We start from the raw sequence: 123,688 nt of genomic DNA on the forward strand, positions 1-123,688 counted from the left end.
CGTTCGGATCCACAGGCTTTTAACTCGGTCATCCGGCCCAATAGTCAGTAGTATAAACTTAGCAGATTGATGTATCACACTGAGTCTGCAGCCGGAGACGCTGCGCAGCTAGGATGAAAAACGGAAGTTAGAAAGCCAAGTCGTCAGGTCATCAGTTAGAGACGTGTGGGCGGGTCAACTTGTGTGCTTCCTCGACGTTTGCTCCGTTCATCCAGTGACGTCGCTGGTGTGTAAGACCCGCTCATCGCTAAATGTTAACCTTCGTCCCACAATTCGAAGCGGTGAAAAATAATGGATGGAAGGGACTGGAATTGCCGGCTCTTCGCAGTTGCGTTACGATCTGATACAAATCCTGCAAATCACTGTTGCGCTACTACGGCAGGACCTATGCTACGCTCAAAGAGTACTCTCCCATTGAGCAGATGATATCGAGTAATATCCTCGTAAATTAAATAAGTATGCGGGAGGAGGTTGTGTGGAAACACTGACTACCTAGATGTGTTTTTCGCTTAATGCTGTTCACTACAAGGCCTAGCTATTGGAGTAATAACGTAGTAGTAGTAGTAGTGGCTATGTTTTGGCGGGCGTCTGCATACGATTGCCGAGTTGTCGATCAGCATCGGAAAGGGGAATTTAGGGTTCGGCTGGGGTAGGGGAAGTTTGCGTTAGCATTCCAGTAACCATAACCATACCGGTCTGCGACGGTCGTCGCGGAATAAACAGCATACTTGAGACGCCGACTAACGAATCGGCCGAGTGGACACATACGGAATACATCTCGCTGCCGCTATAGACAGCGGCAGCAGCAGCAGATGTGGCCGGACAAGGATCTCTGACCTGACGCTGATGGGGCCAAGTAAGATGACTTTTTACTGGCGGCGAACAAGAAACATTGCCTGTAGCTCCTCGACAGGCCCTACGATGCGACACGGCCAGCTAGAGGCTACTAGTGTTAGGCTTGGCATGCCTGTGGTAGTACGATAATCCTTGATGTCGGGTAGGAAGTAAGACAAAGCGCAGCAATGCTGGTAGAGAGTGTAAAGAAATAGACAGGCTGTCATGTCGAGGGTGGTCGATTGCGGTAAGGTCAAGGCGCCAAGGCAAGGTAATGACACTACTGGGGGGTGGTAATACCGCTGTTGGTAGTACTGATGTTGGTTTTTGTGGCAGGAAGTCTCGAGCCAAAAAAACAGAGAGGCGAAGCTAAAAAAAACAAGGCGGAAAGTTCCAGACGACTCAGTGTCTGCGAACTCACCATTGCAGCTAGATCGGACTACAAAATTGGGCGGAATTTATGGAAGAAGACGACTCAGAGGTCGATGTTCTGGGAGGCACTCAGACGGATCGTCCACAACTAGCCTTACTATTATTCCTATAAAGTCGAGGCACTGATTACTAACGAAGCTACTCCGCGTCTACTTAGCGCACGCATCGATAAATAAGACGGTTACTTCTTGTCGTTGTAGTTCTGCTCGACCTGATCTTATAACGGAGGAAAGTTAAGAGCGCTTCACCTAAAGCTCACTGGGTTATTGGTCTTCCTGCGTATAAGTACATCTTGGACTCCTGAAGGCGGATATGTTCAATGATTCTACCATTTAGTTCCATACCGCTGAGATCGTGAGATTCGGCCATAGAGCGAAAACCCAGTTTGGGGCTGAGTAGATCGTGAGTCGGTTGCCTGCTTAAATTGGGTCGGCAGAGACTACGAATTCGTCCGCTAAAGGATATTTTGAAGCATAACATTCAAATTTATCACAGAGATCCGAACCCATCGCAGAGGAAGCTTTCTATTTCTACACTGAAGGATCACGATCATATTACATCAAACTTCACGGAGGAAACTTAACACTTCTACAAGATGGCAACGTCAAGCTAGCAACAGCTGTCTAAAGAATATTGGAATGATGCCTATCGGTTGTTATTTAGGAGATGAATGAGATCACTACCTACGTTTGTCTTGTAATGTTTATGTTTATAATGCAACAATCGGTAGGTGTCGTTCATCTTCTCTATGGCCTATTTATGTGACAGACAGTATATTTATCAAACTGATATTTGGCCACAGTAAAACGATCGAGTTTTGTTGGTGTACGATCTTCATCTTGAATACCATATTGCGCGGCACGTAACTTTGGACCAGAGCGAATTTGGTCGATCAAGAGGTGCGTGTTAAATGAATCACACACTGGATGTTCACCGAATAGTTCCAAGCTATATTTTTCTTATGTTTTGGTGCTGTCTTTGTCCTGTCAAATGTTATTTTGTCATTTCAGGCGGAGTGATGTTCCAGTGGCCTTATAATCGATGTGGCCTTCGCCAATCACACATGTAAACGGCCTAACAGCACTGAGGGAAAACTTACGATTAGAACTTCTTCGAATGTAAGTGAAGCTGGTAAACGAGAGACCTTACACAACCATTAGAAGCACAGTATACGCCTTTATCACCAAACACTCATTTTATATCAACGCTTATTGCAAATGCTTCACATAATAGTTACACAACTATTACGTATACCGAAAATTCATAATTTCCTTGTAACTGTTACGTAAGTGCTAAATAAGTTTGAAACAAATTGTATACCACTATTGCATATAATCTGTAACCATAGAAACGCTCGCATTGCAAATGTTATTAGCATTTGTTCCTAGGAAAATATTTACAGATCCTTTTCGCTGGTTGTTCTTGTAATCACCTCGATCGCTATCACCCTTTGAACTATACGATGGAACGCGTGTAGCCGATCAGTTTTATTTGCCGCTTCTGCAGTTTTTCCGACGGCGTCCACATACAGTACAGGTTGCATTGGTTGTGACTCAGTTTCCATCTACGTGGAGGTATATGAATACACTATTTTCTAATGGGCAGTCCAGTAACAAATAAGAAAGGCAGCGGGAAAGGAGGTGCTGGGGGTCAGGTGCTAACTCAGAGAAGAACACGACGCAAAAACGTCGCAAAAGACCACTCACCATGTTAGACAGACGGATAGGTACGGACAGAAGAAGCAGAGCGAGTAATGATGGTATTCATGCATTTGCATCGTTTTAGGATTGAGTGTGATAGAACAGAATGCCGAATTGGAACTGAACCCCACGTTTTAGAGCGGATGCTCGTTGCTGGGCTGGGATTTAAGGGAACCGAACAGGATGCACTTGGCAGTCGGTTTGTTCGGCCGAAGATATGTTTATCTGCCATGTTTTCGAGTATAGCCCTAGAATAAGATTAAGCTGGGCAACGGAGTGCGCGCATTATTATTGATGGCACAGCCCACCGTAAATGACAGGCGACCCCTGTAAAGAAGAGCAAAAATAACAGAATTCAAACAAGCTCAAGGTCATCGAGGGTCGACTCTACTACCAGCCCGCTGCTACTGTCTCAGCTTTGGCTAGGGCTTGTTCCGCTTATGCTGTGGCCGCTGCTCAAAATATTATAACTGTTTGTGGTATTGATGCTACCAGTGCGACGGGATTCCTATAGGGAGACTCTACTCAGCCACTGTAATTGTAGTGAGGATGTCGTGGCTGTCAGCTCCCGGCCGCAGAGTATCCACGGAGTATCTCCACCGGCGATCGGAGGCGCACACTCCAGGCCAAGTTCGCCGTGTCCGTCTCCTCTTTTCAGTCAATCAATTTCCACTGAAAAGCAGTCGCCGATTTCGCTGGCGGATGAATGTTGTCTGCCTGTGCAGTTGCCTGTGTGGCTGAGTGACGACGACGGTGATGATGATGACGATGACTATTTTTCTATTTTCTATTTCTCGAGTCTGTCTGTGGGTTGTGTCGAGGGTAATGGCAGCTGCCCGTGGTGCGCTGATGTTGCCGCTATGGTATTCGGATCCCCTGGGAACGGAAGTGCTGCGGATGCCAGTACACTCGTTTCACTTCCTCCGCGCGCGTTAAGGGTTAAAAAGAAAGTTGAATGTTTAAAGAGTGGCGGAATGGCAACTGTTGTTGATAGTGCGCCGAAGCTGTTGTCAGGGACAAACTATGCCTGGTGATTAGAGGTAGGCAGAGAACACAGGCAGAAGACCCCAATCATTCGTAGGAGACAACAAAGAAATACACATCGGGAGAGACGAAACGCCGATGTTGGCGTGAATTGCATCATTTACAAAAGGTTGAGGAGAAGCACTGCAGCCACCAAAAGCACGACAAAACCGGTAGCAGCAGCAGCGGTACAAGGATAGCATCGTCATGAACGGACGCCGTAGCGGCAGCCGCGATTACAGCAGCGTCGAGGGAGAAATGGTCTCTACAAGGCTGCAATTCAGATTCGCTGTCCATTCATCCGGCCGGCCGCTAAAAAATTCGCCGGGTCTTCCTGTTTAGAGAAACAAAGAGTTCTGTAAAGCATACCTCTCGGTGGACGCCATTCTCTTGCCATTGTGAAGTGATACACGATTGTGTGGTTAGGTATGACTGAAGACAGGTTAGAGATAGACTTCTTAAGAGCATTACTATCTACATCTCGCAATTCATATGCAGATATTTTAGTGCAACAACGTACCTACTTCCGTATATATATATAACGTAATACGGACATTTCCTGCAAAGTTCTTCAATAGTTATGGATATCTCTTCATTTGTCAAAGAAATACAATAATTTTTCGAAAACTTGTATGTAATGCGCTGATTTTAGATGGTAATACAATTTACCTATACCTATTTTAGTATCACTGAGCGAAATATATCATTGTGATGCGTGGGCCAATATAATCGAAGAAAAACAAGCTCCGTTGCAAACACACTAGCGGTAACGTCGTTGATGCCCAAAGGACCATCTGAAGCGAAGCCTTTCACCGAATTTCAATGTGCTTTGTGTTTCAACCGTATCTGTTACCTAATAATCGTAACCAGCATTGGCCACACGTGGCCTGGTCTGTGAGCCCTTGAACTAGGCCCGTGTGTCTTATCCAAGCTATGAGAACCTTAATCATCACTCATTCAAGAACAGATTTAGTTAGTCTTTTCGTACCTTGCCTTAACTTTGCTGCTAATTAAGAAAACGGAACAATTTCTCTCATTACGACTTGTCCTGCTAGAAAGAACAATACGATTTTCTAGAGAATAATTTTCTAGCAAATCGTATTGTTCTTTTTGCAGACACATTTGCCTCACGCATATAACACTTTGTGGTTATGTTTCACGGGGTAGCTGTATCCTGTGTTATTGTGTTTTTGTGTACAATTGTTCCTTACTTGTAGGAGGTGTTCGCTCTTCCACTTATTTGTCTGGTAAATGGAAATAAGAGACATGTATTATTTTACATTACTGTTTATGTATCTCTACTTTTTATTTATTTGGCAAATACCTATAAATACCCTTAGTTGTAGTGTGCTGCTCTGCATTTTGGTCGACCGAATTAATCTAGCATATTGCAAAAAATTAGAGTTTCCCAGGACAGACCTCTCAAATCGAAATAATTATATCACGAAAAATGGGCTCGATCGATGCCAAAGGGGATTTTCTATCTGTATAGCTATTAACAAAACGGATATAAATTTAAAAAAAAAAAATACGTGTCTACAACGCCTTTTGGCATATGTGTAAGATAATGACAGTTCTCTCTCGATACGGGCTGAACCTAGTGTCGGTGTTCGAAGTGGTCCCACCACGAGTACAGAACCCTTATTTCCGACAAGTGTATGCTTCCTTCCTGTGGCATAAGACATCCCTTTAATGGCTGGGCTGGGTTCCTTTTCAAACTTCCATAGTCATTGCTAAGAGACCCTATACTACGTAAGAGTAACATCGCACGAATGAGCAAGTGGGTCTACGCCCTGAAAGGTAGTCTCGGATTCGAATCCTTGCCTTCCGGTGGTCGCTTGCAACGACAAAAAGGGCGATGATGATTATTATGAACACTCTTGTTTAGCTTCGCTGCTTCTGCTATGACAGCTCTACGTATCTCGGGTGCGAAGAAGATCTTGATAGCGGCAGGGAGACCAGCAGCATCACCGAGTCACATGGTGAGACCCTATTCTTCTCTACTTTTTTTTTTTGGTTGTACCTCGTACTCCTTCAAAAACGTCCTATCCTTTTCTTCATCCTTTAAATTTTGCGCTTGTGTGCACTGGATTTCATATCACACGAGCTAGAGAACATGTGGTAGCAATAGTAATTGCAATAATCGTTAGTATCTGATTGGTGCAGGCGGCAGTTTGTGTGGTAGCTTCTTGCTAAAAATTCACCGGTATACCGACAAGCACCAGCTACGTGTAAGGGTAAGCCTACGGATGTAGACGGATCCCCAAACTTTGAGACAAACAGAAAAGCAGAGAGGTTAGAATTGAAAGAAAGAAACACAGATCAGTGGAAGCAAAGCGAAAATAAAAACAATATAAAAACGTACCTTTGTCTGCAATAGGGTCGTTGTTGGAATAATTTTTAACGTGGTATATATAGCACATTGTCTTTTATTCGAGCAGTCCGCCCCGCACTATGTCTCACCCACCGTGAATTCAACGAAATAAGAAGCAAAGCAACTTGATTAAGTTCCGCTTAAAGCTCCAATCATGCGCCTGGCTTTTGAATCTCCTTCCTGCTACAGCTCGTGTAGTGCAGTGACACAGCAGGAAAAGAGAAAAAGTTCAAGCTCACTTTCTGCTTTTTACATAGAGCCAACTTCAGCACTCTTTCTCGACCTTTACATTTCCCAAGGACCACAAAGGTCTTAGGAGAGCCTTTTAAAGCTAGGGCTTATAGCAAGATATCCAAGAGAGTCTACCACACAAACACAGCATTTCCATCTCCGTCTTTGACTAGCTCTGTCCTTCGCTTCATAAATCGGGAAATCTATAAGCGGAATTATGCATACACGAACGAAAACTAGGTAGGTCGCTTACCCGTTTTCTTCTTCCCCCCCCCCTTTCCCCCTCTCTCTCTCTCTCCCGCTAATTTTTCTTTTGCTTTTGATATTTTTCATGTTTGGACGGTGTCTCGCCCAGTTCTATGGACAAAAGCCGTGAGGCTTGGCAAGCCCATCGCTCGTTCGCCGGTATCTGACTTCTGCACATGTGCAGGAGTTACGGAAGAAGCAGTTACTGTCTGTTTTTTTTGTTCCCAGGAAACATTTTCTGGCGTCTTTGCTTCTTTAGTCAGGCTTCGAGTGTGTTCGCTCGCCGTAGAATATGTACGACGGTTGTTTTGCTTCTCTTAGTATGAATGAAAGCCTTTGAGAGATAACCCCATAGAAGGGGGGCGAGGGGAGAAGACAGTATCAGAAACTAACAGGAATGAGCGACCATGACAGTTTCGCGTTGGAGCACTGATTGTGTAAAACCTACTATTACCGGTAGCATTAGTAGGAAAGGTTTGCTCTGTCTCGTCTCTTCCATTTTACGGCAATCGGAACCCTAAACCCATGCTGGAAGACGATCGTCAATGGTCGAGTGAGCACTACTTTGCTAGGCCTAAGGTTTTTGCCTTACAGCATGCCACATATGAAGAGGATCTTCCTGCTCTTTTTAAAGAAAAGCAAAAAAAAAAAGAAAATCTTTTCAACAGATACGAACAAAGGAGGAAAGGGATAGAGCACAAAGCATTTATGAAGCTAGCCTCTCTCACTGCCACTCTACCTAGCGAGCAGACGGCCGACGGCTGGCAGGCAACTGTCTTGTGGGTAGTAGCTCCTACCGCTGCTGCAAATCTGTTTCGTTCACTAGTAAGGAAGTACAAATCAGTGTCTTCCGGAGCTACCGACGCCGTTTCAGCATAGACTCGGATTGGCACCGTAGTGCCATTAATGTATCGACAGCTCATATCTGTACATATCTCTGCCGGGAAGACAGGCGGCAGTCGCTTTAGCGACAGCAGCGGCAACTGTGAATTCGGAGGAGTAAAACATATTCAAGAATAAGACGAAGATAAAAAAATTCGAACGACGGGTGGTGTCGAAGATAGCCGCTAAGATAACGACGACTACGGCAAATTTATCTGTCGATGACTGGAGACTTTTAAGCGCCGCCGCCGAGAATCCGAGTGCGATCGGTATGAATCGCAGCGGCACTCGTTGTCTCAGGCGGACGTTTGTGGCAAACGGACGGAACCGAACATAGACTGTTCGAGAGCAAAAACAAGAACGTTTGTATATATACATGTAGATGTATATATATATATATGTATATATACATGTGTCTTTCGACAAGATTTGTTCTCGTTCGATTACAATGTGTCCCGTTTCATTTCAGTGGCGTCTACTGGGACGCCGGCGTCGGCGGTGGCCACGGCTACTTCTGCGACATCTTGTGCTGCTGCGGTGTGAACGGAAAAAAGCATGTAACAAGAGTGACAGCATCAACAACAATATAAAGTATTGCTTGAAAGAAAAATATGGCTTTAACTTAATGCGCTTAGCTTTCTCGTAGTACACCTTTTACCTATAAACCAGCAGACGTCCGTAAATGTGAATGATCTATGTATAAAAAACGACCTAAATCGAAGAGAACCGCGTGGTGAGACAAAAGTCGAACATCGAAGAAACGTTACGGGGTATGACGCATGACGAACCATACGAATCATATACATCGTATCTATAGCGGAGGGAGTGGATAGTTAATAGAAAGATCCAGCTACGGCTGGAGGTTGGTTTAAGGTAGAATTCGAGTTGTCCGCAATGGCGGTAGCAAGCAAGCAAGCGTGTGAAAATGGACCAAAACGCGTACTCTGTCTTGCCATTCCTAACAATACTTATTCTTATATAGAGTAGAATGCCTATTATAAGTTAGCCCTTAAGGATCTGATGCTGCTTACACTAGCTTCTTTGAAGACGACGAGACGACACCGACAATGAACGACAATGTGAAACTGTCATGCGTTGTTTGTATCTGCCCCTTTGTCTTTTTCGTTCAACCTGACTTCTCGTTGTAGGTGGAGGAGACGTCTATGGCCGAATAGCGTAAGAAACCACTAAGGACAATGTGCAGTTCACATGCTGTTAAATCCCGCCTGGCCAGCGCTGCTGCCGCTGTCTCTTCTGCCGATCTACAGAATGACAAGACAGACTGGTTCAGTGGACAGCGTCGTAGTGGAGAGGCAAGCGGAAACGACGTCAGACGGCAGACAGCAACAACTTAAGGCGTAGCTCGCCGGCTAGCATCATCGGGTGAGGTAACCTGTCTGTTTACTCATTCCTTGGCCAAGCAAAAAAATCGTCCGAGATGTATCTATCGTTCACGTTCGTGCTTGAACCGTTGTTGTTGATGTCGTTGCTATCGTTAGCCATGTTTCGGAGAAGTTTTCTCACTGGCTAAACTGGATGGCTGCTTGAAGTGTGCGCGATTCAGGAAGGCATGCTCGTACTCTGCAAAGGAGCTCTCGCTCTTCTAGCTGCCGGAGACGAACCACGTCTCGTTCTTTCTTCCATTCAGGATAAGAACACGAAGTGCGTGCGTGCGTGTTTGTGTGTGTGTACGTGCATCTGTATATTTGTATGTGCCAGCCTTATAGTCGCTATAGTCGTAGCGACTATGTTCCTTCATTGTCGACTTCGCTTGTTAATGTTACTCTTGCTGTTGTTGCTGATGATGAAGCCACTGCTGCCGCTGACGTCGCAGCCGCCGCCATGTCAGCCCCCACCGCCTCCGTCCGCCCGTTCGTCATGGGAGGCTGGCCGGGATCATTGCGTTGAGAACCACGTCTCGCCTCGCCAGAACTACTACGTTCTGTGCCTCGGGTACTAAGGTAGAAAGGCTAATGGAAACACGGAGGTGGACCTACCACCCTCCTTCTATTCTTCTATAGATAAATGCTTCTACGACTGTATATATGAAGCCAACCAACTAGTGCCTTGGCACTTCGCCTGCTGCCTACACCAAAACAGTAAAGTCTTCTGCATATCAAGACTGTTTCGTCACAGAGCTGCTGACAATTACCTTTCTCTACTATGTCCTCTCTTCTACGACGAACACCAGCAGCAACAACAACAAGAACGACGACGATGACAACAGTCCCAGCGGTAGCGGCAGTGGCGATATTGTGATTACGCGTTTACGCCAGAACGGCGTGAGAACTGCGTAAGTCTCTCGCGGTTGCTTTCTCTCACTCTCCGCCAAGGCGCCGTTGCTACGGCTATAGTCGCCGTTAAAGTCTACTTCTGTAGTGACTCAAACGCCATAACAGTAAAGGCCACCGAAGGCTATCGCTGATGAGCTACTGGCACTGCTGCCGCCTACCGTCAGCGCGAGAACTAGTGGTTTGACGCTAGCGTATCTTGGACCTGAGGCAGGCGGGTAGGGGAGGGGGGAGTCAAGTACCTGAAGCAACAGTGGATGGCGGCTAGCGGCAAAAAGATTGGGAAACGCAGGAGAGGACGTAGAAATACAAAAGCAGTGCGACAACTAAGAACTAACCGAAAGGAGCAGATAGGTCCGGTACGGTTGTTGCTGCTTTTGCTGCTCTACGGCATTCACTCCTACAAAGGAATCAGACGAGATAAAAGTGAGAAATTGAGAGAAATTCGTGCTACCAGCCCCAGATAGCAGGTAGCGTATAAAAGTAGCAATATCACAGGGGAAGGATATCAAGAACAGTGGTGATTCAGGCTGGCTACTATTTCTGCTTCTAGTTGAAGTTAAGGGCTGGGAAACATCTAAGATCGAGGCAGACAAAGCGACAGCGAGACGAAACAGCCAAGACACGGAATGACCGACCGACATGTCATTCAAACTAGCTACATTATACAAAATGGCCAACCAAGTCGAATCGTGCCCGTAGCCTCCAGCAGTGAAGCCACCGTTGCTGTCACTGCTGCTACTGGCGTCACGGCGTTGACACGTCAGGTAGTAGGGCAGTGTACGTTCAAAGGTATGCTACCTGCTCGCTTCCGCGATGGGAATACCTGATTCTAGTTAATGTCAATGGTTTACTTGGTTGTTGCGTTCGTTTGTTCTGCTAGGACTTCAAACGGGTTCTATTAGCAACGCAAAGCTATCGGCAAGCCGACGAGGAGTAGGCTCGAGCACCCCTGCCTTTTGCTGATCTTGTAGAACCGCCAGATCGCGGAAGTACAGTGAGAGAAATGGGCGTCACTGCTACTACATCAGCAGCCACGCAACACATTGTACGTAGGTACGTAATAGAAACACCGCTCATTCGCGCATGTAGAAGACCTCGACTCCTACACTTAACGCACAGAGCCTACGAGGCTTACATACATAATCACGACAACAGATGCATAGAGGCTAAGTAAACCACGAATACATATCTAGGACAGAAAACTTCTTTTGAAACTGAATTTCGCTATACGGAGCGCTAGATAGATAGCGAGAATAAAGGAGAAAAACCGCGGCCCGTGAGAACCTCGAAGTTCCGTAACGAAGTCCTACTAGTAATGATGCTGTTGACGATAGTACTTCTGCTGTTGTTTTTGTTGTTGATCTGCCTGCGCTGACTAATGCCATCGACATCGTGGGCGCAGCTAGCGCTTAGGCGCAATGCGCGACCAACTGCACCGTTGAACTGATAATGTGACTTGGTGAAGCCGGGGCCTCTCTACCTATTTAAAGCTTCCCTATATAAAGCTTTACGTAGTATTATGGGTGGGTCTGAAGCATTCACCAACGCTGTCGAGAGAACGAAGCAGAAAAACGAGAAATGTTTTTCTTTTTCCACTTTATGTCCGGTTAAACTGTCGATTACACGGAGTATAAGCGTATAAGATGGCCGACAATGTGAAGTCTAGAGAATATCTTTTTATTAGGTAACTTGCATATAGCTAGTATTCAGGCATATAGAAATATCAAAGTTTATCTTTGGTATTTTCGGAGGGTTTATACTTAATTTTACTTCTTGCCAAAAAAAAAAAGTAGGTGTATACAACAAGTTGGTGTTCGAAACATGTTGTCATTTATGCTCACCAGCTAATTTCACAGCTAAGAGCATGCTTATGTACATGGATCGGAGAAATTATGTCAGGAACGAAACACAGAACACACATGCGTTGTTTGTTAAATATAGTCCAGTTCCACTCAGCCCTTTATAACTGTGTGCTAGCGTGCATGGTAGCAACAATTTCTATAATAGATCATGATTTGAAACCTTCTCACTTTCGCGCTTTCACTGATCTATTAGAAACCTATTCGTTTCGAGCCGCATAGCGTCCGTCAAAGGTCACCCAAGTTTTTTCAAATCCAATATCGAATCAAACTCGTACCCTATATGCTGCCAATCAATCCGGTTTTTAAGTCGCTAAACTTCATTTTAGAATATTTTAACACTGGAGAATAAAGCATGACGGCTAGGCTATTTCTCATGATGTTTGCGTGGTCCTATGGTCTCGCTTATCTGTTACAAAGCTCATGGTAGAGAATGTGGTCATGACCATCAATTGAATGAACCCTACGTGGGTCTGTACCTTCTATGCGATCATATAGTATAAAACTTAGGCGAATATTGGCCACTGCTACTATACTTATCAGCCCCGTTTTTCAACAACGTCACGCCTGTTTGGTTATTATTGTTGTTGTGGCTTTTGTCGTCTGCTGTGGTTGTTATATTGTAGCTTTTGAAAAAATCCTGGACAGTTCACTAAGACACAGTGCTCTCACTTATTGCTTTTTTTTTTTTTGCGCTGGTCTAACACTGCCGACTGACCAACTAATCAAGGAAACCTCTAAACAGTGCCGCTGTTCCATAGCAGCGCGATCAAGAGGCGCCGGGAAAATAGGAGCGAAGCAAAGTTCTTCAAAAGCTTCTGGAGCCTTACTGGTGTTCTTACCTTCTCTATTTTTATTATCATTATTACTATTGTCCATCTAGTATGTTCGCCTGATGTTGCCTAGGCTAACTACGCCCCACCAAGCAGCTCACAAAGAAGACAACCGACAGCAACTGGCCGATGCACAAGACTATCTCGGAGGATCATGGGTATATCAACTGGTGTACTACATGCAGAGGTAGTCAAAGTAACAATAGCTATAAGATGATAATAATAAGGATAAGAAAAAAAGGACCGCGATCAGGAGGACAAAGTCGAGGAGGAGAAACAGGACGAGAAATGTTGTGGATCGTGAAGCAAACACGGCTTCGTCCGTTGCCAGTATCGGCTACGCTTCGTTGCCACGCGAAGTATATGGGCTACTCTAGTTTAAACTGACGGCACTCGACAGATGTTGCTAAGGAACAAAAAACACTACGCCCGCTAGCCATCCAAGCCCTAAACAGGTTGTATTTACTGTTGTGTAAAGCCACGTATTTCTATGCCATTGTTATATGTAGGCCAATGTAGCCCTTTGGGCTCGTCGTCTTCGCTTCGGCTTGCGGTACGCGTGGCCGGCCGAATGCAGCATCGTATGGCGTGGCTCCGTCTAAAGGCTTTAGTTGGAGGGACGAGTGAGTCCAGCATATATAATAACATCCTTAGGCGTGACAGGACGAAATAGACGTAGGTGCTCTGATCAGACGAACGATGACAGATATTTAGTAAGAGTGTTTATGCTTTAATTCCTTTTTCGTTCTACCACCTATCAACATATAGCATTATGTACAAACGTATAGAAAGTAGGAGTCGCGTTTTTCTACAGTAAGCTGACAGCAGTTACCGTCAAATACTTGTAATGCCAGCGAAACTCGCGAGGTGGGTAAACATTTTTATGAATGCTGGAAAACTAACGGGAAAATTTTTTGTCCTCAACGGCAATACATGCTCTTGACATGATTAGCACCTTAGCACTGATCAGTGTTGCTATTTCGTCCAATATTTGTCGATAGTTGCTAGCTTGACCTTTCTTTCTCTTCTCATTTAATATAGAATACAAACCGTTTTAACAGGTGTAGCTAATTTTGTTTTGGTGCTTGCTCTCAACATACGCGCCACGACGTTCTCATTCTTTTAGATGCCTCAGCATAGGTTCCGTAAGCTGTCTGTCTGTAAGGCATTAGCCGACCGAGGCAACCTCAATGACACGCTGAAGGCGACGTGCACCGGGTGGCACACATGTACATATCGACCTATTAACGCTGCTATACATCACTAACGCGTAAGGCAGGCGAAGACAATCGTAAATGTTACATTTGCTGTATCTGGCAAATAGCTACGACCTTAGGTTCTTCTGCTCTAGCGTACGTTGCGCCTGCCCCTGTCTCGTCTGTCACCTTCCTGTTTATGTTACTGAAACGGTAACTGGCGGGACCTGTTACCGTCCGTGCTACGTCCACGACGTTATTATCACGTTCTAACCAAGGCAAACGAGGCATATTCGTCAGTCAAACAGCTGTTGAGTCTTGACATCAATCAATGCATGAATGTTATGTCTAGTGACGTAACTCGATTTAACTTCATTCTATCCAACTTCGTGTTGGTTCCTCCGAATTCAACATACATCGGCCCGGGCGCTACGATCCGTGAAAGGCAGATTCCACTGACGATGACGTATTTGCCCCGCGTGAAAATCAATAACAAATAACACAGGTACAAACACGAACAGGAGTACGCGGCGTCATTATTATTGCTATCGTTGCTGTCGTGCTTCTGCGTTTACGAATTGAAAATTTGACCGGTTTGTTGCGGTACGCAAAGGACGGGAGCGATTTCTTTGGTTTTTTTTTTGTTTTCATCTTTGCTACTTTCTTGTACTTCTGCTTCTTTTTGCGGGAGCTAAACAAAAAGAGCTGTTTTTCTATGCTACCGTGATGACGAAGATGCCATCTTGACACCGTTGTTCTTGTTGCTGGTTCTGCCGTCCCTTTTGCCTTTCGATGCTGATGATGCTGCTGAGGATCACATGGAAAGCAAGCGCAGCATAACGTAAAAACGAGAATTTTTGAAGTCGATCTATTTAAACTCACCTCTCCAAGCTTGTTTTCCCTGTGGTTTCTCCCGCTAGCTGCTCTAACCGTTTTCCTTCGTCTTATTTGTCTATGTGTTTCGCATTCAGCCGCTTAGCAGACGCGCAGGAAACATATCAACCGAGTTAGTAGAGAAAGGAATTTCTAAAGCATTATTCCCGATGAAGTACGAGCGCAGTGGTACGCACCACAGCCACTGGCTGCTAGCTATTCTATTGACACTCGTAATAATAAACAGACGGACTTCGTGAAAACGACTGATTCTCAGTGTGGCATGCGTGAAATGGCAGCCGATTGCTTAGCTGGCCTTCTCGTTCTTCGACTCTTACACGTGTCTGACCAAGCAATAGATAGGCCAACCACTATGCCGTACCTCAATGAGCCAACAAACAGCGACCGTAATAAATCATTTTCACTTGAAATCTTTTCAGTAGAAGCAAAGTATGCTTGGGAAATATCCTGTTTTAAAATATCGCTAATGACGAGTACACCAATCAGCTATAGAAACAGAAGAGTGTTCGAGGGGGTTGGGCAGTAGTTATAACTGCAGTAGTAATTCTATAATCGTTCTCTATCGATTCTTCCGTACGCGCTTTCTGCTAGCAGTTTGCCCTGTTCTACAGCATCAGCCATCTGTTTCTCCGTTAGTCAAACGTTTCCGTTCACCCATTTAGGCCGGGTTTCATTGTTCGAGGAATGTGTCAAAGGCAGATGCCAGCGCTGGTGCGCAGCTGACGTTCGCTACCTCATTCTATTTGTCCAATCATCTCAGTTCTGGTTGATTGTTTCTTTGTAGAACTCGAGCGCAAATCAAAGTTGAACGTTCTTATCTACATACGTATTTGACATGACATAAGTGCCGTTTGTCACGTTTAGACATACGCGTACAGACACGTAGTTACACGCGGTAGGGCGCAATCAGAATGGCCAGTAACTACAACAACAGCGGTAGTTCCAAATGAAGCCATGAAAATAGACACGTACAGACTCTTCGTACGTTAATACGAGTCACCAGTTTTTTCGTCGAATCCCCCTAAGTTAGCGCAGTTTCGTCTCCGTCCCGCACTATCTATCCTAGCAGGATGCATCTGACGCCGCTGTGCTAGATCCACATAACTTTTTCGGCCTCCTTCACTTTTTTTTACTAGTTCAGGCGGGCACGACTGGCATGTTCTATAAAGAAATACTACTGCCCATTTATCAGTCCTCATGCAGAACGCGAGCCTAGTAAACGACGACAGTAACAACGGAGCAGTATGAGTAGGACAAGGGGCGACGTCGTGGACGTTGTCGCGATTGCTGCTGTTGTGGAGACATCCCTCTTGGTTTGTGCAACATTCTTGGTCTCACTTGCGTACGCGAAGCGATGCTATAATAGCGACCGCCAATGATAAAACTTACGGCGGGGAAGATGTATGACATATATTGGCGCGAACAGCTACCTTCTGCCCCGAATGTCAAGCCAGCCGCTTTACCGTTACGCTCGATCCACTAAATCTCCAAGTCCAGAGGGTCGTAGTCATATCGGTACCAGTAACGGCGCTTGTTGTAGTTTGTAATAGAATAGGAAAAGCTCAATATGTCTCGCAGTTGCTCTCGGTTCGTCTCTCTCAATACTATTTTCTGCTGTTTGTATTGCTGCTGTTGATGATCTTTGCTGTTTTCTGTATCTCGTCCGTTCAGTTGCTTCTATTCCCGATACCCTATTGCCTGAAGCGCGCGCGATCCCTATCGGTTCTCCGCTTCCTCTGTCAGCCGGCAGCGAGGCCAAACCTCTTTAGGACTGTTGACTACAGACGGCGTATAATCGCTCTAGGACGGAATAAGGCGAATCGCTAATGGAATCGTAGGAGAGACAAACAGACAACTCATTGCTCACCATTCATTACCACGCCACCAACGTAAATACGAGAACGAATGCGGGTTTGTCGCAGCCTTCTGGCATTACCTATCGGCGGTGGACCAAGCAACGTGCCACCCGCCTATGTATTACTCGCCCTTGCCATAGATTAAACCAATAACTTAGTTCTCGCGATGGATTCACTTTCTCGAAGGCCCATCCCTATTCCATAGGTTATAAGTACCGCTGTAGCGTTTGCTGTTCGTGCTAGGGCGTCAGAAATGTCTGCCGCCGTTAGCTTTTTTGCTCTGTGAGTATTTCAGCTGTATGACGCGCGTTTCCTGCGTCTTCAGCTGCCACAGCCACGGGAATCGACGGGGTTTACGGTGGTTTACAATAAGAGACCACTGGTCTGTATACTTATGTTTCCTATCCTGTAGTCAGAGCTGAGTAAGTATAATGCTAGCGGACTGGACGGGAGTGCTGCATGAGCCTTCTCTATATCTGTCCAAGCGTCTAGGCGTTCCAGCCAAAAACAGCCTGCTGCTGACAGCAACTGACCTAACTAAAGAGAGACTGGTGGATGCTACGTAGAAATTGCCTGTAGTCTTCGTTGCCTACCGTTTACTCTCTATTGTTTGGCCCTCTGGTCTCTATTTGCCGATTTATCCAGTAGAAGCAAAAGCGGTCAAGGCAGCGTCAAATATTGAATCTTGCTGGCTCCGCTCTCTTAGCAATCGGCCAAAGGCTTACGAGAAGCACGACCTGCTTCTCTCAAGTCTCGAGCCCGATCACGCGTTTTCTGGGATCGTCTGTTCGCGTTCTGGGTGACCTGATCTTTGCTGGGTCTCTCCCGGTTGAATATTTGTAAACTACTCAAAATTTAAAACTACTGCCACTGGCTCATCGTCGCCATTTTCTTATCCGTCTTATTGTTTCATTATGTTCGCCACTTTCGTAGCAGAAACAACATTAGTGAGAGCATTAGTGAGACTGCTCACGGCCGCCATCCACCATGATCTATCTCTGCTCGAAACGCGGCGTTGCTAAACAATTGAAACTATGCTTTCGTTTAAAAACGCGCCTTGAGTCGGCTAAAATCTCGACGGATCGGTGAGTTCACAAAGGTCGGATTGGTGTTCGGAAAGCCGGACCGTCTACTAAAAGTACCAAATTGACCAATTCGTCTATTAGTGAATATTAGCCTATGACCGAGTTTGGAGTTTCTGCCATTCCCTGCGGCTCAGCAGTAATCATACTTCACTAGCAGTCTGCTGTACTGCAGCCCCGTCCGAAGCTGTTCCTTCGTCGGATCGTAGAATTAGTTGTCGCGTGTTAAGCGTTCAGCTTCCGCAGGAAATTTTCGAAAAGGCTGGCTCTGCATGCACTGGTTATTCGAAGCATAAACAACAGCAGCAATAGCAGTATGCGATAACCAAGTGGGCGACAACAAACAGAACCATAAGACTTCTCGTAATTTTGGCGTAGACCCAAATGATGAAGTGGCGGCGGGTCGGTGTCCTTGACAGCCGACCCACGTGTGTACAGAGATATTTAACAAGCCACAATAGGCTATACAACGTCACCCATTTTTCTCCTTGGATCCTTATGCTCTCATAGACTAAACAATTCATTAGAAAAATAGATGAGTGAATGTTTAGTTAAGATGCACAGCACGAACGAAAACGTGTGCATGGTAAAGTTACCAACTCTTAGAAGAAATGATTAGAGGACAAATTTTATTTAGTAAAAGCGGCCGTGTAATATATGGCTGTGATGTAGCAAACAAGTACTGGGTACAAACAGTTTTTATTAAGTGAAACATAAGGAACTCGTTAAATTTTTATATCGCCAAATATATGAACGGTGTTTATGTGCCATGTGTTTACTATTACAACTATTCTGTGCTTTAATAACATGATGGTTCCCAAATAATTGAAGAGGTTTTTGTAAGTTTCAGTATATACGCCGTGATTCCAGCCACCGATATAATGCGATGTTTGTGTGACCGAAAGTTTATCAACGCGATAGCTCTAAGCTATATTAATCTTAACTTTGTTGTATTGTTGCGGAGAGGGAGTTCTCCAGAACGTAAGTCCTCGAAAATCTTGCCTACTCAGCCAGATGTAGTAAATCTGCATTATCGTCATGCTGCGATAGGTTCGTTTCAGACCTATTCAACCGAGAAACGACATTTAGGCCGACTTGCCACTTGCGCCTAAGGCGATCAATTGCTTTTCGGATCGAGAACAAATCGTCTCTAACACCGCATCTTACTCTGCTTCGACGCGGTGGTCCTCAAGTTGTCTAAAGTTCAACTTATAGTTCGACCACCCCCGCGTCCTTCACCAGTCTTCGATTCGGCAATAGCAGGGACACGTTATGTAAAGAGGCGCCCGATCCGGCCACGCGTTGTTCATTGGAAGAGTACAATCGATCCTCTCATCTCCAACATTCCTTTAAACCATTGGGCAGTCGAGTGACCAGCAGATGAATCGGCTGTTCCCAACGTCTACGCACAAACGGAGCTGAAAGCTTCGATAGTTCATAGGTGTGAACGAATCTAGAAGATGTATCTTTGATAACGGCGTACATTGTACGTTTTTACGATTGCGATCAAGGCTATCGATAGATCGAACCAGCACGCTAGAGAGTCATCCGTCGTCATTTATTGCGATTAGGAATCGTTTGTTATTTCGCAAAATGGATTCCTTTAATTGACAACCAATAAGGATCTAGATTTCGGCACATATACAACAGATTGTTAGACCTTTCAATGTGGTTTTTACCCAGCGTATATTCTGTACTGTAGCAATATTTACCGAACGTCAAACTGGAGGCACTTATTTAATGTATGGTGCTACTGTTAAATTTTATTTATTTCATAGCCGTGCCCTTCTTCTAAGTTCAACTACGTTTCCGTACTCGTTCCCCGTCTCTGTCCTCATAATACCGTGTGAACTTTCTTATAAAGTTCGAGTCTTTCGGGAAATCAATACTATTGTCATCCACGATCCAGTACGATTAGTTGAAATTATTTCCGACTACTTCGTATGCACGGAAGGCCGACAACAGGACCCCTCTCGTGGTGCAGATACTTCTTAGAAGGCCACGCATACATAATAGGCCTACAGACGTCAATAGTGTTTGGCCGATCGATGGAAACGGAATGTGTCCTCGTGTGACAGCTTTTTCGTCCTCCACCTTGTGTATACTAGTACTTTGGTAGCGTGGTCATGGTACCAGCTATTCCTGGCTGTTGGTTTAATAAAATCGGAAGTTGCGCTCTCTGTCTATCCGGATCGCGCCAGTCTCCAAGTACATCTTCGTCTCATTCTGCTGTTGCCGCCGCTTCTTATGTATGTATGTATGTGTGTGTGTCTATGTGGTGAGTACATGCAAGTAAATTCGCACCCAATCAGGAGACGACTACGACGATATGAGCGATTCTTGTTAGCTTAGTGTTCTTCTTTTGCTTCTCTGCCTCGTTTCGTTCTTCCGCGGTCCTTTTACTTCATCGTCAACGGGATCAGCACCATCGTATAACATCACCTTCTACCGCTGCGTTGGGCACTCTTTACAGCGGTAGCTTCGTTTGACTTTTCATCTTGGCAGACGACGCCGCCGCCGCCGCCGCCGCTGCCATCGCGGCTCATCGGAAGTAAACCGACGCTTCTCAGTGATGTCCTCGCTCCAGTTTCTTGAACAATTTCAAGCTCAAGCGATGGAGCTCTCGTGCCGTCGTACAGCAACGCTAACAGTAGCAATAGCAGCAGTAAAATGAAGGCTTTCGCTCTTATCCGCCACCGCTAGCACTAGAATTACTACAACTATCATTGATGGCCCGTCTCACATGCGCGCACTCACCCAAACGCGCATATACGCAGACATAGTTCAAGGTTATTCCTAGAGCTATTCGGCACGGAGCAACTTGTATTTACCACAGGATCGCGTTAGGTACATGGCTAAGCAGTAGAACTTATCTAGCAGCCCTCGGCTCTTCTATAGACAGCGGCAGCCAATGATCCAGTAGAAAAGTAAAGCACGTCATGGAGAAGCTTCTGGGACGTGGCGATAGGACCGCAAATCCAGGTTATGTCTAAGCGCTCGTCTGTAAGCTCGCAACATCGAAAATATTACTTCTACGACGTCGCTCGTATACATCTTCGTTGCCGAACCTTCACTCTCGCTCTGGGGGGTAGATGATGACTTCGTGTAGTTGCTTTCCGTAGTGTGACCTTAACACTTTTTGCAGCTATCTAGACTACCACTAGCAAAGCACGAGTAAAAGAGGAAGAAACTTAGGGAACTCTCAGGCCGAACTCGCACTCTTGTGCAACCGTCAAACCCCTTCCCTTGTCAGGAAGGTAGTCCCACCCGGAACCACCTCACTTACTAAACAGGCCGGTTCAAGAAGAAACTTTCTCTGCTGCTCGATTCGCTCGGAGGATACACACACATATATGCATATATGTACATGGTTAGATGTATAACAGTTGTGCCGACGTTCAAACAAATTCGTGCAATGTATGGCTCGACGAATCGCTACGCAACATGACGAAATTGGCATGTCATCTACGTAAGGGTTTGTCAGCTAGACTTGATTGTGTACGTAGAGGAGGCATCACTCGCTGCTAGGATCACAAAAACTCTGTTAAATCTTGATATATATATATATATAATTACAAAAAAATAGGTGAACTTGAATAGAAGGCTCTATAATCGTATGCTCAAAGCTAATTCATGGCGACCTATAATGCTTCCGAGGACTAATGAAGTGTCAGTGATTGAAGATAACGTCCTGCTGGTGATTGTAGACGATTTTATGTACTGCTTTAAAGTATTACTTACAAGCCTAATTGTTAGCATAATTGTTGTCAAAAGTGACGAATAAGCCAGTTATGCAGTTTCTACAAATGCACACTTATTGACTCCCTGAAGATGACATATTGAAAAAAGTCAGAATAGCTTTGTGAAGGAACCTCTGATACTTCCTAATGATTGTCCGTTCTCGGCACGAAATTCGTATATCAATTAATTGGCCAAGTTCCTGGTTGAGGGCAAAACCAGAAGGGGTCGTTACTCTGCGTCTCAGTTACGACGAAACGCAAATACTGCACAATTTACGTGAGTACATAAAATGATCTCTTTTGCCATTCGATCTTTGTAAGCGATGACAATCCTCTTTTGAAGCTTTGTTACACTAGTACGGTATAACACGAATGCTTCCGTTATGAAATATGCGTACCACTTTAGCAGACAACAGAGATTTGCTTAGTATTCAACTACCCTGTTTCGTCTATACGACATCTAGCAAAATTTGAACCTAAAAAAGTCAAATCTACCACGGTAAGAAATTTTTACTTTATATATTTATGAAGAAGGCTATCCAATAGCATTAGGTCCCGTCATATGGCAAGTAGGAGTAAAGCCAGATAACCAGTTTGGCCAGTACGACTACAGCCTGTGTAAGTCGTGGAACCTATCGAAGAGCGTCTGGGCCTATCGCTGTATCTGTTTGTCGGTCTGTCCGTCCGCCTACGGCTGCTCTCTGTTTTGCTGATTCCTTCGTTTCAAATAGTGGCGGTTTATATCTTGGCGGACGCCCTCACTTAGCCTCTTGGGGTGGCCATATGACTGCTTTGCTGCGTTTCATTGGACGGCCTAGCCAAGGCTTCTTGCTTAGCCCTTAATTCGAGGGAATGGCCTATAGAGTAACGCCAAGAAGGTCAAACATAGTATGCGCTAGCACTGAGTTCGTTCTTTACAACAGCGATTATGTACTGTTAGCGGTACTAGATCCAACACCAGCGTTAGCAGCAATGGCAATAGACGCTGTCTTTTCATCTTCGTCGTCGTCGACATCGTCACCATCACGATCACCGCCGTGTGGAAGCGCAGCGCATCAGACGGCCGCTCTGGCACGAGCCACCATCAGCACTCCCAAAACCATCGAGTAGTTCTATGCCGTTGCCTCTTATCCTAGCCAGCTGCCTATAGCTCGTGCCTCTGGCCGTGTCGGGAAGTACGAGGGAAGATGGGGGGTAAACTGGGGCTGCTTTTTTCTGCGGCGGCAACCAACAAAATGTACGATATCAGCTGAAGCAGTAACGACAGCAGAATCACTAAGAACTTCTGTTGCCGCATGACCTTTCTCTGTCTCATTGCTGGTGTTGTTCTGTCTGCCCGCTGTTTGGTCCTACCGCCTCCACCAGGCCGGTGGCCAAACGAGACACATGGCACATGGATGACTTACGTTCATTCAGGAAGCGAGTGTCTACTACAGTGGATGCTCTGCGCCAGGTTGAACTGAATGGCTAACGCTGTCGCTGTCGGCATCGGCCGATGGCCGATGCCTACGACGAAGAACTCTGGGGATCAGCGGCCGAAGCTGTTATTGCTGTCGAGGGGTTGAAGGGGGATGGTTGTGGGGCCAGGATTTGGGTGTTCGCTGTTCCCCATCGGTCGCAGCGTCAATATTCGTCGTTGTTGTCGCTTTAATCGCTACCCTTCCTCCTTTTTTCTTCGTCTTCGTCTTGCTCGATGCGGGTCTCGTTCTTTTCTCTAAAGAAAGAGCCTGGTGACTCGTGCCTGCCGCGTGGGCCAAGACAGAGCGCCGACAGCAGCGGGACTGGCTCTTTTGGTGACAGCACCAGGACCAGTTCTATGCTGAAGCGACTGCAACATATATAACAGCCGGAATCAGTCTACCACGCAGAGTACATAAGTGCGCGCATACACGCATGCACACACACACACACACACACACACACACACACACACACACACACACACACACACGCATTCACAGAGATCACCGGATGGGCCATCTTGCAGGAGCAGAACGAGCGATAACGGAGTCAATAACAGTGGCAGCAGCAGTCGGGCGTCAGAAGAAAGAACAGAAGTGTGCCTAACCGAAGCAGATGTCTTGTGCCTGAAGCGTGCCTGCCATACGCCGCGTTCGCTACTGACTGAGTCAACTATAACACAGCCAAGCATCAGCAGCAGCAGGCGCTAGTCACCAACGGTCGTCACAGCGCTAGCAACAGCAGCTGAATGAGCCCCTGCGCAGCACGCTCATATACATATGTATAGACCCTTACATGCATTCGTCTCGTATGAAGACGCAGTGAAATCTGCGGTGAGTTTCTGCCATGATCACCGCCGCCTGCCACCAGAAGTAGCGGCGGCTCCTGATAAGTATAAAGCCTGGCTATGTAGAGCGCGTATGTGGTCTGTTAGTACGGGGTCGGCTTCTATATGTGTCGTCCGTCTGTCTGTCTGCTTGGCTTTCTTGCCTCTGGGCACCGCGCGGTCGGCCGGTCCGTCAATCGACACAAGTAGTGTTAATGCTGATTTCATTTTACTGATAATGTTGCTAGACGTCGTTGATACACTACAGTAATTTGGCATTGAAGAAAGTATACGTACATTTGGCCCGGGGCAGAGCTCTCTGCATTGGAAGTAAAGTGATGACCGCGTTTCCGTTGTCACCGTCACCATCGGTGTTGTCAATGTTATACTGTGTTGAAGCGGCCTCAGAGATACGCACACGCGCAAGTACGTAGGTACTGTGAGAGAGCTCGATGAGCGAGAACTGCGCACGAGCGGTGAGACGCGTATCTCATCTACTCGAAGATGCCTTGAAGAGGTGGAGAATTGATGTACGGTGACTGAAGAAACTGCCGGAAATGGGGACGAAGGCAGGCGATGTTTTGTCGACAGTAGCCCTGCCAGTAAGATCGACGTCAATAAAGAAAACGCGGAAAAAGACGCGTCACAAGTAACAGCAGGAGTCACCATATCATCATCATTACGATCAGTAATAATCGTAGTCGTTGCCTGAAAATTTGTGGGGGCCGACAGCATTAAATAGCAGTGAAAGGGGAGGATGGACGTCGGGATGAGTCAATGCGTTTGCTGTGGCGTATCAGTCGTAATCAATAGAAACGATATCAAATCCAAGATAGTGCCAGCATGAGGACGGAGTTGTAGCCATCTTAGTCGTAATCACGGTAGTAATAGCTATAGTACGAGCGGCTGGTTCAATTTCTAGCGGCCGAAAGCTTTTCGTTCTGTTTTTTGCAGCCGCTGCCCCACTGTCGTCGAGTGAACCGCCACGCGACAGCATTGAGGCGACACGGAGTTACATACAAACCGTGTACAGATGGTACCTTTCAGATGCGCGCGGGCTTGATCTTCGCTTGATCCATTCGCGAGGGCCGGAGCTCATCTGATGCTTCCTTTACAGCCTCCGACTGTCGTTCGTTTTTTCTTTTTAACACTTTTTATCTTTGTTATGTTGTTTGGTTGGCGGCAACGCTGCTGCTGCTGATGGATGCTGTGGAAAAAGCCTTGCGCATGATAGGGCAGATGGGAGCCAGCTGTCCCCTCTGTTAGTTAAGATCTACGGCGAACTCATTCGTTAGACAACTTCTTCGCGCAAGACATTCGTAGAAAGCCAAGTAGCAATGATCGCGTTTGCGGCACCGGGAACGAAGAACGTATAATGACAGTTCAAAGAGTAAAATTCGGTACGGGAGAAGGACGTACTGTCGAAGGCAATCAGCGCGGGTGTCGCACGCGGATGTTTCCTGGGCTGAAAAGTTAAGAAAAAAAAAGCTGATGTTGATGAGAACCGCGACGACAGTCGGGTGTTGCCTGTAGGTTATTAATATCGTTGCCAATCTGGCAGGTGAACGGAATCGAACCGACGCCAGCTGATGCTTCATAGGCTTGTGCTACGGCTGGCGATTGTTTTATAAGCGTTTGCAACCAACAGAGATCTTGTGGGATCTGATTGTCTTCATGGTCTTCAGTTTGAGGTTTCTGCGCTGCAAATGCATCATCGTTCGAGAGAGAAGATGGAATATGGATATTTGACTGCTGCGATTTATGTTTGATTTTATTACACAGTTTGTATAGTGGACATCTAAATAAAAAAAAAAGAGCTAATTTCCTAAGCTTATGGCATTGTAAGGGGCGATGCATGATCTATTGAATCATTGGATTTGCCAAATTTAAATGTGTTAATAGTTACTGTAATATGAAAAAAATATTCCCTTTTACTCACAATGTATCTAAGTAAAATAAGAAAGCTTATTTGGTGGACTAAGTGACTCATTTGACCTCAAATTGTATCACAACGCTTGTACGTTCATTGGATTATCTGTCTGACGAATAAGGTCTACTGACATAGGGTACGTTGTTTCTTTCGCCAATGAAGTACTGATAATCTACCTACTTGTGCCCACAGTGGCATTTGGGCGTTCGAAAAATCAATAAAAAAAAAAAAACAAAAAAGGATCATATAAGAAACACCGTATAGACCGCGCCTTCGCATATAACGAACCATGTTCACAAGTACGTGCATATAACTTTGCTTTCTCATATAAATAATACCACAGGAGAAGGAAAGAAACAACGTTTCTCTTGCACATTTATAGGTTTGACTAAGCCTTTCTAGGTGTTATTTTCCTAACGTGAATTCGAACCCTTTACTAAGATTCGATTCCGCGACTTATTGCAGCTCAGGGAAAAAGCAGTAACTATTGATCCGAGTAGTCTCAATTAAAAAAGCGGACGACTGTGGACAAAGCCTTAAAGAAATGATTAACTCCAAGCCACACGATGTCCGTGCTACTCATAAATGCATTGTAGATGTTTCCTTTTGAAGGATCTGCATACAATAGAAAAAAGCACCCGTGGGATCAATCCTAGTAGTCCTGGTGGCGCTAGTTGCGTCGGCGCTAAGGCTCGCATCGAACAGTAGCGGCATAAGCAATGTGAAGTCACTTTGGGGGGGGCTCGACTTTAGAGCTCCTACCGGCGCTACTAGAACAACCGCGGCGGCAACAACAACAATCGAAGAGCCTTTAACACCGAAACATCAGTAACGATACAAGGAGCAAGATGGCAGTAAAGACAGATGCCAGCTGGCGGCTAACGACAAAATTACGTCCGAATTCATCTTCGTGGCGTGCGAGAGAAAAGGACAAGCGGAAACTACGGCTGAAACTGCTATCCACCCGGTATAACTGTGGGAAGGGGGGCTGGATACTTTGAGGTAAACCCGAGCATGGCAGAAGATATGAAGAAGTAGAAGTAATCGTTTTTGGAGTCATAGCAGCAGCAGCAGCGCGATCAGTGATCGTACGATAGCTGAGCACTGTAGAACAAAGCCATCGGACGGACGGACGGACAAACGTAGATACCAAATCGAGCCGATCGCGAGTGAAACAGCGGTTGTGGCGACAGAACACGCAAAATAGTATATTGTTGTCGTTATGCACCGAACCCGGTAAGCAGTGCGCGGGTTATGACGCTGCTGAATCTTATCGTCAATTAGATAATGGCAGAATGTATGGGGCGACATAAGCCGCTCTTATCATTGGCTGCTGCTGTGATCAGTCTGAAAAATCATCAGCAACCAGTTAGCCACGCTTCATCGCACCTCCCTTCGTCCGTTCGTTCTCTTTTACTTCCATGTTGTCCCTCCCCCAGTCAATCAGTTCTGTGCGATCGTGGACGCCGCTAGAGAAACCCGGTGGGAAAACAAAAAGGAATCCCAATAAGCGAAGGAAACAGGCCAAGCAACGAGCACGGATTTCGCCTCGGATGGATGGTGTATATGCATGCAGTAGAAAATCATGCCTTGCTAGCGATAACGGTGACGTCCAACGCGGCCGGCGAGTAACGATGTCTATAATGACAATATAAATGCCGGGAAGATATAGCGGCTGATGGCTGAGGCTACTGCGGTGGAGCGTAGTTAGGACTGATAGATAATTGGGCTATAATTAGAAAAATAAAAGCAATAGGAATGACGATTGAGGCGACGCGAAAAGTATGTTTGTTTAAACAAGTCAACTAATATTTAAATGATGGTATGTTTGACCAATAATTTGTGTATTCTTCTAATGAAGAACTAGTACAAAACAGCCGAACTAGCAAAACGGTAGCCCAAACTTGGCAGAGATTTCAGGCCTACGATAGCCAATAGGTGGTTTGTTATCGATCCTGATTTCAGCTTAATACCAAAAACTTAACCTGGAAAAATACTCTAATCAGATCCTGGAGACAATATCCAAATAATTAGAATAACTATCGGTGTATTATTTATTTTTATGTAAATTTATTTTTGAACTACAGACAATCATGACGTATACCAGCCGCTATTACGCATCAACTGCGGCCAATGAAGTTCCGCACCGGTCGGGTGTATTTTTCAGATTCAGACAGATTCCGAGAACGTAATAGCATCAACTAAGGCATGCAAAAAAAGAGTTCGGACGACAATCGTCTGTGAAGTAATGCAGCTGAAATGGATAGGTATGCGAAGACCGGGGGATTTAATAAATGGCTTCCGTTGCGATACCCAGACCTTGTCCGGACCACAGGGTTACACCTCCTACCGCCTGCGCCTTACGTCAACTCGCGGGCCGCCGCAAGCACAGGCGTCCGTCGCTTACGGACATTTCATTTTATACGGACGCGATGATCACCAGCAGCATCCTCATGAATTGTCTTCGAGATAAAACAGCAGCAGAGGTAGTTGTCATAGGCAAGACATAAGCGACAACGTCGACGACGCTGTGCACGTCTTGTTCTCTCTTCTGAATTTTTACGGCGCCACAGCGACTACCGCTGCTGCTTTTGTCTGCAGTTGGAACGGAGCATCGGAAGGAAAGCAATGGAGTGGAGTAGAGCGTCCGATATTCTACGACACTGGAACCGAACTGTGAGGAGCAGCAGTAGCAGCTGAAAATGCTCGTTCCTCTTGCTCTGGCTCTTTGTGTGTTTCTCCAGCTGCGCGTCGTAAGCAACCTCACCTGCCGATCGATACCTCACCGCTTGCGGCTGGCGTCGACTTGGCTGTAGGAGGTATTCGGATCGGCTTGCTACTATTGAGCCCTATCAAACGAGCGGCAAGCTGTGAACGGCCAACACTAACAAACGGCGATTGACTTCAGCATCGCCAGATACTGTCGTTCGAATCATTTACTACTGCCACTACGGCGGGCAAGCGTTGCCGTTAGTTGGTTACCGACTGCAGTGCCACTGCACTTATTTAGGCGTTCGTGCCATAGCGGCTTAGGAGATCTCAACTTAAGGTCGCTTTAAGCGTCCAAAGCAGGCCACGTTTGAATGTCTGGTACCACCGTTTATTAGCAGCGGGCCAGCCACCCCTCATTGAGAACTGGCGAATTATCTCTTTTTTTTTTTGTGTATGTGTGTGAATGTGCCACCTGAAGGCGTTAAGCCAGCCGGTAGGACGCAGACTACTAGTATGAACCAATTATGGTCATAGTCGACGGAGGGGTCAACTATTGGCAGATGATTCCAGCCTAATCGCGGCGCTAGCGTGTTGATTGTTGGTGGAAGGCAGGGCTCAAAAATATACACGGATGCACAAAACATTCATCCTTAATATGCTTTTAATAAGCTTGAGGCGATCAAGCTATCATCGTTAGGGAAAACGGCTGAAACGAGTGAAGACAAAAGCTCGACTTCACCACGTTGAAACCTACCACCGGACGTCTAGATGTATTTCCGATGCTACGCTAAGTCAAAGGTTCGTTAATTCTGGAAATGCTGACGCTTTCGGGTGGGTTTAACGGGCGTGCTTCATCAAGTGGTGCAAATGTGGTACGTCTGCCTATTGGCAGCGTCTGGACTAATCTGTCCCTGTAATAACTCGTTCGAGTTCTGTCTCATATCTGTAATTCGTCCGTTGGCATGCTGTCAACGATATCATTTTCATACTATTGGTGGTGTCATTACGTTCATATGCGTACTGTTCCATCGGCGTCTGTTTGGCTCCGTGTCACTGGCTTTAGAGATGTCTGTCTGTCTAAAGATCTATTATAGAGTGTCACGTCACTCATTCTGTTTAGAAGCTTAGGTAGTTTCCATTCTCGCCACTTTCTTTGGTTCCCCCTTCCGTTTTTCGGCACCTTTGAAATGCTTTTCGTTTCTGTCCTAGGCAGCCAGCATTCTCGTTGAAACAAAAGCTACAAAGTATACGTTAGCCAGATACAGCGACGAAACGACCAAAGAAATGATGGCCGACACATACTAGTCAAAAAACCAGTCAAAGACATCCAGATAATCTCGATGCCTTTGACTGGTTTGAGGGGCACACCACTGCCGAGGAGACACAAGCGCTGCCTGCGCCTAATGGGGGTAGGGCTCAGCATAAACGCGCCTACGAAAGGATGCAATGGGGAGCGATGGAAATCAAGTCGTTGATGAAGAAATCCTATCTGAAACAAATGACGCCATTGCTGGCTTTCCATTCATTCAGTGCCATTTAGTATTTCCTTTCCTTAATTCTGTGATTCTACCAATGATGATGTTGCTCATAGTAGCGAAGCGATGGGATAACAGCCAGAGCACCTCCATCGTTTAAGGCTTTGATCGATAAAGTATGCTTGGCCAAACAACAAGCGTATAGTCTGTATCAGCACGGGTACGGCACCGAAACCTTTGTCGGGCATCAAAGGCCATCTAGTGAGACAAGGATAGAACAATGCCGTGTGGGCTGACTATTTCGTCCTAATATTCGAGCACATACAAGAGATCAACTTTGTTTTTGTGCAATTGTCTCGAACGACACGGCCAGCGTTTTGTGTTTCGCCGGAGGCGTACTTGGTCCTGCTATGCGTTTTGCTAATGCTATTCATGGCGCGATCCGCGCGTCACGCTGCCAAGTAATCGCGCACCGCAACAAAACAACAAGAATCGCCTAAAAACAACGACGAGAACGTCACTATCGATATGCAAAAAGCTGATGACAGACGGTGCGCCACTTAAGACATAATCCAGGCTAATAAGTAACTTGCTTGGTCATCATCGCGTTTAGACCACGCGTCAGACAGTGTCATGCGACAAAGAACTTTTAGCAGTTCGCACGTCGGCCCACCCGTCGGCTTCTCAAACGCGTTCGTCGACACGAGGCAACTTCCATCCTGCCTCTGTGCAAATCTATAGAAAACAAGTGTCACTCTACTGAACCAGCCAGCGGAAAAATGGCACATGTCCTAAAGACCTAAAGATGGAGCATTTTAGGGAGCCGTTGAGCAACATTCCCTATAATCGTTACTAGCTCTACATCTTTTTTCGGCTTCCCCTCTAGTGTGTATATGTGCGTAGCCCTTGGTCGAAGTATAAATCGTGCACATGAACATGGTGTACGCTCACATGTGCCCCATTAAGACTAAGCATCGAAGTTCGCCTCACAGAAGTGCGTACGCCAATTAGTGAATCTGCTTGTCTGAAAATGCTGACGGTGATGGCAAAGAGGTTAATGTAGATTTTCGATCCTTTTCCCAGCAACGTTCTCTTTGGGGATTTTCCAATATTGAGTGTGTATCCATTGCACGAGCAATTGTACGAGACCATTAGTATGCATCCGTGTGCCTAGAACTGACGAGGTTGGAGGCTACAGTAACAGCTATTGCGGTATGCTGCCGTTGACCTTTGTAACCTGCGTGGCCCTCTTCCACTTCCGTTGGTTTCGGCCTCTTGCTATCAAGCCAGATGCGAGATTGGTGCTCTGTGGTTATTACACTGCTTATATTTGGACTGGAACAGTGCGCTAGAACGGACCACAGGGTTTGACGCTTGTTAAAACAAAAACAGAAAGACCGTTTGGCCACGCGTTACCATACAATGTGTAGAGCTGTGCGTGATATACACTTTATTGGTTAAATCACGGTTTAGGCGCCAACAAAGGCAACAGGGAAACCGAATGAACCTTAGAACGGGCCACAATTGGTTTCTGTCCTTTACTCAGTATCGTGTTTCGTACAAGAGCCCACGATGGTGGGTATGGCCGCAGCAGTAGCTACGTTCTTAATAGTGTATAATGTAAAAGTTGTTCTCTATGAGAACATGGCGCGCGTTGTTTTTCCCCTATCTGCTAGCATTTTTTAAATGCTAAACGGAAAGCTCACAGGGCTTACTGCTCGAGCTCCTTTTCTTCATGTATTTCACCATAGTAACTAGCTGGATCAGTCCAACGATATATAAACTAATGTGAGTACCTCTATAGCTTTATAAGCATGTGGTTCTTCGAAACGGACGAAGCACACGAAGTTACAGCAACGACAACGAATACGAAACTGAAATAAAGGAATGCTGGCCGAAGGTTGACTGGCCTGCTGATCGCTTGCTCGCTCGTAGAAAGCTGTAGTCGTCCAATTGACGTAGAAGCGACAGCAGCAGCAGCAAGAAAAACAACATCAGTAACAGCAGGTTTTTAAGAGTTAAGACGTTCCGCCAACGTAGCATCATCTTGCGAACGGCAGTGCTGGGAGCAGCAATAGCATCAGGCATCGGGCACGCGTGAGGAAGACCCGAACACCGCCTGGAGTTGGGCAGGACCGCTGGTGGAACACATCTGGTGGCTCTACGGCTGATTGCAACGACGATGAACATGACGTCGTCGCCGTCCAGGAACCTAGAACAAGATGAAGAAGGGAAGTATCACAGGAAGTTCGAAAAAAAACAGAAACAGGGTTCGATAACTGCGCTGAATGGTTGAACTGCAGTGGCAGCAGATTACGCCGAAGGTGCTGCCGCTCGCTTGATGACGACGAAACGTCGACGTGGCATATACCCAAGCGCATTCGGACGTAGAAAAGGAATGGGCCCGACCAAGCAAACAAACAAAGGATGGCTTATGCTAACCGCCCGCCTGCTGCCACTCATGTAATTTCCATGCATAAGGCATACGTACGCATAAACGTGAGTATATGGCAGTTGGATACGGTTCCGTAATGCCGTAGAGCTTCGGACGCCGGCGGTAATCCGCAGATATTAGTATTACTTTAGAAATAAGTCGCGGACGGGCTAAGAACGAAGACAACGTCTACTTAGTTTATCGGTGGTCATCTACGAGAAGATCGCCCGTTTGAGGTAGATCGCTTTGGGGTTGCCTGCTAATCTTAGAGGCACGTTGTGGTCTAGGTTTGAGCCCGGACATAGACAGACAGACTTAGTTTCGTGATTGCTGGGACCTAGCCGTTCCTCTGATGGAATGCCCAACGGCGATACCGGATGTAGAAACTCAGCACATAGATACAATTTTCCAAGTAGAACTGGGTCGCCTCCTTTGCACTACACTGAGATGAAGATAGCAGCTTCCCTCTGCTACCGGTTCCAGAAACGTATTCAGGCTTTAGCTATGGATCAATCGATCAACAGATGCAGTTTTTTCTACCGTGGGCCAAATATACACACTTAGACAATTCCTTTATAAAGAAAACAAGATTTTATACATTCGCTAATTCAAACTCGACAAGACGCGAACAAGAATTCGATTGGCATGAAATACGTATTAATGAGCGTACTTAGTTGCACCTGTAGTTGTGCAACCTTTTGTTGCCTCTGGGGCTAACACCAGAAGTCATGCTAACAGAAGCGCCCAAAAGGCTTAGTCCTATGCTTAGAGCTGGCCTACTTCTCTGTCTCTTTTGATTCAGTTCCGTCCAAGCTGACCTTGGCATAATTCTCCTGCACGCATTCAGGGGTCGGCTAGACTTTTGTGTCTTTCGGACAACCAAAAGTAAATCTCAAATATTGAAATTGAATAAACAAATTAGACGAGAACAAACGAAGGTACACGAGGGTGAGTCTTCGAAGTTTGCTTAGGACAAGCTTAGCGAGGCATAGCCGTTGAATGGTGTCCTAACATCCATGCCGCCTACCTTCTGTTTACGCTGTACGTCACAGCTATCTATTTGACGGGTTCAGTGATCGCGTCACAAATCAGTACAATCGTATGCGGTTCGATAAACAACTCGATAGCCCGTCGACTCATATTAACCATTCAGTTCACTGTGAATCGGTCGCACGCCAGTAGTTGTACGCTGATTGACACATCCACTCAGGACTACAGATATCCAACAGCAATCGTATGTTGGTAACGGGACACAGGGCCATCAGGACATAGCGTTAACCAAACCAAAACTCCAACAGTCATTCATAGAAATCGGTTGGCGTTCTAGTGACTGACTCGTGGCCGTGTCCATGCTAGTCCATGTAGAAGCGCGCCAAATCCAGTACGGATTTCGTCGTCTAAATGACATTGGCCTTCTGCACAGACTGACTGATACTATGATATGAATTGGCCCGAGCTATTGGCTTGTGGCCTGCTGTTGCTACCGCCCACTAAAAACACGGTCAGCTTTTTGCTAGGAGAAAAGTGGGCATCCATTAGGTGGAAACAACACAGGCTAAAGCCGCCATTGTCGCTGAACACGACTGCCGTGGCACATTGTATCAGTGTGGATACCACCGATGCTTTAAGACTCCGACGATGAGCAGTGGGAGCTCGGCAAATCGACGGGAATTGTTGGGCTATTGAGGCGCGTTCCTCGTAGAAATACTCTGTATCCGTATACTTGTACTAGCGGAACGAAGCGGATTGAAGTGGTACGTTTCGCTCCGGCAGAGTCTACGCAGCTGTAAATCATTGTCCTAAGGTGCTACCGATCAATATATTTGGTACTGCAGAAGTCATGGCAATGAATAATCATATCATTCCATAGGTAGTAGCAATGATCTCAGTCACTAGAAAGGTGAACCCCACTGAGGATCAACCAGACGCTAGTTTTAAGTCTGGATTTGATTGTTATGTAGAAACACGCGGAGGCGAGATATCCGTCTCTGACCACATTTTCAGTGGCCGTGGTTGTGCTATCACAAGATAAATACAGTTATTTGACGGCTACCTGGCGCCTTAATGTATTGATACTATATCGGAGCGCTTTATCTCGACATGAGTTACAGCACGTCAAAGCTGTTCAGAGAGACCTATACTCAATAGTGTCCTAATACTAGGCGCATGGAGCACGGTACTCACATGAATGGGTAACCGACGTCTTTATACCCAGTATAGGAGTATAAATGCGCTTGATAAGTATTTCTGCAGTAGATTTCACAAATGACAACGTATTCGAAGATTTTAAGTGTAGTACAAATCTGATTGAACAACGTACTCCAGTGGTGTTTCAATTTATTTTCCTAGTGAACACCAAATGGTCCTAGACTAGGCGCTAAAATGCGCTGGGCATGCAGATCATCTCGGTGTATGTCACTCGGTAAGTAAGGTCCACGACCTCACAGCGAGTTCAACTAACCGAATTTAACTTATGATGCCTGGGAACTCCAGTAAGCTCCAGCGAGACATTGCTGCTGCCATCTTCAGATATGGTTCAAGCGACAGCTAAAGGGCGTCGCTCGCTGGAATCGAGCTCTAGTCCTTATAAACTGAATACATAAGAAAGGTAAGGAGGCTCCGTTATGCTAGTAGGTTAAAGTCCGGAACTGGGGTCAACGGCTTCTAAAAAGCTTGAGTAGAGCAGAAGCAGACGCTTGGTCTATTAGTCCTACCGTCCGCTCACCCACAACCATCAGTGTCTCTACCGGGATCAGGTAACTAAGGAAGTGCGGAGTCGATGAAAACCCGCAGTGCCGCTGTTGCTCCGATCCATCTGGTGTCCGAGCTGTGATGTGCGGTGGCGGCAGCAGTAACTACAGCCATGACCGTATTCGCTAAAGCAACATGTGGGAAGTCCACTTTGCGATGACCTCTCACTAAAATCCCGGACGAATACAGCAGGTTGATGGCAGGATGGCCAACCAGTTGTTATGAGAAATTTACGGATTGCGGCATATGCCATCCTGGTTCTAGATCTCACTCGAAACGCGTCATGCCCATATGCAGGAGAAGCAAATACTGCCGGAATTAGCCACGAACGGGCGAATGAACAATCAACAACAGGTTAGACACAAACAACCGATCAAGCTGCATTGAGTCGATATGTCGCTTCTGAAACCTCCTTACTTCAACAGAACGGGCTCGAAGTCTTTGAATGGCGGTAGCTGACACTCCTGGCTGGTACCCATTTCCCCGCTGGCCATCAGGACCCCGTGGTCTGAACGTTTTTATGCTTTAACGTAAACAGGCAGGCAGATCGATACGCCATCGGGCATTGGTCCGACGTCCCTCCGGGGGTTATTGTTGCATCGTAACTGCAGTATCTTGTGCGATGGATCCGGTAACGTGTCCGCTTTGGCTAGACTATAGCAGTGAGCCGATTCACTATATCGACATCTGCTTCTTTGTGCATTTATTGTTTATGATTCCAACACCATTTGGTCTTCTTCTATACGAAGCGGTGAACAAACCGCTGAAGGAAAACGACGATCAATATAATCATCTAGCGACGTTCCGAGCGTTAACATCCAATACTTATTCGTGAGTCATAAGTATTTTACTAAGAGGAAACATTTCGGAGGGATCAGCCGTGTTTGATTCTAACTAATCCTATTGCCTGTGTATACAATTCGCTGGCAACATATGACGACGCCGGATGTTGATCAGCAACAGCTACTGCTGCAGAAATGTATTACAGTAGCATAAACCATATGAGGCGTTATCCAAACTTTCGAATAATGAATGACGTGCTCTCGTCTTTTGACGCGACGCTGCTATCTATAAGAATTCACAGTATCTGGTGAATAGTGTTCTGTAATTTATGAACGATCCCGTTGTTTGTAAACAACAAACTCGGAAAACGCTCGCGAATCTATCGAGACCCACTGCTCCGGTCACAGAGTAATTCGGCCAATCGGATATCTGTGATCTCCATGAATTTAGTTCATGAATGACTATCGATTGATTGCTTTATACCAATACAGTTTTTGGTGGCGCCGCTCAGGGCGTATGGATCCTCCTGCTAACACTTCCGCGTGTGACCCCGCTCCCATGAAACAACAACTTGCCGACCCAATCGGCGCATCCAAGTCAACGCGAGTCCTACACCGAATAGTACAAATGTTGTTTTCTGTAGACAGTTGCAGCAACACTACTGAGGTAGATGGTATGTATAGTAGTCTTACGGACGACGCGTAGGAGAACGGGGTCCTTGTCTATGTACAGTTCATCAACCTTCTTCGGCCATCTTGCGCGGTCGATGTTGTTTCTGCTACTGTTGCTACAACGAGCTCCGTTAGATCACCCGGTCATTGACAGCGCTCCCATGAAGCTGCTTCCGCGATATGGCCGGCCGTCGACTCTAACCACTCCCACCGTACTGAGGTATAGATTAACAAACGAAGTTAGCTCCTAGCACTATTGAATGAACTTGGACGACCTTTGGCTGCTGGTTGCTGCACTGTGAAGTGTTCGACGATTGGCGTTGTCTCTTGTCCTAACGCGCTGGCCGACGGGCAGGCGGGCGGCCGGGCAGGCCGGCCAACTCCAGCGCAGTACCTTCCTATAGGAAAGCGCCATCTTGAATCTCTTGAGCAGTCTTCTGGTTCGTCTGCTATTACTGCTGCTGATACAACGGATATCTGTCATGCGGCAATCGCGCAGTCATCAAGTGACGATCGCAGAAGCAGAAGGATACGGCCATTGCTGCTACGGTAAGGCTGTTGAACCTTGACATCTGCTCTGAGACCGGTGATGTAACAGACGGAACGGTCAATATCTAAGATGGACAATGAGGAAGACTAGGTAGGTAGGTAGGTAGGTAGGTGACCGGAGGAGGCGCCGCCATCCGAGTGCACTCTGAACCATAAACGACGAAGGGACGATAGTACTACCGGGTTCTAAGCGTCTTCTTTCTTATGCTCCGGTTGTTGAGTTTTCGTTGTGCTGCGGTGTTTGGCACACGACAATCGTTGGGGGTCGCTGCCCTCGTCCAACTAGTTCCTGTTTAGAGTTTAGTCGTCGTTATGAAGACAACAATCTCTGCCGATCAATGTCTTTCCGACAGGCTTCCAGGTTAGATTTGTTCTTGGACATTGCTACGCGCACATAAGTAAACTTGGAAGTAAGGAGAAAACTAACTTTCGTATTGTTGTTTTTTCTCACGAGCTGATTCACCTAGACTAGCATTGCGCCTTTCATGTGTTGTAGCAGCAAGGACGCACTCTCATAATGGGCAATCAACAGTTACGTAACTCAGTTCTAAACGAAACTCATGCGCACACCTCCTAACTAACGGCTTGAATTGAACAAAACGAATTATTTCGTGAGCTCCTGTTTCCGATGCTTCAAGACCTATTTCAATTTACGGACCCGGAAATCAACTTCAATGCTGTGACGCGAATCCAGTGCCTTCGGTCTCTACGAGGAGTCGATGTGCGCCAACCTGCGGACTACTATGTCCCTACAAAATGTGACTGAGAGTCCGCTTGATTCGGTAAGCGGAAGCTGCGTCTGTCCGGGGTCATGCACCGGGCCTTCATGGGACGCTATCTGTAGCCTGCACAACTAGGCTAAAGGGTTCGTTCACGATTGAGCTCTTCGTAGATAAAGTCGCGAGAAACTTTTTAGACGACTAAACTCTTATTTTGTATGACGACGTCCTGGCGAGCGCAACCGCGCACCGATGATCGCTGTAGTTTGTGACCAGGATGATAGCTCAGCCGATCCGCGTCGATGAGGAAATCCGTTGCGATTTGCTGACCTTGGTTACCCCATCGAGCTACGGTAGATATTTATACACGCAGAATCTTTGTTTAATACCCAGAGGCTGCTGCCATGGCCGAACTAATATTACGATCAGGAAGAAGCAAAATGAAGGGTTGCCGCAATGGCTGTCTGGCCGAGAGCCGACGAGGAAACGATGGACTCGATGCTGGATGGTGGCACGCGCGTCTCGCTGCTTTACTGAAGGCCATCACATCTCCTGAATCCAGTCGATCCTATCTCAAGCCGTAGCATATGCCGCTGAGCTCGTCCCCAGAGCGAACTAGCGCGTTGGTACCAGCCAACGGCGTGTGCCATCACTTTTTTCCTCTCTAATATCTGCTGCTCCATGGATGCAGTATTGGGATCCTGTGCCATGCCACCATAACCTTGCTACGCAGCTTGCTTGCGCCGTATGTCGTCATTCATTCATTGTTTTATCGCTGTCCTGTTGTGTGACTTACCGATTAAGGATGTAGTGAAGGTTGACTCTGATTGTACTGATCGCCGATATAGCTCGCTCGCCGTAAGGTGCCCTTCTCAAATTGAGGACAGCGACTAAGCGAAAAGCGGAAGATTATCAAAGATATAGAGCGATTGTTGTGTTCTAAACCCGACAGCCAACCTGAGGCCTCACATAGCTAAGCGTAGAGCAACTACCCATTCAGGTGACATCCCTCGTAGACTGTTGTTGAACTGTATATGATACGATGCCGTTATAAACCGCCAGAGTATTTATAACACTGCGGCACAAACTATCAATAACTATTGGTCTTCTCCTACGCATCATCTATACAATATGGTACCATAGTGATAATGGTACGAGTAATGATGCAGGGCTTCGACCGATACCTTTACCTTTTCTGTCTGCTAGTTATTATATATTGCCCATTTTCACTTTACAGTTAGAAAACATGGTCACTCGATGCCGTTCATCTGCCCAGACAAAGCCCAGACACGCCTGACGGAAGGATTAAAGGGCTGAATTTACTCGATGCCCAAGGTGGGTAGGGTATGAGTTTAATCTCGTAAAACTTTCGCGATATACTGATTGCTAAATTACATATAGATCCTCCACTGTTTTGACCACGGTCAGAAGGGGTGCGCGCTTGTTCCAGGGGGTGGACATCTAATTCAGTGCCAAATAACTACGGGATTGGGCCAATTGCTCCTTCGCCAATACGCAGTCGGCAGAATATATTTACATTTAGTTATGTAAAAGACATAGATCGTGCAATTTGAGTATAAGATATGTTGACAAGCAAAGCCCAGATCATCTGTCGAATCTTATGCTGATTTGGGTCTAAAAAAATAAGCAGGGTGAATCTGCAGACAGATTCGTTTGTCCAATGCTGATAAAAGAAGCCTTTCAGGAAACTCATATATTTCACAGCCCGAATAGCCTAGCATCTGACGTACATACAAAGGATAAGTTTCACCCCATAATCTCTCTCCCTCTCTCCCCCCTTAATATTTATCTATACGTATATTGTTTTTCATAGGAGGGTTTGCATATAAGTAGGCTATAGAAAAAATTAGGCGTAAGTTGAATAATTTACTCCATCGTATCCATCAAGTACTTTTATCTGTGACACTCAACAGGAGTCCCAACTATTTGTAGAGGGACTGACCAAAAGCGAACCACATATGTTAAACATGTGCAAATTAAAAAATGTGCCACCAATGGCTATACCTATACTGATGTTAGAAATGCGATTCTCTGCGTCTGGTGAGTTTGGAAAGGAATCGCTGCTGCCGCCTGACAAGACGATCAATTCGGATCTCTATTGGCAACAACTAACAAGACTGCAACAAAACTACTGAAAAAAAATCGGCTGAAATTTTTTAATAGAGAAGGCACATGCTTAGCTGCCTAACAAAAATGCAGGGACCATACAGGCTTAACCTTGCACTATTATACTATCATCTGTTGGCCCTGCGCACAGCAGCTTTAATGGTGTCCACATAGTTCCAATAGATCGATAAGCCTGTGACTATTTTTCCTTCAGCAACCACAGAGGTTTCAGAGTTCCAGGATTTAGGTATTGCCCGAAAAATAACGGGAAGCCATCAATCAAAATAGCGCAGACTTAACGTAACAATCTAGCCGTGAACGTAAATGTACCTGCCTCAATTTTGGCTTAGGAAGCGTTAAGAAAATATCAATAAGATCTAACAGTTTGTTTTTCTATAGCAAGATCGAGTTTGACGAAAAAATTACATAACACACAAACAAATGTCTTCTAAAATGGACAAAGTCATAATATATAAGAAGCTGTTGGGGTACGCATGTTTCGCGGTTCTACAAGTGTTAGCCCAAAATTGAACCCTCGAACGGATGGAATGTCATTTAATAAATAATTTATTGAAAGGCTAATAAATAGAGTAGCAGTAGCTATTTGGGACCGCTGCTGAACTAAGATAACTGTGTGTGCTGAATTATAAGAAAATTCTCGATTTTCTCCCATTGTAAGTTTTGCGTCGTTTGACGCGACAGTGCCTTACATATTCGCTAGTTAATCCCTACGTTACAGCTGGCTGTTGCCTGCCTACTCTAATAATAAACGAACCAAAATGGCAAACCTATTTGTCTTCGAAAAGTCGTTGGCTGGCGGCCAATTACAGAGGAGGCATCTGGTACACGCGACTGACGGATGAATTGTAAATGCTCGTAATGATGAAGCGCCTGCTCTGATCACTGTTTCATCGGCTTAAAGAGTACCAACCCAATGAAAAGAATCACGACAGCCGTACGGCGACCGAGCCAAATGAGGTCGTGTTTTTGCTAAGAAACAGCTGATCGAAAACAATCTCTGATTCGGCAATTGACATGCAATGGAGACAGAAAATCATTGGTGTTTAAACGTCTACGGTCGAAAAGTTGGCTGGGAAAAACTGTGCTCTTTCATGAGAGAAATTGTCAAACGCGGAAAGATGGCACTTGAAAAATCAGCTAAGTTCTTTCTATGAAGGAATATTTACTTATTTAGCGAACTTGTTCACTTGAGTACGCGAGAAGGCATATGCGGAGGAGTTTGACGTTTTCAGGTAGTTCGATGCGAAACTTGCGGGATTTCTAATTGAGGGTAAATAACTACGTAGACACAGAGAGTAGGTTCGGGCACTTCAAACGGCCACCAGTCCGCAGCCTAGGTATACGTAATTCTAGTTATAGACAATATACACCCATGCAGAAGATATTTTCACTCGGCAGATTGTCTTAGAAACAAAATTGGCCGTTGTCTTCTCATGATCAATACGTTGATCAAAGGGTCAATATTTGGTGCATACAGGGACAATATCTATGAAACTTAGCTGTGCCAATCGACCCCCTGAAATGCAACGGGCAACGTGATAAATGGCGAGACGTCATTTATAATCTTGTTTTTATTTTGGCCTTCTCAGGCTCGTTATTGGCGTTGATTCAAATTAGATCGTTTGATGTAAATGTATACTGGCGTATGGAGGTGATGGCTTCGACGTTTCTAGTTGTCGCTGGTTAATTAAACGGTTCATTCCCATGCGACCGGATCGTACGGTGTCACTACTGGATTGAAGCAGGTAGGAAGTGAAGCAGTCCTGCTGCCTTGTAATTATGCTGAACTTGTATAGAGCTTCGAATAGTATTACGGTTCTCAGGCTCGCCGACCTGGCACTTCGCTATCGGTAGTAAGTGACTGTGCGAGCCGACTTCACTCAGGCAGCCAAAGTTATCGAATTGCATCCAAGGAAGCAAGTAAGGGGATGGTGAACTATCGTTCGAAAATGGGGAAATGCTCACACAAACCATTCGGATTGGGCTTATATTGTGGCTCGAGCGGTTCACTAAAAAGCGCTGCATTTGTTCGCGGGCGACCGTTGTTGAACGTACATCACAAGGATTCAACTGGACTCCTGTCTGCTGGCGCTAATGCTCCTGTTAGAGTAACTAGGGCGGGGGAATTGTGGAGTTTACTCACAGGAAGTCTCCTTGTTGAGTTGCACCTTTTAAAGTAATTAAAGTTACAACGTTTTGATATGTTTTTTATGTAGGACAAACTTTTTCACCAATAACCATCCTACCATGATAAATTAGGCAATACGCCCTTCTAGCTACGATGCCGTCGCAACGTCAACGCTACACAACTGCCGTAACGACAGCTCTGTTGACCGGGCTTTTGCTTACTTTATGCCGTCGCTTTTAAACGCTAGAGAATAAAATTCAATTTGAGTATAATATTAGTTGGCCGCGTCACATATTCGTTCGAGATTTGTTTAAGTTAATTTAATTTTTGACGCTACAAACAAGCTTGTTTTGTATTTGTACAAGTTGTTATTTAGCGTCAGGTTCGATCACACGTTTCAGTTACGTTGCATGAGCCTCGCGAGATGGGAATGATGATTATGTGAAATTACTGGCATTTCTCGAAACGGCCAGTGTGATTCTAATGCATTTTGTTTGTAAAAATAATATGTTACTCGTTTTCGAAGAGATGACTCTAGCGTCGAGGGTAAAACACGTCCCTCCCCACGTTTCCCACGAGGGAAAAATGACCTTCAGACTAAGGGGACGCTGAACGTGTTACTGTAGCCGACCAGGGCTCGCAGATGAGCTTTCGCCAATATATCCAAATCCAAAACATCAAGCAATTATGTCAATCGGATAGACATTTGAGTTGGTCGATCACTCGCTGATACTCGCTTACCTTCTGTAAGTGGACGAGTGCAGTACTCTTTTGGCTGTAGAAAATGAATAATGAAACTTGGAGCCGATCCTGGTCAAAGCGTAGTAATGCCCTCCAAATGAGAGTTAAACTGGGTTCTCTCCAGAGAAGGTAATCATCGTCGTGGTGTGCATCCAGTGAAACTATAAGCAAGTACTTTTCTATGAGCTTCTCCCAAACAACTGAAATGTACAAGATGAAGCATTCAGAAATGCGTCCGGTATGGCACATACGAAGTAAATGGCTTCTTCATGATAACGCCCAGCTTCATAAGTCTTAGCTGTATCATCTTATAGTCCCGACGTTGCCCCTTTCGATTGTCCGCTACCAATCCTTGCAGAACTGGAAAACTTCTGCATCTTTAGGTGTGCAAAATTACGGGTAACTAGTCTATCAAAAATAAAAATACTAATCTCCGAATAGATAGAACTGAAACGTAGCGAACAAGGGTCACCTCTAATAACAATTAATATATCATCGCGTTAAGTTCTATGGGTGAAAAAGTTCCTATCCAAAATTAGGCATGATTCCGAAGCGAACGTATGGGACGATCCGATAGAATTAAGTCAGATCTGAAGGTATGAACATCACATCACCATCACCATCACGGGTGTTTGAACGAACGTAAATTTCGCAATTTGAGGGAGTTTATTATTATTGTTATCAATAGCCGGTCACTAACGCTAGCTAGCCTTTTTCATAATCTCGACCTACACCTACAGGTGCGTCAATCCATATCTGTTCCAACATGACAATATCCGCTTGCCCTTCATCGATAGTATATGTTCACTATGTCACTGTCAGGAGTAAGCTTCCTTCTAGTACGAGCATGTCATAAGGCCAGCATTCGGTCGTTTACGAGCGACGACCAATATTTTCAACACTGAAACAGCGACGACGCCGCTGCTAACGTCTTTCGCGATATGAGACGCGATGCCGGTGACGCCAGATGGTCGTTATTCCGTTCTTCGGTATTAATTCTCGATGCTAATACGCTCCCTTCATTTATACATATATCTATCTAGATAGATAAGAAGCAATAAAGTGCTCAAGAACACGAACGAAAAACAGGCACAGAGGAGCGCGAAAAGAAAAACATGAAAAGAACGCGCACCAAAGAGCGCCAGCTATGCTGTATTATATAATAGCAACATCTGTCGCTGAATTGCGGTTCGGCACGCGTCAGCCAAAGGCGATTGACAGCTTGTCCCGTTTGCGTCGGTAAAATTAAAATGAAGAACTTATATTTTCGGCATTTACAACAGCTTCGTATTCAGTATTTCTATGAGAATCGGTATTCGATCTAATACGAATTAATTCGATAGCCGCTCGTCTCAGTTTGTTGAAGTGTATCACTATTGCTTGATCAGAGAACTGAGGATTCTCTCATTGAGTGTGGCACTTTGGTGCCTGAATTTTTCTTTTTTTGTTATCAGGTTTTTTTCAATCAGTTTACAGCAACAAACATTTTCTAGAAATCTGCCCTTGTTCGCACAGTTGACTGTTGTCGATAAAGGGGAGTGAGTACCTGACCGTGCGAGCCTGCACTTGCGCACAGCGGCTACATATATGCAATGTTGAATGTGTTTTTTACTTACTACACCTCTATTACTTATACTTTTAATTAGCATAGAGCAGCTCTAACTGAGTGTTGATCGCAAGCCTGGTTCTCTAAAAATCTTTTTCTTATACCTATAATATTTTCAAATCGTCTTAGTTAGCGAAAAGGAGTTCATCAGCAAACATTGTCATTGCTTATAAAAACATGGCTATTACCAGTAATTACTCCAATGACTCTTGCGCCATCATGGTCAAGCGTCGACTTAGGCTTTGTCAATTAGTTGTGCAATTAACCGATATTAGTCATTGTATTTCTTATTATTCAAAACTTTTTCAGATACCACTATGAAGGAGTGAACGCCCAACTTCTGGGCAATTTGGCCTGATGCTGTCTTGTCAGATTTTCAACTATAAGAAGTAAATAAGTAAGTACAACTGGTGCATAGGGCTAGGCTTGTCGTAGAGGCTTTTGCTCTTGGTCCTCAGCCGTTGCTCCGGCCCGTGGTTTCCTGTCTCCCACGAACCCTCAACACCTGGACATCTTCTCTACAGCTCCGCTATTCTATCGTGCAGCTCTCTTCGGCAGCACAAGGAGCGTCGCAGAAAAACCTTGAGATTCGTGCCACGATGCGCATGACTGTAGGTAAACTCCAAATAAAAACTCAACGCTAAACTAAGCGCCATAAGACTAATTCTAGAATATAATTAGTCGATGAAAATATAGCGGCCAACAGGGAGCCCTCGAACATATGTACGGTGCTATTTAACTACGATTTTATGAATCATGACGATGGACATGACCATTCTCGACGTCCTCACAGAACTTCGTTTTGTGGCAGAGTCGATCTCAGGGCAGGAAGCTCCCAGCGGCCAAACGGAACTGCTTCGGTACTCTCTTACCGGGACCTGACGAACCACACCGCAACCTCGAACGACCGGCGAGCAAACGAAAGCCACCATGAACGACCTGGCTGTTGGTGTCGCTACCGACGGCCAATGGTCGTTGTCTGTGGGAACCGCCGGCCAATACTGAGCGTATAGAGCTCGATGAATTTGAGAGCAAAATCCTGCTCGCAGTGAGTCTGCACCTTTGTCTAGTTGCGGATGTATGGGAGTACACCTATGCATAGGTTCTTCGGAAACAGGCATAATAACTGACCTTCGTAGAATGCGCAAAATCGGGCTTGGCTTTTAAGTTTGTCTAGTCTCGCTGTGGCCGCAACGGCGGTGGCTTTGACGGCCGCGTTGTTGGCCCTAAGGCCAAATAGAGCGCGCGAGTGTCGGTCGGTGTCCGCTTGGACTCCTTGCTCACTTCTGGAAGAAAGGTGGCTAAGCCGTGGGAAAGACCTTGCTATTGGTGATGGTGCCGCTGCTATTTTTTTTTTGTCGCAGGTAGCGGCAGCAGCAGCCCCTTGTGATCAGCTGTGGCGGCTGCCGTCTGCAGGTCGGCGTTGTCCTGGCAAAAGTACAACTGATTTTGAACGCCGAAAAAAGAAAGCTCGTCGTAGCAGTGAAAGGGGACTTGTCCTTGTTCTTTTTTTGTATATCTACATGTAGGTCTTAAGCAGATACTGTGATAGCTATTGTGACTTGCAAAAGAGCCCACAAAGAGCAGTCATAGACAAAATCTACCCTACTTACGGATAAAGGAATGTCTGTTTTCGCTGCCAAATATAGGAAGTCCAGTAGGACTTGATAATAAAGTGATGGCTCACGAACAAAACAAAAATATCATATTTAATAAGTTAATTCTTGCATTTTGCAAACGAAACATGAGGACATGTATGGACGGATGTATTGTTGAGAAATAAAACAAGCGCCCTACGTTTATTAAATAAGGTGCATGATTACTCAACCACAATGAATCAGATAGCCCAGAGAACGGCACAGAGGACCATTGAAGAACACAGCGCCCTTAAAACACTGCATATATTTATCTGCTATAAGTAGATTCTGTTTAAGGTACTTCATTGCATTTTGCACGTCACCAGCTAAGTAGGCACATTCTTCGCATATGAACTTAGTTCATTAGAGGGCTATAGTTGTGGTTTCATTTTTATCCTTGGGTGATCATTTTACTTAAGTTCCGTATTGTTTATTAAGAGCGTCCAAAAGCAAAAGAACATATCCGAAAGTACAGAAGCTTATAGTCGACCTTTCGAATTAAATTGCCATTAGACTCGCCTGGGTGAAGGATCAGTAAAGCACCTTTGCGGCCCAAGCGGAGAAGAGAACTCTGGTGAGTACTACAACTGTGAATGTTGCCGGCGAATAGGACCGAATGTCTGAAATGTCCTACAGTTCCCGCGGTGCATTGGAATATTAAGGAGTATAATGCTAAATAGACCGCCGTATATGTCGTCCAGTTGGCTTAGAACGAACCAGTCTAAGGGGCCGTATTCAATTTATTACATCGTTTGTGTGTTCGCCTGTACATAACATGGCGCGAAAAAATTTGGTTTAAACCCAACCGATTCCATAGGCCCTTATGACTAGACAGAGTTAGGTAGGGAAGCCTAAAAATATTTTAATTGACTAGAACACCAGGCCAAATGTTTAACGTCGATCTTTAGTTGCTTCCTCTTTCTAGGACATTCATATGAAGAAGCAGGAAATGAACGGCGTGAGTTCTAAAAAGCCTTAGCAGTCTTTCCACCAGAAGCCTTGCCGCTTTAGCGGAAAAGGAAAAGTCAGGCACATATGAGCCTCGATTAATGACTGTCGGCAGGCCGATAGTCGAAACAAAAGAAAGTATTTTCATCGAAGTAAAAAAGCGAAAAATATTAATGAAGAGTCGCGAAAGTTCAAACACCATCCGTGACTCTCCTCCAAAGCATCAGCTGGATTCTCGATACATGTTTTAATAGAAACGCATCCAAGTGCTATAATTCAGCTGTTTCGGTACCTAACGTGTCCTTATGCTTTCGCTGCCATTAACGCACCAAGAATCAAAATTAATATAGATAAAATGGCCCGTTGTTTTCTTCTTTACTTGATGTTTATTACCGTTATAGCATATCTGCTATTTTTGCCATTGCATAGCATAGTTAATGCGCGTTCTCCAATATCAATTCCATTATTACATACTGTAGAGTGCGTGTAATCATTGCTAAACGTAAATTCCAACGATGATTTTTTGATGACTAGTTGTAGATTGAAGATTGTTGATATGATGAGATATTCTATTTTGTGTTATATGCCCCATATCATGGAACGTTTCCGTGTAAAAGTGCTGATCAATCAATTTTCTATATATATGTCATCCTGGTAATCTGGAAAATATTTTCTAAGGGTATTCGTATAGACTCAGATCCACCTAAAAGAAGATCATGTGGTTTAACTAACTTTTGTTATATTTAGGTTGCAAATGTCATCAAGATTACTTCGCGGATTCTCAAAGCTATAGAAAAATTTCAACAATTACTAATAGCTCAAAGATTGGATCAAGCCCGTTTCCATGGAAACACGACCGTATTGCCAAAGGCTAAAGTATGAAAACAGTTTTTTGTTCTTATATATGCAACGAATAAGAGAAGCAATATCAATGGATCTCCGAGCGTAAAGTTCGGGGTGTGTACTTTGAAAACGGACTTGAGCCTTTTCTGTGCAACGACGCCTAGATATCTTTCAAAACACACTGATCCACAGGTTCGCGGAATCCCGCAAAGGAAACACGACTAAACCTGGCGAATAGTTCTAGTTGATAGAAGACTGTTTAGCCCTTACGCTTGTTTTTCATTAAAAAAAGACTATGTTTTCCACAAAAACCCTTCTCATATAAAAGTGTTATTCAGCAATTCATTACAAAACTATGGCCAGTTTTATACATGGAAACACTTTTGCTATTCAAATTCTTAAATGTTGAAGATCAACATTTCAACTTGTAACTTTGTCAAAGCTTGCATTGGTTGTTCACATTTAGAACATCAGTATACACTGTTTCCAGGATCGAACAAAAGGACTGCACTGACTCCAATCTGTCCCCTCACGTTTGAACTTTTGTAAGCCTTCACATAAGCCTTTTCTTGTTAAAGACCTGCTGCCGCTTCCCTGATCCTGCGTATGCGGCCACCGACGCTTCATTTTCATCGGTATACTGCTTGCACATGAAGTAGCTTGCACACCTCCCTCATCCACCCCAACTATCCGAAAAACCAGCCAGCGTCGTCCCATACCTAGACTAGAGCAGGCAGTTCTTGCCCATAGGAAAGTTCACACTGTCAACGGCAGTTCCCACAAGTGCAGCCCCTTGAAATGTGAGTAAGATAGGTAGCCTACGGCCACTATCCTACTTAAACGCACCAAACAACCCCCGTGTTCCCCCGAACCAGTGCGTTCCCTTAGAAGCGCCCCACTCTTTCTCGCCTCTTAGAACTATCCTATTTTTCTGTCCTACCCTTCCCAAGAGCTTTAACTCATCCAGCGCAATCAGCTGATCGAAAACGAACCAAACTTGGAGAGCCAGACGACGTAGAACTAAAGACGACAGGCCGATTTAATACTTCTGCCGAAAGCTCAAGAGTAGCCAGCAAGCAAGCAAGCATCGCACGGTGCAGAAGTCGGAGGACAACAAAAAAGAAAGGAAGGTTTATTAGATTTCTGCCTGCTTAGATCTTGCCTGTACACAATTGGACTTACGCATGTACTTACGCAGGTTGACTGTGGCGTTGAACGCGGTCGCCTCCAGTCACCAGACGATCGAAGAACCACTAGAGAGCGAAAAGCAGCCTAATGTTATGCTAAACGCTGTTATGGGAGAGAAATGATCTTCTTTGTCCTGGGTCTTCGCTTGGGCTTCACTTCGTAGATAGATCAGAGCGCAGAGCCACAGTGCAAAACTAGTAAACGTTCTAGATCCGTGCTTCTGCTACGCTCTCGTGAACCTTGTCATGACCGGCACGACTGTAGCGCACTCAGTGTGCAACGGCAATACACAGAGTTTCTAGCCTGGACGGATCCTATAATTTGCCGATAGTATTATCGTAGAACAGACCCAAAAGAGCGCGGAGTTGTTGACGACGACAATGGACCGACTACAAAATCGACAAGTACTAGTAGAACTTATGGAGAGTGATGGCGCAGCAGGAAAGTTAGCGCAGTTCGAGATGTGCCGGTAGTAGTAATATAGCCAGCCAGGAAGCGGTCGACAACGAACTGAACGATGAGGACAGATTGCGCCTTAATAACCAGAACAGGCTGTGAAGGCCAAACCGTCCAGCGGCATGGATGTCGGCAGACCGGGAGTATGTATTGTTTACGGTGGCAGGCAACAGCTCATTTGCAATGGCTTACTATGCATACGTATGAACACGACCACGATACTGAACACCGGTGCCATAAGACAACAGCAGTAGGTCTAAGAACCCCCAAGTCGCATGCAATAGCCAAACCCATCCGGCTTTTTCTGGGAATGATTTTCAGAAAGCAAACGACAATAGCCGGTGGAAACACCATCTGTGACAGCGGACGAAGTAGCTCACGTATGTTGCGCCAGAAACAGCAGCCGTTGCGTAGCAAAAATCCTCGATAGACGACTTCAAAACACCGGACGTCTTCTGGCGCCAGAGAACAGCAGGCTGTCGTAGTAAGCACGCACCGATAAAGGTTGATTGCCTCCTGGAGTCTGTACAGCTTTATAGCAGGTTTCATCTGCCGAAGATGTCTCTATATCGAAGAAAAATTGGCAGCAGAAGCGATCTGCCGAGGAAGGGTCGGTGACAAGGAGGACAGACGAGGGAAGTAGATACAGGAAAATGAAGAGATTCGCGTGCAGTACGCCAAGGTTTATTAATAGCAACTAAAGCCGCAATAGTTCTCAAGAGGACTTCATTTAAAAAGAACGAAAAAAGTTAACAAATATAGAACTTGAAATATATAGCATCATATTAAGGAGGTTGGAAATTTACAACGGCAGAATTTAAGACGCCGCAGGTTGCAAGACAGCTGTTAGGTAGAAAGGTGTTCACTTACGCCGAGCCTTTTGCCGTTAATGAATGAACAGCTACATAAATAAAGACAGAGAATAAAAGGGGCACGTTCTTTCACTAATACTATCGGTAGCGGATTGTCTATCGGCGGAAACGATTGATATAGCTGCTTCTGGGTTGCCATACTTGATTGGTCTGATCAACGCCATTAGACCTTTGAATAGGACACGTCTTCTAAAAGATGTGTGACACACCTGTCTTTTCGAGAGAAAAGAGGAAAGAAGTGCTTCTTTAATGTCTGTTTGTAGCACAAGAGACCCTCTAAAGATAAATCTCTTATGTGATAGCCAACTTTCCAGCTGGTAAAATAAGTTTTCTGTTTTCAGTGTGATTCATTACACAGAATAGCCTTTTTGTAATCCTGTATCAACAGATTTTCATTTTGTCCATTTTAACCGTTCTCACGTATTAAACGCAGAACCTCAAAGTATTTAAGAACCAGGTATTCACAGCCAGAGTATCCAGTACACTAAAACCATATGAAATAGATGCTGTTTTATTTTTTTTTGAAATTCAGTAAGAAACAGTTTTTTTCAGTTAATCAATAACGAAAACAATGGAAGACAACGACACGCGCTCCATACTATGCTCAGCACCGTATTGTGGTTCCACAGTGGTACAATAGCTACGTTCCCGAACGTGGATCGCTCTCTGCTCCACCGTTCGAGGCGCTTCGCGCGCTCAGCTCGGAGCGTCAAGCGGCACCAGCGAGCAGGAAGGTTAGCCAGCTATCCGCCCGTTGACGACCATATGGCCGTGGGACGGGCCCGTAGCCCGTTGAGTCAGAACCTCCTTTAAAATCTGTATGAGTCTGTGCGTGTGTATGTGTACTCACATATGTTGCTATAGCTGTAATAATAATACTGGTGGACTGTCGATGGATCCCTCAACTGTGAAGGTCCGGCATAGTGAGTCGCCTGGTAAAGCCATATGGCCGATAGTCGTAGCGACCGTAGTGCCTTTCGTCGTCTTCGTTTTTGAATGGGCGTCTAGTCTTCGTCGTGGCCACTGCTATTCGTGGCTGAGCAATTGCAAAGGGAAGATGCAAAACAACCTTGAGACGTTGCTGCCGCTGAAATGGATATGGGTCAACCTCGCTGCAAAACGCGGATTGGAGCTGTGATCGCTCGTAAGAAAGCATATGAGTGAACGGTGCACGCGAGAGGCGACACCATCACGCGCGAACTCACCGAATGAAGATGACAAGTCCCGTATAACTACAATACTATCGCTACGTAGACACATATGTAGAGAAACACACAGATCTCTTATACATACAGATCTTCGAAAAAGAAACTTCCGAGATACAAACGGCAAGCTATGAATGAAGCGATTCATTCTAAAACGTGTAAAGACACCTAAGTGAAAATAGACGATTTCTCTAATCGCACTGCTAGGAGGCGAAGATTTACCTAGATTAACAGCAATTAGACGTACAACTTTAACATACATGCACATAGTCTATACTATATATATTATCACTAACTGTTTACGGGACAGTTCATTCAGTGTCAAAGTAGCGTATTACCCATGTTCATTTTTTGTCAAATTACTTCGATTAATCACCAAAAGACGAACCTCGTTGATCCTTAGCTCTTCGATTAATAGACTATAATCTAAGAACAACTGATCTCAACGGTGCGTCAGTGCGGAGACATAGTTATACTGCAGGACACGCGACTTGTCCTTTTGTGTTTGGTAGCCTTCACGGGTCTATCGTAGATGAGTCCCTGACACAGCATCCCGCTGTTTGCTTCTCATTCGCCGACTTCGTTGAGTGATGTAACAGAAGGGACCGGGACGCATGTGCCCATATGCGAATGACAGCAACAGCTAGCGACGACCTTGAATTTAAGGAAGTACCTAAATGTCTCGTAAACCGGTTAGTTCTCAGACGGCGAGAGAACCAGTCCGCATTGCAGGCGCCTGAATAGTGTCACAAAACGATCAAGCTTTACGGTGTCAGTCTGCAGGAAGGTGCTTTGATGACTAGGTACATATCAACGCTGGCTGCAGAAAAGAGCGTATGTAGTCCATATATAGTCGATCGAAAGGTAAGCAGCGATACAAGCCAACTTCCGGCGAACAAGCCCTAAATATCGTCGCATAAAATCTCACGGAACCGTTCAGATCCAATTAGTCGCTACTAATAACGCGGTCCATGGCACTTTGAAGAACAGAAAACGTTCCCAAAAAACATACGTATACGTATCATCGGTGACTGCATGAAACGACACTAAGCCAAAACGAGTCAAAGTCATGTTTCTAGCGTTATTCAATTACTTGGGAATTAAGTGGGGCGAGTGAGCTTTACTTAATGTATCGATTTGTTTGTCGAAGCAATCTAACTGCTTTAAGTTAAAGGTCGAAGCTAAGTTGTCTTTTTTTTAGCGCGGGGTGTTCAAGAAAACTATTAGAAAATGATTTTACACAAAAAAAAATTTAGCATCGTGATCGAACTGGCTTGATCAGCTAAGGGAAGGGCAAACTTTTACGTTTACGAGATTGATAATGGATTATTCATGGTCTACGGTAAAATGATAACTAGCTCTCTATCTCGTCTGAATGAAGAAGCAACGATGACTTCCCTTTTTCCGACTAATCGAATACGTTTACTCTAATGGGTCCCTGGGCGACGTTTAGTAACTTATCGCGTGCAGATCATACAGTGTTTCACAGTGTTAGGCTATTTAAGATACAGCCTATTGTGACTGGTGCAAATTAGCTCGAGGATTTACTGATCGTCTTCGGTCTTGCTCTACAATTGCTAAATACCGGCATTTCAGTCTTCTAGTCAACGTTTTGACTTCCAGCCCAGTACGTTGACATTATACATTAATCATTAACTTTCAGCTAAAACACCACCTAAACTTACATTAGGATCTTTCAGTCGGATCGTGTATAGTTGTTGCGGTAGATCTGTCTATGGTAGATTCACAAATTGTCGAAGCTGTTATTAAGAATCACCTACATCCAACGCACAGCCGTGTGCTCTGTAGCACAATAGTAACATTAAATATTTTAGCTAACATCGATAAAATCTGATGCAATACAGGATTTTGGTCTGACCGAAATACCTTTTGAAAAGAATTCCAGGAAACCACAATATCATTGCCGACAATACAGGAAGAAACCAAAGTTCGCTAGACGTGAGAGTCGCGCGACATTGATCCTCACGTATGATGCGTATGGTGATCTTTTGGCTGAACGAATCTGACGACGGCTTTACTAATTACTAAAACAAACAATAGTAGCTCGCTAGACAAGGCAAAAGCGATACACGATATTCCCCTTGACTAACGTTTTTCTTGTGATGTCTTTGTTAGTAAAGCTTAATCCTTTCACTGCCTTCTATTTCGTATATATTCCTTGCAGTCACTTGTTCCCAAGCTCATCCGCTAAAAAAATAACCATCGACGCCAAAACCCAAATAAACCATTGGTAGTATTTAAATATATCTACATTCTCTAGGGACAGTTCTGTGAGTCGAAATGAAAACATAACCGTACTTCTGCTGTGTAGATTGATATTTACGTAATGTAATTACCATTGGTGTTATCAATCGGTTTAGATTCTAATGATGTAAATTTCCCGTTTCATTTCTATTGTCTTATCGCATCTTCTACGCGTCATCGCATCCTGCCTAGCTGGTTTCATGCTGTTTCGTAAAGATCAGGAAACCATTTGGCGTATGTCGCGGCGCCGCAAATAAGATGGGAATACATCAACTATAAAGATAGGCTAGCACAGATATCCTTTAGAACAGTCCGACGCTTCCGGTCCACTGTTGATGCCGGGTTTCTGTTATCAAATGTGAGCTTACGGCAGTCTGGATCGGCCCTAAAAACTTCAGGAGATATACTTCATGATGCCGCTGTCCTTCTTTTCCCTTGTCCTTGGAGTTCTTCTAGCAGAATTTCAGTCGGATCTACACCAAAACGTAACGTTAACCTCGAAAGCATGATACACTTCTCAAAGGGACTGCATCTCACATAGAGCAAACAAGAGACAACAATAGCGGACGCTACTGACAACAGTAGCTAGTTAAAAGCATCAAACATACGCATAAACCTCTATACACAAACGTTCTATGAACCTATTGCGACTAGATGATCGACAACAGCGAGCAAAAACTGAAAGCCACCTTTAGAAACCTATAATATCAACCGCTAGCAGAATTCAATCGATAATCTATACACTTAAATTTCTCCCATCTACCGTCATTATTAGTTAAGCGGATGCAGATGCTGGAACATTCTGTAAGCGTAACTCGAACTTAGGCAGCAAGCTGGAAAAGTCAACGCTTCAAAGCATGCATATAGTTACCTACAACTAATCAAGCAGGCCGAATCAAAGCTAAAGCTAACGATCCTAGATCAATGCACGTACAATCTGCACAATTTCCACACCGGATGACAGCTCATTCCGAACCTTTAGCGGGACCCAACGCAGGTTGCCATAAGTAGCTTGAGGAGATATAACCGTGTGGTCATTTACACAAGCGATGTGCGCCGGTCGGTACGTGATTAGAATCAATACGAGTGTTCTGTGCGGTTCCGCTACACAACTGATCACCTTTTTATTGAGGACCTATCCGAACTAGTTCGGACTCATGGCTGTTTACTATTCTACTGAGGCTAGCACAAACCAAGCGAGATAGACGATGCTGATACGTCCACACAAAATTCCTCCCATGGATCATAGCACACTCTTCTAGCACCTGTCTACACCTCCTACGATACTTACGATGGACGAGGGCGCTGGCAGCCCGAAATAAATAGTTCTTCTCGCTTTCACAATCACTATAAAAGATAGGACGAATGAACAAGTCGAGGAGAACGGTAGACAGGCCGCACAACGACTTCATCAGACGATCTTCACTCCTCTGCACTGTTTCATTGAACGGTGCGTGCAAACAATAGCATTGAGCGGTTAAGTGACAACTTCATCGGTATTTTTTTGTAGAAAGATGTCCACCTTTATTGACGACGACTTTGTTCGCAACGTAAATGTTGATCCTCGCTTATATTTTGCTTTTCTTTCCCGTTCTCCAGTCCGTTATTATTAACAGAATTGCTATCCTCCTCCTCCTCCTCCTCCTCCTCCTCCTCTTCCCCCCTCACGTCATCAGCATTAGCAGCAGCATCGTCGTCATGATGATCATCATCGGGCGCAAACATTTGATGAATCAGTATCGCTCAGCTGAGTGTGCATTCGGAAGAGGTTCGTCATGTCCCTTGCCATCTAAGCATGTATCCGTCGTCTAATCTCTCGATTTACTGTATACGTGTTTCGACATTTTGATACAATAGGTAATCGAAAATTGTTCATCTCTTATTTCACGGTGGCTGGATTGCTCTGTGTATGAAAGCGAACCTCCATTGCCTGACTTGGCTGAACATTTCGTATTCACTATTCGAAGCTGAGCCGCTCGCTGCCCAGATCAATTCTACACACGTTCTATATTTTTTTCGATGTTATGATTCGTTCATAGTCGTGTAACACCTCTAGGCGCTTTTAATTCTTCGAAATGTTCTCTGTTGGCTAATTGTATCCTCGTTGATGTTTAAAATGACCTTCAACGCCTACACCGTGCCGTTTGTTTATTGCATCATGGATTTTTATAAGTATTACTGGTTTACAAGAGACGAAATCATTGAATCATAATTATATAATGACCACATAATAGTAATAATCGAATAATAAGAAACCTATTACCGTTGATTTAAACGAACATATGTAGTTGTGGTGGTGTATAAATTGGTCTGATTGGTTATAAATATATAATTAGATTGACGAGGTCTGCAAAGCTGTGGTCACCACCATGAACTAACTGAGCCTTTCCTTTGCGCGCCTACTTCAATGTTTACAGCACAGATGGTGATCGTTCGCTTGGAACGTTTGGAACGACTTTCTCCCGACTCCATCTCGTTTGTAGTTTTTTTGCATTGTTCTCCCACTGGCTCCAGTTCCATCTTGAAAATAAATCTATGTTTGATTTCTGGATCGGGCACCGTCATGATCGTCTTCCGGTGTGATATATATATATATATATATATATATATATATATATGAGAGAGAGAGAGAGAGAGAGAGAGAGAGATTTGTATATAGCATTTTTATGATTTCTGTATGAAGTTTTCGTACTTATACACTTGTATATATATATATATATATAATTATGTATGTTAAATTGGTATGTGTTTTGTATTCGGAATTGTTTCCGCTAGTTGCTTTTTGTTATAGATAAGCATATATTTATGTATGCTTATGTTGTATTTGTCTGTCAAAGCTGTTCCACAGACACATGATTTGCCCTTCAGGCAATAAAAGCAAGTCGAGAATGAAACAGTGCAGCGCCTTCTAGTATTTTTTTTTTCGATTATGTAAGAATAATTGTATTTCTTGTTTGTATGTATTTTTACCGATATAATATTATGGTCTTCGAAATAATCATTATTATTAACTCAGTTCAGTCATAATTGTGTCGTTCTTTTTCTATGTACAAAAATACTTTTTTCCTCATCTGCCGTTGCGTCTGTCGTTTACCTGGTCGATTATAGTGTTGCCTTAATCTAATTCTCTTCACTCGTAATTGAACGCATTGCTGCTGACATTTTTAGTATCGCATAATCCAGACAATATCCGTTCCCTTGGCTCGTGAAACGCCCAGCACGCTAAAACGAGCCATCGCAGATCCGTGTCCTGATCAGTGAGCAGATCGGAACTGACGGAACTATTCGAATGCGAAGGTCAATCAGTTACGAATTAGTAAGAGGAAATTAACTTTTCACGGACTCCATTCCATGAATTAAGCCAGCATCATTAACTGCGGCAGCCGGCTTTTCAATAACCCCACGCGTATTTAGGGGGTTGATTTTATCAAGCACCGTTTTCGTTTGTTCTTGCTATCGTTGTGTTAGCGGTTCTCGCATATTCTATTTACCTAAACAATATGTTATACAAGTACTAATTGATAGTGTATAGTTAAAATTGTTTGCAACATCTTTGATGAATAACATAACCATTGCACCAAGAACGCAAACATAACCCGACTACGATTTCACCTACAATAATGCTTCCTCTTGTCCTGCTAAGTAAGGCCAAACGCTATAATTAGCGCACACCATTTTTGTCATCGTTGTCGTAGTTACTATCAATCACCCATCATTACCATCGTAATCACGAAAAAAAGCTTGCGCTCGTCTTTGAGCTTCAGTCCGAAACGAATATTTCTACCTTACCTTCACCCTACTCGGAGCTGTTCCGAAGTGTCTTATACCTCAGGCATAATAGTAATGACCATGTCTAATAGAGATTTTCCTATAGCTTTGCTTGACTGTTGTTACACAAAACCAGCACCACAGATTTGTCATTGAAGAAGCACAGGACAGTGGTTAGTAGGGCACAGGGAAACGCTAGCACACACGTCAGTAGCGTTCTACATTACAGACTTTAGGTCAATGTTGGCTATAGCGCTCATCTGGAAGCGATTGCTTTCACATTTAATCACCTACATAATAATGATTAGTAATCGGACATCAGCGGTAATTACACTTGGTTAATGCTTTGCGTTGCTACGGATTTTTTCGGCACCTACAAATATCAGGACAAAATTGACGCGTCATTACAAGCAACAGACAATTTAGCCGACGTATGGTGTTGAGCCGACATTTCTCATATAGATCGATCGTCCCTTAACGCCAAGAGGATCTCGGTACCGATTTGATTCTAAAGAAGCGAGGAAATGCGACCAACGACTCAGCAGGATGTGCAGCGTTCCGAAGCTCTACACACGACCTTTGGTCACCTCAAGTCGCATTAACGCATACTAGTAGAGCTCAAATGGCAGTAGGAACGGTTCTGTTCGGATTAGGCAATAATTTTCGCGGAAACGTTTTTCATGGGCATGTATCGAAGGTTTGTGAAGATTAAAAACATCGGATCTATTATGCTTGCCTGTAGGTGCTTCAACTCGGTGTTTTTTTTTCGTTTTCTATCTACTTTTGGTGCGAATAAAAAACAATAATATTATTAACTTCATCGAACTGGGGAAGCTCCGTTCCGAACAGACTCCCACTTAAGGTCAGTCCTACAACAGCACGAAGTGCCAGATCTGATCTGACGCAGATGGCCCACGCTGTTGTTTCTCTGTTGTTCAGACAGCATGTACAATGTATGTTCTTTTCACTCTGATTACTCACGGTCAAACTATAAAACAGAAGAGAAATCGAACGAACATTAATGGTATGTATGTGCGTAGCATTTAAGCAACCATACTGTTAATTGTTCAACTCGTCCAACGAACGTAATTTTCCCTGGCTTGATTGTAAAATTATTTTACAATATAGATATTTAAAATTGATCAATATTTATTATAAAACTTTCTGTTCACATTTCGTTTTATTTATCTGTAAATTGCTAAATCTTTCTTTGCTTGGTGTTTTTCCAACCAGCTATTGCAGTCGATCTATTAACGGCCCCTTTGGTAACCATTTATGCAAAACAGGCGTTTCTCAAAAGGACTCACCGAATACGTGCTCAGAATTTACAAACAGATCCAATATAACGTGAAGACTGTCACACGGTCGGGATCCGACTTCAGTTAATCACAATAATGGTGTTAATACGGAGGCAATATTTTTCGTAAAACGCGTTGAAAAACCGAATTACATTAACACTCTATGTTAGAAAAAAGTCTACACGATCCCGTATGCGGGCTGCTTCTGTTGTGACGGTAAGCAGAACGCAAGAATATTCAGGTTGACTTTGTCGGCCGACCTCTGTGTCGTATGTCGTATGTCTTGGCATCTGCCGAGGCATAAGACATAGTAGTTCAAAAGGAAATGGCCTGATTTCTATTGCACGTTTTAAAGGTATCCACGTGAATCAACTTATATGTTAGGTGTTATCTGTAGATGGTGGTGGTGGGGTCGACAGTAGCCAGCTGGAACCGTTTTACCAAACGTCGCAAATCTCAACACATCTAAGAATTTTAAGATATACCCACGATTAATTATGAGTGAGGGTGAAGGGTCGAAGGCAGAAAGGCTTTTTAGATTAACCGTCTTATCATTGAAGATCACCGTCATTGCCGTAATAAACATGGTTAACATAATCCTACCATTAGCATAATTATCATCATATTGTTGTTTGTTGCCTAGGATGAGAGGTCCACTTGTGCGTCTGCCTGGAACAGCAGCGGTTAACGCAGCTGCAGTCATTATGTTTTTCCCGCTTTTCCATTCGTTTACTGTATAGCTATTCTTTGTCCAGTATTTCCGTTGTTACTTACTCTCGATTCCGACCTCTTCCAGCTATAGAGTTCTAACCATTGGTTTTTTCGCATTAATTTTTGTCCAATTTTTGATGGGAATGAACTCATCGCCATTATTTTCTGTTGTTAAACGTTTTCGCCTATGCCTGCTGGTGTGCATTTGTATTTTCATTGTCCGTTAATAGCTCCATGAAGCCTCTTTTGTTACATTTTTTTTTTCTTTGTGTTCTATTCCTGTGCGATTAATCGCGTTTATCTTATCGAATCTTCTCACGTTGCTTGGCTTATTGGCCTTTCTGCTTGTGATAGTCTCGTCTCTATTGGCCTTATCTCACCTTCTTGGCCCTCTTCTTTTTGGCCTTCTTCTTGGTCTTATCCGCATCTCCGGCATCAATCTCACCCTCCTGCGTCAGCCACCGCCGTCGTCGTTGTCGTTGTCGCCACGAACGAACGACGAACGGGCGAGCGGGCGGGCGGGCGGGTGGGTGGGTGGGTGGGCGGGCGGTCGATGAGCGCGTCGAGAGACAAAAGAACAACAAACAGCAGGAGAAACAAAGAAAAACAATACGAAAACAGCAGCGATACGTCAAGCGTTAGTTGAGCATTAATTAGAGGCCAACGAGCAAGAACAAATGGACAAACACAGACACCAGCGATGTAGGTAGACTGAAATTGGTTAGGGGACAAGGGATGAGACGGGATATACACGATTAAGATCGGTGGCTGGCTGTATGTCACGGAAACACGGCCCCCAACGAACGCGTTAGCGACACTCAACGGCGCTCAACAATGGAGCTCACACAGTAGTGCAGCTACTCGACAGTGATATCAGGAGTGGAACTACGTTTACGTACGACTGTGTTAAGCAGACACTACACGCAAATTACGAATCCAATAGCATTTGATGAGGAGCAAACTAGGTGACCACCGACTGGGGACATTTTCAGTGTAGGTTCTAAATAATTGACCAACAATGTAATAGACGTTTTTACAGGAAAAGGTAAAATTCTAGGCTAGGATCAGTAAGAGGCCTAACTATAACCTGGTTAGGACAATGTCATAACCGAGTTACAGTTATGACTCTTTTAGGCAGAGACAGGAGCTTACACGTAGCAGGTTGACCGGAAGTCATTTCAGTTGGGTTAGACTAGGCTAAGTGTTGAAAGAGACAACATTTCGATTGATTGTACACCTTCGAGAGCAATACGTGTTACTGTCTCAGATCTACAAAAATGGTATCAAGCAAAGTCCTACGTTGAGTAATGCAAAAATAAGCAGTTACGTGCCACCCTAGTTCGGCTCACCATTGCTATAGGTGAAAAGGAAAGCTAGCAGATGTGTTATGTTCCTGTTTTGTTGAAAAAAGGGCTGCAATTGTTTTCGACACTTTTCTCACACACACAACGCTCAGGCTACATGTATTTCTACATGCGTTCCTTGTGACGTTCACCCAATCTAGTCACTGACTATAATACAAGCTCCTTTTGCATTCACATTGCTCGTAATTCTTTTTTTGTTCGGCGTTTATCTACAGCCATGCCGTATTATCATTGGTTGGTTAGAACTGATATGCGACGCTCATGCACGATGCAGTAATATATACGACACAGAATCAAAAGGTCATTGACAGGTTGATTGATGAATAGGTAATTACAGATTAAACAAGTCCTTTTTTCATCTTTCTTTAATTAACCGACAAGTTCATCGTACCGATCGCACAAGGGTCAAAATGTTGCGCTCATCAGCCTCTGTTGCTCATCATTACCTCACCATCAACCAGTCGATCAATTAGCTAGAGCACGAATAATGAGCACATCGATTGTCTACTTGTATTTCGCGAACGAGCCGCAATTACATTCTCTTATAATTTCTAGGATCGCTAGCAGTACTAGTGCGGTTGTTCTCGGTATCAAGGACCACCCAATCGCTGCTGGCCAGTGATTGTTCACTACCCCCTAGCTCGGGGGAGCTCGGGGTCGAAGGCGACCCAGCAGCAGATGATGGAGCCGAATATGCATACGTTGGTGAAACGTTACCCTTACCATAGCGGCCTGGTTTGGGAAACATTTCAAGGTCATCACTCACCCCATCGTGGCCTGCGCCTCCGCCATTGGCCTGGCCGGAACCACAACTATGCGTCGGTGACGGAGACGAATCCTCTGAGCCGTTTTGTTGTGCTGGTTGCACCGCGGGCTGCTCTCGTTGCGGTGGCGATTGGCCATTCGGTTGTTGGGCTACAGCCTCGTCTGGCTGAGCCGCAAATGATGTCGCTGTTTGGATAGAAGTTGCCGCGGCTGGCGCTGGGTGTCCAGCGAACGTCGAGGTTACCTGACCGATGGAGGAGTTATCAGACTCAGGTGACGCCGATTCAGGTTGAACTGCCGCAATACTAGGAGACTGTGCAGACTTAGCTGTCGTATCTTGGGCCGCTCGGTCAGCAACGGCCGCCAGTTGTTTGTTAGCCTTATCCTGCAGCCGCCGTTCGGGGGTTGAGGTAGGTTAAAGCACGCGCAGAGGATCGAGGTGTGAGTTGCGATAGAGAGGAGTAGAAATAAGGACGCGGTGATAAAACAGCAACAAACGAAAACACAATAAAGAAGATAAACAAGGAGCACAGCGCGAAGTAGATGCGAATAGATAGAAAGATACTAACATTATGTAAAAATGTTTGACAGAAGTGGTTGCTGCTTAGCGTGTTAGATTTAGTTCATAGATACGCAGATGATCGTTGATAATTAATATCAGTAATAATAAATGAAGTAGTGAACACGTGTGTATGTGTGCATGTCGCAGTCCTGACAATGATATGGCAAAACCGCAGTGATCAGGTCACTAGTTAGTGATTCCCTGATGCCAAGCCGCCTTGGCTGCAAGGCACTTTGTCACTATTACTATCATTACTAGAATCATCAGTAGGACAATATATGGCGAATATATTGAATACAACGACAAATGAAGTTTGCTTTCTAAAATGCGCCCGTGCCTTTGCTCATTTGTTGTTGGTACCGAAAAGCATAGAAGAGCGGGAGCTGAAGTGTAGGAAAATTTATTCAAGTAGTCAATGACCGGGGAAATCATTGGCTTTGGGCGTTACCTGCACCAGAGTTGGATAATCGAATAACCCATCCTAGCAGCATGCAAAGAGTCAAGCATTTAAGATGCAATTTCTATAATAAGCTTCCCATATATATGAAGATACGCAAACCAAACATTTTGCCCCACTCTACTGTTTGCCTTTCTGTGGTCGCTGGTCAGGTCTGTTGACACGATAACAGAAAGCGTATATTCATCCTATCTCATAGCCCCAACACGATGCCTGTATGAGTCTATACGTAGTAGGTATCCCGCAATTCGTTTCCCTTCCATCGATATATTGCATGTTCGTTTCGTCATCTGCAGTGGTTGTATAGTTTGCGTGCGTTTATATATTCTAATCACAAAAATGCTGATCTGCTTCAAATCGTAGTGACTGCGTGGAATCAAAGGTCTTCGTTTATGACTGTTTTGCTGATGTCTTCTTTCTGGTTGCGTTACCACCGTATCTAGAAGCACTGTTAGCTGGTGTTCCACTCACAAGGTCTGCACGGCAACTGTTCAGCTGTATTTGAGCATTGCTTTTCTCGACTTCAGCGTACTCTAGTTGCTCCTGGAGTTCCTTTAGTTTCAGTTCGAGCTCACGTACAACGGCACTCATCTCCGATCGTTCTGTTTCAAAGCGGGCACGGTCCTATTTGACAGGAAAAGAAATCTGTAGGCTAAACCGCTTTGATGCGTTGCGTTTAAATATATATATATATATATATATATATATATATATATATAATAATTTAAAAATTTATATATATATATATATAGTATAAAGGTAAACAAAAAATCTGGCCAAAATTTTGTGTGTTTCATGTTTACCTCGGCCCAACGCTTTTCTTCGCCTTCGACCGAGTCTTGAAGATTCTGAAGAATCTTTTCGGTTTTCGATAAAACGCTGGAATAATGTGCGTTTTCGGCGCGCAGTCTGACGCTTTCCTCTCGTAGCGAATCAAGCTGCAACAAGCGAAAATACAGTTCTTATTACTATAACAGGGTTTTCTTTCGATTGCATAATTATGATTTTTTTTTTACCATGATGCCCATTTTGACCTAATTAGCGTACCATCACATACTGTATATATGCACTGCATGCAATCAAATCTCGAAAGCGTAAAGCGTTGCTAAACGTGATAGGCCAAGTTCGCCCGGTGGCTTCTAACACGGCGTGAATCTCATTCATGCTACGTGCGCGGCTTTCGTTAACGACAGCAATCAACATACCTCCTCCGAGTTCTCTTTCGATAGTAGCGCAACGTGCGCTTGTACTTCCTGTCGTGCGGCAGCCACAGCGGCGTCCTTGGCGGCAGTAACTTCTTGCAATTCAGCTTCAACAGTGGCATGGCTTCGGCGTAGCGACTCGATTTCAGCCTTGACCTTATCTGTCTCATCGGCGAGAATAGTAAGTTGAGCTACGAATAGAGAAACAAAATTTTCACCATCTATATCTTTTATGGAAGTCTGGGCCGATTTCGGCAGTCCTTCCAAAAGCGATTTCCTCTCTTTGCTTTGTTCGGCGTGTAAATCACGGTACTTCTGTTCGACCTCGTTCATCGCTTCAACAGTGGCCCAGTTTTTTTCATTCAATTGGTTGTTGCGAGTTCTGAGCTGTTCAAGTTCGTCCTTAAGCTTGGTCGTCTGCTGGACCAAACGATCCATAGCGCCCGAGCTCGCCTCCTGAGCGCCCCGAGCGGCAGCAATCTCTTTTTTCGATTGGTCCAACTGCGTCTGCGTGTCCCGTAGGGTCTGCTGAAGTTTAGCTACTTCCGCCTCTGTCTGTTTCAGTCGGCCCTCAAACTGTCTTTTTTCGACGTCAAGCTGATCGGAGCTCGATTTACGAATCTGCAATAAGTGGTAAGTTTAAATGCAGATTCACTTCAGAGTTTGAATTTAGTTGAAGTTGGAAAAACTGCAGTTATTTTACGGCGAAAACTTACTTACCTGAAATTTAGGCTTAGGTGAAAAAAAAGGTACACTTACATAAATATGTGTACCTTTAGTAGTATCTATGATATGATACCTATGATACTATCTATGTATATGTCATCAAGTTCCGTGAGTACCTTCTCAAGTTCTGCGCGCGTTTGATCCAGTTCTAACCTGGTTTTCTCCAACTCCTTACGAGTCTGCTCCATCTCTGCGGTGGCATTCTGCGACAAAGCTTCTTTCTCCGATGTGGCGATTTCCTTTTCTCTGTAATCGAACAACCCGTATAGTGTAGCACCCGACAGAAAAGGGTAAAAACAAGTCGTTCGTGAGTCTCTCCCCAGCCTCATACAATCATAGCATAGTAAACAAACACTTGCGTGGGAAGAAACACCACTAAATCAACAAGATGCTTCGGTTTGCAGTAAGAATTGCAGTAGCAGACTATTAGAGGACATCGAAACCAAACGTTTGGAACGGCAGCATGGACAGAAGTTATACATTTTCAAGAAAAAAATAGCTTACCCAATGCCGTACACAACAGATCATACTGAAAAAGTCGATCTGATATCTGTTTGTTTACTAGCCCAAGGTTTACTGCTGCAGATAGTAAGGATTTCAGTATAACGATCGAGTGGGTCCTAATCACCTTCGGAATAGACATTCATATACGCCTTCGAGAATGGTTCTGTCACTGTCAAAATGGTTCTAAATATAATAAGACAGGAGCTTTGAAACCTTCCTGACTTTCTATGAATAATTTGATTCAATCCTATATAAAGTGGCTTGGAAGAAAATGTGACTCGATCCACCTGAGCGTGAAGATCAAATAGCGCTTAATCTTTTCAACGTACAGGCAATCAATCACTGCTGAGTTTGACGGGTAGAATCACTACCCGTCAAACTCAGCGGTAATTAAATTAATAGGCCTTAAAACTTTTCACTAACATTCCCTTCTTGGCTCTCATAGTTACCGCGTGAAGAATGGACCAGCCAATCGACGCTAATGAAACCATTTCGCGAAGGCTGTAAGCAGGGCTTGGTAGTTAGATAGTTCGAAAAGCTTGCCGCTAGCTTAAACAGTAGGAGACCTCTTAACGAAATAGCTCACCAAAGGTAATGTTATTTTCACCAAGAACTAAGCTATCTAATTTTCGATACGTCAAGAAAACAACCGACATCTTCGATGAACACAAATCTTCGTAACCATCGATTACTCTTTTATGGATATAACCTTTCGAGTCAAAATATACACAACTTACCAATCATACGGAGATAATACAATATATTTACTTTAAATTATAGACACTAAATAACGTGTTGGACCTAAATTACGGTGCATTTAGACATGGAGCGTCCCACTCGAGAAACATAGTAATAAAAACGTGATAAGCTTGGAACTATTGGCCGATGTGTTAAACGTGATCGAAATAAACATATAGAGCGCAGCATGCGTAACTTCCGACATACCTTTTAATAGTAGCTTGGAGCTCATTATTTCTTGCTTCAAGGCTGTGTATCCTGGATCTTAGCTGATCAACGGCTCCCTGTGTTTCTCGTAATTGATCCTCAACACGCATGGCCCTCTGGGTTTCAGCGTTAAAACGGGCCGCTTCTTCCCTGACTTTGTTCTCAGCGGCTAATAGAGCACCTTGCGTTTGGCTACATCTACGCGAGGCAAAAGTACGAAGTTACTGTTAGAAACGGGACTTAAACAGTTGGATCATAAAAATCCATTGAAAATTTTTTAATCCCAAGACACATAGATTATGTCATTGCTTCAATGTTATTTGCAATATAAAATATAGGGTAAACGTAACCTGGTTTTCCAGTGAGCCATTTCGGCATGAATTTCTTTTCCTCGGGCCAACGAATTGTTAAGCTGCTCGCTTAAATGTACAACCTGGTCTTCCTTTTCTTGGAGATTTCGTTTAAGTTGTTGCATTGGATCCTGGCGAGTGCTTCGCCATTCCTTCGAGTCGTTCTGGTGATTCAACAAGGCGTCCACGAGGTGCTGCAATTCGAAGACAACAGTGTATTACGACTAAATTTGTTTTTAATTATCCGACCATGACCGGAGATATTGCCAAATAAGGTAGTTACAGGTTCGCGGTTGCGTTTTCTAGGAAACTCGTTCATACTCAGATATTATACATACATGTATTTTCGGGCACAATCTCTGGACTCCAGACCTTGCAGACACAGTTCACAAGTGCTGATGTTACCTGAATCGTATCCTCGCCCATATCCGGCGGCAGCTCGTTTTGCTCGATTTGGTTGATGAGCTCGCGCAGTTCTTTCTTCGAGAATACTTTACGCTCTTTCCGTCCGCCAGAAGCCTCGTGCTGTGGAGAGCATTTTTTAACAGTAGCGGGCGAGACTACAGTTGTTCCACCGGATAACCCGCACACACTTTCTACGTTTTCCTTTTTAGTGGCACCCTGGCTCAATTGCTGCTCTTTTGATGTCTGTTGTTGCTGCTCCTTCTTTTTGGGACTAGCCACTGTCTGAGGAACTTTATCTTCTTTAATGAGTTTCTCGTCCTTCTGTTCCTTCGCCTCCTTGCTCGAGGCTTTTGAAGACAAACTTTTTGCAGGTGACTGCTGCTTCTTGTGATGCAACTCAACCTATTAAAATGATTGTCATTAGCGAAGACCTTCTCAATGATACAATAAAAAAAAACATCATTATTTTACTTTTTTGGTGCACAGCTCGTTCGATTCTTGTTTGTAGAGTTTCTCGTTTGTTGCAGAAATTAATCAAATGACAAAGTGGCAAGTTAAATATCACTTTCATCGGAAGGAGGTGTATGCAGCATATCACTAGTCAGGCAAAGACATTAACTTCACGTGTTCAGCGATGCGCCTTCATTCGGAAAACGCATGAATAATGGGCACATAATCCCTTCACCAAAAGCAGATTAATAATGCATTAATATTCATTATTCAAAGCGATCGTTTCCGAAGTCATCAATGAAGAGCCTATACAATTAAGAAGTAGAGCGCCGGACAATATTGCCGTGATTTATGTTCTATCCGAGCCATCATCCAGTCGCATTTGAGATACAAAGAGGACAACTCCTTACACAAATACACTGCGGCCCATATGGAAAACTAACTGAAAGGCTCACAGCAAACAAGCAGATCGATAGTTCCTTTCTACAGTCGGCGGAAATTTCAAAACACATCACAAAGGTTCGTATAAAAACACATGATCATCGATGTCATGCCGAGTTCATCAATCTAGCGCAGTATGTGAGTCTATTTAGGGCCAAAATAGAATACGGACGAAACGAATTAAATTGATGAAACCGTTAGAAATGGTGGCCCTCCCTGAACAAGAACTCATTCCGCTTGAGCGGCTGATTTTTAGCTGGATTTTCAGCCTATCGATGCGCTATCAAGACATCAATTTAGAGAGTGTACTTTATCGCAATGGTTTTTGTAGTCAATTGGCTACAAGTGTTTGTGGCTGGTACGGAGTTACGCGACGCCGCGCGGAACCACAATACCGAGAGGCACAGAGTCACCCACCTCGTCCATGGGCCTGAGATCCTTGAACGAATTAGACCTGACGAACGGCACTCTGCTGGTGACTGTGACATCGTTCGACGTCGTCGTCTCTCCTGCGGCCGAAATCGACACTTCCGAATGCACGAGGATGGGTCTACCGGGCTGTCGATTGCTCGCTAAAACTTTACCAGGTTCCACCTAGTCCAGTGACATGGTGTTACGGATGATGACGGGCAAAATTATTCCGGGATAGATCAAGACAGGAGGAAAGCATTATGGGAAATGGAAAGAAGTCAGTGGCAGAAAGACAGACAGGTCAGTGAGATGATACACGATCGAGCAGTCACATAGCACGGCCTGCTATGCAACCAGCAACAGTCACCGATAAGGACGGCGGTAGGCACACAGAAGGACAATAGCATCGTCTTGAAAATCAACAAGCACACTCAAAATTTGTTACATAGGCAATAAATGCTGCGCGATCAGTTCGTCACGTGGGATAGCGAAATAACACATCATGAACCTCTAGCAAATAGAAGATCTGCCCTAAAGCTGAAGTTCTAACTGGCAAAATACACACCTACGCAAAGACCTACATTCAAGCAGCAGTGAACACTGCCTCATGGCAGTTATGACAAACCTTTCTTCCCTTTCAGTTGGTACGAAAACAATTTTTCTAAACAGGTGAATATATACAATTATAGTTTCTAGAAACAGCGAAGTAAAACTGCCAAAAATCTTTTTGCACAAAATCCACTACGAAGTGACCTATTGACTTACTGACGTTCCGCATAGGTTACGTAGTCAACTAGAATATATGCTTTCGCTTCAAGCTAAAAGTGTAATTTGCACTTCAGCCCTATGATTCATGCACTTCGCGCTGTCCTCATGCGTGACTCAGGTCGCCTCATCGTTTATGTATTAAATATCAATTTGCGACTGTTGCATGTTTTGCCATGCACAACTTCTGTTGCGTTCCATTACTGGTCGCTAAGCCTAGTTATTCACTAGGGTAACCAGTGGGTAAAAACTTACGACCCAATAATCGTACGACTGTACGTCACGACATGTTGTTTTGGCGCGTACCTTTGGTGGCTGATCAAGCTCGACGAGTTTCACGTCCTCTTTCTCAGCAAAATCCACGTGTTCATGATGGTGATGAGAATGGTGCTGTTTCAAGCCAGCTACACCGCTGGGTGTAGCTGCGCCCAGCGCAGAGTCCTTGGCTGTTTGAGTGCGAACATTTATCGCAGGATTTGGGACGGAGCTGTCGATCTTATCTTCGATTGCGGTCTCCGAACCCGTCGAAGTGGCCGTCGGAGAGGCCGTGGCACTTGCCTGAGTCGGCGTTGCCGATCGGTCCTTTTTCTCCTTGGCTTTATCCTTGTTTCGCTTAGTTGGTTTGTCTTTCCTTTTTTGTTTCGGCTCATCCATGGCCTGTAATTGTTTTTTGACACAGTAAACAAAAATGTTAGCGCCTAATAGGATTTCGTCCACGTATCAAACAAGGCTGTTTTAACGAACATAATAACAGAACTAAAACCGAATCCTCTTCACCATAGACGGATTCTACGTTCATATAGTATTTGCCTTGGTATAGTATGCAATCACTTAGTTCTCTCAGACTCCCACTAGACCTCATTTTTTTTAACATCCCTTGAATTTGTTTTAGCCTGCCATGGAATTACGTGTGAGCACCATGAACACTGCCACCATGAAAGCGAGTCCCTTCCTTAACATCAAGGACAGCGGATCCATTTAGAGGAAATGAATTATCTAGAACAAAGAAAATCCCTCCGTTCAACATACCAAAGACGAAAAGAAAGACCCAGTACCCTTACATATAGAACAGTTTCAAATACTCTACGTCCACAAAACCAGGCGACAGCACAGTCATTCACTGATTTGGTCTCCAGTTCCCTCCTTAGGACACCTCTCGTATTTCTGCTTTATACCCACCATTAGTTGTTCACGCTGTTTTCGAAACACTTCCTCGTAGTTGGTTCCAGGACTCATGCGGAAGACCAAGAACATAACTCCGGCGAGGACGGATGCAACCGCTACGGCCAGAACCCCTACAGCCCCCGGCCCGTGGCCGAGTCCCACAAGCGACTCCATCCTGAATAAAAGTCTGATCTTCTCGATCTGACAGGTCACAGACACAAACACACACACACCTGTTTTCAAATGTGTACGACGCAGCCTTGTTCCACCTCCAGTCTGCCTCAGTCGCGGTTAAGGATTTCTAATGCACAACAATAATACAGTACTCCTGTTTTCGTAGCAGTTGGTTAGATCGACTCCGGAAAAGTTACGATAATCGTTTGAATTTTAGAGCTGTGTTGTGACTTGCAGGCGTGCGGCTTTCGTTAATAGACGGGGCCCATGAAGCAGTTTTGCCCAGCGAACTCGCCCAGGAACAGGCCGATGGGACTGGTTACAGATAGTTCCTGTTTTATCTAGCTGAACGTTTGTTGACCTGGTCGCTGATGGCGGCCACAGTGTCCAGGACGATCGTACCAGCCAGAACAGCAGTGAAAATAGAACGAAAAACTAATAAAAGCTAGAAAAACGTTTAAAAGCTATAATGCAGCCAGTACTGCCACATACGCTGAGATTAGGTCTGCTCTGCTTCTATTTCTGAAATACGATGAAGGGAAAGCAATAACAAAAAAAAGTAACGTATTACAAAATGGAACGCACCATAATAACATATCAATATACCTGTAATTCGAGGCTTGTAAAGAGCACAATCGATGCCTACACACATTTAAACAGCTTTTACGGAGCGAACAGACAAATAATAACATTCTTTGTAAACAGAGCCGACTGATGTTACTCGCGGCTGCGAGTCATTTTTCTTATTTGCGTATTTTCGTTCCGTATGTAGACGATGTCACCTCTCACGCCGCGGAAGCCATTCTGGTCGTTGGCGTTTACCACAACTGTATTGCCATATCGAGTAGTACTGATGGAGACTGTTTTCATTTTGCGAACAATAATAACACCAGCAACGAAACAATGCTACGAAGTAACATACAAATCTATACCGTAGGGTCGAATTATAGTAACGCTGCTAAATGCTAACAGATGACGTAATAAAGCTGCGAAAAAAAATGTGTGTTTAGCCGCTATGCTCAGCGGCGACTGGCTATCACCCGTATCTGTTCTACATGCTACAGTTCAGGTCATTCCAACACCTCAAGGATAGACATGTTCATGATTTCGTACGACTGACGAGGGTGGCGTACTTCACCAGAACCAGTGACTGTTTCACCCGATATAGCCCGCCCAGTTATATACTATAGCCAGTTGGCTTCGGTAAGCGCTACGGAACCCGATCCGTCGATGCAGAGTCATGTATCTCTTACTATTAAATGCTAGCGAATTACGCGCATGAGTCCAAGGCGTTCACCCTTTTCTGTCGATTACATTAGACGCACATAAGCGTTTGGCTAAAGAAGCCCGATCATGTTCCTCATTTCGCGGTACATTCACGCGATTTTTGTTCAGATCGCAGTACGCGGTTCCATTGCTATTGCATCAGAGTATTCTAGTGACTCGTTGTTTTCCGAACGTATCGAGTGCACTGCGGCTGGGTGTATTTCGTAGCTCAGATCCCGCGGGGTGAACTTCTCCAAGAACAAGATAAGCACTCTTTTCGTTATTTCACCTCTAATATCTTTTATACATGACCATAGGAGGAATTGTTACTACTGTTGAGTTTATTACTAGGTCGAAGATTGCAAATCCCTCAGGACCCGTTCGTAAGGCGCCTCCTGGACAAATAATACAAATACACATTTAACTAATCTACTAACCAAAAAGGAAAAGTTCCCGCCTCAGTCTGCTGAATCTGTACCTTTATTCTCGAGTTGACCTTTGCTATGGCACTAATATACAACATTACAACAATGACGGCAGTAGCAAATCTTCGAGTTAATTTGCCGTCAGTTCTTCGAACATGTGCGCGGATATCGATTTTCGAAGTTCATTTCGGTCAACGATTCAAGGGCGACCGCTGTGTCGAGGCCACTGTCCGGCGCTCAGCACGACAGCAACAGCTGTGGGGGTCGCACATGTGGAGTCAGACCACTTCCGGATTTACCGATTCCCGTCACTAGTTTCGGCCGTTCAGTATTAGTTGCGAACACTACTACGAGTAGTCGCTCATGGGGCACTGCTCGAATGGAGCAGCTACGTGACCTAAGACGGAGATGAAAACAGCTACGATGAGAAGAGCCTGACGATCGCGGCCTGTCGCAGACAGCAGCTTAACTTGGCCCGGTCCAGCTTAGCTTAGTCGCCTGGCCATGGACGCAGCCGCCGGCCCACGTCCTAGTGCGGATGCAAGTGTATCATATTGCTAGTACTTTATGCGCTTTTCATTAATGAAATTCGTAGATTTCGGGGCTACTGTTCAAGAAATTCATACTTTGTCCACGGGTCTTCTTCGTCGACTGAGCGTTACAACTATGCAACTAATTATATCGAAAGTTACTTTAATATCGAAATAAAGTTAATACATGGGTTGTAAACATCCAGAAATCTACTGATTTTTATGATTCTATTAATGAATCAATAACGTTAACTGAAAAGATGGCTACGTCGAAGCTAGTTGTAAACTGATGTTGTTCCTTCACGAAGCGGCGCCGATATCATGCTTTCTATTTGTCAGACTATATTAAATATTTTTTTCATCTAACGTGTGACTAGGCAGCGGTAACTGAGTGTTTGTGCCAACTACAGAAAATCAAGCTACAGAAACAAAAGGAGTTTTACCTTTCATTCTCTCTTATAGCAGCAAATAATTGGACTGGCAGTGGCTCGGTCATCGAGCGGTTCAGGCACCGTGCGCTTGCCACACCTAAGACTCCGCAACCTGAATAGAAGGCCAACTCGGGATGACCTATCGACGATGCCGTAGGCCTCATATAGTGAATAAACACTGGAGGAGCGATAGAAATAGCCGGTTGAGAAAGGCCGACCGTGCTCGCTAAACAGGAAACAAAGCTTAAACGAAGCCTCACTGCTCCGGCGGCACGATATGGAAGGGGGCATCTATTCGATTGATAGCAGAGGTGCGAGCACCAACTACCGTAGTGCTGTTTTGTTATCCTTGCGAAGATTTGCTGCCCTGGCATCACCTCTCCCTCCGATGCTTTTCATCGATTCCTTACCACCATCAATCACTTCAGTGTTCGTATATTAATGGTGATAAAGATGATGATCCTGACACCGCCCGCTGCTTCGAAGTTAGAAGAAGAGGTAGAACTGCCCCGATTAGTCATAGCGAGAAGTAGCAGCAGTAACATTATTAGGTAAGGCTATCAGGGTCTTCGCGATATTCTCTATTGTTCAGTTATACTGGTATCCTATTCACTAGTTGAGGTGTACTAGCCTAGTTGTTACTAGTATTATTAGAAATGTAACATTAACAGTAATACTAGTAACGTTACTACTTTCACACAAACAAAGGCGGTGTCTATACAACCGAACCGTGCGATATGGCTTGGTCGTGTAAACCTAAACGGAACCTTAACCTGCTAACCCTCCGATACGGTTTAATCGTCAAGCGCGGCAGGGTGATTCCAGCAGATCTGTTGTAGCGTCGGTTATTCTCTCCAGCTCTGCTACTACACTTCATGCGCTATGTGTCAAAAGAACGATTTCCTTAATATAATTGTAACTATTAACCTGTTTGTGTGTGCCCAATAGAATAAAATTTGTTTATATTTACAATATTTGTTTAACCTTATTCGATCGTATATTAACGGAATACAAAAGTTCCAAAGCTTCTATAGTTCGCTGCCTTAATTGTGGCAGAAGCTTCACAGGCCAATATGAATGGTCCAGAAGCGCAGAGAGACACATGAGTGATTGTTCCTACAATTTGCTTTTAAAAAACCAAAATATAAACGATAATATAGTGTGTCACACAAAATTAAGCGTACTTATCGTTTTCAACCTCTACTCGTTAACTGGCAGAGGCCGAGTTGGGGGTCATCTGAACTAGAGTTATCAAACAAAAAGACTGCAGCAGGGATACACGCTCGTTGGCCATCGGCAGCGAGCTTATCAATCAGCCCACGAAGTGTATATCAATTGCCTGCCACCGTGTCCTATACACACATGTCCGACCGGTCTGAATGTTTTGTCGCTGACGTAACAGATTGGTGTTGTTGTAGACGTAGGAAGAAGCGTTTTTCGCAACGAAACAGCGCAATGCAATGCCACCAGCAACCAGCGGAAAGGATGATCCCGTTTCTTTTAGCAAGAACAGCCCCTCTTATAACATAAATATCACTTACATTTTGCCGAGTTCACTTCAATGCGTGCTACGAAATCATTACAACACGCTAAGGTCTGTTCCAGTCCGATTATTGAAGCTTCTCTACTAAGTCAGTGCCGTTGTGAGACAAGCTGCGGTCATAAAGAGAGAAATCTGTGCTTTATTGGGCCGAGTCGACAACAGTGTTCAACTTCCGCAGATACCACATGAATCCTCTAAGCTACGGCTTTTTTGTAAGTGAGTGGCATGATCTGTAAATAGGCTCAATGAAACAGTGACGTCTGTTTCACGCGCTTTTCCATCAATGATTCTGTGGAAATCATCGCTTCCATCAGCTAACCAAAGTCCAACACACTTTAGAACACGTTTATAATTGCGCCGGCAGCCGTAAGTCGCCAACTCGACATATGTATCGACCCGTATGATAATATACATTCTTTTTGTTACCCTGTCTAATGTCGTATGTGTTACGTTCCAAGGTAAACGCTGGCTACCGTTAGGAATTACTTGTCGTCGATGATCGGTTGTCGGACATCTACACCTGCCCACTACGATCTATAGTAATCATATTTCAACCTGCTGTTTCAATACGAGCCTCGATATTCGAAAGTAATTTCGGGTGTCCAGTATTACTGACTACGACATTTATAATAGCAATAACAGCAGTGGTAAAAGTAACAAAAACAACCGTCAATAATTACCATTATTAATATTATCACTATTATCGTTGTCAATTTATCCTATTACTACTACGCGTACTAGTTTTATCTTTTTCATGTAACCAATCACCTCCAATGACCATTCTAGGTTCGTACTATCATCACCATGGGCATCTCCCACGACACGAGACGTGCCCGTCTAAACAACGACAGGTACCACATACGTCTGTTTTCGTTGCTGCCGTTCTGCGTTTCCTGCTGATTCCAAGCGAGTCCCCAATCGAATGGCCTCCATTCCGTTTGGACCCGCCGGTTCCAAGAGTATCGCCTCCGTCACTGGCAGCGCGACACGACCACGACGACAAAGGTCACATTCACTGACTACAGGTGCTGGCGGGCCCTGTCGGCCAATACTTAGAGGCACTTAACCAGTACACATCGCTACTTTACGAAACAAACACATTGCCACGTCAACTGATGAGACACGGTGGCCGCCACTAAACTCGCCGTTGAATGGAAGCAGCGCTACCAATACCGATGGCCAGTGTGGCGGCGGTATAGACCGTCCTGTCGCAGCGGCTAGACTAGAAAAATAGAGGCAGGATCAGCGGTACTGCTACTGCTTTTGGCAATCCCTTGAAAGTGTGGCGACATACAGACGCGAAGACGAAGAATAACGGCACTCCATTCCATTGAACTCGTATTTAGTGGTTTGCTACCCGACCGTGTACCGTTCGCGCGTCTCGGTCTGTTCGCACAATTCACGAGATCATGAACTCCCACTCCCGCCGTCACAGCGGCCGGGGCAATGTGGTACGACGGGAAATTCCAGCAGCGGCAACAATGACAAGGGTGACAGGTTAGCAAATTTATAGGGTAAATGGAAATAGAGGCGCCGCTGACGCTATGACATGCTAGTGTGATTACTGCTCTGAGCAAAAGCTAAGCTCACGGAAGTGACAACGAACTGTTTTCCACTGCAGGAGCTGCCAGTCAAAGCTAATCAGCTTCCTATAGGTAATGGCAAAAAAAAAGCGCATAGCGCAGTCAGCGCCCATCGGCGGCGGCGGCGGTGTGCCTATCCTGTGTACTGTCCACGTGCACGCAGAGCAAAGGTTGTGTTACGTCATATATTACGTTGACCACCCTGTGGAGATACAGAATTAGAAATATGGCTAACTCGGCTATTCCTGAGTGATGGTTCGAAGTGCTGCGATAATAATCTTGTAGCAATAGAACAGGGTTGGAGACCGGATCCTATGTTTATGATAGTGTTCGTAATTGTCGCTATCTCTAACGCGCACCGCAACGTGGCCACTAATATCAATACCGGCAGCGGACTTATCTCACAGATATTTCCAGTGTGCGCCAAAATGATTCCGAGCAATATAATAAAAAATTAGAATCACCCCAATTTCCTAGTAGCACAATTGATCAGTGCTTCTATTGTTACTACAAATACGAAATGAAAATAAAATGCTTACTTCAGTCTCTGCTTAATATATATTTAAGTAGAAACTGATGTATATATATATATATATATATATATATATATATATGTAAGCAGGTATATATCCGCAAGCATGGCCTTTTTTTAAGAGTTAAAAACATTAAAAGCAGAGGCGAAACTATGTAATTTCGCATCTCGTTATGAGAGCACTGACTACTTAGGCACATGTGGGGGGAAAGCAACAATAAGGCTACTCCACTGACCGCGTCGTCTACACTAGGCCGATACGTTTGGAAGAAGGCTAGCTAGTTTCGTGCCGTTTGGATAGAAGAGTTAGTCTACCGATACGATAGAGTAACTATTATCTGCATTTAACAAAAATGTCTAACAAAAGCAAGGCGAATCAGTAATTTATTTGGCAGCTACTGTTGACACGTTTCTGGTAAATCGAAACGCTCGTCTATTCTTTAGAAGGAAGCTTGACTAACGCCATAAAAATCTCGAACACGCCGCAGGCGATTTACCGCAGCTGCAACTGGAAGTTTTCTATTTGACTATGTAATACCAATAAGTTTTTTTTCAATTATCAATAACGCTCAAACTCGCAAACTCTGGATTCTATAATCCCACTGCGTAACTTTCTGCTCACTACGTACAGAGCTGACCATCAGCGTTGTCTATAGTTTCTCTGAACCAATAGTTAATGGTAAGTGTTGGGCGTAAAACAAACATTTTAGTATTGTCCATAATCAAGTAGTATTCAAGCTAAGCAAAGTTACCATTTCCGCAAAGAAAACAAAAATTACTGCCCAGGTCAAGTTCTATTGGCCGATAAAAGGGTGCACGTTAACTTCCGTATACGCCATTAGTTCAATTTTCACATCAACCAACACACATACTCGATATTTTCGATATAAAGACAAATAAATTGAGTCGAACCCCTCACAGCGGACCATACGCGGCTTAAAACGTTAAAAATTTATGAACGGGACACGACCACTAAACTATATGGAAAATAAAGTAGCCTGCTGGAATCATATTCACCATAACAACCAACTAATACTACTATAACAAAAACCGTCAGTAAACAGAGGCCAGTTAAAGGCTTGAGTATCGGTGATCAGTGCGCTTTGCCCTCGCGTCGGACCGTGTTGTTCAACGATAAATTCAACAGGTGGCATTTATAATTGTACTGAAATGTCACTCTATATAGTTGCCAATCAATCATCGCATAGCGCCAGCTGTGCCGGTTAGGGGCATAGCTGACGCTAATTCTATGACATTAACAGGAATTTGGCGATACTCAGGGATTTCAGTAACAACACCCCGTCTTACCAGAGCAATCCCATCTGATAGAACCTACCGAAATGGCAAAACATGTGTTGATGCTCTAGCGATATAAATATCACTAGAGCATCAACACATGTTTCTTCTTGTTAGTTTTAAATAATCGTCAACCATTCGCATGTATTTCACTATCAAAAGTCAATATCACTGTCTACTTCCTGTCTTAGAACAGAACTGACACAAAGGAACTGAAACAGTAATAATGTGCGGTACACGGGAAACAATTCTAGAGACTAAGACTAAAAGCCATCAACGAGAGATCAACTCGAGATAGAGCCCCTAAATTAAGTAAATTGACAACAACATTGATCATACCACCTCAAAAATCAAATAACCCACTCAACAGCTAAGGTATGCTAATCATAAATGTTAAATTAATTGATGTTAATTAAGTTCAGTTAAAACGTTGGTTTTAAAGTCATATCTGCGCAGATAAACGAAGACTTTTTGTTACAATGCCAGCTTCGCATTAAGATTCACCGACTTTCTACTGTTCTGCTGCTCATCAACACGATGAGAAACGATCACTGCTGTACAGCAACTTCACTAGTACAGAACAAGCTTCAATAATCCACCTTCTTGCGGAGTAGCAGAGGTCATCAGATGCATCCCGATGTGGCTGAATATCGCATCGCTCGAAAAAGCAACGCTTCGAATACCGACATCTACCTGGCGGTACTTCATCGCTGTTTTTGTTAAAAAAAAAAAAAGCACACCCTCGACAATATAAGGTCACAACTAGCTAGTAAGGAGCAATAATACTCGTGCTAGTAGCTATAGTCGAAGCTTGCTTGTTGCTATAGTACAACATGAAGGGGCACAGACGCATGAATCGACCAATCAAAATCCCCACAGCTCTTCGCTACAGGGAAAAGAGTCGCCTACAATGTGGCTCAGGCGAACATGCAGACGTCAGCCACTCGTTTTGGTTTTTAGCCCGGTTTGGTCGCCGGGGACATCGGCGGTAGCGGCGGCGTTTCCTCCGCCGGCATAGCGGCCTGCTTGTTCAGCATCGAAAACGCTCGAAAGGTCGCGACTGATTGACTGATTGTCAAGCCGCGGTAACCCGACGCGATGTTTTGCATAACCCCTTGACCGACTCTCAGTCTATTACCCATTACATTTTCAAGTGGCGGAAATAACAGCAACAGTACAATGCAAAGCGCAGTACTAGCATTTACTTGTAAACACATAACTCATACATAATTCGTCGCGTCTTTCGCAGAACTCAGTTACAGCATGTATATAGATATATATATATACGGCTTAAGTTCAACGTGAGCACGTACTTTGATAGTGATTCTGAGTTCAGTATGCATGTTGTTTGTATTTTTGAACTACATCAACAAAACCGCTGGCTTCATGGCAGATTAACCTATTGAAATATACGCATGTAACCCCGTAAGTAATAAAAGTTGGTTCTGCAAACAACTAATACTTGCTATCGGCTTGAGTTCGACCGTTGTTTTGAACGTGTTGCACGCTCCCCTCCTATACAAAATGGTGTGTACAGGTTCCACAGGTACCTGAAAGATTCCTTCAGCATCAACGGCATCATTGTCGCTGTTATTGCCGTTGCCGTCGTTTTTACAGGGTCACCACGCCACCACCGGCACGAAGCACCGAATTACCACCGGCGAGCCGCCGCGAGCCAGCATCGAGCTGACCTGCCGCTGGCTGGCTAACCGATGACGGTGACGAGTCATTCCAGTGCGCGTGTACACATCCGCCAAGAAGCGAGCCAGCCAAACAGAGTTGTTCGAGACCCTGTCGCTGTCGTCGTCAAACAGACCGGTCCGGTTATTCGCTGGTTGTCTCGAACTATGGCTGCTGCTGAACAGAGTGGGACGACAGCGCCGGCCACGAACGGTATCTACTCCGGCAGGCTTCACACAAACAGGCACGGCGCTCCATGCCGAATCGACGCTGGGGCTCTTCGCTGCTGTTTGCTTGTTTATGCTGCTGGCATTGCCGTATGCTGCCGCTAGCTCTCTCGTCTGCACAGTCCAAACCACTGCGCTCCGACCTGAGAGTCGGAGGCCCTGGCCAACACAACCAAGCATCGCCATAGAAATGTCTTTCTGCGTGTCAGGGCATGTGTGTGTGTGTTACAGTAGATCGACAGAGGAGCGGCCAGGCAGACTGACCGGGCCGGCGGTCGCAGTACACGCCAAAAAACACTAACGTGTTTGCTTGTGCTGCGATTCAAGCGCCAAACGTTATAAACACCACTATGCCATTACTAGCACTCTTACTGTCGACAATAGCGATGAGTATCGGTGGCCGCACCAACAGAAGCGCTGCACGAACCGACGCCACTCGATGGCACCGGGTAACGGCGCCTTCGACATCAACGGTATCGACAAGACTAATGGCAGCAGCAGAACACGCCATCGAGCACCCGAATACATGCGGATGCTGACAACAGCCACAAAAGCAGCAATCGAGGCTTACGCAGGCAACGTAGTAATGGCGGCGAATCAGGTTCATCATTCAGTCTCAGTAGTGCGTCATCAGCATCGTCAGCAGCAGCGCCATTATGACGACCACGATTACAAAGCCTGCAACAATCAAAAGTCGTGCGTATTCCCGTGCCATAGAATCTTGTCCACGTTGGGGACAAGATCGAGTGCAAGTTATTGCTGCGTAGGCAACGGCAACCGGGACTTTCTGTGGCGGTCGTGGTGCTTCGGTCGACAAGCGTCAGCAGCGATAACAAAGAATTCATACAATAAATTTGTCGTACAGCGACACCTGCTTTGATCCTACCGGACAGAGACAAAAAGGCCTGTAAGATGCTAATAATGGTGTGGCGTAGAACGTAAAAGGCATAGTAATGCGATCAGAACTACATGTTCCCTGTAACATTGCTCTAAGCGGAACAGTATTAGCCAACCGAACACCGAAGAGACCACGTGTACTGCAGAATAATAATAAAATATTAAAACATCTTTAATATGCGATATAAGCTACCGTGCCACTGGATATAGGAATAGGACGCAGTCGACGAAGAAACTAACACCGACAGCGCTCAAGACAAAAAGCGTTTTTCTCAACGTAGACTAATAATGGTCCACGTTTTTACTTCTTTGCAACAGCTTAAAACCGTATTTAAGACCCTGTACTGATCTCAAACTGCCTTTGCTGTAGCTATGCAACACTGTTTGGCAGATATATCAGCTGAGTCAGGAGAAATCGGGAAGATACAAGTGTAAAACCCTTCGATTTTCTTATCGAAAAATCATTATTGCAAATATTTCCACGTACCTACAAACAGAAAGTTTCCGGTTAGGATTGGTGACAGCAGCGTGGCCACAAGATCGTCACCAATCGACCGACCACAACAGCCCATAAAACGCAATGGGACGAGGCGAAGGAACGAATCACTAGACCTCCAAACAAAGATAAGTTTTTCAAGGTTTTCATTTCGTTCACTCGTTATATCGGTGCGTATCTCTACATACCAGCAATTTGGCCTTTAATATTAAGCAGACGCCTGCACTAGTGGCAAAAACTGCATATAACTAAGCACCTAATAGGCCGACCGGCCTCCAATGTGACAGCAACATTGAAAAGAACTATTACGAACAACCATGAGGCCAAGAGTTTATTACCGTTCAATTGGCCGGTGTTCCGTCGTGCCGTGATAACACGATTGCATGCAGTAACCTAACGCCATTGCAAACGTACACTCACACAGAGACCCAGTTACTAAGAGGTAAGACAACGGTGAAAAGAACAGCTCAGCACAAACTCGAAAGCGTTCCGATGGACTCAAATGTCACATGTCTATCACAAGACACATTATCATCAATGTCCTTCTCGTGCCGTTATAATAGTATTATTAATAAATAAGTTTAACATTACCAGTATTATTATCAAACATTTTTGTACAATTACTACTCGTTTGCCAGCTCTGAAGTGGCGACTCTGCTGTAGGACGCAAAACTGAGCAGCTAGGCGCGTCGCGATGCAGTACACGACACCATGCGGTTCCGTATCTTGAGAACAGTCGGCTAAACGAGAACGCAACGAGATTTCAGATGCAGACGTCCAGGCTGCTTTTAGGCCAACAGCACACAGGCCATGACCGGGGTTGGCTGCCGACATTACTATCGTTGCCATACCAATACGAGCGTAATGGCATTACCGCTATTTCCAGTATATCGCGGCAAAAATCACAGAAATGGCTATTGCTTAGAGCAGCAAGAGCACGCATGGACTGTCCGTCGCTCGGCGGGCTTAATCGGCATAGCGAAATCGTCCAGCCGCTGTTCAACTGTCTGCTCTCTAGACGTCTATGCTTTCCCAGCGAGTATCTATTGCGCTTGTATGCAAAAACAAATGCGCACAGATTCAAACGTATGAAAATTTACACAAACACGTACCGTTGAAATTAACCATAAATATTACTATTACATTAGTTACATAGAACACAAATAGTTTACCTAAAAGGTTACATTGTATTAAACAATTAGTACATAGTGTTTTGGAATGTTACTTAGAGAAAGAGTGAGAGAGAGAGAGAGAGAGAGAGAGAGAGAGACAGAGAGAGAGTTTCTAGTATCGATTGCGTTAGTCGATACTCGGAAGAACGCACAACTTGACTAGACGATATGAACAACATTTGTTGATGCACCCGCCGCAAACACGCTTGAAGGCCGGTGAGCCGCGACCCCACAGTCAGCTATCGTGCTAGCAGTCGTTGAGGAGCGCTCGTCGCTGTAATAAAAAAAAAAACGGGCATCGCCGACTAGGAGCAACGCCTCCACTGCCATTCCGTTCCGTTGCCGCTGTCACTGCTACTGGCCGCTAGTTGATAATAACAGTAAGTCGGACGGTTGTCGTTGGGTGGACGAAGGGATCAACAAACAGGCCAACTCATGAATAGGCAGGAGCTCTCATAGCCAGATAGTTCAGTCTGGCTTAATTCAGACGGCCTGTCGTTGCTTTACACCTATCGCACTCGTCATCGCCGTCGTTGTTGTCCTTGTTATTGTCGTGCTCAGTAGTTAATGCAGCACGGCGGTCATAGTGACAACTCTGTGGAGTGTTATCTCTTTTTGACTTTCTAATCGCTCGACTTACGATCATTCTTCGTAGCAGCAATGGCAATAGCGGTACGCCCACGCAGATCCAGAAGATGCACCTCACGATTGTAGCAGCGGTAACAAAGGCAACGGATAATCTGGGTTGTAAAAATGGTCACAGGTTCCCTAGCTGAGTCCTTTGCTTTTCGTTGTCCCTCGGCTCTAGCTTATTCAAGTCTGCGTCGACAGCGCAGTACTTCCTGACATCGTTTCACTATCGTGGCCGCTGCTGCTGTTGGTACTGCAGCATTGGTGTTATTGGCACTCTGGCAGTACGAACTGCCGCGAACGTGGCAACAGTCAAACAAGTTAAAACTAAGTTAGGAGCGACGGCTGATGGACGATTGTCGCGTCGGCGGTCACGTTAACGAGACGGCGGGGGCATGCAATGCATTCCTTTTCTTTGCGTGCTCTTCTAGCACGACCTCCGCCGCCGCGACAGCTATTGACAGCAGTGAAGATTACTACTGCTGCTGCTGCTGCTAGGCGCAACTTGCAGAGAGCTAGAAAGAGACGACGACAGACAGCATACCAAAGGATTCACGCACACATCAGACCAATGACGATTCCTCGGTCAGGTAACCACTAACTAGTGAAACAGTTGGCTACAGCAAACTCTCAGAGAGATGATAGACCGAGACGACAGTGAGCGTTCGCGTTGTTGCTATTGACGTCGCATCAGCGGGGTGCATTGTGCACGATTCTTACCATGAACGGTTGCGGTGGCTTCATTCGCCTGGTGTACACGGCCAGACATACTGACAGGCCGACCGGTCTATGGACGACACACATACATACATGTCTTGAACTACGCTCCTGTTGCCGCTATTGACACGCCGAGTGATGCTGAGCCCACTGTTAGCGGCGCTAGCCACATTTTGTTGTTGTCGTCGTCCTCCTTATCGTGCTGGTGCTACTGGTATGGGTATATCACTGGCGCAGCAGCACCGGCTTCCCTGTCCTATGAGGCTAATGACAAAACTGAAGGTGGCCGTTCTCACAGTCGTATCTGTGTTATTACTGCTGTTGCTGATTCGATGCAGTGAGCCTGCAGCCGCGACGGAGACCATGGGCAAAATATAGTTTCCTGTTTGCTTGCCCATAGCGGCCGCAATAGCAGATCTCGATTGGTAACTGGTTGTCAACCAACCGGCAGCTGCAGGAGCAGCAGCAGCAGCAGCAACGATTACAATCGGACACAGAAAGCCGTGTGGCGGTGTCCACGTCAGAGCGACGCCGAATTGTTTCCATCGTCTGGAACGCACTCCGTCAGCATTCAGGCTGTTCAGCACCACTTAAAAGAATATACAGTACGAGCCTGTCAAATTGGACTTACCGTTTTGCGACGCAATTATCTCTTCTACTTTGAATACCGGACTCCCACCTCCGCCACTACCCGATAGACACCCAGGAGAGCAGCTACGTGAAGTTGCGGCTCGGGACAGCCCCGCAGACAGCAAGCCGAAAAGGAGAGGGATGACGGCTAGGGGGCGATGTGGCGGGAAAATTCGAATTTGACAGCTCACGGTAAACGGACGATACAGGGACACTGCAGGTCGCTCAAGACAACAGCATTAGCGATAACGGAACTAGTAATGACACATCTATGACGTCTGCAACAAGAGCAACTGTATATGTTGGTTTGCATGACGCGAAATTTAACGACCGTATATAGCGACCTAACGACCAACTCAGCGCAGAGCATTGGCCAATCCAGCTGCCCAACGTTGCATCCTTCCGACTGACAGGACACCGGCCCGTCTCAGCTACGTCTTTCGCCAAGGATCTACATAACCTGAACTCTTTTCCATTACATATGTAAAAGAGGTTACGCTCATCAACCCGAACTCTAGCTGCTGGGAGTATGTCCATCAGTGGTAGGAGTGACCACGTGTGAAAAGCTAACACGCAATGTTCGGGGAGGATAACGTTGAGTATGGTAATATGCGCTTGACGCTAAATACCACAGAGCACAAGTGCCGAAGAGCGTTATGGTCAGTAATAAGATTCGATCTTGTGCTACGTCGCACTTCAGGCGCTAATGCGCTTCTGGCGTATTATAATGACGCCAAATAGTAGTTCAGACACGACCTAATAATAGTGCAGTGAAATTGTCGCAAATGCGCAAGGGAGCTGTAACATGTTTTAGCGATTACTTTATCGTGTAACGTTAAACACTATACAACTAAACTATGCACTAATCGTAAGACGTATCCTGTACTACCGGTTCTTAAGTCACGGATAATTAACATGGCATAAAAAGCTTACCAGTAACCTTTAACTAAATCTTAAGTTTTCGACACAAGTAATCTTAGCTCTGCGTAGCAATACGTGAAGCTTGCTCGTCTATACTTGATTACCCTCTGCTTTTAAATTGTTCCTTATTTGATGACCGATTAAACGGACTTTGTTATAATGCATATTCTAAATGCTACGAAGTTAGCTATGATTGTCTGCAACCGTGGAATACGACTAGACGATCTGAAGTAGAAAAACACTTTTTTTTTTTACATAAAGAAAGGGTACATAAGAAGTAGTTATACATAAAACCGAGTCGGAAAAGAGAAGGCACACTTTAAACATTCATTTTATTAGTGGGCCGTTCAAGGTAAAACATTAATCTCATGTTTGCTATGGCGCTGATTAGAATATAAACAGTAGTGCGATGTTTCGTGATATTTGAGATGCATTTGTGCACTTCCTGAGACCATTCGTTCAGATATCGTCACTCGGCCTTTCAACAGGCGAACTGCATTAAATTATTGAAAACAAAAAAAATCGAGTTGTTCATAAATATCTTTTACCTTGGAACTACAGCGGCAGAAACAGGTTGCGGTACAACTCTTAGGTTCAGTGAAGGTTATATTACTGGAAACACTGTGAGCCTTTGATTTAAAAATTCCGTTAAAGCATGGCGTCTGTCCCGACTTATGTCCAGGTAACGCAGTTTTCTGGGTCTACAAACGGCAGTATACAGCTTTCAGATAGAGGATTCGGAAGTATTATAGCCGGATGAAATAATGCAAAAATATGGATGAGATTGTGTACTGGCATGACGCTTTTTAGGGCTTTTTGCGCGGCTGTAATAGACAGCACCTTTCCGATAATCTTACGAGATGAAAAATCACGATCTTGAGACCAAACTATCTCAGCTTTTTAAAAATAAACCTGTTGCCCCGAGAAGGGCACAGTGGTGACGTAAACGGTTACCATGGATAGACTGGGTTGTATACAACATATTGCCAAACATGGAACATCATCACGTTGCTGATACCTAAATACTTATATAACCTAAAATAAGGTCAGAATACTCTTTTCTTATACAGTATGACAAGCAAATCATGGCAAATCTGTTGACAGATAACTATGTGTATGATAAATTATTATATGTGATTATCTTTATCATTAATTCGAAATAAACGTCTTTCTAAATAAACCGTCCTCAGTGGACCATGTTTACCTTAGTAACAAAGTGAAATTTGCCAACATTTTCAAATGCCACCTTGTTGTAGTAGAATATAATTAATCTGTATCTAAAATTAGTTTATATCATGACGAAGCGTATCAAACTTTTCAATTAAGTGTCTCCTGCGACGTGAGTGAAGAAACATATCCTAGTATCGGACAGAGTGCCGATACTAGGACATGTTTGTTCAGGTCTCAAATGCAATGTTTACCTGGCGGATGATAATCTCGTGGAAGAAATTGCTGCATATATAGACGGATCATTCCGTATATATTATTCTATCGGTATCTTTTGAGTATCTACTACATATTATAGCTTTATTATATTATAATTATTCTAAAATAGACGTGCGAGCGATTGACTGTTTACACCGAAGGTTACTTCGTTGAGAGCCATTGTGATTATTTAAATTGCACTTCTGCTAACTTATAGTGTAGTTCGATCAACGCAGAGGCTGCTGCACACCAAACGTCAAAATTCAACTCCATTTATAATGATTATATAGGTTATTCTCATGTTAGTGATAATACGCGGCTTCTCCCCGAAGTAACTAGCCTACAGTGAGAATAAAGCCGGTCTGCAGCTATTGTTCGTGGGACCCGCCCTTGATCGAATTTCTCAACATATTAACATTGGCAGACAAAGCAGTCCCTACAAAGCTGTACAGGGGAGTGCCATAGCTGCGCTAGTCACGTGCGTCGGTACAGAAAGGTCCTATAAGAAGAACAGGAATTAAAGCCAATTTAGGTTAGGTAGTTAGGTCTCGACCCTGAGTTTTGTCACACGTTTTGTCTTACAAATTAGTATTTTCCAGAAGAGGAGCATCGCTATTGTGGATTTGTCTACATCTGAGTTTAGTAATACAGCTAGATAGGCGGCTTTAGGAGGTGGGGATCTGTGTTCCTGCCTGGACACCATCCAACGAAGCGCTATTGTTCTGGCTTGGTAAAAATACGAGCGGTCATTCTATGTTAAATTAATATTCATTATCAATTGAAAAAGAAAATGAAAACGCTTTTAGAGCCTCATTTGTTTTTTTTTTCTGTTGTCAACATTGGTCCTACTTAGCCTAGTACATTTTTTAGCGGTTCTACAACCCTGCTATCTCTGTTTTAGACGCTGATAGACCGCAAAATTGTCATTGTGAGAACTTTGGTTTCGCTTACGCTCAGATTTTTTTTTGCGAATTATTTCTTCAAGCCCTAATGGCACTAAAGAGTGAAAAATAATAGGTGTTTCAGCCATTTGCCAAAGGAGACAATGATTCATGGGATGTACATAAATTCTACTAAAGCTTTACTTTTTTTCTTTACTCAAATAGAATTACTTTAGTTTTGTATATAAGAGAAGTGTATAGTACCCTTCACCGGTCGCTCTAGGCACGTTTTAAAGACAATCACAGTGACCTTCTTTGCTAACGGAACGCTTGTCGATTAGGTTATAGCTGGTTTACCTCCTTTGTTTACAACTTCTCAGTAACCATATCGCTGAAGTCCTCTTTGGTGAAGGATTTTTCCTGTGAACCATGAAACGTGATTACAGCTTTCTTGAGCGAAAAAGCCTGCTCATTCATAAAGAGAGCTTTCTTTATCACCATATTGTACAAGCTTCGCTAGATTGCATTGAAAAGCCACATGCGCACATATTTTGGTGTTCTCACGTTTTTATTCGGTTGAGTCTAAAAAAAAAGTATAACTTTTCTATAATACGTCTCAACATAAGTCTCTTAGCACGATCGAGAGAGCCCATCAATGGTGCTTGTTCGGACACAGCAGAGCTCTGCGTACTTCGAATCCAGCTCTACTTCTGTAGCTGCTGGTTTTCAGCGTTTTGCTTACAAGGATTTAATAATGATGAGTCTTTTTGTGGAACTGGTTAATTATAATGGACCAAACGACAAACTGGTCCTAAATTTCGTCTCAAAAATGTTTGACAGGATAAGAATTGTTTTACAGAAGTTAAACAGCGTAACGTTCTTTGTAGAAAGTTTTGTATTAATAGTGAACTGCCTTATAACTCGCCTCAAAGCTTTTAATTGTTCACTGATAGAGCAAGTTGTCTAGAAACCGTTACGAATGTGTATTCTACAATATAAACCCACGATGTTATTTGTTATTGGAAGTAGTTGACCAATACCCTTTCATGGCCAAGTCTTCTCTTAAATCTTTATTGTTTAGGAATATCATTTAAGGATAATAGAAATTCTGATATATGTGTTAGAGTATGCAGACCCACACTAGCAATTCCATACGCATTCATCTTTGTCAGGCCTATGTTTACCAAGTTCTGCGTGTTTTCAATCGAAAGTTACCTAGTGGTTTTAGATTTTGAAACCTAGTGGGCAATATCGAAGCACGCATTTCGTTCAACGAAGAGGCATTAAAGTACAGGTTTTTAGCTTTGAGAATATTCATATTTATATTTCTGGGCCGTCCGAAGTGATCCTTGAGCTGATGTTCGATTTGTAAAACTTCATTGTGTTTCTGTTACTGCCTCTTCGATTGTCTAAGTTATAGCATTTTTACTGCGTGTTCCAGAGCCCTGAGTCGTACCCGCATAATAAAACATCCAAAGAATATATGTATAAAATTTAATAATCATCTGGGCACTAATGTAAATAGGTGTGGAAACATAAAAGCTTTTCCAGTAGGAAACTAGATACTCTTTAATGGTGGTAATTTTGATTAACATACACAGTAGTTTCTGGAGTGTAATTTCTCTGGCGCACAGTACAGGTAATTTATATCGACCATCTATGACATGCGGTCCGCTCTAGAAGACACGGTTTGTACACAAGACTAACAGGACAAAAATAAGTTTCGGTACCACACTCGTCCAAACAAGGCGAGCCGTTGGTTTGTCCACATTGGGTTTCGAACAAAGCGCAAATATCAACACGTTTATATGGTTCACTATTGCCTAAGCGACCAACACAACCTCATAATCCCCGCAAGCTTCTCATGGGCACGTCCGTTTCCGAACCCAATTGAGTTTGACTAAGTTTCAAACCGGGTACGTGATCTCAGGAAGAATATATTTGATTATGACATAAACTATGCGGTGTTTTCTTTTCGCTTATTATCAATGATGGCTGTAATAGTCAGAGCAACATGGCGTAAATTACTCCTCTATGATACATGTACTACTATCAATCAGTCTCCATAATCTGACAACATCAATTCATTATTCTGTACGCTTCTGCATAAGACGACCCAGAAAGACCAAGCGTGGCTTTTAGTCGAGTTCTGCTGTAAAATCTTCATCAATATTTACTAATTGAGCAAAAGAATTCGTTTAAATGTTAGGGAATACATCTAAAGCCAGAAATTGCTGATTCAAATCCCATTACGCAATGTCGTAGCAAACATTTTACATTTACAAAGATTATTCCACTTTTCATATAAAACAAAAGCACTTTTAGGTGTTTTCGCCTTTTAAATTTTTTCAAATACCTGCAAAAAAAATAAGATAAAGGAAGCCTCAACAGAATATATTATCCGTATCCGTCCAGTTCGGCGCAACGATTTTCTTCTTCGGAAGGGACATCAAAACTAACCATAAGTAATGACTATGATGTATTCTTTTGGAAATCGGTTCTATACGAAATTCAGCTGGAGGGTATTGTTTTTTACAATTTCGAACAAGGACACAAATTACCTACCAATCTAGTGCCTGATCCGGTTCGAGGATTCGTGCTCATATCTATGTTTCAATTCTTGACTTATGAAAATATATATATACATATATATATATATATATATATATATATACATTCTTTATATGCTGAGTATACATTAAATAACGATGGAAATTAAAATTTCGTAACAAAGATGAAAATACGGAGCTGTACAACAAGAACATCTCTGCATATATCTCTTTTTTAGGAAGGCCAAACAACAACAGACAGAAGTTAGGTTCGATTTACTGTTACATACATACATACTGATACATATTAACCAAAAAGGCGTGTTTAACTATATTGTGAATACGAAGCTACGTACTTGATATATGAACACTGTCGTTTTTCTGAGAAGATCAAGAATTTTAACTGCGGCCCAAAGTGACCAAAAAAAGATCGAAGATTGGCTTCTTTGATCTGCCGTCGCTCACGAATCTCTATGCATCTGGAGACAAGTGGAGGCGCACAGATTGAGTACCTAATTTTTTCAGACTAAGCATTTTTACTATATCTATGGGACCTGACCGGACCTAGGGCGTCTCCCTAACTCCGCTAGCTAGAGTGAAAGAAGCCGATTAATGGCGCTATTCATACTTAATTGCTCGGCTGTGCCAGTTTTGGAGATGAGAATAAAGGTCGATCGAAAAACGATGCCGATTCAAAGTCGTCAATCTTAGCCATTTTCTCTAATAGTCCGGCTAGTTAACTCTTTTTAAGCCGTCGAGGAGGTTACTGAATGCAACCCCTCTGTGACACAGTAATGGCCGAAAACTACAGTGTTCGTATGTTCAACAACTGTGAAGACCAAAGTGCTTGTCGTTAAACGTGAAGAAATCCGTAAAAGTTTGTGCATCTCTTGAACTTTAAAGTTTGATATTACAAATCTAATTACCACTAAATCAAGCACGCCCTCACTAGGACAACTGCTTTCCAACCTCCCGATGCGATTTTTTAAACCATCTTAACTCCTGTCTCTTTGCTACTGCTTTAACGGTCGTCGTGATAAATGCTCTATGTGAAAAAATAAACGAAAGTATGATAAAATTCAAGTAAAAAAAAAGATCTATCGAGAAAATTTTTGAAAGCGTCCCTACACGACGGGCGTATTAGCGGACACGTGGTTCTTTTGATCGAGAGCGGGCCACCACAAACATAGCGCTAGCCTATTACCATCGAAGCCGCAGATTGGATCCCTTGGCGAAATCTACCTCTTCCATATATTCATTCAATCATCGGTCAATCTAGGAGAAGCCGAATCGGCTTAACTCTTATATTTTTTAACAGGTTTTGTTAGTGAAAGCTAAAGCAAAAGAGAACCCGGGGAAGAAAGATAGCTCGTCCTTCACACGGCTTCTCTTGATGTTTTCCCGTTCGGCTGTTAGCCATCCGACCGATCGATAAGAATGAACCACATTACACCGCTTTACAGGTCTACATTGTGTCAGACGTGGCCGTCCTTTGCTTTATCTGGCATTTGACTATAGTTACCGCTCTACAATCCCTGCATAGTTGTATTCATAACGATTAATTGTGCTATGTCTTTCGCTCGGCTTTCCCTCTTCTTTCTTGTGGTTATCGTCTGCCAGTCAGCCCACCTTCACCGCCCCTGTGGAAATTGGAACACAACTACGCTTTCGGTGATTATAGGTGCCTGGTACGCTTTATGCGATGTAATGTAATGCAACGCCACGCAATAATCCCCTGTCAGACAATTCACGCGAGCGCGAACAACCGGAATATTGACGCTCGCCTTGATATGCCCGCTCTCTTAGCTCTTGGTTATGTTGTTCACGTCGTTGTTAATGTTGTTGCCGTACTCGTTGAAATCGTCGCGGTTGTACTTATCTGCGGGATCTTCTTGTGCCACTTCTTCTTTTTCTTGGCTTTTCCAGACACCCGATTCCTCCAGTTTTCTGCATAACATACCAGAGTCATCTGTTCTTGTTCCCTTGCCGATGGCTTTTCGCGCGGAAAGAAGGAAACGCTATTTAACTTCGCACGGACGGCAATCATCGCCGATGACTCGCTCTCTGAAGCCCGCCGTATTTGGTCTTGTTTTTAACGGTGTCTAAAAAGAATAGCTCCGTTTGGGGACTCGCGCGCATCCTTATCAGGTATTATCATTATTATTAATACTACTATTCACTCTGTATATATATACATCGTTGTTGGAAGTCGACGTTTCCTACTCAAAATAATACTTTACAGTTTATATGATAGCTTTTTGTTGGGAAATTTCCCCTTATACCGAGCAGTATAGTTAAGTAAGTAATGTTATACTTTGTACGATACAATCGCCTCGCTAACAGTACAGAAAAATCGTCGATAGATTAATTATTTGTTGTTAAATCGAAAAACACCGAAGGTTGCGATGGAAATTTCACGAAATTCGTTGTAAACTCTTTAGCTACACATGCTTATGCCTCTTTATATGCGTCAACGAAACGTAAATTGACAGATTATGCCACGTTTTTCGAGAGATTCCACATTCTAGGCTGTTCTGTGCGGTGACTCTCACACTAAATGTTTGTGTGTGAGTCTAAAGGTCGCTGGAAAGAACTTCGATACACCGAGTTTGTAAATAGGTAAAATTTAAAAAACTTAATTGCTTACCTTTTTACTTAATATATTTGTCTGCCGACACAGATTCACAGCAGTTCATTCATTCATAAAAAGCGGTAAACTAAACCCCGAGCTACGGTACAATTGGGTAAATAGCAGGGTATACCAGTTTAGGATATTCGTTTTGTTATGCAATCCTTGAGGGGGCCAACTACTAGAACGACTATAAATGAGATTGGACGATTTCAAAAGCAATCGTTCATTATTTTTTCAATTTTCTTGAAAATTAGTATCCATATAGAAACCTGTATCTTGCAACCCGTACTAGAACGAAAACACAATACGTGTGAGAGTCACCTCCCAAAAAAAATCCACCTTTGGATCCGGCAGTGACCCTTTTACAAAAATTGCCATGCAATAAAAGTACCGTTTGTGTCCGACTACGTTCCCACCGTTCTCCCTTTTTCCATTCGAGAGTTTATAATACTGCATTCATCGTTTACTAGCATTGAAATAACGCTTTATTCACAGAAATAAGAATGAGATTATTTGCACGAAAAGTTACCTTTTGACACTCAAACGTTTTTAGGAACATACATTCAGATGAATACACTCATTCATTTACCGTCAAGTCCGTCATGCATTACCACTTCATTTATATTTATTATTTCGTTTAATATTACATGACCGTGGATCGTTGTATTGTCGTTCACGGTGAAAGCCAAAATCCAGGAAAATTGCAAAATGAGCCTTTATTCGATTAGTCAAATGTCAGAATAGGTTATTATAATTCAGATAATATTATACGGAACCGTAGTGCTCGTAAATCTTGCGCGGATTTTTTTTATCTCGATTTAAAGAAAAGCCTCTACCTAGATAGGCTTTTCACGAGTATATTCAATGTGTTTGTTATAGGTTATTGTTAAGCACAGCGAATCGATAGTTGTGTGTCGACAGGCACGTCAACAAGTCCGCCCATTTCAATAAGTGGCAACGGACGTTAAAAGTGCTCTTGATAACGCGTTGACGAGAATCCAATATGTTGCGACTTTCTCGCTTGACAGTTTGCAGCGATGCAGCCACTATACATGAGCGCTCTTCCGGGTATCCCATGCCTTCTAATCTTCTTGTTTTACCAAACTTCACCTGTCGCTGGAGCGGAACAAGTGTCTTCGGTGGTAAATACCCCCCTGCATACGACGGTCGAGCATTCCGTGCATCCTTCAACGACACGTCAGAAAGAAACGTGGAGCCCTATCATTCAACTGAACCAATTAGTGAGACCCAGACGAGATCGCTTGCCGCCAGGCTTCAAAGTTCTTCGAGTGACACCATCTGAGGATGGTCGGCAAAAATTCCCACCAAGCACATCAGAGGGTGCAGGACCACACGTTCTCATTACAAAGCTCTTGGATTCGGTACCTAGATTTTATCTTAGTGAGTAGATCGAATAAAGGAGACTAGAAAAACGCATCGATTACTACAACTTTATTGGTTGTTCCTCTAAAGTTCTAGCCACAGAGAACTTCGCAGCATTAACACTCACTCTGTACTAACGTGTACTGTTACATCACAGATTAGTTGAAAAGTAGCTTTAGGGAGACTTTCATTTTCTGGGCGCACGGAAATCAAGAAATAGAACAACCTACATATATAACTGTATATGTGGAGTAGTTTGTACACTGTAAATTTGTACACAGTGACGATCAACAAAAAATCTTCCACTATCCTGCATATCGTCCCTTCTACTTGCAGATACACCATACTATTATCCTGACGGCCCGACCGTGGTTTTCCCTGGTGGCCACCAGCATCCTGAGTCACCTATTGTTCCGCTTGTGGTCACACCAGCAGCGTATCCAGGCTCATTTGTTCACTCATATCCCAGTTATCCCGAGGTAGTTTACCCGGTTTATCCAACCAGAGGGGGAGTGCGCCCAGAACATAGCGTCGACATCAACGATCAACAAGCTGGCGGCGACCAACATCACGATGAACGTATTGTGTGCCAGGAACACGTCAAGCGCATCAAGGTGCCAACCAACGCTTATCATAATAATAAAGATCTTGCCCATATGATTTCTACTACTAGCCATCGTTCGTCGCTTGCTCGGCCACGTGGTTCTGAGACTAAAATACACTGTACATCGGCTTGAATTGCATACGAACATACGACTTTTGCATGCTCATACCATTAGAAAAAAAGCACGTTTTTCTGGAGCCAGCAGATGTCGATGGTCTATACTAACAGCTCGCTCTCTTCTGTTTAGACATCGCGTTTAATCAGTGACACCAATATATGGCTTAATCTTGCCATTTCTATGTATGCTATTTGGACGCATCCTTTTTACGTGTTACATCGAAAGTAGATTCTGGATCTTCTGTTCATATATCAATAAAATCACATAGTTTAGTTGAACTACATTATTCTAGCTGTGAAGGAATCTCATGGGGCGCATTCTGATAACGGGCTTCCATTCAACGTTTGTCAGTTGCCTAAAATCCGTAGAAACGTCTCTGTTTCAGGGGGTTTCAGCAGTCCAGAAAACGCCGACATACATCGCTGCAACCAATGGTGTACCCGTTGCCCTTAAGATTTTCCCCCAACCACAATGGGTGCAGATCTCAAAACACCACCAAAACTCGAAAAATTTCCACTACAATCTGTTGTAATCTGGGATGCAGGTTAATGTTGTGTAAATCTGCTTACAAATGTTTCACCTTACGTTGTGTATGTATAATACTATCTATCAAATATAGTACATGTCATCGAAGTGGTTACAATGTCGGAAAGCGCTAAGCTACGGTTACCTACTCGTGTATAAACGCTACTATTATATTAACCATTTATAGTTACACGACCACACACGATCATATCATTGCGCGTACAATAAAAACACTTCTTTTCTTGCACGTTGCTTTCAAAGCGAATCGTCGTAGAGCTACCTTAAAAGCCCGCATATTGTATACGGTGGAACGTGTATATATAAGTTAAATGTGTTTATTCTGTAATATTAAATAATAATTTAAGTGCCCAAACATAAACTGTGCGATGCTCGTCATATCCTAGTAGCAAGTACACAAGCCCACCGGATAACAGAGACCTCCAAATGGATACCTTATTGGATTGGATGCTAGAGATATCGCGTGCTTGGATTAGTTGGTATGTCAATGTAAAAGCCATCAAAACATCGACAACTTAATACGCTCTATAACTACATATTAAGACAACTATATTATATCACATGCACTTCCTGGTGAGGGAGTTGAAGGGTGGCCTGAAAATTTGTGAAAAATCCCGAATCCTGTGTGCACTTTGAAGATATCTCACAGATACGTTGCATTCGTTATTATATTAAGTATATTTTTCTAACGAAATCTTCGGTTACGCATGTTATACGATGTTGCACTTGCCACTGGTTTGACTTTTAATAGTACAATATTGAACCCTGTATTCGTTACTAGAACTTTCACGACGAAAAAGAGGCTTTTGATTCTATCTTGTATTAACTATTCAACATTGCAATTGATAGAACTATATCGATTTCTTTACATCACCTTCTCTTATCAATGCGATACACAGACGAAAAATAACCTTCGGCCAGCCAGTGCTAATAATATTCAATGTTCGTAAAAAAGCTGCGGTGCCAATCTCCGTTGACTAGCAAGCCAACGAGCCAGGTATTTCTAACTGACAGTCTTATATCTTGGTTGATTGAACAGTCTCAACGAAGTCTGGCTTGCTCGTCACTAATCCACTGTTGAATCGCAGATCTGAAGAAAAAGAGTTATACCCAATTCATCGAAAAAGAAGAGCTCTGTACAGCGGGAATGAAAGACCGTTAAAAAGAAGTTTTCACGTGCTGAACATATCAAGATAGGAACCGTCGGTTTGGCAATGGAGTCGACGGATGACTACCATGTCCATTCAGTGATGGTAAAACGACAAGACACACTCTTTAGCCAGTAAATATTGAAGTGCAACCAACTATGGAAACGAATGCTGCCTTGACACTTTTTAGTTTATTTCTGTATTTATAACAAGATTAGTAGGATAATATAATCCATGAGATAAATTTCAAAAACATGTCGACCACAATGTCCCATTGAGGATCAGAGGTACCGTGTTTGTTTATGTTTTTTGTGTGTTGGTTAATTCTGGCAGGCCAAATACACTAGTCAGGAGAGCGCGATAGATAAAAGGATTTGGTTGTTTTTTGTGCAGAGCCCAGTCCAAGAACAGACAGAAACATAGTTTCCGTCAACTTAGCTAGACAACGAAGCTATTTACCATGAATATTGCAATGCGAATGAGAAGCCTAAATCTAATATTTGGACGCGTCAAGGCCGAATGATTATACACACTGTGAATTTCACATGGTTAACATATTGCTGTTTCGGGTCGATGTAAGCCTCCACAGGTATTTTCTGTTTTCTCCATCCACACCTGAGTGTTCAGCAGAACGTGAATGGTCATGGCGTCTACATCAAGGTTTGGCCGACTACCTGAACCAGGATCTATAGTAGATCCTTCTTTTTTATAGAATCTATTCCAATTATTCTTGAATTCAAGGTAGACAAGACACAACCTGTAGGTAATTTACGAGTTCAGACAAACAAATATATCAAGATACATTCTTAGAATATTGTAGTGTCATGAAACGCATCCAAAATTTCTGTTAAAGCACTGTTCAATAATAAACAAAGTTATTAAGTAAGTTATTCCATTGTTCTTAACCTGAGCAACTATGTTCTGGAACTTGTCACCCTAAACACCTATCTAATGCAGACATTTTGTTACTTAGGGAAAAATAGTACCATACCAGTAATACTGAAAATATTCGAAGTCTTGTACTTGCCCAGTTATTACAGATGTATATTCGTAACATTTATCTCGATTACTGATAGTACTCGATATTTTCTACATTTTTTTCATGAAATGACTGCGGTAATCACACAACTTACGCAATCAGAGGTGCCGCTTCGTTAAATTGGCAATGCATCGGTAAATTTGAGCGTATGTGCGCGTGCTTGTACTCGCTTTGATACATGCGTGTTACGCGATATTCTTGTATACTTTTCGTGAACGAATGTTGATGGGTGCGTGATTTTTAGCTGGACAAATCTTGTTCTATATTCTAGTAAACAATGTACTGGTGAACCAGTGGCCATGTCCATAGCCGTTATGTGCTGCTGCGATAATCCAAGAATGGGACGAACATTGTTTTGAAAATTAAATTTAGTTTTCTTAATCAAACGTAACTATTTTATTAGCACATATCGATACGTAATAGCTGTTCTATCACCGACATTCTCACCTAAATACTTCACTAGTTCACTAGAGATTAAAATACATCATCAAGTCCGTTACTCTTCAAACTTCAGTGAAAAATCTTGAAAAAATGCTTGAAAAATGATCTCGTAAACAAAATTTCTAATACGTTCACTATACGAATTTGGTTGCATGTCTTGGTAATAATAAGATTAGCTAAAATAGTTTGTTTCTTGAAACATTATTTATTAGGCGAGAAACCGACTCATGTAGTTTTGCAGTGTTTTCGTACTCGTTATGCCACTGTCTTTTTGAAGAGAACAGGATGATAATCGAATCGTTCCGACCGGAAAACGGCGGTCGCCCAGCCTCAAACTAAGCCGCTCCAGAGTATTTTACCTTTCTATCTTTGTCTGCGAATTTGCTAACAGTCAAAATATATGCGTCCCACGCACAACCTCTGCCACATGAATCGCTCAGAGCCTAGGCTTGATATTATTATTGTTATCAAATCAACGTCAGATTGTGTGATATGTTATAGTAGATTGTTCAGTAATAAAGAATTGATTCATTAGTGAATTTCTGATTGATCTCGTTTTCTTTCATTCGTCGACTACCAATATACATTCATGTTATGGTAATAATACACAAGTTGATATATATATATATATATATATATATATATATATATATATATATATATATATATATATATATATGGCTTAGATAATCTCACCAGAGCCGCTAATAATGGCTGTGCAAAGAAGCCAATTATAGTGATTAGAGCGGTCACATACTACTTTTTTAATGGAGCATTTCCTCAATATTGAAGAAATCGTTTCTGTAGAGTGAGCAACATATTTATTCGCACAGAATAGTCAAATATTATTGTATTGCACATTGGAAACGAGCGATGGTATTTTTCAGAAAATGGGGCTAATATTGTTTCGCAAAAACTATTACGCATTATAAACGCAAAAATTATGGACTCCGCTTCTTACTCATTGTAATGCGATGGCAATCGGCAACGAAGCTGTTTAAAACAGAGCTTCTATTTCTAAGGATTAACAGCTGTCCTACTGAAACGACATTCCCTAATGGCTTCACAATTTCCGATGATTATCAGCATATGCCACTGAAAGAAGTCATGTTCTGTAAATACGTTTTCGTTCAGCGGAAAGATATGTCTTCCGAAGCCCCTAATGTTATTTATCATCCGTAATGATTCCTCGTATTCATCCTGTTATATCACAGATTGTGATCCTTTTATCGTAAGTAGTAATAAAGCTTAAATAGATCCAAGAGCTGTCAAATCTATGCGTTATAGCTCATTGTAGAAGTGTAACGATGTGGACGCCGTTTTCGAAGGCCAACTTGATCGCCCTTAGGCCCGTTGTGTTTCGAAGTTATCCATTAGTAGGAAACATGGCTTCTTTGGGAAATGACAGATGCTTGCGACGAAATGCATACAACAGTGTTGAAACACTTCTTTTGTGATCCATCCAAACGGGTATGCAGCACATTAATTTCCAACATTTGCATTCTAGAAAACAAAAAACTGGAAAAACGAAAACAAAAAAACTACTTCCAGTCGCGGACATTATGACAAAGATTTTGCGCTCTCTTGATATCATCCGACCAACTAGTATCGTTCTTTTAGACGCAGTCACTTTCGGAAGGTCCATTATTGCAAGAAAAAGCATCTTTCTTGAATTTGACATACTTGAAGGAATGAAATTGTATAACTCCACCAAAATCCTTGGATTCTTCAAGAAAACTTTGACTTCATTATTATTAAAGCATTACTATTGCTCACACAATAGACATATTTTCAGTTCGCCGCAGAAAAGCCTAGAGTACCCTGATAGGCAAGTTATCATCCAATCCTTCCCTGCATTGTGGTCGCGGTGCCAACGGTCCGGTACGCTTCAATTGATTAGTAAATCCGTCCACATTTTAATTCACCTTGAGGGCGGTACAACTTTGCATGATTGTTACGCCTGGGTAAGTTAGATATTCTGCTAATGCTGCTTTGACATGTATCAACCATACGACGTAAATGAGCGTACGTTGAGGTGGACTCGTTTCCAACCCTTGAAGCTGCAGCTTCTTCCTCAGCCAGTAGTTGTCATTGCAACATGGCTTTACTCACCCCAAATAGACCAGCTGCCTCCCTACCAGGAAGGCCTCTGATCTGCAGTAACCGAAGCTGCTTCTTGCACAGTTTCGAGCTTTTCTCTGTCTCTGCGTTTTAAACACAGAATTTTAAGTCCATTAGTAGCTAATCACTATAGCATCTTCTACAAAAGGAAGCAAGGGGTATGTGATTTCGATCGCTCTAGCACAAGTAACAACGATAAGGACTGCTAGAACAGGTTGTTTTAAATGATTGTCTGATGCACAACATCGATCGCGTTAAGGTACTTTGAAGACAGTATGTCTTAAAATGTAGCACATTTATAAATTTTATACATTGGCCGGCAGTGCTGTGCAGTCTCCACGGTGCGCTATGAAAAAGCGGTCGTTTCGCTCTGCCATTAAATAAATCGTAACAAGGACGCCTGTGGACACTTACGGCGCTCTATGAGCAATTCGACGTCATAATTTTTCCCAAAAACATCGTTAGAAGTGCGCCATATAGTCCCGCCAATACGTTCTGTTAGCACGATATGGTGTGTAAACGAATTGTTGGCTGTTATAATCGAATCTGGGAAGCTTTGAAAAACTGTATTCATAATGTGTGTTAAAGATACTCCCCTTTGTTTTTACATGCCCATTTCAGCGCTCAGGCACCTTCTGAACAGCCATATGCCTATTATTTGCGTTCCCAAATATAGATTATCCATCTATGAATCGATAAAATGCAGAAGAAAGACTTAGCTATCGTACATTTGAAATGTGGCCAAAGAAAAAAATCCAGTGAAATGACTTGCGTAAAATTTTCGGCCTATGCACATCTAGATAGTACTAGCTCCCTGAGCAGAAACAACGGTTACGCTATTTATTATTTCGATATTTTAAAATATTGTTAAACGACTGGCTTCTGTTATAGTTAATGATATATTCGTACAGTGCTATGTTTTTTTCATTTCTCAAATAAATGTTTGCATTATTACTTTTGCTGTTCTTAGTTCTGCTATCGTTGATACGACTGCGTTATATATTATAATAACAGAAATAAGCCTCGGACGCTAGTCATCTTTCATATAACGAAAGACTTAAACTGATACGCACTCCTAAAAAGTGCTATCGGTTTGCCTGTCACCAGTAACTTAACTCGTCGACGATCAGCGTTGCTCTCACAAATCCAACTTACGTGGCACCCGGTAACAACTCTCTTTGGTAACACGCTTAACAAGTTTAAACGTTTAGCTGCTATTGGGCAATCTGCTTACCAAAACCTGCATCATCCTAGAATCAACATCAACGGTTCCTGTCTTTCAGGAACGAATGATATGGGCCGCTGAATATAATGAAACCTCGTTTTGCTAATTGCAAGCGACGCGTTTCCTCCATACCGTTTGTCGTATCGTCAAGAAATAAGTAATATCGCTTCTGGTCCCAACCAAAGTGAACGAAATCGTATAAACTTTTCATAATAGCTTCATTATTGTTATTGTTGGTCCAGGTATCATCTTATATTTCGAGGTGTGATAACGTTTCATAAATTTCATCGGACCCGTTCCCGACTCTTGCAAAATTAGCCTGAAGCGCTACTCAGGGGTATCAATCTCGGGATACATCGACTACACTGTGTCCTCAGGCTCAATGCGAAATGTAATGGCGAGATCACCCCGGCTGAATTGGTTTACTGTTCCATAGACCAGAGAAGTCCCTCTACAGTCGATGTCAATGTTATTGCTATAGACAGGCTCGAGAACCTCCACCTCTTGAATGAAAGATTCCATATTTTTATCCGTTCTGGAAGAAAAAACGAAGCAAGAAACATTTATTGTTTTTATTAGCATATCAAAACTGTGATGGATATTTTAGAATAGTTTTCGCCTTCAATAGAATAAAGAGGCTTAGTGTTAAGGGCTGGCGCACGCATATAGGGTGGTTAGGAGATTTCTATGGCTAGCACTCACATATGAGAGAAATAGATTCACATTTATCTATACGAAAACATTAGCACCTATAAATCTATCTTTTCACCTTTTCATAGCAACTTTCTAGTGACCTTGTATTTCTAGCCGAAATAACAAAGCGCTTTTGCTTTTTGCAGGTCAACTAGAAGCCTTAAAAGCAACTGAACTACCTTTACGTGACCAACAGCCGCGTGGTGTCAACAGGAACATTCGAAGCAGACGTTTCGAACTGAATCTTCTCAACACATATTGTTTATTGTATACGTCTCCCGAGCAACCACTGTGCCGCTCAGTAACAGACACGGTTTATTTTGGTAGTGGCTATAGTCTCAGATTTGGTTATGCTGCTACATGATCTAGAGGAATATTAATAATAACGCCTCTGCCGGGTATAGGGCGTATAATGTCGTTTGTTTGTATAGTTTTCATGTATAATCAATATTTGAGTGTCAAGAGATATTCTGAAAACAATCACCGCACAAAAAATTATATGAACGCACATCGCAGTTCCCTAACGGAAACGGCACGACTAGTCATTTATACGTTATCTTCAATAAGGGAAAAATAAATTAATAGGTATAGCATGCATGAGACGTTTCTGAATTGATCAGTACCTTGGACAATTTTCTATGTCACACCTAAGCAATGGCCCATAGTAAAACATATTCACTCTATTTTCACGAACAATGCGTACATATTATATGTAATATCCATTGTATAAACGCGTATTTACCGACACAATGTGACAACAATATCTCATATTAGAATGCGGTGAACAGAATATGGGTTAACTGCAACTAAAAATTGCCTGTTACTTAAAATCTCATTAACAAATTTTCTATGGTTTTATGCCATATGAAGGAATACACTACAAGAATCTTTGTTTTGTGCTATAACGTGAGCCATCTACGATGGAATATGGATTCCGATCCTAACGGGAAAAACCACAAGTATCAAAATCTTATGAAACTATCATAAGCAACACATACAAATACAAGCTTATGGTAAACGAAGCACTTTCGTATTTTACATTAACGGAATATTCAATGTGGGCGTCATAGTAGATAATCTAGATCAAATAGCTAGTATTGATTCATATAGGTAATGCCTTTTGGTGCTATTAATAGGATAAAATGTGCTTCATGACTTCAAGACTTGAAACAAATACCCAAAAAATGATTGAGTTTTATTGTTGACTTAACAAGGCTAAAGGAAAAGGCTGGTACGTTAGATCTAATTTAAGGCCTCCATAGATCGCATATATCAAAACTATTTCTTTAGTGTACGTTAATTAACGACAGTTTCATCATATAACTATCGTTCAGACCAATTTACAGCATATGCCTTAGTTGGGTACGAAATCCGAACATAATTTACCGCAAACAAGTAGATCTTCTGGCTAAGTTAAACAAACTTCAACGATCCTCTAATCGCCTATATTCACTGTAATATAATAATTCACAATAATTACAATATTGGAGAACGTTCTTAACACTTTATTCGTTTGTGTTTACAATACCTGCCGGTATTGTTCTTTCCTGTTGAACTAATTAATATTGAACCATTCGTGGGACACTCGCATATGGAAAGATCGTACGTCAACCGTAAGCGGCGGATACAAGTTAGTACACTTTATTCTCATTATATTCGTATTAATTATCATTATTATTACTGTTATTATGTACAACCGCCTCTGCCAGTGTACAGCACTCAATTACAACTGGATGTGAGGTGATACAAAATGAACATTGTATCCCTCTTCCTTGCTTCACCTGAGAAATCATTCGAACCTCAATATCATCTCTTTATGCACTTCTCTTCTCACACCATTAACAATGTGCAATTCATATGCTTGTTCACTCATGGAGCGCCAAATGCCCGATAGCAAATAGTTGGAGAGAATATAATAAAGTCAAATTGGTCGCATGAAAAACCACGTGGGATGGAATAAGGTGGGCTATAATGGGCTGCTGGTACCGTTGCAGCCACAACAGCCAATTGCAAACCTCTCAGCTCTACGCTGAAAGAAAGCAACAAAATGAATCGTTGTTAAATCCCTCCGGCGGTGGTCAATTACGATACGCGTATATGTATGCATACTGTGTTGTGTTTATCTGTACTTCTGTCCTGCGAAACACCCACGCCAGCCACACAAGCTATTTATATGTATGTATTTCGAGCAATATTGGGCAATAGTGACGAGATGCAAGGAATGACTGTTGTTTGTTAAGATCATCATGAAAGCTTTGATGAAGAACCAACCACAGCCTAATTAACAGCCTTGAGTTCAACGTCGAACCGCAACGTGGCATTGGGCGGAATAGGGCCAGTTCCCTGTTTTCCATAGGCCAAACGTGGAGGTATCACAAGACGCCTTTTTCCACCGACCTTCATGCCTTCAATGCCTTGGTCCCATCCTTGGATGACCGAACCCGTACCGAGCTTGAACGAAAAAGGCTTACCACTCGTACATGAGTCGAATTTCTTGCCGTTCATCAGCGTTCCAGTATAATAGACGTATACCATTTTCCCACGTTTGGCTATGGGCCCACTGCCTGGTCGAATATCCTCCACCTTGACCTCCTTCGATGAGATGTGTTCGCTGTTACCTGGAGTCTTCACTTTATCATCCTGGCTTTGGTCTTTGTCAGGCTTAGGGGTCTTATTAGACTTTGGCGTTTTTTCATGCTTGGGCGTCTTCTCGGCCTTCGGTGTTTTATCTGTCTTAGGCGTTTTAGGCTGTTTCTCAAGCTTGTTAGGTGTAGCCTGGCCATTATTCTTGCCGCTCGGAGTCTCTTTAGCCAGCGTTTTCGCTTTCTTCGACTCAGGAGTCGCTCCATTGACAAGTCCGGCTGGCCTCTTCTGTCCTGGCTTCACCACGATCTCCTCCTCCTCCTCCTCCTCATCATCAACATCGTCCTCGTCGAGATCATTGTCTTCTTCGCCGTCGTTGTCGTCGCTAGAGTCTTCGTCGAGCTCCTCCTCGAACTCATCGTCGTCTTCATCATCATCGTCTTCAACATCATCTTCATTAACAGTCACCTTCGACGCGCCATTTTCTCGCACAAAGTTAGGGGCAATACTTCCACCGGATGCAGTCTCTTTATTATACAAATCTGGTTTATCAGTTATATCCTCGACGTCTGCTTCATTGTCGGAAGAATCTTCGTCTGAGTAATTCGCCTCTACATCGTCAGAATCATCGGATTCGCCTAGGGGGTAAAACTGTTCATCGTCATCACCCTCGTCGAACAGCTCGTGCCCGGTTAGGTACACAATTCCGTCACCCTTCACAAAGAAGCAGATGTCCTCACCATCGGTGAAACGAAGATCAAGCGGACAGTCGTACACGTGACCTGGCCTCAGCGTTGCAATCGGATATTCGTTGCCATCCTTCTCAATAAACACCTGCACGATGCCCTGGCCAGTACTAATCGACTTAGTTGTGCCGGACTCGATTCCGCCATCGAGGGTCGCCTTCGTGATACGAAAGCTTTTAGGCACCTGTTGGCTGTAACGAAGTGTCGGCTCGAGCTGAAGTCCCCAAAACATCTTGGTGAGGTTTTTCTAGCCTTGTCACTGGTTAACACTGGCAAAACATCAACTAAAATGACAAGGTTTGGCGGAGTTCGTTTGTAACACCGGTGACGCAGAAGCTACTTGCACGTTGGCTTTTAATGCCAGTGTTTACCGGTGGCGCAGTCGATTGCCCGCGCACAGGACACACCAATAGCAAGAACTGGCATGTGTGGGATTTTTTCGCTGGCCTGCGAACTTCCCTAACGGAGTTATTCCTTGACAGTCTTTTTACCAGATTATGAGGATTTGCTTCAGACGACCGTCTACTGCTGCATCAATCACTAAATAAAAACAACGAGCATTTTTTTGTCGAAAAAACATTACGGGCGAGAGTATTCTCTGGAGAGCAGAACGAGGGAAAGTGAAAATCGCTGTAAACACTAGCTCCTTATAGGGTGTGCCGGGGAGCTTGGGAGAGATGGATGATACTACCAACAGGTTGATCGAAAACAAATTTCTTGTATCGTGGGAATTATACGTGTAAAATACAAAATAAGGTCAAACTAAGATTCCGTTACGTCGTTTTTAGCACGAAGTACCGAGACAGATTTGTGTGAGTAAATACATGCTTGGCTAATTAATACAAACCTAAACGAATTCGCTTCATCCGGCAGCGTTGTTTTGTAATCTATCAAGCGCCAGGCTCTCAGCACGACACGAAATGAGTCTATACGCGGACTCAAACCTATATTACCATGTCTCCCTAACATTAGCAGCCAAATACCTTAAATTATCACGAGGACACAGGTTATTGGGCTCTCGAGACCTAACTAGCGTTTTATATCTAACAGATTATTTTTTAGTAGTGAATGCCTTTTGTGTTATTGAACATCTCTGAAAACTAGGCTGAACACTTCTTTGTGACGGTCTATAGCAACGATCTAAATTAATTTCAAATATTAGGCTTATGTTTTAGATGTCCCTAAGATATTTTCATTAAAAAAAAAAATCGTTTTTATCAAGATTGCAAAAATTGAGGCAACGCTTCACGCTGACGTAGGCGGAGCATAAGTGTCTGTTTCAACGTACTTTATCACTTTTGACATGAAGCTAGGATAAATCAATTTAGTTGATTCTTTCGATCAACAAAAGCGATCCTACATGAATAACTTAGAAATAGTCATACGGCATTAATTCTTTGTGCCTATTTAGGTACACCGCTAAAATTTACAGCTTGGATACAATTTTAATAGGATTTGTGCGAAGAATTGCAAACCTCGAGCTGCTTTGAATCTGTTTTTGAGTTTATTTAGCGCATCAGTTAAATGTAGCGTTGACACAACAAAGCAATTTATAAACTGAACACAGTGGCGTTTGGCTAAACTTACGAATCGGATCTTCATTTGGCAAACCTTTGGAGCGAATGCCATCGTAGTTTAAAAAATGACCAGGGTTATTAATGACAGGACATTAATGAGTCTCTACCGGAAGACACTAGAGGGCGCAAAATATAAACAATTCGTCTTCTTTTTTCATTATATAGACAAACAATTTTGTTTTAGTTTCTCAACAACCACCTTACATAGCCCAACATGATAATACTCAGCCTGTCATTCAGATGTACGTCAGTTAACACGGAGACACAGTTCATAATATATTCATTTATACCGATTCAAATCGAATGTATGTGTTTTCATATGATTCCCTTTCATTCCGCGCGATGAGGGGAAATAGCGGCTAAAAGGTGAGTAGCGCGTGTGTTTTTCTCACATATGTTACATTAATCTACTTGCAGGGGTAATGACGCTTTATATATAATGATCAATTTGTAATAATACAACTTGCAATATCGCAGCAATGAGCCTTTATAGTAAAGCATATATCCTGGAAACTGTGAAGTATGTTGCTAAAGGTTTCAACAGTGTACGTCTGTCTCACAGTACCCTTTGAGGCAGCAGCCGCTGAAAATTCGAATGTAACAAACTTATCCGTAGCAAGAGATGCAGTCACCTTAAATCAGAGGTAAATTATGTGGAACTCTGGATGATGAGATCATTGCAAACCATTAAATTTAACATAAAATTTAAGCCATAAATAAGCTGCATAATTGGTGATTGCACATAACCGGTTTGATAAATCAAATTAGATCATCTCTCATATACAAGGTTTATAAAAGATATATTAAACACGTGGAATATATATAACTTCCTTTTTTCTACTGGTACCAGTAAACGAAAGAATATTTGGTAATTTTCACCGTTTGAGTAATATGTTTGCCTCTCTGTATTTCAAAATAGGTTTTTGCTTTTAATGTTCGAGGGTAGTAATTTACATTAGCAACGACATTGGATTCTAGATCAGTTTTCCATTATTGAGCTTCTGACAGACAGGTCGTTAATCATATTGGAAAAAACGGCATTTTCCTAAAATTATGCAGGCATTTTCGCGTAGAGTGGCCGCGTAAAAGGTCTGTCTATCAGCCAAAGGTTAAAATTTACTGGCAACACGCTAATGGTCTATCGTTTAATTTTTCCCGAGTTCGTTCAAAAGGATGTTACGAAAATTATTAGAAAAATTGCTTGCTTATTTAGAATACACACGCTTGACTACCTGGTTGGGATTTGAATGACTTTTGAATGGCATATCGTAATTCCAGTAAATATTAACAGTAGACTTTTGCCGTTTTCCAGAATAGTGCTTACCAGCTTTGGCGGGAAATATCTGAAGCCTATTATGAGGTTCCTTTTAAACAGACTATAATGCATGAAGAGTTATCATACGGCGTATAATAGTTACTATGCGTAAGTGGAAATTCTTGGCTTACACGAGCTCGTCAACGTCAGTCGAATTTGTATTGCACAAAAAAGCATTATCACTATTAAAAATGATAAAATTAATAGAGATGAAATAATTTCTCTATGTAGAGCAATCATGCTTATATCAGTCTATGAATAAATTAGGAAGTAAAACAATTCCTGGCCAATTGTCCCTTAGATCGGCGTATTTGTAGTATATAGTAAATGCTTGTATTAATTCTTGTCAATCATAAAATAGGTGCACAAAACTTGCGATGAATTTTCGTGCGAGAAGAAAGCAAAAGTTTAAACGCGAAGATGTAAGTTGAGTCCAATAAAGTGAATACCGTTAACTTCACTGGCTGGAACAGAGTAAGACACGGAAGATAAGAATATGATTGTTTAGTGGATGAACACAGTTATTATCTGTTGCGAACAATCTACATGGTTCGGATCCTATATGAAGGGCCTTGAGGTCTGAGTGTATCTACTTTATAGAAAGTGAATAAGGGCAAGACCAAAGTCTCTGTAACGAGGCGATTCCTATGAAGGAGATCGTTTCCAAATGCCTTGCAAGTACGTTTGCCTCTAGCGGATGTCCTCAACTTATTACCCGTCACTTAACGTGGAAATGGAAAGCGAACTATTAACCGAGTAAAGCATAATCTGTTTATAGATTTCATAGATCCAATATTTCATCAGTAAGTAATATTACAGATGTCCATTTGCAAATTCGCTGAAGGTTCCTGTATCTAGCTTTTGGTGATGCACATGTCTTATTTTGATTGGAATTGCCTCTTTGAGTAAACCTATTTCCTGTGCAATCAAAGTTATGGTCTGTGTGAATGCTATTCGAAATAAAGTGATCTGGTCCACCTATTTTAGATATGGTTATTTTAAAGCTGTTTAAAGTAAATTTTACTGGTTCATCACACCTTTCAGCTGGTTTCTTCTCATATTGTTCGTATAATGGGATTTAATTTTGATTGTATTTAAGTTGCGACAAGCTTAACCATTGAACTAAGTTCGTCCAACTACGACGTTTCATTCGACAATTTTATACTCCTTCATATATTATGTAATTAGTAATACATGTTACCAAATATTGAAAAAATGTATCTGCGAATGGCCTGCGAAGTTTCCGCTTTACTAGACAGGTTAGTGATTACATCAGAAGTGAATAGATCATTTAGGCCTGTCAAGTTCTTAAATAAAAGGCCGACCTATTCAAGAGGTGTTTAATTTAAGGCATGACAATATTTACCTTACTAAATAGAAGTTGTATTTGCGTCTTGGAATCGGTCTAAATGTTTCAATGAGCGGTATTGATTTGTAGAAGCTAATCACATTCGCCTTTCAGGCCATCCATCTTCTAGACCCAGAGTCTAGATGACTGTTACGTTTTACACAAAATCCGGCATTTTCGGTTTATGCTCTTTATACTGGCATATTAGCCTTACTATGTCGTCGCCATAAACCTATATTAACGAAGCAAGAAATTTTTTACTTATTCCTTTACCTTTAAAGCGTGTTCATCGATTTCAGGCGACATACAGTAGTAGCCATTCAACAATAAAAGTTAGTAAACGCACTTCAAGAAATAAAAAAAGAACGAGGTCTGCGCATGCCATCTGAGTAAACCTCAAAGCCGACCAAGAGAGTCGAAAAATGGCAATGTACTACCGTCGAAAATAGGACACCTAAAGCAGGAGAGGACTAGGCCAAGAAGAGCAAACGAGGCAAATAGCATGATCAAAATCTGATGGTTCTTACGCATAGAGCATCCGTCCACCTAATGCCTGATGGCGACCTTGACGAGTCCTTATTTAACCTTATATATTCACCTAAAGTACCGCTTAAAGACCACTCGCCTTGTTTTATGACGGGACTGGATCTATTGCATGGTCACGTAGAACAATGAATCTAATGGCAGGAATAAGACCGAAATTGATCTAGTATTTTGGCTTAAACGACGATGACCACGACATAAGGCCGTTCTTGGCTATTCGTTCTTGTTATATGACGTAAAAAGTTCGGGTAGCTTTGTCAGCTTCATGATTGTATGAGTTTGATGAGTTAGAATTTGATGGTCCCGGTCGTAGCATCATTGGTAGCGTCTTTGCTATACTCAGAAAAAAATGCTGTCTTGTGTTCGAAGACCTATGGTCATGCGCTTATAGAATCCAGAGCCTTAGAATTCGCGGATCTGCAATTTGCAACATGCGAAATATATTTTCCTATAGAACACGTTCGTGTATATGTTTATCTTTGAAATTTGTATATAGTATATTCCTGTTTGTACCTTTAATTTTCTCTAGTAATATTCACCCTTAGCGCGAACTCTGGCAAGGGTAAAGGTTCTAAACAGAACCTATTTTGGAGAGTTTATAAACTTGTAGCATTGCCTTATCTTGGTTAGGTATGCATCGAACATAAAAAACATTTGTTCAAATACGTCGTTCTAATTGCAGCTAGAGTTATGGTACACCCTTCTGGTAATGACCTTCTGGTAATGGACTTCTGGTAATGAACGATGCCAATCAAAGTTCGACTGTTTGAGTAATATAAAATAATGTAAACTCAGTATTTTTCTATTGAGACGCTTGCATACGGAATCGTATGGACTCGACAGTAGAGGTCGGTTACGGTACCTAGCTTATTCATCTCTGCTATTCTGCTCTACAGTATCTATAAGTGCAATATAGATATTGTTTTTCTTTTGCGGTCGACCTGACTCGGGCAGAAGTGTCCCGCGTAAATGTGTCCTGGAACTTCTTTACTGAAACGATGTACCAAACGATGCACTAAACATTAATGACCTTATAAATAACTGTGATAATATTATGGTCTCGATGAGCTGGAACTTCACCGTCATTTACGTTTTTCGATGTTAATACTATAATAGGATCTGTGCTATGTTTATACCTTTAGGTATGACTAATACTGCAATATTGAAGCTAATTCATCGTTCGATGACATCGAGTGCACAATTGAGCAGCTCCTTACGCTTGTGTTGAAGATGTAGTGCGCATGCCAGTAGTTTTCTACATAGCAAGCAATTTATTTGAATAGTTTACTTGTTTGAAATAAACACAACGGACCGCTGTCGCTATTGTGTATTTATTTTCATTTGTCTATGTACATATACGTATTTTTTTTGTATAGTCAGAAGACTTCTTGGTTCCATAACGTGGAAGGAAAACATTGCTTGAAATCAAGAGCTAGCAGACTGCACATCTGCTTAAAACGCGATCGCAACTCGAAAATTATGCGCTCGAAGTCCTCTTCAGTGTTTTCCTTCGGGAACTGTATAGCTAGTCGTAGTAGTTTCTCTACGGATACTAGCTGTCGCTCAATCTTTGAGGCACTTTCACTACGGGAAATGTTTGTAATTTCTTTGTTCGTACGCGCAGCATTTATAAGAGCCGCTTTCCAAGCTAAAGCAAATCCTCTGTAGAAACCGACCTCGGACGCCAGCGACGCACCCCTAGCCAAACCATGAGGGAATCCTTGCTGAAAGCCCAATTCTCTGCCAGACATAAACGCCTCGTCGTAGGCTTCTCTTCTTCTATAGTCCTCGCTAAGTATAATTCTGTCGATGGCGTCATTGAAGTCCGCGTAATTGTCATAGTCATAGTCGTCCATGGTCTTGTGTGGCCCCCTGCAATAATAGTTCGCAGACCGAAGCTATACCTTGCGCACTATAACATAACATTACAGAACACCACATCGAGCCTGAGTTTTAAACCGCATATTTCTATTCTACACATCGCAGGGTGTAGGAAGCGACACTGACATGTAGGACCCATACTAGCATAGGTAAGTGCTGATGAGCTTTGTACTGTTTCAGCTTATAATAAAAGTGAGCTGTTTCTAGTTTGTCGATATTGCAAAACACAATTCACAGGCATTTATTTATGCCTGCAAAGATTAGGGAGTCTATGATACAATACGCGGTTGATTTCTGTCTTCTGTCTAGAAATGGATGATCCCGCTTTGCTGATTTGCGACATATCTCGTGTAACATATCTTCTCATCTTACTTACCGGATTTATACTATTAGTAATTATGAAGAGGTTGTTCTCCGGCTATTAGAATAGCTCATAGTACATTCGTAATCTCCGACAAGTACCGTAAATATTCCTTAGCTAAGTAATTCAACGATTTTAGGTTGTCTTATCCGTTGTTAGTCGTCGTTGTCGCTACTTTACGTTGTCCCTTCGCACCTTGTCTGTCGCCCCTTACCCTTTTTCACTTGCATCTTACAACGTATTCTAGTTATTATTTACACGAAATCATAACCTGAAATAATGACAACAAGGCATACACAGCGTTCATTGGAACACTTAGAAAAATTTAACACCCTCATCATCGCCAATGATCTCCGCAAGGCCTTGATCTTCCAATATTTTGAGAAAAATCTTCAACACTTCGATATTGATACCGTAGAACTCCTCTTGCATTGTGTCTTCGCCTTGCACAAGCTCGAAAAGAGTGCACACTGTATTTGTCATGCCGGCGTTGACGGCAAAATCGTAGATGAGTTTCGCCCATTCTTCTTTGCTTCGCCATAGAACAACAAGTGTCTGCTGTGCGTCCATCCATAGTGCTTTTCCCGTTTCGACCATGTACTCGGCCACTGTTAACACGCCATCGGCGCTTAGTTTCCGGCTGATAGCTTTATTGTTGAACAACTCAGACGAGTGAGCATCTTGAATATTGAGCATGACAAGCTTATGATGTTGGCAGTAATCGCAAACGAGCGATGTCCATGCGTCCAGTTGCTTCTTCCTCGTTGTTAGATTCGGCTGAACGGTAAAGAATGGTGGAAAGCTGAACTCCCACGGCCAAGCGAATTCTGCCATGACTGCTCAGTGTTCTGTGGACGAACGGTGACGAACGTGCTGGTTATGGATGCCATGATAGTAACTAAATATTGCTGCACGCTATCAAGAGCTACTATCTTCGACTAATTTTTATTGTTCCTTAAACCAACCCGGTAGTGGACATCCTTGGCCCCTTGCACGATTCAAAGTTCTTATTTGGAGGCTGAAGAAAGTTTCTCTTACGGATTAGTTTTATAAAAGAGCCTATAGGCAAGCATGAAACTTACGTTGGTTCAGACGAAGGAGTTGAGGAGCAGGTCAATAAAGTTTGCCTGAAAAAGTTCGCAGAAACGAAATATGTCTTACTACGCACTTCACGTAAACATCAATTGAAATTTTAGACAAACATATATAGAACACATGGAAAAGATGTCCATTGCACGCTTTAACAGTAGAACAAAGTTTGTTCTATATCCTGCATTATAAAAATAGAGTACAAAAATGTCCAAGACTTCTGACGAATGTCATCCTTCACAAACGATCATACTAAGTCATAATTGGGTTGCTTCAGCTCCTTGCATCTTGTATAGACGAACTTCTCGTCACTTGGTCTGTTTAATACAGCATATAATCGAATATACTTTTAGCTATATATATTAAGTGGGTGATCTATGCTAATTTAACATCTTTGCTTCACATATACTGTTCTTTAGCCGGAATAGTTGTTTTATACTTCGCATATACAGTTTAGTTTCGTATAGTTAACCTATCACAGAATTGTAATAAAGCAAAAGTTAAGGTGCAAACCTCGAGCCCTAGGATTAGAAATTTGTATGTGCTTTTTTTATGCACTGTGTATAAGGAAATATTCTTCTACGAGCCACATTAGCCCGCGTTCTTATATAAAAGTAAAATACAAATAACATAAGAGTTATGCAACCCTTATTAATGCTCGCACGTTCTATTGACAAAGGCGATTGTAAGGTTTGCAACGCTTGTTCTGAATATTGTAGGTTAAAGTCACTGATCGTCACGGAAAGGCACTCTTTTCTTGATGCCAATCGTGATAAGCGAATTCGAGCAAGAAAAACCAATTTAACATACGTATTTTGATCCTGAGGCGCCCCTGAGTACTGAACAACTTTTCGTCATCTATTCTGTTTCTTGCTTTCAGGTGCGCTTCAACATCAACTTGATTACTAGAACGTGTTGAATCGTGTTCTTCCTTTGCCAGCAACAACGATGACCGTTACGACAAGCCGCCGCCGCCGCCGCCGCCGCCGCCGCCACCGCCACCGCCACCGCCACCGCCTTCAAGTTCCAACCACGACCAGCTCATGAGCTAACGATTGACGGGCAAAACTCGTGTGTGCGGTGTCTGTTATTATTACCCACGAGAGATGGTGCCTGCAACTGACCAGCTGATCGGCGTACTTGACCCGCCCGGCTGATTGCACCACGCTCACTCTGTCTCTTGAATCACTCCATTGAACTCGGTAGCCCCTGATGAGTTGATATGAACTGTCCAGTCCACTCAAACCAAGTACATACACATCTACCTGCACATGTCACGGATACACTAAAGTCGTGTGCATTTCTTTCAAATGCGCCTAACACAACGGTGTCCGCTAATTTTCGCTAGTAGTTGCTCGGAATACCTCCAGTTTGTCGACGACCTTTATATATTTTGTTTCTCTTTTTTTGGGTGAGTCACAGACTAGCTTTAGGCAGATAAGCCGCCAGCGGTACACCACAGATCACCATTCGGGACCACCACTAGCAACAGCAGCTGCTCCGTAGGGATGTCTGCGGTTGCTGTCTGCTGCGATTGTATTGTGTAGGAGGGCCCGTGACGACAGAAGCAGCAGCTGCGGCCGCTCCTCACACCGCTTCTTACCGAGTGGTTTCGTTTTGTCGAGTGCTCGCCACCACTCGTCCTATCCCCCTTTCATTGGCTAGAAGCTGGTCGGGACGGGTCGCCTCTGCTGGCGAAGCAAGCCAGCGGCAAGCAGCGTTTTCGCTGATGTGTCGTCGTTGGTCGCTTGTGAGGAGCAATTCGTACGATTTGCTCCAGGCGGCAAGCGTCAAGTCGCCTGGGTTGCAGGTCGCGTGTAAACTGTGACTACCCCATGTGTGAATGTACTTGTGGCTGTGCTATGTTTGTGCCTGCAATATCTAGCCTACTAAGTATGAATGCTTGTATTGCTGCTGCTGCTGCTGCTGCTGCTGCCGCTGCTGCTGCTGCTGCTGCTGCTGCTGCAGGTTTCTTCTACGAATAGAATCCGTGTGTATGCTCTGTGTGATTGTGCGTTTTAAACAGCTAGATAATGAGCTACTACTAGCTGTCTAGTCCAGTCCATATCTGGGGCTGGGCTCAAAACTGCCAGAGAAATGGTTGGGTAGGATAGCCGGGCAGGTAGGCGCGCCCGCTACCAATTGTTAGGAGACAGTTCGACAGGCCGCCTGTATTTGCTGTGTGAGGTAAATGTGCGGCGCGGTGCCGCGGTTTATCGTGGAGAGTTAGGCGAACTTCAATAAGCCCAGGATAAAACCCTAATCAAAAGTTAACCAAAAGTAAAACGCATTATTCCCTCGCATCGAGAAGAAGCCAACAGCCTGGGGCTACTGGTGCTAATAGCAAAACTGGTTAGAGGTGATTGCTAATCGAAATCCAATGAGTGGAGTATTTCTTTCGCACATACTAGTAGTTACTGGGAAGAACTAGCCAGCAGCGAAGGTCTGGCAAGTGTACGAAAGCGGTATCGACGTACAGTGTACAGTTTTGGCCACATCCCCTTTGCTGGGGCCATCAGGAACCATGAAACGCAAACGGAGCTCAACGTTAGAGCTGTTAGGGGAACGGCAGACGCACGCGCGACGGCCACAGGTCCCTCTTCAACGATATGCTGAGGACAAGGCGGCACACTTTGAACTCGAAGAAATGGTATGTAAGCTGCCCGTTAGCGTTCGCAGTACGTTTCTCATGGTGTTTTCGCCGAACGGTGCTCAGGTAGCATCTACTCATGGTGACCACAAAATCTACGTTTGCCAGGTGTCGACTGGTCGTTTGCTAAACACTTTGGAAGGACATCCTCGAACGCCGTGGTGTCTTGCCTTTCACCCTACCTGCAACGATTTGTTAGCCAGCGGCTGTTTAGGTGGTGAGGTTCGTGTTTGGGATCTACGAGGCGGTGGTTCCGAGGTGTGGGTTTGTCCGGAAAAGTCCGTCATCACCTCACTATCATTCCACCCGATGGAGAACTTTATTGCATTGTCGACCGTTAACCGTGTTCATTTCTGGGACTGGAGCCGGCCAGAGCCGTTCGCCACAACGAAGACGAATTCCGAACGTGAAAAGGTTCGTCTAGTTCGGTTCTCCCCACAAGGCGACTATCTTTTAACGGGCATTACCAATGCACAATTGACCGGACCTATACGCCACTGTCGATCATCTATTCTTAACCGTTTGATGACCATGTATCATCGACTTGGCGAGATGATACCGCCAAGTCCTTTGGCACGGCACCACGCGTCGTTACAGCGCCGAATAGCGCGTCGTGGTGGCCATCGTAGGGTCACTCACGATGATATATTTGAGCTTCTACGAAGTCGACAGTTGTTTTTATACCAGCGAGCCGAACGCTCGAATCCTCATCGCGGTAACGGATGGAGTCAGTCGCCATCTGAACTGGACGGACACCCCGGAGGAACTTATAACGGGCAGTCTACAGCAGAGAGTGCGCATAATCCACTTATGCTCTATTTTGAACTTCGCTCAGAACAGCACCGTCAACAAGAACGTCTCCAGGAGCGCCAACAGCAGCAACCGTCACCGTCACAACAACCCCAACAATCGGCAACAAGCGCGAGCGGTTCCACCTCAAATGGTTCTCAGTCATATTCATTTTATCCACCGTTTAGCCTAGCTGGACCCTCCAGCTCTTCCACTTTACCTCCATTCTCTGCGGCAACTACAACTTCCTCATCCGCATTTTCAGCCGCTGGCTCAACTGCTTCTAACCTTGGATCATCATTATCATCTTCTTTGCCTTCATCATCAAGAACTGTTGCACAGAAGTCATCGTTGCAGTCTACAATTTTAAAGGCCCGCCAGCGTAGCCTGTTCACCCGACGTCAACCACCAGCATCCCGTGGTTCAAGCAATAGTAATAGCAGTAATAGTAATGGCGACGGTGGAAGCAGCAGCTTCGCTTCGAGCGCCAGCCAGACTGACAGCCCCTCTGGAGGGCAGCTAAACGACAGGAATGCCCAGCGAGGGGACAGTTCGAACTTGTTGGAAACGTTCAATCGACTTCGAGCGCTGTGTTCACGACTAGAAAGTCAAATGTTACAACACTCCGAAAATAACCAACAGCAGCAACAACAGCTGCTTCATATTGGCCCATCTGCTTCTGCAAGCAGTGCGTCATTGCCGCAACCATCGTCGTCATCTTTCCCCCCCCTACCATCAGCATCCTCGAGTGTGGCCAGAACGTCGTCGTCGTCTCATGCGTCAATCTCATCGAATCCGACATTAACCAGACAGCATTTGCCCTCAACTTCGTCTAGAGACTTCGGTTTTCCTGGGAATTTGAATTCTTCCACTGATTCTTTGCGAACCACATCAACACTTCCATCATCGTCACCAGCGGCAAACGATCTAGACGCTCGTTCCCCCACTTCATCGAATGAGTCTCGAAGTGATATCTCACTGTCACTTGTCTCACTTTTGAGCCGTCTTCAAGAAAGTTTGCAGTCTTTAAGCGAGGCGACGAATCTCACAGGAATTAATGGCGACGGAGCTGCAGCGCGCCAGCAAATTCGCGAAGTCCGACATCGAATTTCGGAAATTCTCGAGCGTCTAGAAAATGTAAGTGGCTATCGCGAACGGTTGCAAAACCTTCGTGAACAAATCTACGCAGCTGCTGAAAGAATGGCTCGACGAAATGAAGAGGATGACCAATCACCGAGTCGTTCTCAGCAGCTGGATCTTGCGTACTGTCTTTGGTTGGTCGAAATGTCACTTCAACTAACCGACCAGATGCATCGAATTCTCCGAGCTGATTATCGTCTAAGTACGCTGCATTTGACCCGAGGCCGCCGAGAGATTCGAACTTCCCGAGGGCCGCGTTTTGAAGATGATAACTCTCAGCAAGCAAATCTGCCATCAGGCGTCCTACCTCTATCTTCCGGGGTCGGTGTTGGGACTCCGGCGGCACCAAATGCTCCTAATCTATTGGTTTTCGGTTCTTCTGAATCAGAGAGTGAATCCGAAGGTGAAGGCGAGCGGGGATCAAGTGTACCACCATTTACACCGCCTCCTTTCCGCGCACCTCAATATAACTCCGCCCGTTATCCGACGGCAAATATGGGAACCATGGGCCCCGTGACGCATCGTATTCAGTATTGGCGAACGACCGGCGACGAAATGATTCCCCAGATCTCCGACTCCCGGGCGCGTGTCGTCGTTAACGTCTGTAAGATTACGAACGACGGTTCCGTCGACGTAAGTCCGTGCGGTCGTCTGCTGGTTGCACTCGTACCCGACACGGTTGGAGTCACCCTAACCGTATTCTCGTTGGAAGAGGCCTCCATGGGCCAAGTGCTATACACGTGGGGTTTTGGCCCTAATGCCGTCTCCGTAAGCTTCTCACCTCTATCCCGATACATTGTCGTCGGTTTGGCATCTTCACGTTACATGTCTCCGCAACGTGAGGTTGTGGCTCAAATCTTCCGACTAGGAGTCAGGCCTGTTCAAGGCCAGACGGGTGGTGTCCTTCTAGAGCACGTGGGAAATATGAGCCAGCCGTTGTTGGGTTCCAATGCATCGCATCAACTCAGTTCGCTCAACTGCGTTCGCTGGTTACCCAATCCGGGTGAGGGTCTTGTATATGGAACGAATAGGGGGACGCTATGCATTTGCCGGCCATTGTGTTCCGTTTGTCAGGAGTGCTCTGGCGAAGCAAGTGTGCATGGTAGTGGCTCACGTGACGGAACAGATCATCGGGACGGCCCGGGTGGACTATTGCGCACTCGCAGGGACTCGTTTGAGAACCTCACCGCGCACGTTGAAGAGACAGCCATGCAGCAAGTCTTGCGCAGACCGTAGCGACAACTACTGGCAGTGGAAGGTCGTCGTCAGAGTAGCAGTACTAGTAACGCGAAAATGAGTCTTAAGATAAAGACGAAAAGCTGCCGAGTTGCCTTTTACCTGCAGCCCTAAGGGTAATTCATGCAAGATACTTATGAAATGATCACTCACATAAATTCGTTTAGCCGGCAGCTCGTCTACCGGTTACTATATATGGACATTATGAATAATATTCTCGGGCATTTATACGAACACGACAGCATGTAGGAGATATATGGACGCACGTACGGGCATGCTTGTACAGCGTGTGGTCGTAGCTTATGCGGGCTTACGAGTATGTTAACGAGATAACTTGTATTTCTTTATTGCATTATTAATGTGTTAATGTAATGCTGGCCTTGGGCAAGGATGAAGATAGATGACACTATGAGATGCGAGTCGCTTGGAGAAGGTAACAGTCAAAAGAAGAGCGATTTTGTTTTTTATTGATTATTTTAAACATTTGTCGTTTCTGTCCCGTCACATGTCGAACAACGACAATAAACAGAGAACGGTAATTTAAAGTGACGGAGCGAACGTATCAGTTGCACGATTCAAGGTACGAAGAGTGCTTTATTTAACAGTGGAGTTAGATTATTGCATAAGTGACAAATACACAAAAGGGACTAGGGTAATAAGCAAACGTAGCCTAAACCAATCGTGAGAACAGGTCAAACAGCAACATAAAAGGCCGAAATTAATAAGCACCAATATAAATAAATGAGAAAAATAAAGGGAATAATATCACCAAAAGCAAAAATTGTACGCAGATGAAACTGAGACTTATCCAGTGAAGCCTCCCATAGCTCCAAATTTGCGACTGCGACGGCACTTCGATGTATATATTTATGAAAATTTACAGTATCAACGAAGAATATAGTGTAGACGACAACTTTTTTTAGAAAAAGAGAACACTTGAAATAAACAGCATGGGAAAAAATATATATAGATAAAAAACAAAATGATGATCTGAACATATGAGAAATTTATATATATATATATATATATATATATATATATATATGATGAGAAGGTTACAGAAGGTAATGGAAAGAAGAGGAAAAGAAAACACCTTTTTAGGTGCATCAAAAGCAGCACATAGCTGTAGATGGGCAAAGCGTGCATTGAACGAGTCCCCAGTTGGAAGAGAGGTGACGGAAACGTTGTAGCCGTGTAGGGGCTGCCACTTGTATATATGGTCGCTATATTTTGTATTTTGTGCTAACTGGGGGTATCAACCACGAGGATATGCAATAAATAAATTAAAAAGTATCACAACCTACCACAACCAATGTTATTATTTTTGTCAAGGATGGTAAATAGGTCTCTATGTCGACTGATGTCGGTTCGACTTGGCTGCAGGTTTGCTGAGAAACGACAAATAATTGGGAACAAATAAGGTTCCATATTTAGCGGTCTTTGGCGGTACATGCTGATATCCATTAGTAACTCAAACAGTAGAGTCTCCGGTAGGAAGTCAGATGAAACTAGTTCGATATGCGTTTGCTACATAAAATGTGTGAAAATGTCGAGATGGTGTCATGAGATAGTCTTTATATTGGATCATATTTTTCTAAACGAGAGTAATAATAAGAATTATATGCAGGTTCGTCAGTTGGCTCTAACGTATTGGTTGGTAATCTGATTCAATGTGAGAGTGATTCCGAGTAAAAAAAGACTTAGCACAAACTTAAGCATTTATTTCTATGATTTTATAGCATAAAGTGTTACTTTTTAGCCCGGATACCTTCATATACGACTATATTGGAAGTAATGCTAGCAACTAACGATGGGCTCTATACCTTCGTATTTGAATTTTGTTTACCTAAATGTTCCCGGCGAAAATTTCGTTTTTTCGCACTATTCCATTCACTTAGCCATAGTGATTATGTCCGTCTATTCAGTATTCTATGAAAATCACCGAATTTATTTGCTGGAATATATATAATGTCGAAATTTGTATTTCGATACCAATATGCCATTGCAAGCAGTAACTGGCAAAGAAATATTCTAGCCTAGTTAGCTAGTCTAGTTCGGCATATGCTTCCTGTTCTTACAATCATCGTCAGTTTTCGATTTTACCCTGTAGATTGCGTTGCGCTAGAGACCTACGAATATGGTTCATTCACACAAGCTTTAGAGAGGGTGTGTCATCTTTTAACCACTTGAACCTAGAACCTTTGAGCTCCTTAAATGGGCGAATGTTTTTTTCTGGAAGACGCTACGCCGTAGATACAATATGGTCTGGTGCACTACAATGAAAAGCTGTTAGAGATATTTTAGATGATCCGAACGTCTCGACAAATTAATCAGTGTAATTCAATGAAATATCGTACGTTGTTCGTCCAGACCATTTTTTGCGAAAGTGTCGTTTTAGCATATTGGATGGATCCATTTTAATCGTAGGGCCTTAGGGGAAGATTTATCAAGTACAGCGCCTAGACATCTGAAAGGTACTGTGAGCCGTTGCGTGGCCTTTCACGACTTTGACGATTGAGCTGCTGTTATTGAGTGAAAGGTTGTGACACTTAGTGGATACTGTGTTATCGAAGCAGAATACCACGACCATTCGGTGCGACAGCATCTCAATAGAAAACGAACACAAGGTATCTTTACAATTAATTACTTCTGAATATAGAAAAGTGTTCGCTTTGATCGGTTACCCAGGTTTAACAGTCTCGGGAAAAACAAATGCACGTATGCGTCCGGTAGACAATTTAAGCGAACAGACTGAGATAGGTAGAAGGGGAAAACTATAAAAGGATAGAAAATTATTTTGGTCCAGACGGCATAAATATATGAATCTGAACAAGGAGAATGTTTCAGAGATGCAACAAAGCCTATAATCTACTAGTGGTTTCAAAGATGGAAATCAAACTCACGAAGGCAAAACTTTACAGATGCTACGTAATGGACATACTGAAGCTGTCTGCATGAAATCATCGTACAGGTCGATCCCTTTCTGGCCTGGCATACATAAAGATAGGAAACACAGCTAAGTCTCACACCTTCTACGGACGAGCGGCCTAGCGTTCCCCGAAAACGGCTCAAAACTGACCGACTTCAGATGGACGTTGAAAAGACTCCACGCGGATTTCGCAGTACTGGTAAATGGCAAGACATATCTGGTTTTTGTTCATGGCCTGACAGGAGAGTCATGCCGGAGATATATGAAATGAGATAACGGCTTCCTCAACTGTCTGTTACTTTTGACATATTCGCCAGGGTCGGATACCTATAAGTACTGGTCACTCACAACGGAACCTAGCTCATATCTGTGGCGTTTCAAAAGTTTTCTTCACAGTACCCTCGAAAAATACCTCAGATACGGGCTGCACTGCGAGTTCAACTAAGCTGCATGCACATCCATGCTGCAAAGACAAAAAAATCTCCAGCTGAGATGTTTAGAAGACAAATTCGAGCGGAGCCAAACGTCCTTGTAAGATTCAGATGTCAGAAAACAGGTAATCGAAAACAAGACTGAAAAACGAGATTTTGATATAGTGATTTCGTTTATATCAACGATTGTTGAAAACCAATAGGAAGATTTAAACACCAGGAAGAAAAGTTAATTGTTGAAAACCAATAGGAAGATTTAAACACCAGGAAGAAAAGTTAAAGATTTATCGTTTATAAGACTGAGGTTGATGTAATGAAGTAAACCATGTATTGAAAGCAAATCCGTTCATACCTAACGTCGTTCTGCTTCTTATTGAAACAGAACTCACTCGCCTAAGTGCAGGTGCTTTACCAAAAACCCCGAATAACTAGGACACAAACCGGAACGACCTCTTACGAACAGTAAATAAACAGCCATCTAACTGTCTGATCAAAATCTTATCAGGAGACACGTCTACTTCAGGAACAAGAGATTACAACGGAAGGTAGAGATAGAATGAAACGGTGATTTCAGAGACACAAAAACGCGTTAGGTATAATAAAACCTTTAGATTAGACTAGGTTCAACTAGTGAAATATAAAACTCAAATATAAGCATTTGGAGGATTTGTGTATTTTTGCCTGCTGACATCAATCAACAGTGGGAATGGTCATAATCTTTAGCTTTGATTCAACGCTCTCTTTCCGGCTTAAACTTGTCGCAAGACAACGGCTCAGGCTACGATTTGTGGACGGCACAGCTTTTTAAAAAAAATTTTACCAGCCTTTGAACGGCTTAGAATTGCTAAAACGTGTAACGATGTTCTTCGATACGTCACATCCTCACGTGGATATCGTGAGATGATTATCTTGCCCGGTAGGACATGTACCTATTATGTAATAAAGACAATACTGTTGTTTATTGCTCATTCACAGTGTATGTATATGAATATTTAATATATATATA

General features: G+C 43.6%; 6 protein-coding genes and 1 long non-coding RNA gene across 35 annotated transcripts in view; 3 read left to right on the top strand and 4 right to left on the bottom strand.

The window, feature by feature from the left end:
• LOC111247252 (uncharacterized) overlaps nucleotides 1-25,472 on the bottom strand; it is a 39,180-nt gene extending 13,708 nt beyond the window's left edge. Inside the window, exon 1 of the mRNA XM_022797935.2 lies at nucleotides 24,061-25,472. Coding sequence (XP_022653670.1) covers nucleotides 24,061-24,498 — 438 coding nt within the window. The 5' untranslated portion in view covers nucleotides 24,499-25,472. The remainder of the gene's footprint in view (nucleotides 1-24,060) is intronic.
• On the top strand, nucleotides 2,041-47,412 carry LOC147756890 (uncharacterized). 5 transcript variants are annotated; one of them, XR_015324125.1, is made up of 3 exons: nucleotides 2,041-2,165; nucleotides 2,277-2,384; nucleotides 44,720-47,412. It is a non-coding gene; the product is annotated as an uncharacterized LOC147756890 (long non-coding RNA). The 5 variants fall into 5 exon arrangements; XR_015324123.1 differs by lacking the exon at nucleotides 44,720-47,412 and adding an exon at nucleotides 8,192-11,113; XR_015324124.1 differs by lacking the exons at nucleotides 2,041-2,165; nucleotides 44,720-47,412 and adding an exon at nucleotides 8,192-11,113 and having other exon boundaries at nucleotides 2,268-2,384.
• Nucleotides 47,413-53,875: 6,463 nt separating this feature from the next.
• On the bottom strand, nucleotides 53,876-84,481 carry LOC111247145 (uncharacterized). 16 transcript variants are annotated; one of them, XR_015324122.1, is made up of 14 exons: nucleotides 81,784-82,304; nucleotides 70,128-70,313; nucleotides 69,255-69,605; nucleotides 68,190-68,366; nucleotides 66,882-67,283; nucleotides 66,477-66,670; nucleotides 66,127-66,324; nucleotides 64,794-64,923; nucleotides 63,955-64,572; nucleotides 63,553-63,687; nucleotides 63,221-63,373; nucleotides 61,732-62,115; nucleotides 55,116-56,395; nucleotides 53,876-54,297 (listed from the first exon to the last, which is right to left on the bottom strand). XR_015324122.1 is itself a non-coding variant. In XM_086984112.1 (13 exons), exons 1-13 carry the CDS (start codon nucleotides 82,039-82,041, stop codon nucleotides 54,277-54,279), a joined length of 3,207 nt encoding a protein of 1,068 aa, XP_086840238.1. In that variant the 5' UTR covers nucleotides 82,042-82,286; the 3' UTR covers nucleotides 53,876-54,276. The 16 variants fall into 16 exon arrangements, 14 of the variants coding, with proteins under 14 accessions (XP_086840238.1, XP_086840231.1, XP_086840237.1 ...); XR_015324121.1 differs by having other exon boundaries at nucleotides 54,759-56,395; XM_086984112.1 differs by lacking the exon at nucleotides 55,116-56,395 and having other exon boundaries at nucleotides 81,784-82,286.
• Nucleotides 84,482-84,651: 170 nt separating this feature from the next.
• Nucleotides 84,652-98,571, top strand: LOC111247146 (uncharacterized). Of its 10 annotated transcripts, none has more exons than XM_086984126.1 (6): nucleotides 84,652-92,265; nucleotides 93,778-94,150; nucleotides 94,469-94,746; nucleotides 95,240-96,650; nucleotides 97,126-97,205; nucleotides 97,687-98,571. In XM_086984126.1, the coding sequence occupies exons 2-4, from the start codon at nucleotides 93,787-93,789 to the stop codon at nucleotides 95,384-95,386; spliced, it is 789 nt and encodes a 262-aa protein (XP_086840252.1). In that variant the 5' UTR covers nucleotides 84,652-92,265; nucleotides 93,778-93,786; the 3' UTR covers nucleotides 95,387-96,650; nucleotides 97,126-97,205; nucleotides 97,687-98,571. The 10 variants fall into 10 exon arrangements, with proteins under 10 accessions (XP_086840252.1, XP_086840254.1, XP_086840247.1 ...); XM_086984128.1 differs by having other exon boundaries at nucleotides 97,135-97,205; XM_086984121.1 differs by having other exon boundaries at nucleotides 95,240-95,876; nucleotides 96,437-96,650; nucleotides 97,126-98,571.
• Nucleotides 98,572-103,553: 4,982 nt separating this feature from the next.
• Fkbp39 (FK506-binding protein 39kD) lies at nucleotides 103,554-105,916 on the bottom strand. Its single transcript, XM_022799251.2, has one exon. It carries the CDS (start codon nucleotides 105,623-105,625, stop codon nucleotides 104,342-104,344), a length of 1,284 nt encoding a protein of 427 aa, XP_022654986.1. The 5' UTR covers nucleotides 105,626-105,916; the 3' UTR covers nucleotides 103,554-104,341.
• Nucleotides 105,917-112,123: 6,207 nt separating this feature from the next.
• Nucleotides 112,124-114,472, bottom strand: Vps25 (vacuolar protein sorting 25). Its single transcript, XM_022796964.2, has 3 exons — nucleotides 114,318-114,472; nucleotides 113,501-113,545; nucleotides 112,124-113,266 (listed from the first exon to the last, which is right to left on the bottom strand). Exon 3 carries the CDS (start codon nucleotides 113,250-113,252, stop codon nucleotides 112,734-112,736), a length of 519 nt encoding a protein of 172 aa, XP_022652699.1. The 5' UTR covers nucleotides 113,253-113,266; nucleotides 113,501-113,545; nucleotides 114,318-114,472; the 3' UTR covers nucleotides 112,124-112,733.
• A 717-nt stretch (nucleotides 114,473-115,189) lies between these two features.
• LOC111246788 (activating molecule in BECN1-regulated autophagy protein 1-like) lies at nucleotides 115,190-120,631 on the top strand. The gene has a single exon (XM_022796962.2). It carries the CDS (start codon nucleotides 116,032-116,034, stop codon nucleotides 119,320-119,322), a length of 3,291 nt encoding a protein of 1,096 aa, XP_022652697.1. The 5' UTR covers nucleotides 115,190-116,031; the 3' UTR covers nucleotides 119,323-120,631.
• Nucleotides 120,632-123,688: the final 3,057 nt, after the last annotated feature.

This window comes from Varroa destructor, unplaced genomic scaffold (genome assembly GCF_002443255.2).
Source record: "Varroa destructor unplaced genomic scaffold, Vdes_3.0 BEIS01000003.1, whole genome shotgun sequence".
Classification (NCBI taxonomy): domain Eukaryota; kingdom Metazoa; phylum Arthropoda; class Arachnida; order Mesostigmata; family Varroidae; genus Varroa; species Varroa destructor.

Excerpts from the sequence above, each read along its gene's own strand:
- LOC111247145 (XM_086984104.1), bottom strand. The coding sequence starts at position 82,041 with ATGGCAACGATAGTAATGTCGGCAGCCAACCCCGGTCATGGCCTGTGT. Across the intron at positions 70,314-81,783 it reads AATGTTTGATAATAATACTG|ATCGAGAAGATCAGACTTTT; the intron begins GTAATGTTAAAC and ends GTGACCTGTCAG. Across the intron at positions 66,671-66,881 it reads TGGGCGAGGATACGATTCAG|CACCTCGTGGACGCCTTGTT; the intron begins GTAACATCAGCA and ends TTCGAATTGCAG.
- LOC111247146 (XM_022797759.2), top strand. The coding sequence starts at position 93,787 with ATGCAGCCACTATACATGAGCGCTCTTCCGGGTATCCCATGCCTTCTA. Across the intron at positions 94,151-94,468 it reads GGTACCTAGATTTTATCTTA|ATACACCATACTATTATCCT; the intron begins GTGAGTAGATCG and ends TTCTACTTGCAG. Across the intron at positions 94,747-95,239 it reads AACACGTCAAGCGCATCAAG|GGGGTTTCAGCAGTCCAGAA; the intron begins GTGCCAACCAAC and ends TCTCTGTTTCAG.
- Fkbp39 (XM_022799251.2), bottom strand. The coding sequence starts at position 105,625 with ATGTTTTGGGGACTTCAGCTCGAGCCGACACTTCGTTACAGCCAACAG.
- Vps25 (XM_022796964.2), bottom strand. The coding sequence starts at position 113,252 with ATGGCAGAATTCGCTTGGCCGTGGGAGTTCAGCTTTCCACCATTCTTT.
- LOC111246788 (XM_022796962.2), top strand. The coding sequence starts at position 116,032 with ATGAAACGCAAACGGAGCTCAACGTTAGAGCTGTTAGGGGAACGGCAG.